General features: G+C 34.0%; 15 protein-coding genes across 27 annotated transcripts; 9 read left to right on the top strand and 6 right to left on the bottom strand.

Moving 5' to 3' along the window:
• Nucleotides 1-6,679: 6,679 nt before the first annotated feature.
• On the bottom strand, nt 6,680-9,935 carry LOC107403820 (uncharacterized). 5 transcript variants are annotated; one of them, XR_009639426.1, is made up of 8 exons: nt 9,632-9,935; nt 8,979-9,109; nt 8,513-8,602; nt 8,198-8,250; nt 7,852-7,954; nt 7,526-7,585; nt 7,319-7,424; nt 6,837-6,859 (listed from the first exon to the last, which is right to left on the bottom strand). XR_009639426.1 is itself a non-coding variant. In XM_016010736.4 (7 exons), the coding sequence occupies exons 1-7, from the start codon at nt 9,870-9,872 to the stop codon at nt 6,813-6,815; spliced, it is 771 nt and encodes a 256-aa protein (XP_015866222.2). In that variant the 5' UTR covers nt 9,873-9,935; the 3' UTR covers nt 6,680-6,812. The 5 variants fall into 5 exon arrangements, 3 of the variants coding, with proteins under 3 accessions (XP_015866222.2, XP_048337287.1, XP_060674477.1); XR_009639427.1 differs by having other exon boundaries at nt 7,526-7,588; XM_016010736.4 differs by lacking the exon at nt 7,526-7,585 and having other exon boundaries at nt 6,680-6,859.
• A 248-nt stretch (nt 9,936-10,183) lies between these two features.
• Nucleotides 10,184-14,728, top strand: LOC107403752 (DEAD-box ATP-dependent RNA helicase 20). The gene is made up of 10 exons (XM_016010669.4): nt 10,184-10,439; nt 10,934-11,199; nt 12,024-12,203; nt 12,301-12,462; nt 12,642-12,796; nt 12,984-13,076; nt 13,235-13,320; nt 13,415-13,641; nt 13,928-14,161; nt 14,274-14,728. Exons 1-10 carry the CDS (start codon nt 10,384-10,386, stop codon nt 14,330-14,332), a joined length of 1,518 nt encoding a protein of 505 aa, XP_015866155.3. The 5' UTR covers nt 10,184-10,383; the 3' UTR covers nt 14,333-14,728.
• A 752-nt stretch (nt 14,729-15,480) lies between these two features.
• LOC107403802 (uncharacterized) lies at nt 15,481-18,360 on the top strand. Its single transcript, XM_016010718.4, has 3 exons — nt 15,481-15,659; nt 15,872-16,081; nt 17,820-18,360. The coding sequence occupies exons 1-3, from the start codon at nt 15,617-15,619 to the stop codon at nt 18,122-18,124; spliced, it is 558 nt and encodes a 185-aa protein (XP_015866204.2). The 5' UTR covers nt 15,481-15,616; the 3' UTR covers nt 18,125-18,360.
• Nucleotides 18,361-19,706: 1,346 nt separating this feature from the next.
• LOC107403831 (3-epi-6-deoxocathasterone 23-monooxygenase CYP90D1) lies at nt 19,707-25,437 on the top strand. 2 transcript variants are annotated; one of them, XM_048480156.2, is made up of 8 exons: nt 19,707-20,705; nt 21,002-21,326; nt 21,878-22,027; nt 22,106-22,354; nt 22,864-22,953; nt 23,079-23,264; nt 23,372-23,493; nt 24,003-24,911. In XM_048480156.2, the coding sequence occupies exons 1-8, from the start codon at nt 20,491-20,493 to the stop codon at nt 24,085-24,087; spliced, it is 1,422 nt and encodes a 473-aa protein (XP_048336113.2). In that variant the 5' UTR covers nt 19,707-20,490; the 3' UTR covers nt 24,088-24,911. The 2 variants fall into 2 exon arrangements, with proteins under 2 accessions (XP_048336113.2, XP_015866229.3); XM_016010743.4 differs by lacking the exon at nt 24,003-24,911 and adding an exon at nt 24,960-25,437 and having other exon boundaries at nt 19,870-20,705.
• A 1,805-nt stretch (nt 25,438-27,242) lies between these two features.
• LOC107404051 (protein FLX-like 3) lies at nt 27,243-33,842 on the top strand. 4 transcript variants are annotated; one of them, XR_001580404.4, is made up of 6 exons: nt 27,243-27,401; nt 28,212-28,753; nt 28,878-29,023; nt 29,575-29,654; nt 29,741-29,941; nt 33,535-33,842. XR_001580404.4 is itself a non-coding variant. In XM_016010993.4 (5 exons), the coding sequence occupies exons 2-5, from the start codon at nt 28,224-28,226 to the stop codon at nt 29,822-29,824; spliced, it is 840 nt and encodes a 279-aa protein (XP_015866479.1). In that variant the 5' UTR covers nt 27,243-27,401; nt 28,212-28,223; the 3' UTR covers nt 29,825-30,083. The 4 variants fall into 4 exon arrangements, 3 of the variants coding, with proteins under 3 accessions (XP_015866479.1, XP_015866491.1, XP_015866499.1); XM_016010993.4 differs by lacking the exon at nt 33,535-33,842 and having other exon boundaries at nt 29,741-30,083; XM_016011005.4 differs by lacking the exons at nt 27,243-27,401; nt 33,535-33,842 and adding an exon at nt 27,511-27,661 and having other exon boundaries at nt 29,741-30,083.
• A 252-nt stretch (nt 33,843-34,094) lies between these two features.
• On the bottom strand, nt 34,095-37,572 carry LOC107404074 (calcineurin B-like protein 10). Of its 2 annotated transcripts, XM_048480168.2 has the most exons (9): nt 37,354-37,568; nt 36,943-37,114; nt 36,754-36,836; nt 35,916-35,975; nt 35,502-35,610; nt 35,343-35,395; nt 34,909-34,989; nt 34,717-34,829; nt 34,095-34,418 (listed from the first exon to the last, which is right to left on the bottom strand). In XM_048480168.2, the coding sequence occupies exons 1-9, from the start codon at nt 37,423-37,425 to the stop codon at nt 34,340-34,342; spliced, it is 822 nt and encodes a 273-aa protein (XP_048336125.2). In that variant the 5' UTR covers nt 37,426-37,568; the 3' UTR covers nt 34,095-34,339. The 2 variants fall into 2 exon arrangements, with proteins under 2 accessions (XP_048336125.2, XP_015866511.3); XM_016011025.4 differs by lacking the exon at nt 34,909-34,989 and having other exon boundaries at nt 37,354-37,572.
• A 457-nt stretch (nt 37,573-38,029) lies between these two features.
• LOC107403870 (phospholipase D alpha 4) lies at nt 38,030-41,224 on the bottom strand. The gene is made up of 4 exons (XM_016010784.4): nt 41,041-41,224; nt 40,272-40,832; nt 38,996-40,190; nt 38,030-38,760 (listed from the first exon to the last, which is right to left on the bottom strand). The coding sequence occupies exons 1-4, from the start codon at nt 41,125-41,127 to the stop codon at nt 38,309-38,311; spliced, it is 2,295 nt and encodes a 764-aa protein (XP_015866270.3). The 5' UTR covers nt 41,128-41,224; the 3' UTR covers nt 38,030-38,308.
• A 3,008-nt stretch (nt 41,225-44,232) lies between these two features.
• Nucleotides 44,233-45,112, top strand: LOC107403762 (PRA1 family protein F3). Its single transcript, XM_016010679.4, has one exon. It carries the CDS (start codon nt 44,466-44,468, stop codon nt 45,003-45,005), a length of 540 nt encoding a protein of 179 aa, XP_015866165.3. The 5' UTR covers nt 44,233-44,465; the 3' UTR covers nt 45,006-45,112.
• Nucleotides 45,113-53,564: 8,452 nt separating this feature from the next.
• Nucleotides 53,565-57,288, top strand: LOC107403793 (protein WHI4). Its single transcript, XM_016010709.4, has 10 exons — nt 53,565-54,107; nt 54,328-54,390; nt 54,811-54,892; nt 54,987-55,061; nt 55,384-55,462; nt 55,633-55,678; nt 56,197-56,300; nt 56,514-56,583; nt 56,899-56,981; nt 57,077-57,288. The coding sequence occupies exons 1-10, from the start codon at nt 53,901-53,903 to the stop codon at nt 57,105-57,107; spliced, it is 840 nt and encodes a 279-aa protein (XP_015866195.1). The 5' UTR covers nt 53,565-53,900; the 3' UTR covers nt 57,108-57,288.
• On the bottom strand, nt 57,273-64,113 carry LOC107404004 (inactive protein kinase SELMODRAFT_444075). Of its 4 annotated transcripts, none has more exons than XM_048466755.2 (10): nt 63,768-64,113; nt 62,354-63,428; nt 61,772-61,926; nt 61,597-61,691; nt 60,393-61,432; nt 59,781-59,941; nt 59,380-59,456; nt 59,123-59,270; nt 58,770-58,919; nt 57,273-58,185 (listed from the first exon to the last, which is right to left on the bottom strand). In XM_048466755.2, the coding sequence occupies exons 2-10, from the start codon at nt 62,532-62,534 to the stop codon at nt 57,943-57,945; spliced, it is 2,250 nt and encodes a 749-aa protein (XP_048322712.1). In that variant the 5' UTR covers nt 62,535-63,428; nt 63,768-64,113; the 3' UTR covers nt 57,273-57,942. The 4 variants fall into 4 exon arrangements, with proteins under 4 accessions (XP_048322712.1, XP_015866425.1, XP_048323258.1 ...); XM_016010939.4 differs by lacking the exon at nt 63,768-64,113 and adding an exon at nt 63,532-63,708; XM_048467301.2 differs by lacking the exon at nt 63,768-64,113 and having other exon boundaries at nt 62,354-62,929; nt 63,088-63,708.
• Nucleotides 64,114-80,265: 16,152 nt separating this feature from the next.
• Nucleotides 80,266-86,222, top strand: LOC107404223 (ABC transporter C family member 8-like). Its single transcript, XM_016011175.4, has 12 exons — nt 80,266-80,519; nt 80,665-82,619; nt 82,724-83,044; nt 83,140-83,226; nt 83,333-83,953; nt 84,048-84,212; nt 84,319-84,613; nt 84,723-84,937; nt 85,086-85,391; nt 85,478-85,541; nt 85,638-85,877; nt 85,980-86,222. Exons 1-12 carry the CDS (start codon nt 80,504-80,506, stop codon nt 86,081-86,083), a joined length of 4,389 nt encoding a protein of 1,462 aa, XP_015866661.3. The 5' UTR covers nt 80,266-80,503; the 3' UTR covers nt 86,084-86,222.
• A 639-nt stretch (nt 86,223-86,861) lies between these two features.
• Nucleotides 86,862-92,844, top strand: LOC107404112 (ABC transporter C family member 8-like). Its single transcript, XM_016011062.4, has 12 exons — nt 86,862-87,158; nt 87,314-89,271; nt 89,375-89,695; nt 89,789-89,875; nt 89,980-90,600; nt 90,717-90,881; nt 90,982-91,276; nt 91,369-91,583; nt 91,690-91,995; nt 92,103-92,166; nt 92,266-92,505; nt 92,623-92,844. Exons 1-12 carry the CDS (start codon nt 87,152-87,154, stop codon nt 92,724-92,726), a joined length of 4,383 nt encoding a protein of 1,460 aa, XP_015866548.3. The 5' UTR covers nt 86,862-87,151; the 3' UTR covers nt 92,727-92,844.
• Nucleotides 92,845-96,085: 3,241 nt separating this feature from the next.
• On the bottom strand, nt 96,086-97,494 carry LOC107403742 (inorganic pyrophosphatase 2-like). The gene is made up of 4 exons (XM_016010657.4): nt 97,266-97,494; nt 97,049-97,170; nt 96,731-96,932; nt 96,086-96,619 (listed from the first exon to the last, which is right to left on the bottom strand). The coding sequence occupies exons 1-4, from the start codon at nt 97,407-97,409 to the stop codon at nt 96,236-96,238; spliced, it is 852 nt and encodes a 283-aa protein (XP_015866143.3). The 5' UTR covers nt 97,410-97,494; the 3' UTR covers nt 96,086-96,235.
• Nucleotides 97,495-100,104: 2,610 nt separating this feature from the next.
• Nucleotides 100,105-102,037, bottom strand: LOC107403782 (inorganic pyrophosphatase 1). Its single transcript, XM_016010700.4, has 4 exons — nt 101,588-102,037; nt 101,306-101,427; nt 101,003-101,204; nt 100,105-100,674 (listed from the first exon to the last, which is right to left on the bottom strand). The coding sequence occupies exons 1-4, from the start codon at nt 101,723-101,725 to the stop codon at nt 100,324-100,326; spliced, it is 813 nt and encodes a 270-aa protein (XP_015866186.2). The 5' UTR covers nt 101,726-102,037; the 3' UTR covers nt 100,105-100,323.
• Nucleotides 102,038-108,080: 6,043 nt separating this feature from the next.
• Nucleotides 108,081-116,223, top strand: LOC107404089 (serine/threonine protein phosphatase 2A 55 kDa regulatory subunit B beta isoform). The gene is made up of 14 exons (XM_016011043.4): nt 108,081-108,635; nt 110,387-110,490; nt 110,600-110,698; nt 110,809-110,928; nt 111,141-111,344; nt 111,786-111,877; nt 113,064-113,182; nt 113,620-113,743; nt 114,143-114,266; nt 114,702-114,770; nt 114,862-114,953; nt 115,045-115,122; nt 115,215-115,282; nt 115,417-116,223. The coding sequence occupies exons 1-14, from the start codon at nt 108,524-108,526 to the stop codon at nt 115,551-115,553; spliced, it is 1,542 nt and encodes a 513-aa protein (XP_015866529.1). The 5' UTR covers nt 108,081-108,523; the 3' UTR covers nt 115,554-116,223.
• The last annotated feature ends 498 nt before the right edge of the window (nt 116,224-116,721 follow it).

The raw sequence follows: 116,721 nt of genomic DNA on the forward strand, positions 1-116,721 counted from the left end.
ATGGACTATTACAAGCAAACTATTCAACAACCATTGATTTTAAGCACTTCATATTCTTAATATGGATTATAAAAGGAGTCTATTCAACATATCTAACAAAACTACCCCATCAATATATCTACATATATTTGCACAATATAGATATATATATATATATTTATATACATATAGGGAACATATAAAACTATGTTTTTCTTTAAATCTTTTTATTTTGACTTAAAATCCAGCAAATAAAATGGCTTGGTAGTTTTTTCCCAATGCATATTTTAATACTGCAATATTTTTATTTTGATTTGGACTTATTTTTCAATTTTTTAGTATTTACTTATAAACAGCATAATGATATATTTGGCTGCAGCCTGCAGCATGATGAGGATGACACACACGCAAGACAAGTGGGACCATGAGCATTTCAAATGGATGGGTTTGACACATCAGCACAAAAAGAAATGAAAGAAAAAGGAAAAATACAAGCCATTCAAAGAGCCTGATGTTACAAAATGGATGAAGTTAATGACACATCAGCACAAAAAGAAATGAAAGAAAAAGTAAAAATACAAGCCATACAAAGAGTCTGATGTTACAAAATGGATGAAGTTAAGTGTCCAAAACTAACAAAATTTAAAAACATGCAAAACCATTTTCTTTTTGGGTTTCACCTCAACTCTCTATATATAAATAGTTTAATTTTTTTTTTTTTTGGGTTTTTTTATACATTACCTCCTGAAAAGGGTAAGATATAGGAGAAAAAGTGTTAGAAGATTTTATTATTGTTATTATTAAATTTTTTTTTTCCAGAACTTGGAAGTAATCGTATAATGGATGAGTCTGCCACATAGTGAAAAGACTTTTTTTAGTCAAACATTTTGGGTTGTTGGATTTTGTGGTTCCTACTTATTAAATCCAGTACAACAGTAATGGTGTGGGCCTACAAGGGAAAGAATCTATGGGTTGGATTCATTATCTTGCATCATTAAAACCGATCTTTCCGATAGTAGGCCCGATTTGATATGTCCAAACCCGACAAAATATAGACTCATACCACGCCTTTGTTCTAAAAAAAAAAGGAATAATAATAAATTTTTCTTCTATATTTTATGGAGCATAATCTAACATAAAAACCCAGAAGGAAAAGAAAAAAATGATTCATACATTAATTTATATATTCATATATGTTATTGTGATTGAATTCTACACTGAAAATATGATGATATGGTAATGACAATATTTTGTGGCTAAGAGAAATCATAACTTCATAGTCTGCTATACCCATCAAATGAAGATCTTGTTCATTCAATGTGTTTGTTTTGTGTCCCGTCTTTTAGTTCTAAAGTTTTATTTAAATATAATACGTGCATGCATGAACTTGGCTTTAATATAATATGGGACTTCAACTAATAAACAAAAGCAAGGAAAGGCGTATCCATGATCATATGGGCGATTTGTTTTATTTTTATGTGTAATTGATTGACAACTTAAATATTCATCATTTCGTATAGTTTTTTTTTTAATTTTTATTTTAATTTTAGGTATTTTAATTAGGGAACATAATTATAGGAAGAGTAATTATGATATATGCTTATAAGCATAAATCTAGCCAAAAGGCCCAAAACGATTGATTTTGTTGGGAATTTATTGTCTACTTCGTTGAAGGGAAAAAAACACAAAATGGAACTGACCATTAATTTGTTAATTTGGTTCTCAAACTTAATCCAATAATTTTGCTTTAGTCATAATTTCTTTTACTTAATACCTTCTCAGCCATTGAAATGGGCAAAAGTTTATAGACTATAATCTACACTCTGTATTACCAAAAGAGAAAAAATTAACAAAATGTGCTACAGATTCTTTATCCTTTTTGTCCATGAATTTTTACCATTACCATGGACCACAATGGCAAAAAAGGTTCAAATCCATGTTTTATAGCTATATGGTTTTCAAAATTTAAACTTTTGTTTTTTGTTTTTTTTCATGAAAAAGAATATGGCTATCACTATCGAAAGCTAGACAGTTTCCTTCAAGACACTCTTTGTACTATTTGTTAGTAGATACTAACACCGTGTTAAATTATTAAAACCAAGTTGAATTTACTGTTATACCTAACCATTTCCTTCTTACATGAATTCCCATTTCGCTGTAATGATGATGACACTTAGGCTTATCAATACTGAAAGGAACAATTCTAGATCCTTCTGTTGGCTGTTGCTATCAGAATTTATAAACAATGCAGTTTTTCTCCTTTTCTTTCCATATAATGCAGCATGTTTTTGCACTCATCCATTTTTCATCACCAAATCTCTTAAATACTACTATTTCTGGTTGTGGATGATAAAAGGATAGGCCTTATCGTATAATTCTTTACGAGGAAGTTCTGAACCAAATGTGGAAAAAAAATGTTATATTATTTGGTCTTATTAAAAAAAATAATAACAAGAAGCTCCTGAATGTTTGAAGTCTAGAAATTGGTTTTGGAAGAAAAAAAGAAAAGAAAAAAAAAGGGGCACTTTATCTTTATTTAAGATTGTATTGCCAGCCATTCATGTAAGGCCATTTTATAACAAAACTGCCCATATCCAAAAAGACTCTCTTTTGGTTATGGTGACCCTACAATACATGAGGAAGGATCCCAATTTGCCTTATCTTCAACTCTCTAGCAAGCAGTAGTTGCTTTTGTGCAACTGACCAAACAAAACCACTACATAAGAAGATTTGAGAAGCTGTCATAAAATAAAGTAGAGGTTAGCAATGATAAATTGTTCTCAATGAAGTTGACATATGTAGCAATCCTTGTAAAATTGACATGAAAAAATTGCATTAAAGCTTTCCTTTATTTAGGGTCTTTTTCTTCCTGCTAAATCTTGCATTTTTCTAGATATAATGGAAATATTTTATCATTCAATTTTGATTTTTTGTTTTTTATTTACCATTTTGGTATTGTGGGATTTGGTCAGATTAAGGTTTTTTTTTAGACGATTAGCTGTGAGTTCTAACTAGGTGAAGTTAATTGGTTTTCTTTGACCCCACTTTTTTCATCACCAGCCACAACAATTTCTTCAACATAATAAAAAAAGTAGCCGGCTCATTGCTTTCAACTCTGCTATTTGGGCATGTTTGATTACAACGTAAGTACATTCATATCTTTGATTAATCAAAGATTGTTAGTATATCCCAATTTTAGTTGTGAAAATTATTGTGAGAATGTGCTATACACGTGGTGTGTCGCTTGTTGAGGATGACAAGTGTGACGTTATTAGCAAGTAAAGGAAAATATGTCCATTAAAATCTAGGGCTTAGATGTGGATGGATGAGAGCCAGCTTTTGGATATTGGCAGAGTTTAAGGGAAATATTTTATTTCAGACCATAATTAAATAAAAATTTGATGATTGACAAGAGAAATCTTTTGGCATCTTAAAAAGTACTTTGAATTGGTAAAAAAGAATAAACAGAGAATGGTAAGGCTAGACAATCAAAAGCAAGCAACCCAAAAAAAAAAAAAAAAAAAACTCACTGGGCAAGCAATTTTTTCTTTTTACTCAACAAATAAAGGAAAATATGGCGTGAAATACAAGGCAGTTATTTTTAATACCTAAAAAGATCTTTACCTTGTCCATAATAAGCTATTCAATATCATTTTTAGTATTTGCAGACAGCTGAGGAATAATAAGGATCTCAGCCTACCCAATCTCCAACCACAACTATTACCTTTTTCATGTTTCTGATCTCTCTATACCCAGAGTTCCTTCGTTCAATAGTTGTGCAATATGTTTTTGATCCAACACAATTTCTATTGAGTGGGTCCTGAATTCTCATTTGACAGTCCACTTGCATTTGGAAATGACCAATGTCTGTGCTGGTGTACCACCTTTGATCAATGGGCCATTGTCCTTCCTTTTTTTTTTTTTTTTTTTCCTTCTTGTTTTCTCATAAGAACTTATTTATTTATTTTTATCCTTTATTCATGATTTTTTTTTTTTTAAGACAAAATATTAACTTCTCTCACAGACAATGACATCAAACTTCTCTCTGCAATGCAAAAACAATGCATGTATCACACATTATAATCTGCAGCAGTTATTGCTTTAATGGATATAGCACAAGATAAGGATGGCTCATCAGAAAGAACAATGGGACAATGAAGACTACATAGACAATTACATGGAAACAGTTTGATTTTGATGTTCTAAGGATGATGATGCATGAGGAATCTGTGGACAGCATAACAAATTGAAGTTCATCTTCTTATGGATTAGTTTGCCACAACATGCTAGTCTCCTTTAGGATAGCCCTTGTAGTAAACTTGTTTGGATATGGGATTTAGTGGTCCTAGTTATTAATTAATCCATTACAACAGTAGAAATCAATATTAGTATTAGCTTTAAGGTACGTGTTTAAGCATAGGAGTGACTCAGTGGGTACGAATTAATGTTCTTAAAGTGACAATTTGATGGTGAAGTTTAAACCGGAAAGAAAAAAAAAGAGAAAATGGGTAAGATTAATTATCAACTTATTTTATGCATTTTATTGTTTTTAATTTATTTATTATTTTTTTTTGGTTTTTAGACCATTAGTATATTATATTGGTTATCTGTTCACTTCGCTTAACATCCAACATCTCTAGTATCATTTTTTGGTACAAAATTTATACTGTCTTAATGGGAAAAGAGACATGAAATCTGCAATATTCCAAAAGCATCAAAGTATTATATTGTTTTTGTGTTCCACACGGAAAATGGTTCCCCACAAACCCTGAATAACAAATATGCTTATTACTCACTCTCATACCTATCCGATTTGTTCTTGCTTACCAACCAATAACATTCAGAAAATATAAAAATGCAAATTTTTCAAAGGGGCCCCAAAAGAGTTTCTGATCTGTCAAAACTTGAGAAAAATGAAAGTCATATTTAGCTTTCTTTTTAGATCTGCCATATATATTATTTGTAGATGTGTATGAAATTTGCTTAGGATAATGTGGGGCTTTAATCATCAGTCGTAAACTTGCAATATTGTTGATGAACTGTGGTTTATCTTATCATGACAGAACAGCTCCGTATTTTATTTCTTCAAGTTATTCTATACTTGTATATGGATTTTGTGTATGAGAATGTAATTTTTCTAATTATAGAGCAGAAATTTTTGTTATGTATTCATTCATTTAATTTGAGAGGGTCTTATCAAGGTTTTGGCATATTAGTTTGTTAAACATAGAATATAAAAAGTTCAAATATTGATGGAAATCAGCTTTTGTTCTTTTATGATGGATTATGGGAATATTTCCAGTAGTATACGATTGGAAGTGATTAATAATATTTAGCAAGCGGATCATAGACTTGAAGGGTCTTAATCTCAGAAAATGATACCCTCACCACCAGGCACCAACCACTCGTTCTTTATTTTTTGGTGTGGAGCTTGTGCTTTTAATTCATTATATTAAAAATAAAATTTATTTGATTCTCCAATTTACTTTTCAAAACTTCAATCAATATTCACAACCCATTTTCAAGTTTTGGCAAAATTTTAGTTCCACCAAAAATTTATATCATTAATGCAGATCTAACCATAAACACTGTCTCTCTCTATCTGGCTCGCCATTTTCTCCTTTGTGGGTCAGGATGGGACCAAATCCTGACTTTAGAATATGCACTTTCTCTTATCAATGTCCCCACACAAAACCATTAAACCACTCAGCCTTAACCTTTCAGCAATCGGCATTGCCTTTATACTTCTTCGAAGGTCCAACAAGTACTATTCATCTAATTTCTTGGACTCTAAAACCAAATAGCTCCAACCTTTCGAGGTTTACATACTTTGTTAATCTTTCTTCACATTCAAGGAAAGTGCATGCCATTCTAATTATTAAAACTAGATATTTTTAAATCTTGCTTGGAGAACTAACAGTGTCACTGTTATTTTAGCTGGGCCAATTTGTAATTGTATCTGAAACTTTCTCAATAATCCTCTATAAGGGAAAACAAATTTCCTCATGAAGTTGAATGCTGAGGTTGAGACAGAAATAATTTTCATAAACATATCTAGTAATTTCATGAAAAATGAAAATATTGAGTAAATTTGAAAGAACACCAATCTTCCTTGTGGGTATGTTAAAATAAGAAATAATCTTGCTTTCTTGCAGACTTGCCGTGAGGTTATCTGATTTCCCTTCTGCACACCATACATTTTCTATGCTGCACAACTGGTAGAGGATAAATGAATAGGCCTTATCACCTAGAAGACATATGTTGTTCATTTCTTATTCTCTCTCTCATTTTTGAGTTTCTTTAAATTTTAAAAAAATTTGTTTTCTAAAATTTGAAATTTGGCTCTGCCAGAAATTGGTTTCTCACTCGAAGCGTGTATTTTCTCCTTTTGCTGTGAAATGTAACCGGTAATTTTAAAGAACAAAAAAGTCAATATTTCTTCTATTTACCCAAAAAAAAAAAAAAATCAATATTTCTTCTATAAGGATCGAGCCAGGCCTAGCAGACACCCTTGGTTCAGCTTTGATCCAACATGCAGCATTTGGGCCTATATTATGGGCTTTTCAGCTTCGGACAGCCTCCGTAGGATGAGACGTTTATGGATGGAGTGCCTAAGGCGGTTTCTGTAATGGCCGTACGTGATAACAGAAAATTCCGAATACAAAGTCTATTTTGCATCTAGAACAGTTAGTCACCAAACTAAGCAAAGGGAAATGACTTCAAACTTTTCTTCAATATCTTTCCTATAAGTTGCATGAATACAAAGAAGATATACAAAGCAGCTTATGACAGATATTTGATGAGTATCCTTGAATCATTGGCATCTTCACCAACTATTGTCTTTGCCCGCCAATATGTGGTAAACCAGATTGCTGGATTGCTGAACGACAAAGGGACAAAAGGGGTATATAAGAAACTAAAGAAGAAGATTAACGAACTTGAACATGTGTGTATATAGTTTCTCATGTCTTGAAAAGGAAAATAAAGTAGGGCATTTTTAAAACAGACTTCTATTCGGGAGGGCAATGATATTATAAACCATTTGGGGGACTACTTTCAACGATTCATAATTTGTGCATTTCAAGGCTATATCCTGCTTTCCTGTACAACACAAATGTTATGCCTTTTATAGTATTTTAGCACCATTAAGCATTTTGCGGTAGATCTCTCAATGTCAACTTTCCTTGTGCTCACCTCCTACTACGGTGAGGGTGGTGGTTAGGGCAGCATAATATTCATAGAAGGAAATAGCGCCAAGCATGAAAAAATGACTACTAAAGGATATCCACCATTATATATACGGTCAAAATAAAAAAGAAAAGAAAGGAGTTTCACTTACCGTTTACTTCATCCAATGTCAACTGTATTGAAGAATCGGTAGAGAATCCCAACTTTTGCATGATTTCTTCCAAACGTTTCAAGTTTGTCAGGTAGAGGTAACCAATCTACAAAAGATGGGATCACTAGCTTAGTTAACAGTCCAAAAAAATAAGTTCTTCAATACTGGCTCATGGTTTCCATCAAGGATTTTAATTAAATATCTTACCAGTTCTGAGCCATCTCCAGTATTTTATAATGTGATAAACGTGTTACAGCTTCAGTCTTTCTACTAGCATGATTGAATAAAATATACAAAAATAATGAGATGCAATAATGTTAGCCAGAGTTATGTGTCAGATTGCAAGGTTTTAATGGGAAAAACCATTTGAATACTAGATATAATTCAGCACAGTTAATCATGCTGAAAACATGGTCAGCAGCCATTTTCCTTCCAGGACCAAGTTTATCATCAGTCAACTCTAGAGTAAATGAAAAAAACATTCTTAAGAAACACAATCATCATGGGAAAAACCAATGCACAAGGGCACTGACCAATGTTTCCAGTGAAGATGCTCTATTGTACACTGCTGCACCAGCACGCTTTTTGGTTCGTGTTTTAGCTGAATTGATATTCTTTCCCCATCGGAGAACATTTCTGGAGCAACAATTAAGAAATATTTATCATGCCAAATTTTGTCAGAGGACTTTACACCATATAAGGAAAAACAATAAATAACTACCAAATATTAATTCAGAATTTTTCTTTATAAATTTCACATGAAGAAGAAAAAGCATACAAGGGATCATGCATTTCTTCATGATTCCTCAACATAAAAGTTCATAAACTGAACCAGAAGAATTTCCACAGAATTTAAAAAGCCTGAAATCTTCGGCTAACCTTTCTTGTTCCGATAAGTAATCGTCATGCAAAAGTTTTTGGAGCAATGCATCCTGAAGTGAAACAGACACAAAAATTAATCAATTTATGTACTTACTCGGTTGCTTCTAATCAATCCATTTGCCAACCACATAACTACAGTTAAACACTAGTGCATGACTTTAGTGTCGTTAAAAACTAAATTCATAGAAATTATGAATCAAAATGCATAACCACATTAGATGCACATAAAATTGGAAAGACAAAAAAGAATCTTCAAAATGTCATGTTACTTCTTATTTAATCAAAAATTGGAAAAGGTTTCAAACTTCGTACTTGTGCTTCACAACGTACAACTGCCATCACCCGATCATTATATTCTTCAATACTCAGAGGAGGAAACAAAAAGTGTCTTCGCGCATATAGCTGCATGTATTCAAAAAAGTGGTAGTAAGCATTGCAGGAAGGCCAAATATCAGCAGCAGAGTAATTATGTCAGTAATAATAATGCTGGTGAGGCATATAGTGCTCTCTAGGGCAATGAAAAGACAGATTTGCCTTCTAAATCAATCAATCATCCACAAATGAGTGCTTCAATGCTGCATTTTTTATTTTTATTTTTTTTAATAAATATGTGTAAACGCCTTTTTCTTGGTTTGCAGCTTCATAGAATAACATAAAATACATACTTCTAAAGATATAAACCACATAAATATTGAGCATGTGCCGTGGCTAACGGTGGTACTAAATAAGTTGAACAAGAAACATGCATCGTAAGCCAAAAAAAGAAAAGAAACAAAACCTCGTAGATGGAATCGCCAATATATGCTAATGAAGCTGCATTGAATACAGATCTGGGCTTCTGAACTTTTGGTGGACTAGGCATCCATTGCTCGTAGCCCAAATAAAACTCTTCCTTTTTTGCTGTTTCTTCTACAGGATTAGGTTCCATTTAGACCATTATCATTAAAGCTTCAATTGGAAAATGAATAAAGGTATCTAAAATATCAAAAACAAAAAAAACAAGAACTAAAAACAACTATGCCAGGACCCTTTCTATTAGATTAATGTCAGAAACTAAAATTAACAGAAAAAAAAAAAGAATTCAAAATCAAATTTCTCGACGAAAATAAGATGAGTAATTATCTTAGAATTTCAGTACACAGGAATATACAAACAAGAACCAATCAATAAAGTTTTTTGAAGCCACCAACACATCTAACGAACTGACAAATATTTATTTTAAAAAAATTGAAAACCCCAATTGTCATTGAGTGCATTCAATGCTCCTAAGCAGGCAATTACAGTCTTAAAAAGCATTTGAAAAAGAAAACTAACGACAATAGAATAGAAGAGGGAAAAAAAAAAAAAAAAAAAGAGAAAAATTAAGAAAAGCAAAAGAAAAAGTGGGAACAAGAATGGAATAACAGTTGGGGAATTGTGGGTGTTGCTCACCTGGAGCTGGAGTTGGTCGTTTAAGGAGGTCGGCGATGGTGAGGATGGTACGGGTGGTTGAGGTCGATAAGGTAACAGTTGGTGGGGGTTGTGAGGTGGGTTTGTTCTTCTTCAGCTTCCTTGGGGCATTGGGATTGTAAGGAAGCATCTGTTGAGTGTCCCATGAAGATCTCACTCTCACTCCGGCGCTCAGTGCCGGTGATGAAGAAGAAGGAACTACTGATACCGCGTTCATATTCATTGTTCTTTTCTCTGAGAATTTCGGGTACCGAAAACGAAATCGACGACCCAAAATTAAATTAATATAAAATAAAAATCGGGAAATTATGGGAATGGGGTTTTGAATGGGTTTTAGTAGATGGGCCTAATGGGCCAGATCAGAATCAAGGACGAGATGGCTCTATTTACACCTCCTATAATAACTATGTGAAATCAACGACATGTCGTAAAATTCACCGTTTTGGAGTAGTTTCGTAGCCCTTTTTTTTTTGGCACCAAAACGTGTCTCTTTTTAAGTGGTGCTTCGTGCACAGTTCGATGCACAGATCCGTAAGGCTAGCAAACCACGAGCTGTAGAGACCAGAGAAAGAGAGAGAGAGAGAGAGTGGGGGGTTTTGTTGCTCGCTCTGTGTGTGTTGTTGTTCGAATATTTTGACCACCTGCAAGTGCTTTTTGCTGCGCTTTCGTTCTAAAACCCCTCAGAAGTTTGGTTTTCTGATAATATCACACGTGGGTATCGCAAGCTATATACCATGAGCCGCTACGACAGCCGCTCCGGTGACCCCGCGTCTTACCGTGACCGAAGAAGGTACGTGTAAACTCCTTCGTGGGTTTTTTGTTTTTATTTTTGAATATACGTTAGCTTTTGCATAAATGGATATGTGGGTTTCTTTTGTATACCTTCAATTCAATTCATTCGCAATTTCCATTGCTTTCGTGAATTCTAATTCTTCGTGGGGTTCATTCACTTTAATGGGTTACTTTCGCGTTCTGCCCAAAACCAACTCTCAAACTCATTGTTTTCAAATTTATTATTCATCTCCTCTTGTTTTGTTTTGCCTGAATTTAGTACTTCTTCTTGTTGTTCTTAAGCAATTTGTTAATACAAATTCTACTAATTTGTGCTCTAAAGTGTTTGCCTATTTGCTCAAAATCATAGGCTGATTCATTTTATGCGAATTTGTTGCTTTTCTTTTTTCTGTGTATGTATATTTGTTTTTTTCAGTGGCCACATTTATGACTAATTGGTTGGTTTGGCTTAAATTGATATTTTTTTCTTGTGAACTTTTGTGTTGGGTATAGTGATTCAGGGTTTGGTGGGTCTACGGGCTATGCTGGCTCGGTGCGTTCCTCATCAGGCAAGAAAGACTATGAGAGTACTGAGCCACCTAGGAAGTTGGATTTGGATGGGTTGACTCGTTTTGAGAAGAACTTTTATGTCGAGTCACCAGAAGTAGCTGCAATGTCGGAAAAAGAAGTTGAGGAGTATAGACAAAGGAGGGAAATTACAGTTGAAGGACGTGATGTTCCAAAACCAGTCAAGAGTTTTCGTGATGTCGGATTTCCAGGTTTTTTTCTTTTCCTTTGGGAATAACCGTTCTCTTTATGGTTTCAAGTTTCACTTTGATTCATTTAGTATACAATGTGACTGAATAAACTGTAAAGTTGGAATGTTACAATTTTAAAACAATGACGTATTTTGTTGTAAAAGGTTGAACTTAGTAAGCCTTTGGTTAGCTCAATGTGCTTAATATGTGATATACATGTATAATTGTATGATTTGTATTCATTTACTGATTTTTTTCCTTTCAATTTAAGGGATCATCTTTATGATTTGTCACTCTTGCTATTAGCATATAAAATGAGTAGGGATGACTAGGCATTTGATTCTCTTCTATGTATATATATTGGGTTGGGATAAACTTATTTCCAGCAGAAGTTAAATGTGGAATTTTTTAGGTTAGAAGGACAAGAGATCTAAATAGTTTCTTAGAAGAAGATTCAGACAGTGGAGTATCTGAAAAAGAAATTGAATCAGATTGTAGTTGTAGACACTACACCTTTTCAAGCGGTCATATAATCCTGAGTGGACAAATGGTCTGGTAGAATCGTCATTTAGACAAGATCAGAATATTTGAATCTAGATGTTTTACTCAATAACATACCTTCTGATTCAGAAGCATTGATGTAATGATGGGGACTAGCTAAAATTAACTATCTAAGAGAATGCCCAAAAATTTTCATTATTGCTTAATCTAAAGTTCCAACTTATATGTTTGTTTTGTCAAAATGTTCATTGAATTTTTGTTAACTTACATTGTCAAGTTTCTTTTGGATGATAAGATGTTTCCTTGGAGAAACTTCTAACAAGAATGTTCTTGTTCAACTCCAGATTATGTTTTGCAAGAAATTACAAGAGCTGGTTTTGTTGAGCCAACACCCATTCAATCTCAAGGATGGCCAATGGCTCTTAGAGGCCGTGATCTCATTGGGATTGCTGAAACAGGATCAGGGAAGACACTTGCATACCTTTTGCCTGCAATTGTCCATGTCAATGCCCAGCCAATTCTAGGTAAACATATAATCTTCAAGATGAATGGCTTCTTTTGTTTATAATTCTTTTTGAGGCACTGTACAGACTTGGTAACTGCTACTGCTTATTCCTTCAGCTCCTGGAGATGGTCCTATTGTGTTAGTTTTAGCTCCAACTCGTGAACTTGCTGTTCAAATTCAACAGGAAGCTGCTAAATTTGGTGCATCATCAAAGATAAAAAACACATGCATATATGGTGGGGTTCCAAAGGGGCCTCAAGTTCGTGATCTCCAGAAAGGTTGGTGGTGCATTTAATTGTGAGATATTGTTGGTATCATATAATATTGACTTTCATTTCTCAACTGATTAAGTTCTGGATGGAACCTGCTTTTTGTTATGAATTTCAATATGCAGGTTTTCTAGTTCTAGGATTTTTGTTGTGTTGTTAATGTCATTTATATTCCTTTTCTATCTCAGGGGTTGAGATTGTAATTGCCACACCTGGTAGGTTGATTGATATGATGGAATCACATCATACAAACTTGCGAAGGGTCACTTATCTCGTGTTGGATGAGGCTGATCGGATGTTAGACATGGGGTTTGAGCCTCAGATACGGAAAATTGTTTCTCAGGTTTGATATTTTACACTCCTATGGTTTGAATTTTTTGGTCACCCATCCTATTGAATGAAACACTAATAGATATATAATAAAATTGACTATCCGCTGCGTACCTTGTCTCCATCTATCTCTCTCTTTCTTTCTTATTTAGTTTATCTCATGAAAATGGTTGATTTAAAGTAATAAGGGTCCTATGCAGATTCGCCCAGACCGTCAAACATTGTACTGGAGTGCTACCTGGCCAAAGGAGGTTGAACAGCTAGCAAGACAGTTCCTTTATAACCCTTATAAAGTAAATTACTTTGTCTTTACTTGTAGTAAAATAAAGTGTATTCACTTGCTAGGAAGTTTTTTGCTTTGCTTCTTATAATTTTGCCAAAAGTTGTAGGTGGTGGATGTTCTCATATATAATATGCTAATTCTTGATTGGCACTTTTGAACCTTGCACAGGTGACAATAGGTTCTTCAGATTTGAAAGCGAACCATGCAATCCGCCAGCATGTTGACATTGTTTCTGAAAGTCAGAAATATAACAAGTTGGGGCATATTCTATCTTGTTCTTATTATTTATGTTCTTTCTAGTTCAATTTACTGCAGGATAATTTCACTGACTTTATTTTGTTTTTCCAGATTGGTAAAGTTGCTGGAGGAAATCATGGATGGCAGCAGAATACTTATATTTATGGATACTAAGAAAGGATGTGATCAGATCACAAGACAGCTTCGAATGGATGGTTGGCCTGCCCTCTCGATACATGGTGATAAAAGTCAAGCAGAGAGGGACTGGGTCCTCTCTGAGTTTAAAGCTGGGAAGAGCCCTATAATGACAGCAACAGATGTTGCAGCTCGTGGTTTAGGTATAGTTGGGATCCCTTCCCCCTGCTTCAGCCTTCTTTCGGTGCTGTTGATATTGGATGCTGTTTTCTTCCAGAGCATTTTATTCCTTTTTTATGGTTAGGTGTCCTAGAATTAGTAAATCCGTTCAATATAGGAAATTGTGGGATTTATTAAATCATTTGATGATGCGTCATATGCCAAAGTGGTTCTTTTCTTTGTTTGTTTCCTTTCACCTTTTCCAGTATATGAGCGTCAATCTAAGACTTGTCTGAGAAATTGCATTTTTAATCTCCCTTTTGGTGGCAGATGTGAAGGATGTGAAATATGTTATAAATTATGACTTCCCTGGATCCCTTGAGGACTATGTTCACCGCATAGGGCGTACTGGAAGAGCTGGGGCAAAAGGAACGGCTTATACTTTCTTCACAGCTGCTAATGCTAGATTTGCAAAGGAGCTCATTACCATACTTGAGGAAGCCGGACAAAAGGTCAGTCCTGAATTGGCAGCAATGGGCCGTGGTGCACCTCCTCCCCCTTCAGGTGAGTTGCTGGGCATACACAAAAACTCATATTGATTTGTGCAGAATATTGGTGTGAAATATCTCCAATGCGTTTACTAAATCTATTTTTCCCAATGCATAAATTTGATCAGGTCATGGAGGTTTTCGGGATCGAGGTAAGGGTTATGGTGGTGGTCGTTCTTGGAGTTGATTTAATGAAAGGTGGGTTTGAGGTTGATGGAGATAGAAAACGTCAGAATCATTAAACCACGGTTTGTGACACTGTATTTCATATTGGAATTTCGGAAACTTGTATGACTAGAGTTTAGGACGACAGTTATCTTTATTGGACATTTGACCTTTTTTTTTTTTTTTTGGGGTCTTCTCCTTTTATTGGATTTTCTGGTTAAACAAACTGTAAAACTTGGACTAGTTAGTCAGGAAAGTGTAAATCAAAACATTTGTTTATATGGTTCATCAAGAAATCCGAAGCAAAATTTTGTGTAATCTTATATTACTGAATACAGGACACAGGTAGTGTTTGTCTGAGAACAATGTGGACAAAGAAAGAAAGGAGGACGATTTTATTTTATTTTATTTATTATTATTATTTTTGTGGGAATAAAAGATGGACGATTATAAGGGCCGAAATGAATTGCATTGACCAATTTTCTTATGCATCCTTTATATATGTTATTTGTGTTTTTGTTTTCTTTTTGGTAGTGATATATGTATAATGGATAATTTGATCTTTCCTTCCCAAAATATAAGCGTCGTTGTCGTTGGAAAGTCTAAAACTTTGGAAATGCCATGATTGGGTAATATATATATATATATATATATATGTATATGAATGTATATGTAAGATACAATTGACCAATAGACCCTTAATATGATAAAGTATGAGGGTCATTTTATAATAGATTAGACTAGATTACTATCAATATATAAATGCCGGAAGCAAATAAATGTGTAGTACAATAACGGGATCAGTTCATATCCAACTTATTTACCAACAAAAGTTAATAGACAGCTTGATAAATTTAATTGGTCATTTTGCTCATATTATTATAACGCATCAAAATTAAATTGAGCTTTCTTATAACTGGAATGTTTATTTTATTTTTTGAAGTGAAAGTTACCCACTTGCCAATTCCATAATCATAAAAATTATTATTATTATTATTTGATAAGATGGGATTTGATCGGGAGAGTTATTACCAATTGATATTGTCAATTGGCATGTTCCAAATGGATAATAAAAAAAAAAAAAAAAAATTTGCATTTGTAAAAGTTAGCCTTTTAAAATTGGGAAAATAAATAAAAGAAATTGCCAACCAAAAAAAGAACTTGTTTTTGACTTTCGAGTAAATAAATAAAGCGAAATTTACCAGGCGTAGTATTCAGAACGCACGGTGGCGGCAACAAAAGACGTAGACGGAGGAAGAAGAAGAAGAAGAAGAAGAAGAAGAAGAAGGTGCATAAGTCAGTAACAATGGCCGAAGCTCCAAAGCTCTTCACCAACAAACCCAAAAAGGGTAAGGGTAAATACCCATTATTCTATATATTTATTTGATTTTCTTTTTTCTTATTTTCCAAGAAAACAAAGACAGCCATTTCTATCTCATAACCACCAGCAAAGAATCTTCTTTTGCTTGATAAAAAAGTCTTCGGTTTTCTCTGTTTCAATAATTGGGAGGGGGTTTTTGGTACCAATCTCACTGGTTGCTTTGTGAATCTGAATGAACAGCACAGCTGAAACAATTTCAAGAGCAACAGAAAGGTAAGGACTTTTCTTCGCCGTTGCCGCCGAAGCCGCTGTCTTCTTCTTCATCTTCGTCTTCAATGGGGACTCAGTCTTCTTCATCTAAGCCACCACCTCAGCCACCAAAGGAGTCGTTTGCGCGGCGTTACAAGTTCCTCTGGCCTATGATTCTGACCGTTAATATTGCTGTTGGAGGTCTCAAATTTTTTTTTTTTCTTTCTCTTATCCTTCAGCTAATTGTTTTTTCAGAATTTTCTGTGCTTATGTGTGGGTTTATATCTTATGGATATGTATGCAATTGCATAGTGATTTTAATGCGTGAAATGCTCAAATGGTTCTAATATCTTAGCTTGAAGAGTGATTTGAATGCTTCTTCAATGTTTCTTGGATATTTTAATGGGTGCCATGTTGTTAGAATGATGGGTTAGGGTTTTTACCGCCTTTTGCTGAAATTTCTGGATTGTGTTACTGAGTAATCTGCGTTTTTATTATTTATTTTAATATCATGATTATTTGGTCTACCAAGAGACAAATGGGCATTGAAAAAAAAAAAAAAAGCATTATTGAAATCCCAAGAATAGCAGGAAGAGCAGTAGTATTGTATTGGTGAGATATTTTTGAATGGGATAAGAGTGTCTCAAAGGTGCTTATTCACCATAACTTGAAAATTTCTCACTGGTGCACCTTTGTCCTTATAATGTGCTTGGCGTAATCATTCAGTAAATGCCTATATAAGTTTCTCTATTACTAAGGTCTCTGCTTTGGTCTTAGATTTGACAACATACGTGTTATGCCCTTTAGTTCATCATCTTCCTTTCTTTGCTCTAATTAATTGATCAGGTTTTAGGTAATAGGTATAGGGCATGCTTTCTATTTCAGAATATACAAGTTTTAGACATCTTCCGTATGAAATCAGAAAAAAAAAAAAGAAAAAGAAAAAAAAAAAAAAAGAAGTATTTATTTGGATTATTCATACCAAAATTTAGAAAAACCACAGTATATAGGAACACCTTATGGAGCTATCCCATGAAAGCCCCTTGTTCCAGAACCTCTTTATGGGTATCATCTGCTGGCTAGACCATAGATGTAGTCGGGTAGGTAACTTACATCTTCCTGAACTAACCTCACGCTGAAGGTTCCATGACAATACTGTGAGATGTGCTATGAACTCCAGGATTGTTTCTAATTTGACAAAACAATTATGCATTCCAAGAATTTTTGACTTTTTCGGTTTGTAATACTTTGTCTGATGTAGTAATTGTTGTATTTAGGTCTGCACTGCATTTGGTCATGAAAAATAGTCTCCATCACAACTGGCACCAGCCAACCCAGAATAAAGGAAAATGCAATACCTGTTTTGGTTCAGTGATTTGACATCCTATAATCTTTCTTAGCGTAATCTTTTCTTAATATAGCACTGAATGAATTAAGAGATGTAGAAATAAAGACAATAGTATGAAGTGAGATCATAGGCATTGTGGAATTGGGGTTGGTCATGAGGTTAAATTATTATAATGAACATTTTGAGATTCACGTTCGTTATGCTTTAGTGGGACCATGTTTGCCAGTAGAACATCAAGAAGCTTCGTATCAGAATAAAAATGTTCTATGTGGACACAACACAATTGGAATAAAATGTTCTGTGTAGACACAGCGCAATTGGAATGGTTAAGCAGACTTTTACAGGCATGAGATAAATGTCTCACATGCTTAATTGATTTGTTTCAAATTTGCATTTTGCTCGTTTGTTATATCATTGGATCACTTCCGTAGCATGCTTTATCAAGAATTCACTTCTGCCTTGTTGTATTAAAGGGAAAAAAATTGGACACTCAAAATACTCAATCTGACTGTTTGAAGCTAGTTTATTGATATAGTTTTTTCGGATCTTAAGGCAATTCTTATTGAACTGTGGTTTGTCTGAACTTTGTAGCTTACCTCTTTATGAGGACAAAAAAGAAGGATACAGATGTAGAGGAAGAATTCACACCTCCAGTTTCAACAACATCTTCTACAACTGTTCATGTTGTTGAGAAACCGCTTCAGGCACCAACCATCAAAGAGCCTGTAAAGTTGCAGGAACCAGTTTCAGAGGATCAACAGCGTGAAATTTTCAAGTGGATTTTGGAAGAGAAAAGAAAGGTCAAACCAAAAAATCCTGAAGAAAAGAAGCGAATTGACGAAGAGAAAGCCATTCTCAAACAGTTTATTCGGGCAAAATCTATTCCAGCCATCTAGCTGTTGAAACACTTGTTCTTGAATATAAAAATTGTGACAGGGAGATTTGTTTTTCAAAAGAATTCTCTCTTCTTTGTTCGTCGTGGTGTTATGCTTCTACTTTCTTTGGATGGCAATGACTCCTGTTTTCTTTACCAAACTGCATGACTAAAACTTTTGGAATTCTTTTTCGTTTAGCTGTGGGATAACAGTATTGTATAGTGTACTTGTCAGATTAAAACTGTGATTCCTTGCTAGATCTGTTCATATTCTGGATTCAAATATGCATAGTTGTAATTTGTGAGAGCAGGGTAAGATGGATGGTTTACTTTGATGATGTTGTAGGAAAAGACAGTGTGCAAGCATGACCGGGATAAAGAAAGACCCATCTCAAAAAAGATCAAAAAGAAGTTAATTATTAGGTTGGCTCTGTTTCAATTTTCCATTTTGACATTCTTCTGATTGTGAAACTTAGTACTGAAATCTCTCTTTTTCATCATTTCCATTGGAAGAAAATAAATATTTTTCCATTTAATGTCAAATGATAGGAAATGGAAGTTGAGCATATTCTCCTACTTTAAGGCATAGAGATTCACATGGGCCTAATAAAAACAAGCATGCACTATTTCCTAAAAGGATGTGGACACCCCATCTGGAATTAGGAGAGAGTTCCCACAACATGCAGGCTTTCATGCACCAACTACAACTGCCATATACTTTTAATTAATTTTTCCAACTTCCATTTAAAATCTTCTGACTCCCACCAAACAAAATAAAAATAAAAATATATATATATATATAATCTACCATCAAAATATACAATATTCTCCAAGATCCATAGACTCCATGCTTTCAAAGAATAAACAAAGCTTTTCAAAGAATAAACAAAGACTCCCCAATATATTCTTTAAGATTCTTAATAGATATAGAGGAATAAAATAAATGAAATTCGCAAATAGACAATCTAGAAAGAGAAAGGGAGTGATGTAGGTTAATTGAGAAAAAAGTTTGAATTTTTTCATAAAAGGGTAATACTATGTTATGCCATGTTTGAATGAACACTCCAACAAAGTTAATTATAGGTTTAAAAATATAATTGTATATAACTTCTTTATGGTCCAATACGATCCGATTATTATTAGATTCTTCCTAATTAGCCGATTGTTAAGTATATACTTATAAAGAAAATATGAAAAAGTTAACAAATGTACAATCAAGAAAAGGGTTGGTATGAGAATCATAACAGCAGTCAAAGCATGATTTTGAAAACAAAACCAAACCAAAAAGAATGGATTTTATAAAACCTTCCCTACACACCCAAAAAAAAAAAACAAAAGAAAAGAAAAAGGAGGGGGGTGATGGGATTAGTTTATATTCCTCTATATTCTTTGGACTTGGGCACTTTGGTGTGTGTTTATAGCATTATAAAAAATACAAGCATTGCTCTTACCTTTAGCTGAAATATATTTATATGAGAGAATGTTTTTTTGGGGTAAAAAGAAGTGGAGGCACATGAGGGCTTTACCATATAAAAGCAGAATGGATGGAGAATGAATATGACATGAGAGGTTCCATTGGAGTGTGAAAGATGAGAAAGAGGATGATGATGATGATGATGATGGAGGATTGTGGTTGGTCTTATTGAGTCTCACATGAATGCACGAGGCCACCCAGCTGCCACTGCCATAAGGGGCCGCCTCAATCTACTCTGCCATAACTTCAATCATGGACTTGTGGGACTTCATTTCTCTTCCATTTTATGTAATCTTTCTCTTTATCTCTCTCGCTCTTTATATATATTATATAGCATATATATAGAACACACACTTATCATAATAACCCCATGAAACTATATATATTATTTATATTAATTTTTTTTCCAAACTTCTTTTGCCTTTGGCACCGCTTAAAGCCTTTTTATAAACTATTATTTGATCCATACCACCTTATTTTTATGCACAAAACCCCAAGTCTAGAAGAAATAAGCTGCCTAAGCCTAACCAGAAATCGATACTTGCTTATAACAAAACTTGAAAGCAAGTCTTACCCTTCAATATATATAGCTTCTTTCTTGCGGAATTACTTGGCTAAGCCAGTCTTTAATAGGAGCTTATGTCCAACCTTTGGTCCAACAGCTCTCTTTCTCTTATTATCAAAAAACAGCTCTCTCTCTCTCTCTCTCTCTGTCTTTTCCACACGCTTGTTTGTACACATGCATATTCATTCTTTTCCATCAACAATAAAAGGTCCTCATTGCTTCCATGATTAATTTTATTTAAAGGGTAGCTCGTGTATTTGTGTATATATATATGTAGAGAGAGAGAGAGAGAGAGAGAGAGAGAGAGAGAGAGAGAGAGCGTGTGTTTTCTGCATGTGTGTTATACAAAATGGACAAGTTATGGATTCTGCAAGTGACAGCAGTTTTCTTGTCCGCCATAATTCTTCTACTCTACAAGAACAGCTATAGATTCAGATCAAAACACAGAAGAAAGCCACTTCCTTTAGGCACCCTTGGTTGGCCTTTTCTCGGTGAAACCATCGAGTTTGTGTCCTGCGCTTACTCTGACCGCCCTGAGAGCTTCATGGATAAACGTCGGAGTATGTAAGTACAGTCAAAATAGTTAAAAAAAGCTAAGACCCCATTTATGAATTAATTACTTTCTCATCATATATTATATTCTCTCTTTATTACTCTGCTCAAGTTTTCTCAATTTTAATGTATACTATCATGGTCACAAGGTGTTTGGCATTATTTTTCAGTAACATAATTAGATGGGTTTGAGTTGCTATTTGAAACTTTCTTCTCTAGTTTAGCACTATTTGCATAAATAGTTATGGGTGGTGAATTTGTTGATATTGAAGATGTTTGAAACAAGTACCATTTGGGTATTGATACAGGTATGGCAAGGTGTTCAAGTCACATATATTTGGAAATCCAACAATTGTATCCACAGATGCAGAAGTGAGTAAATTTGTTCTGCAAAGTGATGCTAAAGCTTTTGTTCCATCTTACCCAAAATCTCTGACTGAGCTGATGGGGAAGTCTTCTATATTGCTTATAAATGGAAGCTTGCAAAGGAGAATCCATGGACTTGTAGGAGCTTTCTTTAAATCTCCACATCTTAAAGCTCAAATCACCAGAGACATGCAGAAGTATGTCCAAGAATCAATGGCAAATTGGAGTGAGGACCATCCTACTTACATACAAGATGAAACAAAAACCGTATGTTGGTTTTCTCTATCTCTTCTTTATCTCTCTGTCTTTCTCTGTCTCTGTCTCTGTCTCTTTCCCAGTTCTAGGGGAGTGAGATTGAGCATTTTATCTCTGAACTTGAAAACTCCTACTATGCACAAAGTAAGATAAGCTTTTTGGGAAGAGTTCCAATAGACATAAGATAAAACAAAAGATACCTTCTCTGTTAAATCTTTCCCTGGCTGCTTCTTCTTCTACCATGTCTAAGATGCTTATGGCCTATTAAGTGCTTTAGTAAACATATGGTTAAACAAATCTCTCTCTCTCTCTCTCTCTCTCTCTCTCTCCCCCTCTTCCCCCCCTCCTCCCCCCCCTCTCTTTTCTTTTATGTCAATTATTGATTTTTGAATTTCATCTCTGGCTTCTACTTAGATGATGATTTTGATAGATAAGAAATCCAGTTGTTATGGGTTACATAATAATTCTGAATTAATCATATTGTCCGTGAAAATTAGACTCACAATTATTATGTTTCATGGACTTTTTTTAAAGTTACTGACACATTTTCTTTCTGTCTCCAGATTGCCTTTCAAGTTCTTGTCAAGGCATTGATAAGCTTAAATCCTGGTGATGAAATGGAATTCCTAAAGAAACAGTTCCAAGAATTCATAGCTGGCCTCATGTCGTTACCCATTAACATTCCCGGAAGTACGCTTTACAGATCGTTACAGGCGAGTTCTAGTAACCATTCAATCTCTACACTGTTTAATATATACTCCTATAATTTATCATTTTAATTTTATTTTCAGGCAAAGAAGAAAATGGTTAAGCTAGTGAAGAAAACTATACAAGCCAGAAAAAATACAAGTGGAATCTCCAATTTTCCAAAAGATGTGGTAGATGTCTTGCTGAGCGACACAAGTGAGCAATTAACAGATGATCTAATAGCAGATAACATGATCGATATGATGATACCAGGAGAGGATTCAGTGCCAGTTCTTATGACTCTTGCAATAAAATACCTATCAGATTGCCCTGCTGCTCTACAGCAGTTAATGGTATGAATAATTTTTTTGTCTTTATCAAATGGAGTTACATTCACAATCACACTGCTAACTATGTCAATTTAAATGCATGCAAAAAGCCAAAGATATTGCCTTTATTTTCATTCTCTAGTGCTTTTACTGTTGATTTTTGAATTCCATTCAGCAAGCCAACATTTTCTGTAATAAATAACTTTTTGGAACTTTGCAACATTCAAGTCCATTTTTTGACCACTTTTTACTATTTCGTTTTCGTTTTCTTTGTCCTTATCGTAGTGCTTCCTTCTTATTTGTGCCTGTATCATAGGTAATTGGTGATCTAGGTTCAAGTGGAATATTAAAATATAGCTGCTACCAGAGTTTGTCTTTGTCCACTCTATGTTTATAATATATAGTAGGTACCTCATGAAAGCAACAAAATATTTCCTCTTTTTTCAAGAAAATGAATGGAAAAAAATTACTAGTGCTACAGGAATAATTTACTGTGGCTGCTTACTGATTAACTTTCTGATAATTAATCTCAGGAGGAGAATATGAAGTTAAAAAGACATAAAGATCAACTTGGGGAGCCATTATGCTGGAGTGATTACTTATCTTTACCTTTTACGCAAAATGTAAGTCATCCTTAGAACAGCATGATATCAAAACCACTACTTTAATAACCTAATAATAAGCTAATATTCGCCCATTTGTGTGTGTGTGGGGGGGGGGGGGGGGGGGGGGGGGGGGAATTAAACAGGTGATTACAGAAACTCTAAGGATGGGAAACATTATCATTGGGGTGATGAGGAAGGCCATGAAAGATGTGGAGATAAAAGGCTATCTCATACCAAAAGGATGGTGTGTTTTTGCCTATTTTAGATCAGTTCATCTTGATGAAAATCATTATGACTGGCCCTACGAGTTTAATCCATGGAGGTGGCAAGTAAGGAGGACTTTTCTTTTGAGTGTTAAATGTTTTTATTTTTCTCCTCTTTTTGTTACTGGTGGTAGTCGTTTTCAGCTTTTGAGTAATGGAATCAAGATTCACAGGACAAAGACATGAGCACTTGTAACTTCACCCCTTTTGGAGGAGGACAGAGGCTGTGTCCTGGACTGGACTTAGCCAGACTGGAAGCTTCCATTTTTCTACACCACTTTGTCACTCAATTCAGGTAATAAGATACCCAATCGGAGTTTTCTTTTTTAAAGCATATAAAAATGGTTTTCTATGACAGTTCAATCTAGTGGGTTTTGGGGGGTGTTTTCCTTGTTAGAAACAAAAAAGAAACAGACCAAATATTGTTAGGTCCAAAATCTTGTTATGTGCTTCCACGTGAAACCCCAAGAAATTATTTTATAAGCCATCTACCTAAGATTATGTTTGGCTCATATCACTTTAGTTTTTAAAGATTTCCACAGTTGAATGGAATTTTTTCTGCTTACGAAGAGAAAGTGTCATAGTGAACTAAGCGACTTTCAAAAGTTGCAATGCCAAATTTCAACATCCATTCCTGAAAAGAAAAGGACAAAAAACATCACAGAAGGCATCTAATAGTTTTTCATATTTTTCCAATTTGATCTGTAGCTTTTAGAACGCCTTCCTTTTTATAGTTGCTATCGTTAAACCATTCTTTTTTTTTGTTTATTTATTAACCATATATATGTATGGCTGGTAAATCAGATTCCTGCAACCAAGATTTTATCTATTGGCCAGTTACATAGATTTCCAAAGATTTTATCCAAGTGAGTTAGTAGTAGCAGACTAGATATATATGGTCCACTAAAGCAAAGACAAATGTTAGCGGAAGATAGCAACCTTGTAGTCATTTTGGACTCAAAAACTTACAAGTTGCTGGAGATAGTTCATCCTATCCATGAACTTTTTCATGGACCAATAATGCTATCAGACACTTGTACCATGTAATAATAGAGGGAGGGACTAAGTGCCCAAAATTGTGACGGAATAGATGATGTGCAAATTGATTGATTTAGAATCTTTTAAATATGTGGGCCACCTCTTCCTTGGAGATTAATCTGTCAATCCATAAACAGTTGGAAGTATAGTCAGCTTCACAAAGAAAATGAAACATTATGTATGGAAGATCCACCATTCATGATATCTGATATGATTTTGCATAAAAAGATACTGTAAATAATCATCTTGGCATGTTCTAGACAATATCTAGTGTCTCACTCTAGCATAAGATTTTTCTGTATTATAGGGCACTATATCTCAAGGCTACAAATGCTATTTGCCGTGGAAAAAAGCATATTTGTTTTCTGCCTAACCTTGCTTTGACCACTTTTTTCTTAAATAAATAGTAGCTTTACACATCCATAATCTACCATTTCATAAGGAGTGTACAGGTACTCAAATTTATAGTAGTTTACATTCTCCTAAAAAGTAATATACAATCCATTATTTTATCACAGAGAAGGAATGCTATGGTCAAAATAGGATTTGGACAGACATAGGAATAAATTAATAGGGATTAAAACCCCAATAACTAAGTTTTTGAGAGGGTTGCTATAAATCTGTTATTTCTATTATAATAGGAGCATTAGTTATCTATATATTAGAGTTTAACCTTGACCCTGCCTATTATTAGTTTTTATAATAATTTTCTTTCACATATAGGTGGGTGGCTGAGGATGACACCATTGTTAACTTCCCCACTGTAAGAATGAAGAGGAGGATGCCAATATGGGTCAAAAGGAGAGGAGATCCTTGAGGATATTTTGGTCATATGGAAAAGAATTAACTTTCATAGACATAAAAAGACGACGAACAATGACAAGACAGATGGGAAACCAGAGGAATTTGACACACTTGCACACGTGTGGAAAGGAATCACAAGGCAGACATATTTTGTCCTCTTTAATGGTAATATTGCACATATAGACAATAGAAACATATAAAATTTTCATTGGGACCCAAATTACATCCCTTTTTTCCTTCACCACTACCTATTCTTTCTTCACTTTCACTGCTTTTGCTTTGGATGTATATATGTAATAAAAGGGAAACCAGATGAGTAACTTTTGGACATTGTTTTTCTCTTCTTTTTGGAAGAAAAAAGGTTTAACCAGCAACTTAGACAATGATTTGCACTCAAGGGTCCCAATAAAGGTTGTCAAATGTCAAATTAAAGAAAATTTTGCCAAAAGAATCGTTCACATCCATTTTGAATAATTAAATTCCCATTTTGGACTCAGCAGAAAAGAATAAGCGATTTCCATTTTAGATTGGCATATTTTTTTTTTAATTTTTTTAAACCAAAATCCAAAAGTAGTTCCATATTTCTTACCAATGTAGCTTCTTCATCATTCATGAGGTAGAAGATGGAAAACTATAAGAGTATTGAATCAGAAAATGAAAACTATCCGTCTTTTGAGTTAACAATTAAATATAAAATTATTACTCCATTGATAAAGTTGCTTGAGTAATCATTTTTCTTGTAAACTTTTGTTAGATTAATGAAATAATTTTGATGATCGCTTCCGTATCTTTCACCTATAATGTTCTTGATCCGATGTATTTCTGAAGCAAAAACACCAAAAGTGAAGCAATAGCTTGATTTTTCTTTGTCCCACCATACCAAGTAAAGATAATTTTTTATTAGGGGGGAATAAAAGCTCTTTTTTTTTTTTAAAAAAAAAATTTCATAAGATTTATTTTAATTAATTTAAAAGGTGATTTTAGATCTATCACCAATTATAAAAATATCGAGATGAGATGAGAAACTTGCCGTCATAATTACAAAGAAGATACATAGGAATATGTTATCAATATTTTATATATGGATTGAAATATAAAACTATTGTTGTAATCATTAATCTCTTTTTCAATTGATATTATCATCACCGTGCCGTAGACTTTAATTTGGTACTTCAAACTTTGATATGCAAAATGGTTATTGCCTTGCTAATTTTTGACCAATACCCTAGAATTTTAATAATTTTCCAGTTAGACTATTTTGTATAAAGTAATGATACAATATATAAACAAAATTTAGGCTGAAGTAAAAATGATTTATTTTTCCTAAATAATTTGTACTGTATCTTGATTTCATAAAATTAATATTTTCTGATTAGAACTATGTATTTCAATTGTCCATTTTTTTATTTATTTGGCATTTCGGTTTTGAAATTTTAGTTTTTTAATATATTTTGATCTTTAAACTATTTTTATCTACTTCTTAACGGTGTTAAGACATGCAGTATACTAAATGCAATAGGCAAAGATGTTATAAGGATATATTGTTTTGTAGTTTGGTTATTTTCTCGTTACACTGAATATACTATATGAAAAAAAATAATATTTTGAAACTAAAGTACAAAAAATAAAAAAAAATTATGGAAAAAAATGCAATTATACATATAATTCAAGAACTAATAGAGCCAATAATCCCATACATATTTACATTTATTCATACTATGATCCTTGAAAGTTTAAGAGGAGAAGTCAGAGATGGTTGAGGTTCATAAATACTAGTGAGTGTATATAAAAAATTGTTTCGAAGGTTGATACTGTCCTCTTCTATACAGAGCCCCAAATCACAAGTAGAAGCCCATGTTAAACTGGATTGAAAGTTTGAGCCCACTCTTAGGTTGATTCAGATGAGTCCATTGAATTTTTTTTTTGTTTTTTGGTGGTTATTTTTCCATTTTAATTTGGACATAATTGCAAAACATTTTATACTAATTTTTTTTTTTTGGGGAAAAATATTCGTTAAAAAAATAATTGAAAACTATTCATAAAATTACATATAATAAGTTTTTATGATATAAATATAAGTTTAGAAGCATGCATTGCATTTAATTTTGAAAGTAAAAACGTATTTAGCGTTTAATTTGAAGCGAATGGTCAAAAATTCGAAACGACATCGTTTAGTGAGAAACATAATTCCACTGAGGGAGAGACCAGCCATTACCAAATAACCAAAGCGAAGCAGCCAAACATCTGAAGAAAATAGGGGGTCTGATTTTGGTGTGGCTGACAAGCAAGCAAGCAAAGGAAGAGGTTTTTCCTCTCCATAAATTCGATTCAATAATCGAATTCCCTTTTATCTTAAAAAAGGTTTCATTCTGATTCTTCTTTGTTCTTCATTTTTTTTTTAATTTTTTCTCAGAAAGTGATTACTTTTCCTACTTTTTTTTTTTTTTTTTTAAATTATTTATTTATTTATTTTGGTTTGGTCTCTGTGTCCTATTGTGTATACGTAATTATTTATTTTCTTTTTTATTTCTAAACAAAAATTAGAAAGTAGGGTTTTATTCGATACGTCTGATGCTTAATATCTCCGTGTCTTTCATATTTTTGTTGTGCGTTGAATTCAGGTTTTCTCTCTTTTTTTATTTTTTATTTTTAATTATTAATTGTATTTGACTATAGAGAAGAAGGTGAGAAAAGACATTGTTTGTGAGAATTCTTTTGGTTAGAGCAGGCATGTTAGTTCAATTACGATCAATTTGAATCGAGTAGAAAAACTCTTGGTTTATAGGGGGCTTTTAGTGAGAAACTTGAAATTTTGAAAGGGTAGTTTTCTTTTCTCATTTTTATTGATTTTCTCCTCAACCAAACAGACCCATAAGATAAGGACACCTAGATGTGCTTGTTTAGTTGTTTGAGGAAAAACAGATGTTCTACATGGTTCATAAAGGCTGCTGAATTGTGTTACTATTTGGAAATTGAAACAAAAGCTGAACGTTTTTATTTTATTTATTTATTTTTAATGTTTAGATAATAATTTCATACAGTATTCTTAAAGGCTGACAAAGAAAATGGAGATGTCACTGAAGCAGAATTAGTAGCACCTTATATTATTTTGTTGGTGTAAGAACTATGATTATGTGACATTCTTTCTTTATTCTGTCTTGGTTTTTTCAGGGTAAATTTAAGATGGCAGGAAGAAACCGCATGCCCCGTGAAGCCATGAATGATAGACGTGGCTATGCTCTTGAAGCACCTTTTGTTCGGGGTCATCCTTTACCGCGAGCACTTCCCCATCCTGCACTTTTGGAAGAAGAACTTGAGATGCAGCACGCTGAGATCCAGAGGTTGTTGAGTGATAACCGGAGGCTTGTTGAAGATCGCATTGCTTTGCAGCGTGAGCTTGGTGCTGCAAAGGAGGAACTTCACCGTATGAATATTGTCATCGCAGATATCCGAGCAGAAGAAGAATTGCGATCAAGGGAGCTTTTTGAGAAAGGCAGGAAGTTGGAGGCTGATCTTCGTGCAACCGAGCCATTGAAAAATGAGGCTATACAACTTCGTGGAGAAGTTAAGAAGCTAAACAACCTCAGGCAGGAGCTTTCTGCACAAGTTCAGACTCTTACACAAGAACTTACCAGATTGCAAGCTGATAATCAACAGATTCCTCATATAAGGGCAGAAATTGAGGGTCTCCACCAGGAGCTTATGCATGCTAGGTTTGTACCTAATTTTCTTATTAGTTTTCTTTCCTTTTTCTATCTTATATACAGAAGTTAGTTTCAACTTCTTGATGTTGTAATATATCTATTACTTATTAGTCTGAAAATTTTGTTTTATTAGAACAGCAGTTGATTATGAAAAGAAAGCAAACATTGAGCAAATGGAGCAGAGACAGGCAATGGAGAAAAACCTAGTTTCTATGGCCCGTGAAGTTGAGAAACTACGTGCAGAACTTGCTAGTATTGATGGTAGACCATGGGCTGCTGGTATGACTTACCTTTACTCTTCTTTTAGAGATAATTTCTTTCTTGGCTTTCCTTATTTTCATATATATATATATATATATATAGATATGTTACAATTTGAATCTTCCTGTTATTTGGAGTGTTAATTACCCTTTTTGTTACCATAAACACTGAAAATGTAACTTCGTGAAGACTTTTGGATTTGCAATGCCTAGGTAAATTTGAAAAATCAGAATCCTAAGTTGTATTGGTTGGACATGTAGGATATTTTTGCTTCTACTTACCTTTGGTGTGATAACCGATAAGTGTTTTTTTCCCTCATTAGTTTTTGCGATTTTATCATTTGTGACTGTACTGTGTTGGACTGTTGTTATTGTTTTATGATGCAGCTTGAAGTTTAGAAATGTTGCAATTTAATCATTGAAATGTAGCAATGTTATCATTATAGCTTCATGTGCTCACCATGATGCAATGTAGCAAACTGGAGGAGCAAGCGTATTCTGGCACTGAATAATTCAGTTTCATGATTGGATTCTGCTTCTAATTCTTTCAATGTTATCTGATTTATGAAGGTGGATCATATGGGATGAAATTCAGCAGTGCAGATGGGGGCTTTCCTGCATCATATGGAGATGGATATGGGGTTCATTTGGTAAGTCTGATCTCACATTTTGGAAAATCCATGTGAGGCTTGTGTGCTGATTAGATTATATTTTCAATAATGGTTTGATCTTATAGGGTGTTGCTGACAAAGGACCTTTGTATGGTCCTGGTCCAAATTCATGGGGAGGACTGGAGAAGCCTCGTATGACGCGTCGTTAAGATCTTGATGATTGTTGCTCAGATTGAGACAGTTTGGTTGCTTCAACTTCAAGCATAACTGCGCGACAAGTGCTAGGTTCATCTATGTGTGCATGCCACGTATTATCTGAGTACATTGTTAGTCATCCTAAACTGAATGATTTAGGGATTTTATGTCTTTAATGCTGCTATGATCTAGTTGGTAGGGACAATGGTTTCCCATGTCTTAGACTGATATATATCGTTTCAAATATATTCTCTCTACCTCAGTGTTTCTATATATTCTATTGGTTATTTGACCGCATAACTTTTCATGTTGATGTTTTGTGTTGGTAACATTCTCTTGGTCTCATTTATCCATTTTCCTTTGTTTATTTATTTACTTTCGTTATTATTATTATTATTGTTATTATTTTTATTTATTATTATTTTTTTAATTATTATTATTATTATTTTTTTGCGGGGAGGGTGGTTGGTTGGGGATAGTGGAAGGGGTTTGTAGAAGCTAGTATCCCCGGAATGTCTTGGCAACCATCTCAACTTGTACAAACTCCAGTTTATTTAGACCTTCCTTCGTTGAGTTGTGAAAAGTTTAAAGCATTCATGATGTGCATTGTCAGGGAAGTAGAGAGAGAATTTGGACTGTATCAGATAACTTTGGTCTCTATTGCTGGTGGTGGCAAGAATTGTTGCAACTTGAGTCATAGTGCTGTTTCATTATGAATGCAATGTGTTGGAGGATATGTCAAATTATGGCATTTAGTTTAATTTGTCCAAGTGTATTCTCCTTGGATATCTGTTATTGAAGCTAATAGCTTGTTGGACATTATTTAGATGGAACTGCTAGTTATGTATTTCATTTATCTTGTTGAAGAGGTCATAGTAATTTGGAGATAAGGAGTTAATATAGGTTGTTTTATTATACCAGTATAAGGACTCCTTTTACTGAGAGATTAGGTGAAACAAGTTCTGAAATGGAAGTGATCCTTTGTATACTCAATTAGCGAATTGGTTTTGGTGACCTGCAGTATGTTGTTCGGGCTGCTAGCTATCGGTGTTATTAGGCTTAGAAAATTTGGGAATGGAAGCATATCTTACGGTACTATGTTTATAACTGATGGGTTTTGCAAGCTCAAGATTCCTTTTTAGGTTGTAGCTAGGTAGAGCTTATCCTTTGGAAAGCAAGATTCTGGTTTTTCCTATTGGTGTTGGTTTTTTTATTTATTTTTTATTTTTAATTTTTATTTTTTAAACAAGGAGCTGTATTTCCATATGTTTTTGTATAGTACATCTAGGGTACTTATGTCACTTTATAATTAGAGGAAAAAAGGTAGATCTTTGAACCCAAATGGAAATGGTGGAAGTTGAGGCTCTTGTTACTTTATGAGCTACAGAACTGTGGAATATAAACATTGGCTGTATTTGACTTATGGTGGAATGGGGGTTTCATGGTGGAGATGAAATGGATTTTATTGAGAGGAAAGGAGGTAGAATTTCTTGGATGGCAATTTTAGGACTTTTCCTCCATGATAAGTTCACATTTACTCGAACAAGGCAGAGATTGATCAATAATGACATATTTCTACTTCTCGTACTTGATTGTGAAGTTTCTTATGCTTCATTTGAGTGTAATTCTGCAATAACTTGGTCAAGATTTTCTTGCCACCCCTATTGAAAACAAGTTGATTCATGTTCATTCAAATGACCCTGGAATTTCTGGAAGGAGGTGTATCCCATGAGACAAGAGGCCAGCTACTGATTTGAATACATAGGCAAGTATCCTGTCTTCTTTTTATGGGTTTCATGGGTCTGGAATCATGTATCAGTTTCCCAGCTTTGTGCCTGATATTTTCTGCTTCTTTTTTGCCCTAATATTGTTCAGTTCCTGTTTACATCTTGCTTTTGTCTAGAAATATATATGTTGCTTTCATCTGGGTCATAGGTCTATCTTAACTACACTCCATTAGTATGATAATTATTTCCTATTTTACTTAGCTAGTGAAGTTTCAAAATGACACATTGCATCACATGAAGCTTATAATGAATTGTTCATTCATTATTTAAACTATGTTTTGCCTGTTATCTTGCTTAGGTTCAAAGGGCATTAGTTTCACTGTTGTGCCTCTTAGATACCTTAGGTAATTGATTGCTTCTTGGGCGAGACATATAAATATTTAGCTTCATGGGTAAAACTTTACTGTTCAACATTCTGAGAAGCAGTAGTGGAGTAGCAGCTGAGATATCTATTCTTAAGGATAATAGTGATCTTGAATGATGTATGAATTGTTAGGCCCTTAGATATTAGTTTTGGTGGTTCCTTATTCTGTTGAAAGAGCATGTTCCTAGCCTGGGATATATGTATTAATATTAATAAAGTATCCTGAAAATAAAAGCTATTCATATCCTTTAATGAATGGAGGCAGTCTACGGAATTTAAAGGGGAATGAATGCTAGGCATTCCTCTCAATGGATTGATGAAGCATTGAATCATATAGGAAACTATTGTTTAGCATCTGTCTGGGTTATCGTGCACCGAGTATAGTCTATGAGGTTGGCAATTTAGACCTGGTGATTTGGTGCTGTATATATATATATATATATATGTCAATCCTTTTTATTGCATTATGGTCTAATACCATTTCAAAAAGCTTTTGAAGATGCTATTGCTGGTTTCAGAACTTGTGAATTTATAGAACATATACGTTGCCAAATGATTGTTTTCATGGTTTTCCTCGAGCCAGCCATCATTATAGGAAAGGATCAGTCTTGACACAAATCCCTTTTGAGGTGCCTGTATGAACCTAGTTTGTTTCTTCTGAATGAAACGTTGGAATGATGAGAATCTTTGGATTTGTTAGTTGTTGATGAAACTTCAAATTTCGAGCTTCCTAAATTTTAGCCTTTCTTTTGAGCAGGTGGCTAAATAGTTTATTTGGTCTACTAGGAATACGAAATTGAGTTTTATTGGATTTTTCTTTTTATATATGTCTTTATGGTTTACTTCCCAAATTTTATGTAAAGTTGGTCAGAAAGGAATGCCTTTGTTGAGAAAGGATCAGCTTCTGGTGACTGGTTTAAATGTGTTTTTAATTAATTCATCTCATCAAGATTCCTGAACTTAAATAGGTTAGCATAAGCCCTCCCTTTTCAAGATGATAGGAATGGAAGTTACACCAACAGTGGTTGACAGTCAGTTTTCTAGGGGATTTAAGATTTTTCCTTCCATTTTGCTACTTCTGAATCCTGATTTTGGGCGCATTTGCCTAGTAGTCGCCAGAGATGCTTGATGTTTTTGCATAGAAGTTACCTGCAGTTGCAATGTCAAAATGAAGTATCTTTGTAAAGATTGTTACTTAGCATACAGAAGCTTGATTGATCCATGAGGATTCTTTTGTGAGCTGCCGATATGATTTATAGGTTTTCTCTTCTTGGAAGAACTCTTCATGCCTACGACAGATCAGAAATTTTTTTTAGTCGGGGGAATACTGAGTTGGCTGCTATTTATTATGTTTATCTTATCTGCTATCACCATGTGAATGATAATCTTTTGATGCTTCTGTATGCTTTTATCACATCACTCAAATTATATGTATTTGCAGTTCGCATCTTTTGTTATTGCTTGGTCTTACATTGTCAATAGATTATTTCAATTGGTTCTAATTCATGCATGGTTCTGTTAAGTTTCCAATTACTTGTTTCAGCCTAATTATATGTCTACTGTTGTTTTGCAGGCAACCCTATGATGGATGGGAAAATTATTTTGCCTGGTTGTGGTAATCGATGGATAAATTGATCCATGGAGCCTCTTTTATGGGATTATACTTCTCCAAAAGTAAAATCTTGATCTTATACTCTTCTAGCATGTCAAGCAATCTAGCAAAGATGAACAACCCACTTTGCCATTTCCTTTACCTTCTGAAGCTATAGTCGATATCTTCGGCTGAAAAAGTTACTTTTTCCTCTTATCATAAAATTGGCTAATTTCAATTTTATAGCCAGTGGCGTTGGAACTCTCAACTCATCAACATTTTTGACTTTATTCTTCTTCAGCACTTTTGCCTGGTTGCTTGATTGAATGGATTTTAATAATCCAGATGTTGGAAATTTTTGGTATATATATATATATATATATGTTCGCCAATTGAGTTATGGATGAGCCTCTTAGACTACCTGAAAGGTCGTGTTCGAGACGTCGGGTGGGGAGGAGAATATATTATAAATGACCCCCAAAAAAAAAAATAAAAAAAAATTGTGTTAATTCTGTAAAATTATTATTTGACGACATACGCTGTTATATCCAAAATTTTATCTTATACCACTTGGTCGTCCTCCTTAATTTCTGTTGTAACGTACAAGGTAGCATATCTAAAAAGTCTATATGCAATGTTTAAAAAGATTTTTAAAAAAGTGCGGAGTAATTCACAATTTCAAACAAATAAATTTACATAACGAATTGAGATATGACGTGGTTGACTTTGCAGAATGACTGTATCAATTGAAGGGTTCTCAAGGCAATAAAGAGCCGAACTTTTAAGCTTATAGGTAGAACTTCAAACATTGATAGTCAGCAACTTGTGTGTTGAAGATAAAACTTGGAAAAACAGCGGTGATATCCCTGGCAAATGACAACAAGATCAAAACAAAGTAGGAAAACAAATTCAAATATAGTTTAGCATTAGATTCAGTAAAATCAACATTGATTTCTGCTGAAACAGATCAAACTCAAACCAGTTGATTTGATTCAGTGTGCTTGGTCAATTATGAAAGTGATGGTGGTGATTATGATGTGAATTTGATAGGGCAAATCACTCTGAAAGTAAATTTATTAAAATTTATTGACACAAAAATAATGTTTGATGGTCGCAACAGAAAAACATCATTGAATAAAGAAGAAAAGGAAGCAAGCACGGTACTTTAGATGGGGAAGTGTCATGTTCTTTATATGTGTTGGCTGGCGAATAACAAAAGCTTTCCAATCATCTTTGTTAATTTTACCATCCTTGTCTGAATCAACATCTACAAATGTCTGAGCAACAAAAGAAGTTAATATAAACTTCGAAAGATGGATGGGAGAAAGCAAAGTTTTAAACATAGACAATCATTGCCTTATCAATGATAAGTTCAAGAGTTTCCTCCGACACCTCAATGCTAGATTCCAGCAAAGTGGCAACCACCATTTGCCTAACCTGAAAGCATTTACTACCATTGGTTGAGCAAGCAAATAGCATTTTCAGGATTGATGATTTGAATGTATAACTTATAAATACAAAAGAAAATCTTAATGAATTAAGTTGCAACAATCACATTTTCACCAACTGATCGGAAAAAAGGAAATAGTATGAAAATAAAATAAAATAATAAGAATATCTATTTTAGTTAATCAGAATATATATTTTCATTAGTCATATCAATACCATGTAAAACATATATTTTGAGGGAGAGAAACAAGTAAAACTTCAAACTGTGGTTTTAAACTGTTACCATTCACAACTTCAATGAAAGACTTTAGTTCATAGCCTGAATGCATAAAGCTACTTACTTCTTCCCGCTCGATAAATCCAGTCTGCCTCAAATCATACAGCCTAAACGCGACTGCATGCAATCCACAGGAAAGAATAAACCAATGTATTTTTCAAATGAAATCCTTGACCCATATGTTATTAATTTTATGCAACTGAAGTTGTTTCTTAATACTTACAATCAATCTTGTCCACCAGAGGAGCATGGGGATGAAATATACTGAGTGCATGGACGAACTCCTCAAATTCAATGACTCCATTTTTCTTTTCATCGAAAAGATCAAATAACTAGAAAGCTAAAATCCATTCAGTCCCATTTTTCCGTGGCAAAATACCATATATAAACTAATCTTGGCTTGTACCAGATGTAAGAGTCAAAGCAAATACAATCAAGATGATAGGGAGAAACAATGGCATGTCACAGTCACTGAGTGGTGGCGAAACAATCCATTAGATTATCAAGCAGACATAGAGTTTGTAAATTGAATCTTACATATAAGGAATGTTTGCATAATTGAAAAGAAATTATATCAGGATTCAGGAAGAGAGTAAAAATTATATAGAATCAATTAAAGTTTCAAAAGTAGATTTACCCTGTCCAGAAAAAGATTTTCACCAGCCGGAGTATTGAATAGTGCCAATCTGAGCTCTTCCTTCAAATAAGAAACAGAGAAAGATAAGTGCAAATATAAATTAAGGACTCCTTGGATAATATTATTTGATCAGTTTCTCATATTAGGACTTGATTTTCTAATATGTCCAATGCAATCAATATATAAGCTCACTGTAACTAGCTAGCGTCCATTTACAATGTTTCCCTAAACAGAGATTGCCATTTTCAAGATTCCCACAAGTTCAGAATTAAAGGATTAATGAGTCATGTTTGAGACATCCAACATCATGGTACTGCATTTCTGTTCAATGCTAATCAAGGTTCATCTTAGCAATTCTAGAAGTCTTTCTGACTAGCAGCCTTAAGCCTGTTCTTTCCCTCTTAATGAGCTAAGTCTTAAAAAGTTTATTTGCTAGTTTGCACTACTGCTCAGACCATGTTTTTGTTCACTTGCCAAACAGCACCTCAATTAGCTAATTCAACTCACCAGTGTTTAGAAATGTTAAAATTCTTCTTCTTCTTCTTTTTGCTCTCTCATACAACAATATTTTCTTGCGTTTTGTTCATTCATCAGGAAACTATCCAACATAAATTGCAATTTGCATCTTCAACCAATGGATATCATATAACTTCAAATTCTATGAAATGTATTATGTTCCACATGGTGTGGGATGAAGTGTGGGATGAAAATGGATGGATAGGCTTATGTATATATATATATATATATATTCACCAACTTAAAATTTTCAACTATCAAACATATTACCCCATATATTCAAAAACATAATTGGGTTAGAGCAGAATTTCATTTCAGTTACCTTGTGGATTAAGCCATCATCGATAATTGAACTACTCAATTTGTTGAACAATTCGCGCAACGCCTCCACCTCATTCACACTAACTGCAGCGACATTCAAATCCATTCACCGAATCAATCAAAAAAAAAATTTTCATTTTTCAAAATCAAATCAAAACCCAGCGATAAAGAAGCGGAAACAAAGACGAACAAGGTGAATTCTTAGCGAGACGAACAACGTCGTTGAAAGAGTAAGAGAGACATTTTCGAGGACGATGGCGATGGAAGCAACCGACAAAGCTAAAGATCAAACATTCAATGAAGCCAAGGAAAGGTGTTAACACCCCACATAGCGTCTCGCCTATCTTAAGCCTGCCTGAATCCTTAGCAATGAATCCACATATACCCAGAAATTCAATTTCAGATTTTGCTTCTCTTTTTTTTGGTTACCCAGAAAAAATGTTAAATTGTTCCAAAACCGACACTACCCAGAAAAGAAAAAGCTCGTAAAAATCAAAACTTTGTTGTTCTTCGATTTATAATAAAGATTTTATGAACACCCAAAACAAAACAAAAGAGAGACAGACAGACAGACAGACAGAAAGACGGAGAAAGGTAGTACCAGAGAGCAGAAGGTGGACGAGTCCGTGTAAATACGATAGGGATACTCGCGTCTGAGAAACTCATTAGCCATCAACTTTTTGTTGTTTCCTGGGCTTTTGGCTCAATCACCAGCAAGGCCAGCAGAGAAGAGAGTTGCAGTAACGGTTAACTGCAGGGAAGTGAAGGTGGTGGAAGTCTTTTACACGTTATTTATTTGTTTGTTTATTTATTTGTGGGAATTTGTTTGTTCGTTTCTTTTATATATATATATATATATATAATTTACACCTTTTTATTTATTTATTTTATTCCATTGTTTTCCTTAGTATGCTTTATGATGTGCGCAAGCTTTGTGGCTCTGGTAAATCCTTAAGTCATTGTCCCTCGAACTATATAATTTGACTATGCATTGCCTTAATCATAATGCATGTTTAAAAAAGTTGCCATGATAGACGATGTCATATCGAATTCTTCTTCACATGTAATTCTCATTAATTATATGTAATTTCTTTTGAGTAAACAATTATATATGTTTTAAAATCAGGTTTTAAATTCTGATTTTTTATTATATTACTTGGGTTGAAAAAGTGGTAAAATCCAGTTCCAAAAAAAAAAAAAAAAAAAAAAGAAAGTTAAATTTAAAACTTTATCTTAAAAATAAAAAAAATCCGATGGAATTGAACGAAGCCTTCTCCTTGACACAAATACCATATTTATTTATTGATGCAAACCTTTGACTGCATGACATGAGAAGAAAGGAAAACGAAATTAATATATATTGAATCCCCATTTATTTTGGTAATGCTAGGTACCACAATTTTTTTTTTTTTTTTTTTAAATCTTTGTGGGGAAAAGTATATATTTACAGGTATGAATCTTCAACATTTATGTCAATGGGTTATCTGGAAATTAACTGTGATTTACATTCTTGGCAATGGTATGGATCAATATCAATTTGACACATGGTTATGTTTCTAAGTAGTAAAAATTGGTGGTAGCACTTTGGATCTCTTCCCTTTTACAGGAGTCTTTGTATCAGGAAAATGACCTCCTACTCCATCCACAGCATCCTCAACTTCACCATCTTCTTTTACACATACAGGATATGTCAGCAGGTGAACACCTTCCATGTCTGCCACTTCTTCACCACTATAAATCTTCCACATTTCGTCTCCGATGCTTCGAATCCTCTGCACACACTCTAAGCTCTCCGGCTCTTCAAACAGCTCTTCTTCACCACGTCCCGCAGTGTGTTCATACCATAGTGACATTCTGTATGCATGGATATCCCCATCCTCCATTTCGCTTTGGTCTTCATCATCTTTTCGGGTTCGGTAGCAACCTATTGCTATCTCAGTATCCCTATGCCCGTCCATGGACCTCTGGTTTATGTTTGCAGATCCTATAAGAATGTATGCATCATCCACTGAAAGTTCATAAAAAGCGAAAACCTCTATTAATATGTTGACAAACCACATGATTAATAAGAAAAAGTTAATAATTCAGACATATCACTAACATTCCGTTATTGATATATTTATAGTTCTTTGACAATCACAAGAAAATGGAAGAGAGTCCTTTTCCCTTAATTTATCTATACATATAAGCTGTCTGATAAAGCCGAGAAGATAATTTCTGTATATACAGGTATATAGACGTACCTATCATGAGCTTGGAGTGGACATAGACCATGAACCTTCTATGCTTTTGAGCATACCAATAATGACTTGCAGGGTGTGGAGAATATGGAGGAACATATTCCCCTTTGCTTTCTATTTCTCTGTTTGCAAGGCAGAAGAAGTTCAAGTAGTCTCTTGGATGCCCTGCTTGGCCGCTTTCTTTAATGCCTTCTCCAATCAGTCTGTACATCATTTTCATTGTTTCTCTAGTCCAGTGCAGTATATCCTGTACAGATTCACTCTCAGGTACACCTTCCGGCCACATTGGTATTACTATATACACCGCAAATCTCTCCTTAGCTTTGATCTTGCTGACCACCTTGAGTGCTATCTCAATAGGGATCAAATTTCTACATCCACAGTGCTGATCGTTCTCCCACAAATGGCACCCTCCAATGAAATATTGGTTTTCAATGTATATAAACTTGTCGGCACGCCTAATTGCTTCTACATAAGCTTCATGAATGCTTTGCTCCACAGTAAAGTTTCCGAACAGTTGGGAAGCTGACACATGGTCGATTGATCGAAACACTTGAACTTTCCAACTCCTTTCAGATGGATTGCTTGAATAAGTCTGATGAATTAGATTTGTTAAAGTGCTAGTTGGGACTAATAAAGAAGGGTCACATTGTTTAGTCCATCTTTGCTCGAAATTCGTTAGTACATCCCAAGCTGCTTCACCAGTTATGCAAGCATGAGCATCATGCCAAGGCTCTCTTGGCCCTCCTTTCTGAAGGTTGGCTCCTGAAATGTTAGTCTGATAGAAATCGAAACAATGAGATTCAGTATTCAGCGTGTGAAACAACGAGTGCTGTTCTGTGTCATATCTTCCATCACAAAGATCTACACCACCAATGAAACTCATAATTTCTCGATCGTTCAAACCATTCTTAGCTTTGATGTCTACTGTTATGGTCTTTTGATGGTGTGAGAAGAGAGTGGGGAACTTGTTGTGTAATCTAGGACACAGCCTGCATGCTACTTTGGAGTGTGAAAAGTAGGCAAGTGCATCTTCATCATGTGTTCTCATTATCCCTTCGTTCTTGATAATTGGTAATGAAGTTTCATCATCCCATAGCATAATCCTCACAGCTACGCCTTCCTCTGCTTTTCGTTTTAGCAATTCACCTAGCTTTACACCTCTTGCATGTGGAATTTCTGTTTGAGGATCCCTGACCTGTTCAAAGAATGTAAACTAGGTTCTGAAAACAGAAGGAAATAGATTGAATATTTCAAAGTATGTTGCATTTCCATTTACCAGCACCATCTTGGGATTGAAAGACCAGCCTGCAATGTATATCAAATGCTTTGCTCCTTCAATGGCTTTATATACATCCTCCCATAGCCTTCTTGGTTTACCACAATGGGAAAATGGAGGCTGGAAAGTTAAGCAATGGTGAGCATCTTGATAGAATGTAACATGACTATTCGATCTTTGTGGAAATGTAGCATTCCTCTGCCCTTGGAAATCACCAGCACTGAGTATTTTTCCCCATGTTGGTTCCAGTTCTGCAGGTTTGAACCATAACAAGAACCGCAGCTTGAGTTCCGGGCGAGGCTTCCCATTTTCTGGTGCAAGAGGGAAGAACCCATTTATCAAACTTGCTTCATTTAATATCTGATGAGCCTCAATGTGGAACTTCCCCAAGACAGAACAAGATGTTTTCAATGTAATGGTGATGGTTGAATCAGGTGGATGAGCACAGAGGATTTGAAAGGTTTGATTCCAAACACGATCACGTTCTTGAGTTGTCTTTGCTACTTTCTTGTTGTCTATCTTGAGGGTCACATATGCAGGCTTTCCATTTGCACATATACACTGCAAAACAAAATTAAGTTGGGACAAAGTTTTTCACTCTTTTAGCTTTAGGACAAAATATACTATTTATTTGCTATATATTTGTCTAATTAATTCTATCAAACATATGTATAGAACTTTGAACATATTTTCATTTGTCTTTACTGGTAGAGAAACAACTATAGTAATGTAAACTTTATTTAAAACTCCATGATACATTAATACTTACATTGAATGGGAATGATGGTGTATAAGGTGAGGCATGGAAGATGGTAGCTTCAAGTGTTCCATGGAGAAACTTATGTTTTCCCTCCATAGCTTTAGTCTTCAAACAATCTTCCTTCTAAGTGAGAAATGCAGAGAAAGAGAGGTGATAAGTTGGTTTTGGCTTGGCTTATAATTGGATATATGTCTCAAAATCATTGTTAAATATATAAGCAGGTTAGGTAAGTTTGTTTGTTGCTATTGAGAAGCAACAAAAGCTTTGCTATTGAGAAGCAACAAAAGCTTTGCTATTGAGAAGCAACAAAAGCTTTGAATGCAAATTAATGAATAGGTCGGAGAGGTAGGAAAAACTTGTGAAATTTTCTAAATGCAATCTTAAAGCCAACTTTCCAAGTCTAGCTGCCACAAGTTTGTACTTCAAGTTGAAGTTTCTTACATCTAAATCACACCTTTTCCTTCGCCTGAAAAACCGAATTCGAAAGTGTCCCAATTCTCTTGTTTTTTCCATTATATTAATACCCAATTCTGGTCATCCAAGAAATAGCTGACTTTTTCAATAAGTTTTAGAACTTCAAATATCTGAAAACAGCTAGCATTGCCCACTGAAAAGTTGCACAATTCTCATTGACAAAGTCTTATATGCATTTGTGAATATCTCAATTAAGAACTACAAAAGCTAAAAAATAGATTAAGATACATTTTTGAAACGAAAATTCTAACAGTTTTCTGTACTCATTATCTCCCTTTTTCCCTCTCCATGTTTAAATCATTGGATGGACATGGATGGTGTCAGAATTGAATAAGATTGCTTTCTTTTGGCGTCCCCATCAAAGCATTTATGCAGACCCAGTTTGATAGTTAGACCAATGAATCGTGAATATGCAATAAAAGCTTAACTTTCTTTCATCATCAAGACCGTGGCTTTGTGTTGAAATTTTGTAAATTATATAATATCAAATTTAGACATGTTTGAGTACACGTATTTGTGAAGGGATATTATATATACATATAGCGGTGGTATTTTATACTAAGGTATATACCTCTCATGGGGCCCTTGAAGTAGAAAGATTAGCTTTATCCATTATTCTCTATGACAAGGAGTCTCTCCATGTGATTATCTCATCAAAGATACATTGAGATAATCTTCAACTGAACCATATTACTGAATAGTAAATTCTGCTATGTGATTGGGAAATCAGCTTTCCATTAAAAATAGTACTCCAATTATGCAGAACTAAACCTTTTATGAAAAAAGATTAAGTCCTTTTTCACCAATTAGTGAGATGGTTTTCAAGGTACTGATGAAAAGCCCAAGCAGTCCTTTGATTGTTATTAAAAGAGGCCACAAGAATATCTTGGAAAGAGTATTGTGAGATTTATTTTACATGTAGCCTATAAATCCATCATTTTTATTTTTTTAAATAATTTTATATTCTCATTAGTTTTATTATTATCCAAATAATTTTTTTTTAAAATAAATCCGTCTCTTTTAGATTTCTTTCTAGCCATTAAAAGTGATTTTTCTTTTCTTTATGGAATTGTTAATTTTTTGTATTTTTAGCTATGATATTATGTTAAAATATCATTTATTTCAAAAATTTAAACTAATAAAAAATAAATTTTGATTTAATTTATATTTTTCTCTGGTAATAATTTTTTTTTGGAGGTTGAAATGAAAAAATGAAAAAGAGTTTTTTTTTTTTTTTTTGATGAATAATGAAAAAGAGTTTGTTGTGTTCTCTTTGGTAGTTTTGCATTGATTGTTCTCTTTGGTAGTTTTGCATTGATTGTCAATAAAAGCTGTATCCATCAATCATGATCCATTCCAATAGGAAAAAAAGTGTTTCCATGGAAACAAATAGAAAAAAGTAGAAAAATCTTTATTCATCCATGATTTTTCTTCTACAACATTTTTGTTGGGAGGTCACGTTAATATCACATAAAACTGGATTGACAGCTTCACATAATTGCATAGAGCTTTTCCTCTCAACATTTATACCATTTGGCCACTAAACTTTTTTACATTCCATGGCACTTTCTACTTTGACCTTGACATAAGCAATTGATTCTCTGCGTCCTATTTCACCCAAATAGATGCTGTTCTCCTGACGTGGCATTCACTTATTGCTTGCAATTTCCACCGACCAATAAAAATCTCTTACGTATGCAAACTTCCATGAATTCGGGGAACATTTAAGAAAGTGGTGTTTTTAGAGGATAGAAAAGGTATTGACAACTTTAACAATAAGCTTCAGCATGCCACGTGGCCAAGCTGGCCGGCCTCGTTGGTATGTTGACGTCTCTATATATATATATATATATAGCACGTCCCCACAATTTGCTAGTGTGGTCTTATCCGCATTAGAGTCCAACTTATCCCCTTGTAAAAGGGTAGTTGAAGGTGTCGGATCTCCAACACAACAACTGCCCTAAGCCCTAATAATAAAAGAGAATTCTCATTTAGTGTGGCATGGACTTCATCTTTCACTTGTACCCTCATGCTGTGTTGGTGTACATTTGTGGTTGTACATTTCTCTCTTTATTTCATGACTTTTTCCTTCTTCTTTTTTTGGTTAATTAATGTCTTTAGAAGATTTTATTGATATTTAAATGAGTATGATTATTTATGGAAACGTTAATCACTTTCTTTTACCTTTTTTTTTTCTTTTTTACTTTAATATTGTATTAAATCCCATTTATTTTCTTCTATTTTCTTTATGAAAAGAAAAATATAACTTTTTGGTTAATTTGCTAAAGAATCAAATTAAAATCAATAGAATCTTAATTCAATTATCATTTTTTTTCCTCACTTTTTCGTTTGAAACTTTAGTGTTTTGTTCTCCCTCTTTTTTTTTTTTGGCATTAAAAAAGTTTAGAATTTAAAAGTGTGACGGCTTTTTGGATACATAATTTTAGCTAAAATCATCGAACAAATTACCTTGCCAAGAAAAAAAAAAAATTTATCGGACAATAATTTTTCATTATTTCAAATCAAAAGTCACAACAATTTAACCAATATGGTTCACTAAAAAAGAAAAACAATGAAAAGCAGACAAACAAATACAACAAACAATAATATTCTATTACTCTTATGAATCCTTTCATACGAAAATACATATTTACTTAATCCCATTAAATTTCCAAAACTAAATCCACCATTAATAGGGGTAAGAAAAAGGGCAAAAAAAAAAAAAAAATCAAAGCCAATCATAACCAATAATCAAAGAAAGACGTAGTTTAAAAACGATGCACCTCAAAAGCACCTTATAAGAATCCCCTTTCATAATTTTATTCACCCAACAACACCTTGCCACGTTCCCTTTTCCTTCATTACCAATTTCTCTCTTCTTCTCCAGTCTCCACCTCTTTCTTTACCAAACGGTCAAACCCCCTCTGGAAAAAAAAAAAAAAAAAGAAAAAAGACCAGCTATGACCACCTACGGCACAATCCCGACCTCTTCATCGGGACCTTCTTCGAATCTGGAGTACCTCTCTCGGGCCAAAGCGCGCATCAGGGAAGGTCTCGCCACTCGCCGCCCATGGAAGTTCATGTTCAACTTCCACTCCTTCGGATTGCCTTCCGGCTTTGGAGATTTCATCGGGCGTCTCCGTAAAAACGCCTCCTACTTCCGTATGAATTACGCCATCATCTTCCTCCTCATACTCTTCCTCAGCCTCCTCTGGCATCCTATCTCGCTGATCGTGTTCGTGGTCATGATGGCGGTTTGGCTTTTCCTTTACTTCTTGCGCGAGGAGCCGCTCGTGATCTTTCATCGCACCATTGACGACCGACTGGTGCTGGTCGTGCTCTCGGTGTTGACGATCGTGTTCTTGCTTTTGACGCATGCCACGCTTAATATCTTGGTGGCACTGCTGATTGGTTTGGTGGTGGTTGTTCTACACGCCGCAATTAGGAAGACCGACGATTTGTACGTGGATGAGGAAAACGCTGCTTTGATTAGTGCTTGATCTTATTCCTTTTCATAAATTTCTTTCTTTTTTCTTCTAATTTTTGGTTTTTGTTTTAGTTTCTGTTTTTTTATTGAGTAAATTTTAATTTTATTTTATTTTGTTTATTTTGGGGGAAAGAGTAGTGTTGTGCCAATTTGTTATTTGGTGATCCACTGGGAAAAAAAATGTTGCTTTTTTTTTTTTTTCTTTTGGTTCGATTAATTTGAGTGGTTGTGTTTGGGTTGCACATAATGGGTTAGTGAATCTAATTTTTTTTTTGTTTGTGTGATCTGAGGCATTTGCCTTGGATTAAGCAAAAACCAGTTGTCATGAAACAGGGTGTCTCCAACGGTTTTGAGGACCATGTTTTCTCTCAAAAAACAAAAAAATGTTCCTTTTGAAGGTCTTGTAGGGCCATATTGCCACTGAAATTTTTTTGTAAAGCTTTCTAATTTGTGATGTTTGTATGATGGTTAACTTTTTCTGCAAAGTTCTTTCTTTTATTAGAAAAAAAAAATGATCTGTTTAGTGGCAAAAGCATCCTGTTTCAATCAAAATTCAAGTTCAAATCTTTCTGTTTCAACATTAAAAAGAAAAAAAGAAAAAAAAAAAGGAAAGAAAGAAAGAAAAAAAAAAATGTTAGAATTGTGATATGGTGGTGTTGGGTGTTTGGAAATCCCGAAAGGAAAACTAAACAGAACCGTTGGAGTCTGGAAGGATGTGAAAGGTTACCGTTTCGCCACGTTGACCCTTCCTAAATAACAATTTGCAATAGAACATTGGATTCAACATATTTTTGACAGATGGAAGATTTTGCAAGCAAAGCAATTCTTTTTATTATTAGCTTAAGTGTTGCATAGCGATGCTAGCTCATCAAGATGTTAATTTAATATATAATTTATGTTTTTTGTCTATTTATTTGTTTACAATGTTATCCGATTAAGCAATGCCTGTTTGTAATACGGCCGAAGCAAAATATGAATGGCTAAAGGAAAGGTGAAAAGGGATATCAATCAGTTTACAAATGCTGAAATTAAGCAAAGCATTATTGCAACTGATTGGAGGAAAATGGGTAAATCATTTTTTTTTTTTTTCTGGTGGTACAAATAATAAGGGGTCCGCCTCTTTGATGTAAAGAAAGTTTGAAAAGACTTAACACTTGTTTATGCACAATATCATCCATTCCCTCTAAGCCAAAAAAAAAAAAAATCATCCATTCCCGCTGACAAGATCTAAAAGGGAGACATTTATTTAATGATTGACATCACTACACTTCAGCGTCCAACTTTTACTGCTTCAGCATTGGTAGCGAGATCCAATACTGGTCGTGGGTAGTTTATGTCGATCCATCTTATTTTTTAAGAGTGGGAATACAAACTCTGACAGTCTCTTAATTTTTCTGAGGTGGAGGGATCCAATTTTTCCTACACATCTCTCTCTCTTTCTTCTTTTTCTTTTTTTATTGCTACCAAAAAGAAACGGTATTATAAAAACCAAAAAACCCAAAAGATACACTTTCAGGAGTTGGCCATCAAGCTACTCTTCGGGTTACAAAAACTGAGAAGATAAATGGTAGAGCATATTACAAGATAGTAATATCATTCTTTTGGCTCCACTTACACACAAAATCTGCTAGAAAATTATTTTTCCATGGAGTCCAAGCAAACTGAGTTGATTGAATTTGTTTTGCTAAGTCCTCGATATCCTTTAAGATTCCTTCGGCAGGCCGGTGAGTGCTTGGAGATTGATATTGAATGTTACGTTCCATGCATCCGAAATACACCACACATTGGGCCAATTCTCCTCTATAGATAGTTGTAAGGATTGCAAAATACCATAAGTTTCTGCCACTTCTGGAATGTCTGATTCAAAATGCACGGTTCTGATCTTTTGCACTTCACCAAGGTGGTTTCTCGCGATGACACCAACCTTGCTTCGGCCTTCTTTAACTGCAGCATCTGAATGAATCCAGGTACACTTATGGAAGTTTTGGATCACTTAAGAAGACTTACTAACTGTGGGCATAACATGCTTTGGGTTGCAATTGGTAATTGCCTTTTTTGCCTTGTGAAATCTATGATTAAGCCAAGCCATAGTACTGTCAAGAGAGAAACTAATTTTGTCATGGAGTGTGGAATTTTTAATTTTCCATAGATGCTCCATAAGGATGGTGGCATAAAGAAAGAAGTCGTCTTGGTCAGATGAGTGGACCGGCAGCAACCCTGAAGGACTTGCGATTAAGCTTAACTTCTCTTCAAAGGTTTTATTAGTCATTGCTTCCCATTTGATGCTCCATGGCATAGCAAACTAGATTGCTCGTGCCACCTGGCAGTGGAAGAAAACATGGCACTCTGATTCCACGCTTGCACAACCATGAACACATGCAATCCTATCAGGGTTCATGTTGCGTAAGAGGAGGTTTGAAGCGGTTAAGAGACCATGATTGACTAGCTTCCACATAAAGATCTTAAGCCTTTCATGAATTTTGGACTTCCATAAATGCTTCCACCATGCAAAACTAGTATAATTGTTCCAGTATTCTAAAGTGTAGGCCGATTTCACACTATGATAGCCAATTGTGTTGCCTTTCCAAATAACTCTATCCTCTAGTCTACAATTAGTAAGAGGAATTTTACAAATGTTGTTGACTGTGTCCCCATCAAACAGTTGTTGTAATTTATCCAGCCTCCACACGCCATCTGAATTGAACAGTGAATCCACCATTCCGCAACATAGTCTTGCTTTGTCGGACAAAGGGGTAGATTTGAAGTTTGGATTATTGGGAACCCAAGGATTTTCCCAAAAGTCTATTTTCATCCCGGTACCCACTCTGTAGCACAACCCTTGGGTTAAGAGTTTCCGAAAAGCCATAATTCCTCTCCACGACCAAGAACTATTTTGCTTCAACCTGCAATTCATAAAGGAGCTTCCCGAGAAGTACTTGGCTTTTAACGCCTTGACCCAAACTTTATCCGATTCTACAGCTAATTGCCACCCAAGTTTACTCAAAAGTGCTAAATTCATGTTCTGAATCTTCCGGATGCCAAGACCTCCAATGTACTTAGGTCTACATAGCTTATCGCATGAGATTGGAATGAATCTTTTTCTGCAAAGTTCCCCATCAAACAGTTGTTGTAATTTATCCAGCCTCCACACGCCATATGAATTGAACAGTGAATCCACCATTCCGCAACATAGTCTTGCTTTGTCGGACAAAGGGGTAGATTTGAAGTTTGGATTATTGGGAACCCAAGGATTTTCCCAAAAGTCTATTTTCGTCCCGGTACCCACTCTGTAGCACAACCCTTGGGTTAAGAGTTTCCGAAAAGCCATAATTCCTCTCCACGACCAAGAACTATTTTGCTTCAACCTGCAATTCATAAAGGAGCTTCCCGAGAAGTACTTGGCTTTTAACGCCTTGACCCAAACTTTATCCGATTCTACAGCTAATTGCCACCCAAGTTTACTCAAAAGTGCTAAATTCATGTTCTGAATCTTCCGAATGCCAAGACCTCCAATGTACTTAGGTCTACATAGCTTATCGCATGAGATTGGAATGAATCTGTTTTGGTCTAACCTTTTGTTCCATAGAAACCTACTGGTTGTTCTCTCAATATTTTTACACCATGTAGCAGGAAGTCTCACAACCGACATAGTGTATAAGGGCATAGCACTAACCACGGATTTAACTAAGGTGCAACGACCTACCTGTGAAATCAAACGAGCCTTCCAGCCTTGGAGTTTGCCTTCCACCTTGTTTCTTAGATTTGCATAATCTGTTGAATGCTGTCTGCTCATACACAAAGGGTTGCCCAGGTATTTGGTGTCCTTCGGGAGCTCGTTAAGACCAAAAAGCTTTTTAATTCCTTATTTCACTTCCCCTGAGTATATTTTGAGAAAAAAAGTCAGATTTGGCGTGATTGATTTTCTAACCAGTCCAGCTATAGAAACGGTTAAGGTAATTCACCAGTTCTCTAACTTCTTCTAAGTTGGCCCTGCCAATCTTTATCCCGTGAATTTTCCTTTCTCGTTCGAGGTGTGACAGCATCCGTGACAGCAGCTTGGTGTATATAATGAATAAAAAGGGGGATAGGGGATCTCCCTGCTTGAGGCCTTGTTGCATATCAATTTACTAAATATACTCCCGTTTAGAAGTAGTTGCACCAATTCCACAGATATACACCTGAGGATAAGGGCATTGACCTTGCTGGAGAAACCGAAGTTTGCTAGTATTCGTGTGAGCATTCCCCAATCAACTCTGTCATAGGCCTTCATCCAATCAATTTTAAAACCCACCAGACCTGCTCCTTTTTTCTTTTGCTTCATGGTGTGTACAATTTCATTCACGAGAACTGAATTCTCGCCAATCCACCGTCCAGGTATGAATGCAGCTTGGAACGGAGAAATAATATTGTCTAGTATGGGCCTAATACTGTCTGCCAGAATTTTTGTCATTATCTTGTAAGTGGTATTGCAGAGACTGATTGGCCACAACTAGTTGAAGGTTGACACTTGTTTGTTCTTTGGTATAAGAACAATAAAGGACCGGTTGATGTACATGGGATGAAGACCGAGCGAAAGGCATTTTGGACCATTGTGATGACATCGTTGCCTACCGTGCTCCAAAACCGTTGATAGAAAATAGCAAGCATCCCATCAGGCCCCGGGGCTTTGATGGGATGCATGATCTTGACAACATGCAAAATTTCCTCCGCTGTAGGTATGACGTCAAGCTTGGCACTATCCAACTCCGTAATGCCGCCGTGAATGAAGTCGTCAAGGCAATTACAGAAAGCTACAGGTTCCTTCTTGAAAAGTTCGATGAACTTTAAAGTGAGATATCTCCTAATATCCGATCTGAACTCTAACCATTTACCTGCATCGTCTTTTATTGCAACTATGGAATTCCGTTTTTCTTTTGTCAATGGTGGAGGCATGAAAAAACTTTGAATTACGGTCTCCTGCGGTGCGCCATAGTTCGCGAGATTTTTGCCGCCACACCATCTCGAGCCGCAGTTTCCATTCATCTAAGGTTGATTATATGGAATGTTGAAGTCGATTGTTTTCCTGTGAAGGTGTGCTATTAAACACCTGAGCTAGATCTGCTTCTAAAGACTTTATAGTGGATTGGCAGAAGCCAAAAGATTCTTTATTCCATTTTCTCAACGCTCTAGTTGTCTGATCAATTCGGGCACACAAAGGAATTCTAGTTCTATTCCCATTTATGATATTCCAAGCCTGAGATATAATTGCCTCACACATCGGGTCCCTCGTCCATGCCTCCAAGAATCGAAAAGGCCAAGGGGTGTAAGGGTGGTCCTGCTTCAAGGATAACCGGATAGGAATGTGATCAGATCTTGCAGGTTGTAGATGGAGAATCCCAGCCTGGTTGAAAATGATCTACCATTCCGGACTCATAATCACCCGATTAAGGCGTTCTCTAATGTTGGCCTGACCCCCCCGACGGTTGCACCAGGTGTAAGGAGTACCGGAGAATCCAATATCCACAACTCCCACCTCATCAAGGAAATTTCGTTAAAAGAAATGAGATTTGTCTGTGACCTTCCGTCCACCAAATTTCTCATCTTGGCTTAAGATGTCATTGAAGTCGCCCATACACATCCAAATTTCACTATCGGAATTCACCACCTCCACTAATTCCAACCAGAACGCTTTCCTCAGGCTTCTCTCTGTAGGACAATAACAGAACCACCCATTGTAAGTCTTCCCATGTGGTAAGGTAGTAACCACCCCAATAATCCATTTGGACTTATAGATTACTTTCTACCCTAGATCTGACTTCCATAAAAGAGCTAAACCTCCTACCGTGTTCTTAGCCTCGACCACCTCTAAGTTGTCAAAAGGTAGATGCTTTGCAATTTTAGATATCCTTCCCTCATCTGCTTTTTGTATCTATGAGGAACAGCCCCACTGGGGAGTTATTTCGTATGAGGCTCTTTAGGCCTCTCACTGTCGAGGATCTTCCCAATCCTTGATAGTTCTAAGATATTATGTTCATGGCAAAGGAGGGGGTATGATAAGGCCTGCCTCCGCGGCCGTAAAGGTATCTAAAGAAGAGATGCTACCTGCATTGTCTGAATCCTTCGAAATAACGCCTTGGATTTTCATTCCTCGTGCTAGGTTCTTTAATCTGATTTTTGGAGAGTTTGGGTTAGATTCTGACTCTACCGGAATACTGGAACATATTGGACGCAGAGAACCTATTGCTTCATAAGCCACACCCTTACTTGGTGGAGTTGAACCAGATGAGGAGCTTGCAATCTTCTGGGTGTCCAATGTTGCCTTTGAAATACTAGGCCTTAGTTTTGGTAATTGGGTTGTATACAAAGAAGTCCTAGTTGCTCTTTTCCTTTTACCAGTTAAGCCTTTGCACTTTTCCAATGGGCCTAGGGAAAAAGGCCCACTATCGTTGTTGGGTAAGGAAGAAGGGGGAATGGGCTTTGTACTGTGGTCGCCCACCTCGTGCTGATCTTTCTGCTTTGGACATGTAACTGGTGGAATGCCCGGGAATGCGTCCTCTGTAAAACCAAAATTGAAATTCAAATTTTTAGTTCCTGACTGTGTAGCCTTTTGTGATGGGATGTTTCCAGCGGTAGGCTCACTTGAGAAGGCAATATTAGCAGCGACATGCCCATCACTGGTTGGTTGTGTACTGCCTCCGTTCCTCGAGATTTGTAGCTCCCCTAGGGATGTCAACTGGGCGGGGCGGGGTCGGTTTTTAAAATCCCGTCCCCGTCCCCGCGGGGAATTTTACATCCCATCCCCGCGATTTTCCCCGTTTCTTTAGGTGCGGGGCGGGATCGGGGATTTTGCGGGGCGGAACGGTTTTCCCCGTTTTGTTTTTTAATTGATATTTTTTTAAAAAATTTATATAAAAAAATTATTTTATGATTAAAATATAAAAAAAATGACAACAATGCAATAAAAATATAATAAAATACATCAAGGAACAAATTTACAATTATAATAAAATACATATTTAGAAAAATAAATTAAAAAAAAAGAAGAAAATAATTTTACATAAATAAAATTTTATAAAAAAAAATAATAAATAAATATATATATATATATATATATATCGGGGCGGGTTCGGGACGGGGTTATTATTCCCTGTCCCCGGCCCGTCCCCGACTCGATTTTTAAGTATTTGCCCCGAGCCCGCCCCGCATCCCCGAATTTTCGGGGAAAAACCGCCCCGTTAGGGGCGGTGCACCGCGGTTTCGGGGATGGGCGGGGCAAATTGACATCCCTAAGCTCCCCGTGATCCCCACTCCTCTCCGAGTTCTGCTGAGTTAACTCAAACTCCCCCATGTCTTCCCTGCCGGATTGCTCCAGGTTTTGATTTTCAATGCCCTCGAGGTAATTCAACTATTCTTAGAAAGGAACCTTCCGTGACAACAGTATAGGTGCCAGCCTCTGCTCGAAGCCAGGGCCCAAAGAAATCGCCTTCATTGCGTGGAGCCTCCAGTTGAGGATTAGGACATGAATGCTTACCGTGGCCAATTTTCCCCCATATGTAACAAAAATTTGCTAGGCGTTCATATGTAAACTGAATCCACGATCCTCCACTGTCAAGTTTGTGAAAGAAGCCTATTAACAGACGTTTGGAAATATCCACCTCCACTTGAATACGCATGTACTTCAGACCTATTACATTAATTCTGGACATGTTCTCACTCTGCACAACTTCATGGAATAGCCTATTGAAATTGATTTGTTCAAAAGCGAGTTCTGGCTTCCATTCCCGAAGCACCAGATGAACGCCATCGATAGACTATGGCCGCTTCCTCCATATCCTATTCCTATCGGTTGCTGACTTAAAGCAAAACAGGAAAATATTGGTATACAACTGATCTACTTTCACTGGCTCATTTGTAAACCATACTTGTCGGATAATAGCCTAAACAATGGTTTTTGGAATAACTTTTTCTGACATAACTTTTCCAACTAAGTTGAGTTGAGATGTACGTCGACTATACTCTTTTATCACATATATATATATATATATATATTTTTGGCCAAAAAAGTGTTGAATTAACAAAAAAGAGGCAATAGTGCAATGAAGACTAAATCCGCTGCCTCAAGAAGTAGTTTGCAAACATCCTTCTCTTTTATCATTTAAGCTGAAAATAAAATACATGATTATACATTAAGCAATAAAGAAATATAATATAACCCTTTAATATATATTTAACAGTTTTTATATGATGACAGTTTAGGATTTATAAAAAGAACTGGAAATGATAAATTATTCATAATTATTATATTACAAAAATTATAAAATTATATATAATTTTAATAATAATGAATGTTATTTTTCATAAAGTTTTTACTTTTATTATTTGTCTACATATTAATTAAGATTCCAAAAAAAGAAAGTTGTTAATAATGGGGTTATGAATAATAATGATTGTTTTTTGTTTTTTTTTGGTAAAAAAATAATGATTGTTGTAGTTTGTGGATTAGATTATCCCATTACATGAAATGAGATTCCAATTATATATTTGTGTAACGCGATGATCGATGTATTTTATAATGGTTATGTAACATCATGATTGTATCGTATTAAATAGTTTGCTTAGTTATTTAAAGTACGGGTTTTAAAGACATATTTACGCTGGCAAAAAAGAAAGTTAAAAGAGGCAGTGATGCGGCTTCAAAGTGAATTCATCATTGATGATTATAGTGAAAACTTGTTTCAGTTTTCAGATATTCGATTTCGATGCTTATAAAAGCGGCGCCGTTTTTATGGGTTTCTTCGATATGCAGATAAACGGCAAATTGCGCCTGGTATAGAGGAGAGTCTTTTAAGTGTTCGACATTACCAGCTCCACCACAACCACCACCACCACGTCGTGTCCCATTTCTCGCTCAATCTCAGCCGTTGGCCAAATGTCTCAGCCACCGTACGATCCCTACTACCTTCATCTGCAACAGCCGCCACCAATTCATCAAGATTTCTCCGACAACACCGCCATTAACACGCTCTTCGTTTCCGGCCTCCCAGACGACGTCAAGGCGCGTGAGATTCACAACCTCTTTCGCCGGCGCCCCGGCTTCGACTCTTGCCAGCTCAAATACACCGGCCGTGGCAACCAGGTTCCTCTTCGTTCTTATTTATTTATTTATTATTATTATTATTTTAATCCCCATCCTAAATTCCCCCGGAAAGCTTTTTTGTTTGGTTCCGGAGAAAAAACGTATTAGCTCAAATTAAAATACAACAGACAGCAATAGCATACCTCCGTTTGGTAGCCGAGTAAATAGAAAGGAAATACAGTGGAAGGAAAAACGATAACTTCATTTTTATTTGTCGCAGGTCGTTGCATTTGCTACGTTTTTCAATCATCAATCGGCAATTGCAGCACTTCATGCCCTAAATGTAAGAAATACGCCCCAATCACTAAACAATTTGCAATTTTGTTTCCTTTAGTAGGAATCAACCCTAATAATTTGTATGTGATTGTGTTCCTTTGCCTTGTTGGTTTTACTAGACGATATCCATCTATAAATGAGGTGTTTTTAAGTGAAGCGAGTTTTTGTGTTTTTTGGGTAATACTGTGTATTTGTAGTCAGAAATTTGAGCAAAGTATACGTTGCACCATATGCCAAAGAAATCAGGGTGTTCTCTAATTCAGTTTATTGAATTTGAATTTCCAGTATAGTCATTGAGTTATAGTGCTTCCTCTTTTCTACTGTGAATATAAATAGAACTTCTTGTTGCTTAACTTATTGTTGGGAGTCTCCAACTAGGATCAAAGACTTTGATAATTGATGATGTTTCATTGATTACCATGATCAGGGTGTAAAATTTGATCCACAAACTGGATCAGTTCTGCATATCGAACTGGCCAGATCAAACTCAAGAAGGAAGCGTAAACCAGGTATATTCAATTCCTTGTCAAACTTAGAAATTGTAATCCAATTGATGATTGGTTTGATTTTGAGATGGCACCTGATTGAATTTTCATTGCGCAGGTAGTGGAGCCTATGTTGTTATAGATAAAAGAACTAAAGCAGAAGATAATACTCAAGAAACATCTAGTGATGATGGTAATTTCTTATTTAAATTGTGCAACTAAATGAACATAGAGACTAATGTTTATTATCCTCTCACCACAGTTTTCTTTCTTCTAGTTCCCTTTTCCCCCCATTTTTCTCCCTTCTCCCAGATGTTAATAATGTAATCTTCCAGCTCCAATTAGAAGCTTAATTTAACTGCAGTGCATCGGATGCTTGTCATCTCTTATTATCCCCTGTTCTGCTGTTATTAAAGATTGCTTAGATAATCTGCGTTTCCCTAGCGGGAGACACTGCCACCTAAACTTAACTATGTGGCTCACTTGCACATGATGGCACTTCTTTGCACATTCAGGAGACAGTGAATCTGACGAAACATCTGAAACCAAGAATCATGATTCTGGCAACAAGGGTGATTTAGCAGTCTCAAAAAGGTTGAAAGCACTCAGGAGGCACTATACTATTAGTAGAATATCTAGTACTACAAACTTAAACTTCCCTACTTCTAGTCTGTAGAGTGCAATCCTTTTTTTTTTTTTTTTTTTTTCAGTTCTTGAAATCTTGTGGTGGAACATACGTCTTATGTTTGACTGGTAATGTGCAGTGGTGAGACAGCGGTGGATTCTGATAATGCTGTAGCTGCTGTACACGTAAGTAAATCCGTGATAGTACTTTTTTAAGAATTATATGTCATATTGTTGAGAAGTGTAGAAACTTCCTTGCTGCTTAGAAAATTAGACTTCCCCATTCTCCTTTTTTTATCCAACTTTTCAATTTTCATCATGCCATATCTATCATCATTTGTAATTTTTTTGTGTAAGAACTATCACTTCACCAAAATACCAACTCCATATATGATTATGCTCTATATATAATATACACATCCTTGGATTTCCATATTTAAGTTGTGCTTTTGCCATCCGAATAGATTTGTCTTATTTAAGTTTTATTAGTGAGTGAGGAACATTATCCAGCTAACTGTTTTTCTTCTCATTAAAAAAGGGAAAAGAGAGAAAAAAAAGAAAAGGAGAAGAGCTAGTATCTCTTTGCTGCAATTTTACATTTTGGTTATCTTCATTATACTAGTATTTGGTCAAAATCTTCAAAATATTGAGAGTGAGAGGGATTAGATGTGTTCAGTTCTGATCCTTTGAGATTGGCTGTTTAGGAACAAACAGAAAAGGCTGTTGATGGAGGACCCTGTTCCACTCTATTCATTGCAAATCTTGGTCCAAACTGCACTGAAGATGAACTAAAGCAAATGTTGTCTGAGTGAGTGATGTAGTGATCCTTTGTTTCACATTCTATAATTGTTTTTCCCTTTTAGCCATGCTGGGGAAGAAGAAATTGGACCAATAATGAGATCAATTATTAAGTATTCCCATCTTGGAGACTCCCATAAACTCATTATGTATGTGTACTGTTTTTATCCTCGGTGAATATTTGATTGGGAAACGTGATGGCTAGGATTCTATTTGGTGCCAGGTATCCTGGATTCAATATGCTCAAATTGCGTGCTAGAGGTGGAATGCCAGTTGCCTTTGCTGATTTTGAGGTAATGCAAGAAAATAGACATATTATATGTTAGTCATGTTGCAAGTTTTCAGTATAAGCGGTGCCCAATCTTGACTATGGTTGTTCTCCTTCCTAATATGTTTGACTTGGGAAAATTGATGGCCCAGTTGCTTTCCCGAGTCCATGGGGAAGAATGTCATAAGGCTTCGCTGAGTACTTTTTATATACGAGATCAGTCATGATGTTTCTGGAACACTCTTCTTCATTTTTGATTTAAAAAGCAAAAGGCAATATAAGCAATGATGTCTCTCGTCAGACTTATATTATTATATGAATTCAATTCTCTTCCTGGCAGGAAATTGAACAAGCCAACAACGCCATGGATAAACTTCGGGGCGCCCTGTTACCATCATCAGACAGGGGTGGCATGCATATAGAGTATTTCCTTGCTCTCTAAGCTAGAACATATATACCTTGAGTACCAAATCTTATGCATTTAATTACTAATTTTGCCCCTTAAATTTGTTGTCTAGATATGCAAGATCTAAAATGAGGAAGCATTAGAAGAAAGGGAGCTGTGCACACGGTTTTCCAGACACTGTTTTTGTTTACACTTTAATTGCATCTCCCAAGTGGTGCATCACAATGTGCTGTAGTCCAGAGAACGTATATTTGGTGTTTTGGATATTTTCTTATCCATTTCTGTTATTCAGCTCTGGTATAGGCTAATTTTCTTTTTTCTTTTTCTTTTTTTTCTTTTTTTTTTTTTTTTTTTTTTTTTTTTTAAATTCTAAAGGCCTTCTTATTCCAATTTCTAAGTCGTGTATCCAACAAATTACTCAAGTCGAGCATCGTAGTGCGCTTAGATATGTCCATTCGTTATATAACCTATGACAAGCTTATCATTTTAATTTTTAATTTTCAATTTCATTCCTTCAAGGCAATTTAAAAATTGAACACAATTTTTTTTTTTTTTAATGTTTTGTTAGTACATATTGAATATTGATAGATTGTTGATCTCGTTTCACAATGTTGTATAAACAAAATTGTACAGAATAAATATATTATTTTTCATAAAAATAATATTCAAATTATAAAGACGTACTAAACAGTGCTTTAATGGGGTGGAACATGAGAGCGCAATATATTTTTCAAGAGCTTCTATTCCAGGGAAAGCCATATCCTCCCAGTTTTTTCAAAACTTTTCCTTCATTTCCCAAAGAATTACAAAACCTTCGTATTCTCTACTTCTAGTCCCCTCTCTCGTACTATACAAAACAACCAAAATCTAGTGGCACTATGCGAAATACAAAAGGAAATTCAAAAATAAAATGAAAATTATAGAAGTGTCACATACACATTAAGCATACCAAAATATAGCTCAACAAGGGTGAGCACTCTACAAATCATCTTCACATGAAGTCCTCCTTGCCTTGTCCCTCTCCCAATATGTTGACCTTAAATTCTCCAGGTTCAGCTTCCCACTGAAGTCTCCCAATGCTTCATCTGCCAAGGGAACATGACATTGTTGATGTTGCTGTTGCTCTGCCCAAAGTCGACCACTCCGGTTTCCCACATCATACCCTGGCGTTGACACACAATTTGTGTCCATGACCAAGTCACCCTCCAGTATCCTTAGCACCTTTAAGAACACGAAACACATACACAACCGGCCAAACCATTTAGTGCAACTGGTCTAGAAAGAAAGAAAAAAGTACTTTTGCAAGATAAAGCAGACCACAGAAATTGTAATTGTCGGGTAGCGTTGAGAATCCACATCACATTAAACCCAATTCAAGCTCATAAATCCTTCCTTGAAAATCTTTAAAAATTACACAATCCATCCACCCATATTTCATTACTAAATGCGATAAAAGCTTTCAGAAATTCTCATGATATCTGTAATGTCACATTTTCCCCAATAATTTACCAAGTCTCCCACTCAAACTCGCTGAAGTGCAAATCATGTTAGTTATCCAAGTCATAGTTTTGCATGCTTTGACATAAAGCAATTATATGCATTTAAGGAAATTCGTATTGGCTTTCTGATGTCTGCATGGTGAAAAGTCCTACAATATTATGATTTTCATTTTACTACCATTTTAATCAGACCATACAGAAACTTAGGGGCTGCAATTGTGAAAATTTATAGTACTGTAAAATATTAAAATACATCAGGTCAATCAAGAAGCAAATTGTTGTCTTCGGTACAAAAGTAATCCTCACCTGCGACATTCGAGGCCTCGATTGAGGATCCCGGCGTATGCATAACGATGCTGCATGCAACATGCAATAAACCTCCTGTTCTGAATACTGATTCCCCAGCCTTGGGTCAACAAGTTCATCAATTGCATATTCTTCTAATAATGGCCGTGCCTGTATTAGATTAAGATCAGCCAGCAATTATTTAATTACAGGGCTACATCCTGGAGAAAAGAGATAAATACTTGAAAGACATGTTAATATTGCTTTGTATTTTGGCAGACATTTCACATTTCTCCACAAAATATAAGATTTAATGCATATGACACTAAGTTTTTGAAAGTCAAATAATTTACTAAACTAAAACTCAAGCATACCCATTCAGTGAGACACTGCTGGCCCTTAGGCCGGTTGAGATCCACAGCTTTTCTCCCTGTAACTAGCTCCACCAGAACCACCCCAAAGGAATATACATCAGCTTTTTCCGTGATTTGACCACTTTGAGCATATTCTGGAGCCAAATATCTACACCATAGCATGATGACTTAGCAGAAAATCCAAAGTTGAAGTAGAACAAAAAAGTAGAGTACAGGATTATCAAATATGAAGGCTTATCGGATAATTCAAGATTTACCCAAATGTTCCAATTACTCTGGTTTCCACACCGGTGTCTCCATCTGGCTGCCACCTTGCAAGGCCAAAATCCCCAACCTTTACAAGAAAAAGATCAATGTTACAACTCTATTTTTCTCCTGACAGACAAGCAAATAAATATGCACATTTAATGCATCTTTAAACAGAAACAGCAACATTATAAGCTATACACTTCAAGGGTTGAATCTGAAATCGAATATTTATGATATTAACAGCATGAGCAATTTGAACTTTCACATGATATTCATTAACTCATGAACAAATAAAAGGGCAAAATTGAAGATCCTGATTGACCATGAAGAAAACAGCAATAGAGCCTTAGATCATTGACTTCTATTTTTGAGCTTTGCAACTTAAAAGAAGATCGAGTGGATTCCATACCAATGGTTCAAAATCATGTGTAATTAGGATATTGTTTGGACGCATGTCACGGTGGACAATGCAACCCACTCTACATTCTTCATGTAGATACCGCAGCCCTCGAGCCGCTCCAACTGCAATTTTTTGCCGTGCAGACCATTCTAATGGTTGTCGACGCTGCCCTGAGAAGCAACCAAGTTATTAGTAAAACCACAACCAACATTGATTCTAGGCAAAATAAACCATGTTGAATTATATATCAATGAGGATAAGCAGGTGAATGTGATGACAGTATTCATTAACAAATAACAAAGGGTGGTGAAGTAAAAGTTTTGAACATAGTTACAAGATAGATTTGTGGTTTGCTAAAATATAATTGGTTATACTGTAACTAATACAAAAAATCACTGACTGAAATATCAGACACAAATTTCACTAGTAGAAGTAATCCATCAAGTAGTAAGTTCAGAGTTTATACTTAGAAACTAAATAAAGAAAAGAAGGTGTACATTGTGAACATCACAGAGAAAGTTTAGAGCTGACGACCAACATGGACGAATAACATATTTCCATGCATTTGGTACATCTAAATCAGAATAGCATAGTTTTCCAACAATGGGAAAGAAGATTTACCGTATAGATGGGAATCCAGCGACCCATTGCATATATATTCATAAACCAATAATCTTCTTCTATCCTCAATACAGAATCCAATCAACATAACCACATTGCGGTGCTGAGCACAGCTCAGTACTTCCACTTCAGAGCAAAATTCAAGATCCCCTTGAGAACTAGCTAATTTGTGTTGCTTGACTGCAACGGCTTGGCCATCTGGTAGCACCCCTCTGTGAACAGATCCAAACCCTCCTTCTGCCAAGAAATTGGCTTGTGAAAATCCACCAGTAGCAAGCTCCAGTTCTGCATAGCTGAACCACTTTGGAGGCTTTCCAAATACGGGAGCTTTGTGTTGACATATTGAGCATAATGGAGGGGGACCAGGAGGCGCATTTCTGGAAAGAGAAATTGCTTCTCTCACATTTCCACTAAAATCTATATCACTCCTGTAGTTTGGCATTCCAACTCCAGCTTCCCTGTCATGTTTCGTGAATTTTTCTAGAGAATTTGTTGATGATGGTTGAGGCTTATAATTAGATTTGTGTGAGCTTTCTTCTATGTGCTGTGAGGCGTGTCGATGAGAATTCAGAAAGTCTGCTACCCATGGTTGGAACCTCAAACTTGCTGAGGACATGGACAAATTTTCACAGTCAGAGTCTGAACTAGCATCATCAATATCCTGATTTTCTTTAGCTGCTATTGATCCTTCCTTCTTCAGATCTCCATTTATTTCTGAAATGAGAAACGGTGAAGTTCCTGGATCAGAACTAGACACCGATGAAGCTCCAGCTTCAGTGGCTGTAAAAGGCGTCCCTAGCTCAGGGCTACTAGTTGGTGTAACGACAGGCCCTCGAATGGAATTTAAAGAGTCATCCTTCTTATTAGGATGTTTTTCAGACCCTTTCTCATGTTCAGGAGGCAACTGACAAGCTAACTCAGGTTCCTTCTTTGGTGATCCATTCAAATTCAAGCGAAGAACTTTTGGCTGGGAACGCTTCATGACCACAATGTTGCACTGCAGCTCTTCCATGCAGCGTTTTTCCTCATGTTTGAGCTGTCTGTGAAAAGTTACACAACTGGTAAGAGGAAACTCATATGTACGTATGGCGAGCTTAAGTATAAACAAAGAACTTAGTAAGGTTAAGTCAATTCACAATCTCATTTATATGGCATGCATGCCTGTTTCTGGACAAATAAAAGGGTCACAAGATTGAACAATTACTTGTCTAATATAACCCAACTGGCTTGAGCTCTCTTCGCCTCTGCTGCCACAGCCCCACAAGGGGATCCAGAAATGATCTTGATCTTGACATTAATCTGTAGAGAAGGTCAGAATGAGATACATGGGATCAACATGGATGGAGTTGAAAGATCACAATAAGAATACATCAACACACCTTGTTTGGATCATAAACATCATGAAGTTGAAGAATCATCTGAGAGCAGGAATCTGTAATATCACATTTCAGCTCTGAGGTTGTTCCTGAATTAGACTTTCGATGACCACTGGCACAGTCCCCTGCGAATAATGGAAAGCCCCATAATCTTCTACCTGAAGAATTGAGGGATTAAATCAATTATCAGAGATAAATTTATCAAGTTAAAAGAACCCAGGACTGGGCAGAATCTTGTCAATACTGGAGCTTAAAGATTAAGGCTCATCTAGACAACAGATACACGAAGTCCTTAAATTGGTTAAAAAAGTGAGAAATTGATATGCGCGAACCAAAAACCTTCCAAAGACTTGATGAACAAATGCACTCTGTCTTTACCAAGTAAAATTACAGTAGATGAGGCCCTAACGTTGAATAGCCTTTCATAAACTAAAGCAAAACCAAGCTAACATGCATTTAGCTCCAAACACGCAATATACACAGAAAAACTTGAATAAAAGATAGCTGCCATTCAAAATGCTCCACTGTACTAATTGTAATTTGTAAATGATGCCAAAGAAAAAAAAAAAAGGAACGGAAAGATACCTGAACTTTGTGCAGGGACAACAACAAGCAGTGTGATGCAGTCCCCTGGCTGAACAACATGAGTCAAAGCCCAGACCAAAGCAGTCTTAGGAATTTCCTTGGATGCCTTAACGGCAACCACAACCTTCTCGGCAACATCGGACCCTTTCTCTTGCTTCACCCGCTTCTGTTCTCGACTCATCAGAAACCACGAATCCTTCCCAAAAACCTCCTTTGCTTTAACGGATTCAATTTTCAAATGGCCTTAAGCCCATAATGCCCCAAAAACCAATAAGCAGGGCAAAAACAAAGAAATATTGCAATTATTATTAGCTTGCCCCCACCGTGTTTGGATTCCCAGACAACGTACAACCGACACGCTCACCGTTCACTCTGTCAAATGCCCAGAGGCTCTCATAAATGACAAGACCCTTTTAACCAATTCATAATACGATTCTCAAAGACCAACCCCAGAAACCTCTTCATAAAGATTTATCTTTCTCTTACAAAGTCACTCGCTTATAACCGGTGAAATCATATGCACGAATATTCCAAAATTAGTAACCCAACAAAGATCTACCTTCTTCCCTTTTGGCTCTGAAAGCAAGATACAGATTCTCTGCTTTAATTAAAAAAAAAAAATTTTAAAATGTTACTGATTTTACAGCTTCTGACGCTAGAATGTATGAAAGATTCAGAACACAGTATTTGGCATGAGATGCAGAAAAGCTAAACGGCACAGAGCAAGAGTAGACCTCTCTTATCTGTGCTATTACGCTAGCCACTGCTTTCAGGCTTCAAATCACTGGGTCAATGTGAGCAAACAGGAATAGTTTCAAAAGGTGAAACAGACAAACTGACTCTGAATTTGAATTTGGATCCAAATGAGATGGGTTTCCTCTGGAATAAAATTTTGAGCAAAGCGTACACACAAACTTTCAAATCGTCAACATGACCAGACCAGAGAGAGGTAAGAGGCTGTAGCTTTTCTTTTGGAGTACATGAGCTTTCTTTTTTGATAAAATCCAGTCTAAATCCCCGTAGCTTTGAAACCCCTCCCAAAAAGAACCAAAGTGCCCTTATAAAAATTCAGTCCCTGCAAAATGTTAAAACTGATAAGCATCAAAACAAACAAAAATTTAAGGGAAAAATAAATAGTTTATATGGTTGCCGTAGATTCTAAGGAAATAAAAGCTAACATCGTGATCCGAAATCTTCTATTATTTTTCCTTGCTTTTTTAAATTTTTCTCAGCAACCAAACAAAATGCAAACAAAAATAGAATAAATTATGACTTGGACACCATCTAAACTTTTCCAAACCCAAATTTGCAAAATGATAAATATCATTTCCCAATTTCACCACCCAAAGAGGAAAAAAGAGAAAAAAGAAAAAAGAAAGAATAACAACAAAAACCCAATTACACCAACACCAACCTGGATTCTAAGACAGCATTTTTACAACCACCACTCTACTTGACCCACCACGTGAAAAAACCATCAACAAAACCACGTAATCTCCAGAAACAGAAGCTTGCATAACTAAACCATATATACCCAAGAAATTATTCTCACAAAACCAATAAGGAAAAAAACCAACCCCAAAAGAAATTATTAATTTTCCTATTTACTTATTTAACTTTGTTGGGTCTTTCTTCTTTCACATCAAAACAAACAACGACAACAACAACAACAATAACAACACCAAAACGCCAAATGGGTACGAAAAGATAAAAACAGAACGTAAAAATGCGACTGAAAGTGAGAGAAGAAGCGCCAAAAGGGCGAAACAAGTTTTTGGGTTTTTTTTTTTTTTGCCCTTTCCCTAAGTTATTGAATCCACAGTCCACATCCAACCACCCACCGCTAAATCCACAGAGAGAGAGAGAGAGATAATAAGTAGTACAAAAATTTCTGTGAATGTGTCTGTAAAAGTAAAAGTGAGAAACCAAAAACCAACCAAAATGAGAGAAAAGAGTGTGTGTGTGTGTGTGTGTGTGAACAAAAAATACATACACAAATACGTCCACAGATTTCACTAAGAATGGTACAGTCTTTGTACAACTACATGTTACATTTTACATTATAAATGAAAAAGAGTTTTTTTTTTTTTTTTTTTTTTTTTTTTGCTATAATGAAAAAGAGTTATACTGCAAATTTGAACATACAGATTTTTTATGCAATGGATCGCAGACGAAGGGTCGGCTTTTTATAAATGCCACTTATTTTTCCGTTTTATTACGGAATTAGCCTTGAATTCCGTTTTGGTTTAGCTACGCAAGTGGAAGTTGCCTTTATACGTTGTCGTTTTGAGCAGGTTTGAAATATAAAAGTTTATTTTTTTATTTTTGTGGGCGCTAAAAAGGTTAGGTTTGGATTATGGGTGTGTCTTTTAGTATCGATCTCAAGACATTGCGGCACAGACAACTATGCAGATGTTATGGCCTATGGGGACTATATTTTTCTTTGTGGGGTTGAATCTAGTGGGTCCCATTTTCTTATTCTAATCTTTTTTTATTAATTAATATTTTTTATCTTTGAAAATACATAATAGAATAAAGAATAATTTTCTTCTTTTTTATTTTTATTTTTTATATATGTATCTTGGTTCAAAACTTCAAATTAAAGGCCACTAAAAGAAAGTGATTAAGGGGGTACGCAAAGGGAAAAGAGGAAAAGAAAAAGGCAAAAGAGTTTCTATTTCCATATCCAATCAAAATTAAATGTCTTTTGACGATCCATTAGATATTGTCTTAAGCCGGTAATTAAATGAAGTCAATAAATGAAAGAGTGTTTTTGTAACATCCAATTAGAATAGGAAATGGGATATTAATGTCCTAAATATAGGGCAATTTATTGCGTTGATTTAATTAAACATGATTGGATTGACATACCAATTTTAGGAAACATTTTCATTATGGGTATGTAATAAATGTTGTGTCTTTTGAATTTAGATTTTAAGTGAGATTTACTTTTATGTTAACAAAAGTAGGTTGCATTTATTCTTCTACCTCAATTGTTGACAAAGTATAATTGTCAAAACAATATTATTACAAAACTATAGAGTGAAATAGCAATAATTTTGTTTTTGTGGTATTGATTTCATACTGAAATCTAAAAACCCCACAACAAGAGTCATTCATCAAATTTTGCATCAATGATGCCAACAAAAAAAAAATAATTAAAAAAAAAAGAGAAAATCCCATACACTAGCGGTCAATTTCTCACAACAAAACTTAAAAATTTGAAAACACTGTAAAAAAAAAAACACGCACACACACACTGCTCAATAAAAATTACTGAGTCACTATCCTAATGACACATGCAATGTGTCTTCACAGTTAACCCCACCAAAAATGTGAAAATCCCAAACCCGTGAATAGCCCTAAAATCCCTGCCCAATTTCTGATCCACCCTCCCATTCAATTTTTGAAGAAATGGTTTTAATTTGGCATTAAATGCCAAGGCGTGAAGCTCACCACCACTCGCTCACGTTAGCATTGATGACTCCCTCCAAGCCTTTTCCAAGCTCCAATCCCCATTAGTCCCCTTATTACCAGCGGTTCGATCAGTAGTAGTAGAGTACCCCACCCCCTTGGGGGCCCCACTGGCCGCTGCCTATCAGCGCCGAGGTGTCACCACCCCCAAGTCATCTGTCAACCTCGGACCACTTCCCGATGCTGCAATTTGATTTGAAACGTTGTTTTTATCTCCGTCCACTCACGGCGCAAGTTAGCAATAAACCAAAAAGAAAAGCCTCCCTCACTGTGCATATTGCATGCAAATGCATGAGAGTTCTTAACGAGACGGTGACCACACGACGACGTTTGCGGCTTGCTGACGTCTTCTGCAATTGGCGCCACGTATCCCGCATCCTGTCTCAGTGCTTTCGAACCTCCTAATTATTTAATTATGTTTTCCAAGGAGGGGGAGACCTTAATTAATTAATTTATTTATATTAAATGTAATTTTTTATTTTAATTTTTGATGGCCGAAATCCTTGTTTGTCTTTTATTTCGATAATTAAAAAAAATATATATATATAGTAATGGTACAAGACAAAAACTAGTTGGAGTGTCTCAAAATATGAACGTGCTAGTCGAAATATTCTTTTCGATTAATATATATGCATAGTGATTTTCGATGATTGTAAAATTTTTATTATTATTATTTTTTTTAAATCATCCTCATGCTTATGCTAGATAAGGCTTTTAATCTGTGTAAATAGTTGAAATTTTAATATTTTTTGTAGTTTGGCTTTAATCTATTGCTAGTCTGGTTTATGTAGCTTTGTGTTAATTTGAACGTGTTAATTTGACCGTGTTATTCGAAATATTCTTGTTGATTCGTATTAATGCTTAATGATTTTCGATTATTGCAAAAATTTTATTTTTATAAAAAAAGAAAAAATCATTCTCATGCTTCTGCTAAATTAGGCTTTAATCTTTGTAAATAGTAGAAATTGTAAGGTTTTTCTTCGCTAGGCTTTAATCTTCTGCTAGTCTGGTCGTTTTTATAGCTTTGCGTAAATTTGATATTGAAGTTTCTTATATTAATGAACGGTAAAAATCAATAATAGTGTTTATTGTTATTTTTTATACATATTCTACCAACCACGTTCATGTTATGAAGATAATAAAATAAAGAGAATATTTTTCTTCCGTCTCTGAATTCCATTTGTTTAAGTTTTATTTAATTACTTAAACCGTGAATTTTTAATTAATTTTAACCATTTATTTAATATATAAAAAAATAATAAAATAAGATAGCAAATATATATATATATACATGTATAAAGGGATGTAGGTGGAGGTAGATGACAAAAACACGTTGCTACAATTCAATCAAAATCAAGGGGTAATTTGCACGCAACTAAGCCAAAAGAATCCAGATTTAATACTCTTGATTAATGAATTACTAAAAAAATCATAAAAAGGTGTAGATTAATGCAGTGCACGTCCAAGAGTTTACTTAGATTTGTTGTTTATTGGGCGATAGGAATAGAACAAAGCAGTGAATAAAGACAAAGAGAGGCTCATTATTATAAATTCAAAAAGGAAAATGGATTTGCGTTTTTAAATTGGCGAAGCATGGAACAAATTGAATTTCCCCAGAAAGATGAAGATAATATATTGGTATGTGAAGTTGAAAATTCAAAGCTAATTTTGCAGATCAACTGGGACCATCTTTTTTAGGTAAAAAACAAACCTAATTAATATTCAATTTGGCTTCTTTGTAGGTTAAACAAAAACTTTCCTACTCACCATGAGTGTCACTGTGGATGAAAAGTCCATATCTAAAAACACATGCACAATGTGTACATACACACCCCCTCATACACAATCAGTTTCTTATCCATCAAAATTTTGTCCACCATTTTCAATTGAGGGTCATTCTCCTTCCATCAACATTTTTTTTATATTTGATAAATCATTTTCGCTATTCAAGTCGTTCAAAATCCATTTGAAAGTGATTCTTAAAATTTTAAAAGCAATGTAGATGGGTTAAAATAATTTCTTACAGTAACTAGCAAAATAAAAAAATAAATAAAAATTTAAGAGCAATTTTGATTTGGAAATTACCAATCAGATAGTTTCTCATAAATCACTTCTTAGAGCATAACTGATTTTTCATAAATGAGTATTAAACGGATCTTCAATTCAAGGGTAGTTGATAAAAATTATGGAGTAATAGAAATTAAAATAACATAAAACTTTTTAAAGACTGATTCAAATTTTAAAAAAAAAATTTATTAAATATTTTAATTCATAAAAGTTTTTTTTTTTTTTAAATTTTTTCTGGTACAAGGAACCAAGTATACACGGCAATAAAAATGTTTGATTTCCAAAAAAAAAAAGTTTTATTTATATAAATTTTGTATTGGTGTTGATGATTAAAAAAACAGAGAAAAAAAAAAGTAAGTTTGTAATAATTAATTAAGCAGAGTGGGGGTCATTAAATGGGGGGGTGGGGTATTTTTAATTTTTTAATTTTTTATTTTTGGAGTAAGATAGAAGGTAAAATTACAGCTCAGAAACGGGTACAAAGGCAGGGCTGAGGGCAGTGGTTGGTGTGCATGGCTTGGGAGAACGTGGGAACTTCTTATTGTTTCCAAAAGCTGCAACATTCATTTCATTTCTATTCATTCTTCTTCTTCCTTTTTCCCCCACCTTTTTTTTTTGGCTCTTTCAAATCGATATCATACATCGTCTGTCCCTCCAAATAATTAAATTATCACATCCCATCCTTTTTTGTTTTATTTTACTTTGTTGAAAAACTATTTTAGATTCTTTTGGCTTTTATGTATTTCATTTGCCTTCCGAAATTCTATATTTAATGTATAATTCTTTTCTATTTAAAAAAAAAAAATATATATATATATATATTAGTTTCCCATGTTTCAAACTCCATGTGCAGAGGGATTTAGAAATTGGTGCAGATCGACTTTAATTTAATATAAGGATTTGGAGAAAAGAAAGTAACTCTTTATTCTAAATGAGAAAATATAAATATTAATTGTATACAAATTAAAAGTACAGTACTTTGAAAGATTTGCTTCCTTACTTTGTGTTTTTGTTTTTTTTTTTTTTTTTTTAAATCAGTTTTACCATTATCGATGACATAACAATTTCCAATAAATTAGATAGATCCATAATTTTTTTTTTTTTTGGTAATAAGATCCATAATTGATTTGAAATTAAAATAGTAATTCCCTATTATTTATAAATTCAAAATTAATTCACGACAATTTTTATTTCAAAAGGCTAATATTTCAATGATCATGTTGGTCTTATCGAATTACAATATGATACCTTTGCGTTGAGCCCAGTTGAAGTTCCTTTTAGTCATTTGCTTAATTGCCACCTACTAATATTCCAACTGTATGATTCTTTTTTTTTTTTTTTTTTTTTGGGGCGAATCACCATTATGTTTTTTTTTTTTTTTTTTATGAAATTACCTGTATGATTCGTTGCTTATGATGAAACTTAAATTATAATATATATATATATATATATAAACGACGTCCTAAGTAGTTTGCCTAATTTATCAGCATAAGTATAATATGTTATTTTAATAATAATAACCATATTTAGAGAGAAAAAATATATTGTAATGCGATTGAATTTATGTGGTCTGTAATGTTTCTGTCCCCATGCCCGAAGTAATAATTATACATATAAAAACACTTTAGAAAACAAAATGATATATATGTATATACAAATACAACCAACAGTACTTGTTAGCTAGCCTTTGTCTAGCTAATCTTTGACTCTTTATTTCCATTCTAAATGATTTAGTTTGGTATAACTATTACTTAAAGTGCAATATTCTCGCGATAGTTTTGTCTTTGTGATTTGGTTTCAGAATCACATTTGTCTATACTCCATTATAGTTTTGAAAAATAAGATAGAAGTTGTACATTTTTATATTTCATTTGGATATTACTTGTTAATGTATTTGATTTTTTTATTTTTAAATTATGCGTAGGTTGTTTGTTTCTATTGTTTATAATGTTAATTTATAATAATTAAATATTTTAAATTAGCGATAAATTAAAGGAGAAATATATAAATATCAAACAAAATACAATTTAAAATTATATTAACTAATTGATATATATATTATGTCTATAATTTTGTCTTTTTTTTTTAATTTATGTGATTTGGTTTCAGAATCACATTTGTCTATACTCCACCATAGTTCTAAAAAAATAAAATAGAAGTTGCACATTTTTATATTTCATTTGGATATTATTGGTTAATGTATATGACTTTTTTTTTCCTTTTTAAATTCTGAGTAATTTGTTTATTTCAATTGTTTTTTAAAGCTAATTTATAATACTTAAATATTTTTAAATAACTACAAATTAAAAGAAAAGATATAATTATCATATGAAATACAATTTAAAATTATATAAATTAATTGATACATCTAATTTTAATAAATAATTGAAGTAAGCAAATAAGTTTTAAATGTCTTTTTCATATCAATGTCAATATTGATTGATGCTAAGAAAAAAATTGTGGTAATATCAATGACAGAACTCTCTGAAAAAAAAAAAAAAAAAAGGAAAAAGAAAAATTTAGCCGATAGCTATCCTTTTTTTTTTAGCAGTTTTTTGGTGAAATTATATATTACAGTAATTTTATCAGAACTCTTTCAATTCAAAAACCTAAAAAACCCCAAGAAAAACGTCGAAACACTATTAAAAAATATGTTACACTTGTGAGTTTCAAAAGTCAAATAAAAAAAAAAAATAAATAAATATTTTAAAGTCACGCGAAACTACACAATAATTTACAAAACATCCTCGCAATCCACATCAAGGGCCGTCATTTTCGATTCATTATTTCTATTATGCCCAAACCATTATGCGTGTCCCTCATCTCAATTAATGATACTTGGTGATTATTAATATTCATTTTTCCAATTTTCTTTTTTCTTTTTATTCTAATAATTAAATTTTAATCAATCAAAACCATCATATATACGTATGTATAATAAATGCTTTATATATTGGTAAAAGCATGTAATATCATGAATAAACACACGAATCATCAATCTGTATATACATATAACATTAGGGGTTAGAGCCGCCTCTATACATGCCATCCTAATGGGTATAAAACAAAAAATCAAAATTCAAATAAAATAAAAACAAAAATACAAAACATATCTATATATATATGTATGAGAGAAATGAAAGCAATAATGCAGAGTCCCTCATGCGTGGGCCATATTCAACATTTGTGCTTCATTATTTTGAAGCAGATTAAGCATATTTGTACAACTGCAAGGAAGGTAAATTTTTATTTGTCAAAGATTCGGGGCATGCACAGTAGCAGAGCAGGGCCTTTATTTCAGCAAATGTATAGCTGCTTTGCGTCTGTCTTGTTGCAGAGCTCAAATGATTCCACATGCAAAAACCTCTCTGTGTGGGCCAACATTATATGTAAGTATATATATGCCTTCCAAAATGTTGTCCATTCATGCACTACTATTACTCCTAAAAACTGAACACCCCCTAAATGAAATATTTATACCTTGTCTGTTTATATTATCGTTTGGAAATTTAAAAAAAAAAAAAAAAAAAATTGTCATGGCAGAACCTTATCTTCTTTTTCCTTCTTCCATCTTTATATGTGATATTGCAGAGAGATCTCTAAAATTCTTATGCTTAGCATTCACCAATGCAACATGCTTGGAATGAGAGCATGTGATTTTGCTTTTGAAACAAAACCCAGAAGACAAAAATAGGAAAAAAGAATCAAGGACGCAGTGGCCCACACTATGCATTCTTCAGAATTTGGGGTATTTTTGCACAAAGAAAACCATATTGATTTTTTATTTTTTCAAGAGTAAATGTCAAAAAGATACATTATTATTATTATTATTATTCTGTTTGAAATCAAAATATTAATGAGTAGTTCTATAGGAAATTACCTTTGAATCCAGAATGCAGTGTTGCAATCCTAAGAATGATGAGACTATTAAAGACAGATGGTTATTTTGAGATTAGCTTGAATTGGACAGAGCTATTTTAAATAAACCAATTCATAATACCTAGACAAATATCATCTTAATTATGTGATTAGATTTGAAAATGTGTAATTTACAAGGTTCACTACTATAACTTCCTACTACTTTTCCACTCTTAGATATACTCAATCAAAATGCTATTTTTTGTCAAATATGGTACATTAAACGCTCACCATTTTAAATTTGGCACATAGACCAAATAGACCAATATAATCCAATATAGTTTGGCATTCCAAATAGATACCAAGTAATACTTTGACAAGTGAGAGGCCTAAATTGCAAGTTGGGCTTTTAGAATAGTACTTGGGCTTTGTTGTACTATAGTCCCCCAGAAATTCAAATTCAATAGGCCCAAATAAAATCTAAGGCCAGGTTGGCCTCTTTCACATAGAAGCCTAGCTCTGTATTTTACTGGCCTCCATCGTTCCTCAACACCATCTGTTTCCTTCTCTAATATGTCATACGCAGTCGTATTTAGAATTTACTCAGTTCCATATATTGCTTGGGCTTATGGGGCCAATAAGCTGGGCTCCTGGCATGACCATATTATTCCAGTTTTCTTTTTCTTAGGAAAAATGGAAAAAGAGTTAAAAGTCAAAAAGACTTAGTATTTTTTTTTTTGGTTGAATAAACTTTTAGGCATAATCAAGGGAAAACATCATGGATGCCAAAATGATTTTTTTGTTACCTTATTATCTATGAATAATGTCATTGACAGTGTCCTAATTCCCCGACATAAGAGCGTCAATTTGCTTAAAAATAAGAGCAACCTAATTGACTCGGTCACATGAATAAAGGCTGGCAATGTCCAATCTAGGCTGCCTATATAATCTTTATAGCATAAGTTTGGTACTTATTGTTTTAAGTAATAGTGTTTCTCACCCTTATCGATCAGCCAGAGGGTCATATACCCACAAACATATGCAGAACTCTGAGAAGGACTAGTCCTTTCATGCCGTACTCTACAGGTAATCCAATAAACATGATGCGAACTACAAATATTTATAGCTTTTGATACCTTCAATCACTTACCTACACACCTTTCAATTTGCATGGCCTTTTTTGTATAAAATATCATATCGATGTCTATATTAGGATTCATCATTTCATTGTTATTATTAGCCGCTTTGTAGCATTAAATTCTTTCTATCCCATTGGCATGCATGTTTGGTGGAGTTTTCCATTTTTCGGGAAATGACAAATAAAGATCTAACCAACAGGGGCCACATCTACCTATTAATTATCTCTAATGATTTCAGCTGTCCCACCCTTCTTAATTATGAAAAATAATGCAACTTTTTTTGGTAATAAGAATAATAATGCAACTAGTTTATTGTTCTTCTATTCTTCGGAATAAACTAAAGTATATATTTTTGGACTTGATTGGAGTTTATAGGTTCAATTTCCTTTGGTTAGAGAATATGTACCCTCTAGCCAAATCAGAAAACAAAGGTAAATTCCAAATTTAGAGATTTTGACACCAATCCCTTTTGTAATTTTAATATTTTTGCATTTTACATATTGTAATTTATAAATAATACGTCATTAATATAAAACCTTTGTACCATGACTTTTTAATTGTTAAAGAGTAAGGATATAATTGAAATGAAAAATTTTCTCTAGTTAATGTAATTTAGTTGTGAAAAGTCACACTATGAAAGTTTTATATTAGGGTTTTGTCACTGGTAATGATATTTGCTAGTACAACCCTTATTGATTTGCAATTGCTGATTGATACTATTTAATTATATATTGATTTTTTTTTAAATCTTAATTTGAAAAAATAATATTTTTGAATAGTTATTTAAATTGATAAATAGCATATAAATCTCATCTGGTCATCAGTGATGACAAATAATATTTTTTATTTTTTATTTTTACGAATGTTATACTGTTTATAGACTCCATTTAAGTATTCATACTGATTTGATATACAAGAGCATCTTCAATGATAAATTGTATTTTATCATTAGTATTTCTAAATTTTGATATTGATATATCTTTTTCAATCATAAATATCAATTTGACATTGCCTCTCCAATGATATATGGCAAAAAATAATATTGGCAAATATATATTTTATTTAATCACATTATTTTATTAGATTGGATCTCATTTCCTTTAACTTTTACAATTAAAAAAAATTAAAAATTAAAAATTATATATTTAATGGTGTGGACCTCACAAATTTATTATAGTGGGATTCACTATCAAAAAATACCACTTACATTTTAGATATTAAATTTGACATAAAAAATGCAATTGATATTTTTTGCGGTATGCCATTGGAGGGCACATAAATCACAACTATACTATTTTTTTGGCATTGCAATAGGAAAATGTAATGCCTTTAGACATGATCTAAGAGATAAAATGTAAAAATATTAGGCTATGCAATGGGCATTAGTACCACAGATCCTCAAATCTATTATCAACTTCAGTCACATTTGACAAAATCATATCAAAATGAAAGTGGGCATTTCAAATTGGAAAAATACTTGTCTCCACACCAGTGTGGAAGCATCCTTATTTTGATAAAGTGTCAAAATTTAATTTATCTATATATTATGTGGTGGGTTCTATAAAATATAATAATAAATAATTAGATATGGTTTCAAAATATATGGATATTAAAACTAATTTTAATTGGATGTAAAATTTAAATTGATCTGTGATGGTATACCACATGAAAATAAAGAGAAATCCCTTCATACTGAATTATGATGCGGAGACAAGTATTATTATCCTTTCAAATTTTAACCACTGGTTTTTGTCTTGCTTGATATTTTAGATTGAAAATCTACGTCACATCTATTTTTTTGTAACCATCCAGGAGCAGAGCGGTTGAATTTTCGCCTTGATCTACATCATTGGACATAATAAAATCACAAGCCCAAAACACCACATGTGACCCTCTCGGTAAGCTTGTTACATATGAAGACAAAGGAATATAAGAAAACACCTACTTTTGTCCACTTGTAATTACAATTTCTCGTCCAAAATACGAAATAATTTTGTCCTTGTATTTATGTATGTTTGCACGCTTCTGATCTTGTACCTGCCCACTTCAACTAAGCGTTAAAATTCATTCATTAAACGTTTAATTTGCTTTCAATATTTTGTTTACTTGCCATGGTTGCCAAGCCTAAGAGTTTAATTCTAACATCAACATTCATTAATTAAAGAATAAACAACGAATTATAGAAAAACAACAATATTATCACTTTCACTTGACTGCTATTAAATTGCATGCATCCAACTTAAGTCAATATTGGTAAGTAAAATATGGAATATCTTATTCCCTTTGCCCGCGTCAAACATGGATTTCGTAGAGAGCTTTTCCAGTGCATGCTATACAAAAAGAATACAATATAAATTATTGGTAAAAATAAAAAGAAACAACAGGAATTTAAAAGTAATTTAATTTTAATATGGATTTAATGGATTTTAGATAGTTAAATAAGAGAGAAAGGTAATACCAATGGGTGTAGATAACTTATTCGAAACACAAGGTTTTCGCAATTCACTTGTGGGGCATGATGCTTTTTGTGTTTATCCCAAACTCATTGTATAAATGAAACATCCCCTAGTTTTATTACAATTTATAAATGATTTTTTTGCTGATCGACCAAAAAAAAAAAAAAAAAAATCCTTATAAGGATGTCAAATTGTTTGATATAGAATATTAAGCTAGCTTATTCAAATACAAATAGATATAATTTACTAAAAATAAAATAAAAAATAGAGATATATAAACCAACCGTACATTAGAAAAACTGCATCTCCGTAAATGCCGTTTTAAATTGTAACGTGGTCCACTTTTTGTCCAAAATATATATATATATATATATTTAATTTGAAATGTGGTTAGATCAATTTTAATGAAAATGTGAACAATAAAAATAAATATAAAGAAAATAGATAGTATTTTAAAAAATTATTTTTCAATGATAATGTATAAATCATAGTTTAAATATAGCTTAAATATTGTTAAAATTTAAAAATAATAAAAATAAAAATAATTAATAATCATAAATAATTTTTATACATAATATTATTATTATTATTATTATTATTATTATTAAAAGTTGATTTTACGTTTAAACAATGTAAATTTTTATATAATCTAATATAGATTATTGAAGATATTTTTATAAGTATACGTATTTTATTATTGTGAGTACCAATGCTAAAATTTGATATTAATTTTTGCATTATTAAAATTTAACATCCCTCGTTGAAGGCATTAAATTGAGATAAGAAGTTAAATTTTAACGACGGCATACATAGATTGGAGATGCTATTGAAGCATACACAAAACTAGATATTCGGTGTGTAATTGTTTTTGTTTGTCTCTGGGAAAAAATAAACGAAGATCTTCAAACTAGCCTTTACCCAAAAAACCAAAAATCTCTAGACTAAGGGATAAGAGCCAGCATTAATTGGACTGGCGGCGAAGGAATTGACACCTAGAAAAGTTACTTGTTGCTTGCAGTTGCAGATTGCGAATAGCTTAATCATTAATGAAGGTGAGTGGCTTAAAGTGTTGTCAAAATCTGAAGTTGGTATTCTATCAGACCTTTTGTCAAATATTAAATGAAATGCTGCAAAATGCAAATCTTTATAAAATTGTATCATTAACTATAAGGTCAAAATTGAGCACTCAAAATACCTTGGGATATTAATCCACGTAGCTGAAAGTTCTCCCACAACTTACAAATCATGGGTTTCAGCAACCTAAAAAATTAAAAACCTAAACATCATGGGAATGATTTCTGGGATGTTGAATGGAGGGAAAATCAGGATCATGTGGTTGATATTTAAAATAATATTGTTGCATTTACCCAAAAAAAAAAAAAATATTGTTGTTTATCTTTTCGGGATCCTGAAAACTATTGATATTTTCGTTTTGGGTAAATAATAATAATAAGAACAAAAAAAAAGCTGAAAATAATAAATAATTTTTTTTTTTTAGGGATGAAAATAATAAATATTAACGTTGAAGATTTGTAGTTGCATTGAAGTAATATATATATATATATATATATATATATTTAATTATAAGTAATATATGTATAACTTAATAATACTGATTAACATATTAACCACTAATTTAAAAGGAAAGGACGCGAATCTACAATTTCAATAGGCTGGATGAGTGGCATATTAGTAGGCTATAGCCTCATTTATTGTGAGCAATTTTGTTTTTGTTTTTGTTTTTGTTTTGTTTTTTTTTTTTTTTGGGGTCATTGAGCAAGAAATTATTTGGAGTAGAAGGGTTTGATTTTTAGCCAAATACTTAAGGATTGGGAGAAACTTTTATTGGTGTGACACATTGTTGAATCCAAATTCCATTCAAAATAAAATAAAAAAGTACAAAGCAATCATAATAGGGATAGCAATTTGCCCCGCACGGCCCGATACCCGTGGTGCATCGCCGCTAACGAGGCGGTTTTTCCTCGAAAATTCGAAGATGCGGGGCGGACTCGAGACAAATGCTTAAAAACCGAGTCGGGAACGGGCCGGGGACAGGGAATAATAACCCCGCCCCGATATATATATATATATATATATTTATTTATTATTTTTTTTTACAAAATTTTATTTATGTAAAATTATTTTTTTCTTTTCTTTTCATTTATTTTTTTAAATATGTATTTTATTATAATTGTAAATTTGTTCTTTAATATATTTTATTATATTTGTATTACATTGTAGTCATTTTTTTATATTTTAATCATAAAATAATTTTTTTATATAAATTTCTAAAAAAAAATTATCAATTAAAAAATAAAATGGGTAAAACTATCCCATCCTGTCCCCGTCTCGCAAAATCTCCGATCCCACCCCGCATCTAAAAAAACAAAAAAAATTGCGGGAATGAGATGTAAAATTTCCTGCTGAAACGGTATTTTAAAAATCGACCCCGTCCCATCCCGTTGATATCCCTAAATCATAAGTCATACTTCCCAAAAGAGGTACAATCAGACGGAAAGAGAAGAAGCTTTTCTTCTTCCTTGTCGAAAGCAAGAAAAAGGGTGTTCGGTAATGGCCAAATTGCAGAAATTAAGGACCACAAATGTGATAACAAAAACTTTGATTATATAAAAAAATATACATGTATCAACAACAAAAACTTTGATTATATAATAAAATATATTGTATCAATAAAGTAGCTAATTCAAAAATTGTAGAAGTAGGAAAGAAAAAAAAAAAAAAAAAAAGGCAAAAGTTTGGACGTGCATCGTACTAACACCAACCCATATTATCATGTGACATATATAGTGCCTGCGCCACTGAGTCCCTGACAACAATATATTGGCTATTTAGTATTATGTTATTTTTTTTTTTAATTGATTTAAGCTGCGAAAATGGGGAATCCATAGCCGCCCTGCTTCAAAAGCAGAGAAGGAGACAGCAATTAATGATGAAAATTTTGAGGAGTTACCATCGCTAGTGATTAGGGTTTTGAGCTAGATATTATGTAATGGAGTGGGAAAAAGTCAGAAGCTTGATTGATACTAAAACCATGTGCTATATATCTTTCTTAGATCTTGAAGCTTTTTATTTTTTATTTTTTTTTATTATTATTTTTTTTGGTTCTGGGTCAACTGAAATAAGTTTTTCTCTGGGGAGACAGTAACTGCCCCCCAGCAAAAAGGAGAGGAAAACACAAAAATGGTGTGTTTTTTTATTTTATTTTTATTTTTTTAAGATTTTAATTTGTAATTTATTTACCTTAAATATTAATTAACCATAGTTAAAATTTATCAGGCATTTAAATTAATTATAAAATGAAATAAAAAAAGAAAGAAAACATACAAATAAAATTGAATAAAACTTTTAAATTGTGTAGCTTTTAATTTTTAATTTTTACTTTTTTGTTTTCCCTTGAATTTATAATTGTAACTTGTCAGTAAACTTCCAAAACCAAATGAGTACTTACTTGTTTGCATTTGGAGTTTAAAGAGAGGTAAATAATAATAGCACAAATGGAGTTGAGAGAGACCCGGTGGTCCATTGTTGGCAGCCGCCTATGATACATTCAAGCAGGTTATCATGTGCCAGTGAGTTTTTGGCGACTCCAAAGTGGCAACTTCCCTGATTAAAAGTAATGATGATTATTTAGGTAGTCATTGTTTTTTAGTAAAGGAAATTAAGCAGCTTTTGTCAGTTAACAATAATCTTAGGTGTTCTTTTGTCCATCGAGAGTTTAATCATGCAACTTATGTTTTGCCTCATGTCCTGATTGGTTATCGTTTGGTTTACATCTAATTTTATCTATTATTTTGTTTCTTAAATTTTTATTTTTTAAAAAATAAAATTTATAATTATTTAAAATATCTAATAAATTATAATTACTATTAACTAACATTTGAAATAAATATATTACACACAATTATATAAAAAAGAAAATTAAAAAAACCGTATTATCCAATGAGACACCTGTAAATATTGATGTGAAATATGTGTAGTGGCACACTTGTAGGAATTTACATGAAGATGTGAGAAAGGGATGAAATTGAAGTTGAAAATTTTGTGTGTCATCATTTGGATTTGGATTTTAACATGTATGGACCACGAAAATTGAGGTCAAGGTTACCATGTTTTCGTTTTGTTTTTTGTTTTTTGTTTTTTGTTTTTTTTTTTGTTTTTTTTTTTTCATCCCTAATGTGGCTCGAACCCAGCTTATAGGCTGGGATGTTGGTGTCCTTGACTATCAAAGTTACCACACGGCCTAATCTGTTTTTGTATTTAAGCATAGACATAAAAGTAATGGTAATTAACCTTTTAATATTCTTACTTTTAATATGCTTTTGAAATATATATTTATGAAGTCATGGGTTCGAAACACACATTCCTCTCTTTCATAAATAGGGGTAATGATAAAGCAAAAACCCTTTTAATATTTTTATCACATGTAAGCAAGTTATAATTTTTGGTTAACGTTGATTGGAGATTGAGAAACTTTTCCACTTTTCAGAAAACATTTTTTTTTTGTTTTTATGTGACATTTATTTTAATCTGGATTTTGGATTAAAATAAGTTACAATCATAAATCATATTTCCTTAATACAGTTTTTTTTTTTGGGGTGAAATATTTCCCTAATACAGTTAGGTATATGTGATACAGCCCCAACAAAGAAATCAGACAGAAAGAGAAAAAAAAGTTTTCTTCTTCTTCCTTTTTGAAGTTAAAAAAAAAAAAGAAAAAAAATGATGATCCAATTGCAGGAAAGTCCACGTATACGACATTAGAATCTTTTGGTAATATAAAAGTATAAATATGTATTAAATAAGTGGAAAATTCCAATTATATAATATATATGAAAAAAATAATAATAAAATGCAAAAGTTTCGACGTGCATCATATTATAAATCGTATCCAAGTAAATATGAAGCAGTCAAGCGCCTGTTCGCTAACACCAAGCATTCTATTTTGTTTGGTGCTATAATTGTCTTCTTCTTCTTTTTTTAAAATTAATAAAAAAAAAATAAAAAAAACACTTATTAAGCTTGTAATTCTAATGCAATCTCAGATACAAGAAGCTATGGCTATGAGAAAAGTAACAGGTGCTTAATAACCACCCAACAAGTTCATACCTGCTATTTGCGACACCAGAACAACTTCCATGGGGATTTCACTTGGTACTAATATATACATATATATATATATATTATATAATGAATATCTATGCTGCTTTTTTCAATAGTAAACATGAACAATTAGTATTTTCTTAATTTCCACGTGAATCTGATTATTTTGTTAAATCTTGGAATGTTTTTTATGCAGGTGCTTTTTCATGGGTTTGTGATGGAGAACTTGATTTGGGTTCTTATTGCATTCAAAGGAGTATCATAGAAGTTGTAAATCTGCTATTCTTCTGTCTTTTCTCTCTGCTTCAGCTTGTCGGTTTAATAAGAAACCATCACAGAAATAGTGTATGGAGAAGGGACTGGGTGTTTGTATTTGTTTCAATCTGCTGTGGCCTAACAAGTTTTACTTATTTTGTTGCTGGTTTTTGGAATCTGATTTCCATAAACGACAGGCACAGTCAGGGAGACTTGTTGACTTACCTTGTCAGAGTAATAGTCTGGATCTCTTTCACAGTTTCTTTGCTTCTACAACTGTCTACATGGACCAGAATCCTCAACTCTGTTTGGTGGATGACATACTTTTCATTGTTTTCGGCTATGAACATTGAAATTCTGTCAAGAACAGGTAGGATTCAAATTACAGACTCAGTGCAATGGCTAGTGAACTTTTTGCTTCTTATATGTAGTTTCAAGAACATCAGACAATTGCTTTCCAAACCAAGACAAGAAGATCATAATCTAGCAGAACCACTAGTTGTCAAAAAATCTGAAAAGAGCAAAACAGAACCAGGTCAGGCTAGTTTCTTCAGCAAATTGTCATTTTCTTGGATTGGTCCTTTGCTTAGCTTAGGCTACTCAAAACCATTATCTCTCAAAGACATCCCTCCTCTGGTTTCTGAAAATGAAGCCAGGCTAGCATACCAAAAGTTTGCTCAGGCGTGGGATTCTCTTTCAAGGGACAAGGGTCCCAACAATACCAAGAACTTGGCGTTGTGTGCCATAGCAAAAGTTTACATGAAGGATAACATTTCTGTGGGCATTTGTGCGTTTCTGAGAACCATCACTGTAGTAGTTGCTCCTTTAATACTCTACGGTTTCATAAATTATGCAAACCGAGAGGAGGAGAATATCTATCAAGGTGTTTTAGTACTTGGGTGTTTAATTGTTTGCAAGGTGGTCGAGTCATTGAGTCAGAGGCATTGGTTTTTCAATGCCAGGAGGTGTGGGATGAGGATGAGATCGGCCTTAATGGTGGCGGTCTATCAAAAGCAGATTAAGCTTTCTACTTTGGGAAGAAGAAGGCACTCAACAGGGGAAGTTGTGAATTATGTAGCGGTTGATGCCTACAGGATGGGTGAATTTCCATGGTGGTTCCATTCGTCATGGAATTTTGTTCTGCAACTTTTTCTAGCCATTGGTGTCCTTTTCTGGGTGATTGGTAGTGGTGCTCTTTTTGGTCTTATTCCTCTTTTCATCTGTGGACTACTCAACGTCCCATTTGCTAAGATGCTGCAAAGGTGTCAATTCCAATGCATGGTTGCTCAAGATGAGAGACTGAGATCAACTTCAGAGATCCTAAACAGTATGAAAATCATCAAGTTACAATCTTGGGAAGAAAAGTTCAAAAACTCCATTGAATCCCGCCGTGCAAATGAATTCAAATGGTTGTCAGAAGCTCAGCTTAAGAAGGTTTTTGGGACTTTACTGTATTGGATGTCTCCAACCATTGTATCTTCAGCTGTATTCATCGGATGTGTAGTTCTTAAGAGTGCCCCTTTGGATGCAAGCACCATATTCACAGTTTTAGCCACATTGAGGAGCATGGGAGAGCCTGTGAGAATGATACCGGAAGCTCTTTCTGCGATTATCCAAGTCAAGGTTTCGTTTGATCGGCTCAATGCTTTTTTTCTTGATGATGAGATCAAACATGATGGAATAAGAAGATATCCAGTACTGGACCACTCAGACCAATGCTTAAAAATTCAAGGTGGTATTTTTAGTTGGGACCCAGAATCAACTATTCCAACTCTGCATGAAACAAATTTGGAGATCACATTGGGGCAGAAAGTTGCAGTTTGTGGACCTGTTGGAGCAGGAAAGTCATCACTTTTATATGCTGTACTAGGAGAGATACCAAAAATTTCGGGAACTGTAAGTTAAAAAACACAACAACAAAAAAGAAGTTTAAACAGGAAAATACTATTTTTGGTTTAAACTTTGTCTGATTTTTACTTTCTTGATGCTTTGTGAAACAGGTTGATGTGTATGGATCCATTGCCTATGTTTCTCAAACAGCTTGGATACAGAGTGGAACCATTCGTGATAACATACTCTACGGGAAGCCAATGGACAAGGAAAAATATGAGAAAGCCATAAAAGCATGTGCTTTGGACAAGGACATTGACAGTTTCAACCATGGTGACCTTACAGAAATAGGTCAGAGAGGGATCAACATGAGTGGAGGGCAGAAGCAGAGAATTCAACTTGCTCGAGCAGTGTATAATGATGCTGATATCTATCTTCTTGATGATCCCTTTAGTGCAGTAGATGCACATACTGCTGCCACTCTCTTTAATGTATATAAGGAAGAAAAAATTCTATTTCCATAAGCATGAACTTTACCACAAATCAGTCTTAATTGACAAAACTTCGTTGATCCTTATACATGCAGGATTGTGTCATGGCTGCTCTAGAAAAGAAAACTGTAATTCTAGTGACTCATCAAGTTGAGTTTCTATCTGAACTTGACAAAATTCTGGTAATTATTTCGGTAACGATTATGTATGTCTTGTTTTTCATGCATCCAAATGAATATTCCAAAAAAATAAATATGTTCTTCTTGTATATCTTGATCCACTTTGTAGGTTATGGAGGGTGGACAAATTACTCAATCAGGAAGCTATGAGGAACTGTTGAAAGCCGGGACAGCTTTTGAACAGCTTGTGAATGCTCACAGAGATGCAATATCAACATTTGGTACTTCAAATTCTGAAAGCCAAGGAGAAGTTCAAAAAGGAGATTTGATTGGTTCAGAGGAGACTGCCGGGTCTTACCCCACTAAAGAAAATGATCAAGGGGATAACTCTTTGAAGGGTTTAACAGGAGTTCAGTTAACAGAAGAAGAAGAGAAGGAGATTGGTAATGTAGGATGGAAGCCACTTTGGGATTACGTCTTTGTTGCCAAAGGATTACTTCTCCTAATTTCAGGCATAATAACTCAGGCTGGTTTTGTGGGTTTGCAAGCTGCTGCAACTTATTGGCTAGCCCTGGCCATTAAAATTCCAAAGGTCACTTCTACCATGCTAATTGGGATCTACAGTGCAATTTCATTGCTTAGTGCTGGCTTTGTGTATTTAAGGTCATTATTTGGAGCCCGGCTTGGATTAAATGCCTCCAAAGCTTTTTTTACTGGTTTCACCAATGCTATCTTTAAAGCTCCCATGCTGTTCTTTGATTCAACCCCGGTTGGCAGAATTTTGACCCGAGTAAGTTAGTCTCCAACACAAGTTCTTTCTTCTACCTATATAGTCATCATTTCAAAGTTCATATCAATAACTTCTTTTGTTTGGTATCTTTCAGGCTTCATCAGATATGAGCATTGTGGATAACGATATACCTTTCTCCATCGTCTTTTCAATCGCTGCTACGATTGAACTTCTGACAACCATTATAATTATGGCTTCAGTCACTTGGCCAGTTCTTATTGTGGCCATTCTTGCTCTTGTTGCTACTAATTATGTTCAGGTCAGTCCAAATTACAGCTTCTTGTTTTCTTGAATTCTCTCTCTTTCTTCTTTGATATGGGACAAGGATAAGCTAAACTATACATCTTGGTTCTTTTCTCTTCAAGGGCTATTATCTAGCTACTGCAAGAGAATTAATAAGAATTAATGGAACAACAAAAGCTCCGGTTACCAATTATGTGTCTGAGACATCACTTGGTGCTGTCACAATAAGAGCTTTTCGATCAGCAGACCGCTTCTTCCATAATTACTTAAAGCTAGTAGACACAGATGCTGGACTCTTCTTCTATTCAAATGCAGCCATTGAATGGTTAATTCAAAGAATAGAAGTACTTCAGAATATGACCCTTTTCACTGCAGCTTTTCTCATTATTTTACTTCCTAAAGGTTATATAGCTCCAGGTACTTACCTGAATCTCCACATTTCATACTATAATATTTTTCTTCATATTGTTGAAAGGTACTGATTCTAGATAGATATATATCACCCCCTTTTTTATCTTCTCTGCAGGTCTTGTGGGTCTCTCTCTTTCTTATGCCTTGTCATTAACAGGGACACAAATTTTTTTGTCTCGATGGTACTGCAATTTATCCAACTACATTATTTCAGTTGAAAGAATCAAGCAATTCATGCATATACCACCAGAGCCTCCAGCTATTATTGAAGGGAAGAGACCTCCATCTTCATGGCCAACCAAGGGTCGGATAGACTTGCATTCTTTGGAGGTAAAAGAATGTAACTCATCGTAAACATGACACAGTATCTCATCCTAAACATGACACACTTGATTGGGGAAGTACCTTAACGACAAAATAACAAGATTGCAAATTGCGCAATGATATATTTATTCGTTTTGGTTTGAATTGGTTTCAGATCAAATATCGTCCAAATGCTCCGTTAGTTCTCAAGGGAATCACATGCACATTCAAAGAAGGGACTAGAGTGGGAGTTGTGGGAAGAACAGGAAGTGGAAAGACTACATTGATAAGTGCTTTGTTTCGTTTAGTAGAGCCAACAAATGGGAAAATCATCATAGATGGACTTGACATATGCTCTATTGGTCTAAAGGATTTGAGGATGAAACTGAGCATCATTCCCCAGGAGCCAACTCTTTTCAGAGGTAGCATTCGAGCTAACTTGGACCCTTTAGGCCTTTACTCCGACGATGAAATATGGATGGTTAGCAACCTGACTCTGTTACCTATGTTGCAACCTAGTTATGGTATAATTAATATTGACAAGTTTTACTACTCTTTCATTCATAGGCTTTGGACAAGTGTCAACTTAAAGCAGTAGTGAGCAGCCTACCTAATCTACTTGATTCATCTGGTGAGTTTTACTTTTACTTTACACAAAGTATGTTTTTGTGTTTCAGCTTTTTCATGAAGTAATATCCATATCTATGTATTGTGGTTGATGAGACAGTGAGTGATGAAGGAGAGAATTGGAGTGCTGGGCAGAGGCAGCTGTTTTGCCTAGGCAGAGTCCTCCTTAAGAGAAACAGAGTTCTAGTACTAGATGAGGCTACTGCTTCCATCGATTCTGCAACAGATGCAATTCTGCAGAGAATCATCAGGCAGGAATTCTCTGAATGCACTGTCATAACCGTAGCTCACAGAGTTCCTACTGTTATAGACAGTGATATGGTCATGGTCCTCTCTTATGGTATGTTGGTAATATTACAATTATATATGCAACATGTATATAGTTTTTATTCATTGTGGTGTAAGTTCATATTATATTTACATTGGAATTGAAAAACTGCAGGGAAGCTGGTGGAGTATGATGAGCCATCAGAGCTTCTGGATGCAAACTCCTATTTCTCAAAGCTGGTAGCTGAATACTGGTCAAGTTGCAGGAGAAATTCTTAATTATGAGGAAATTAATTTCCAAACCCAAGTGGCTGATTGATAATAAATCGTGACAGAACCATCATCAATAAAGCAATGAACAACTTGAATTAATAATTAATTTGTTTAAGCAGGTATATATAATTGCATATTTACATTACATGATTTTTCTTCCACTGATTCTATTCCACTATGAAGAAAGGTCAACCATGGTAGTAGGAAAATGGATTTGTGTTTTAAATCGACCAAACATTGATAACCCAAAGAAAGATGAGACAGTATATAAAATTCAAAGAATCTGTAGCTCAACTGGAACCACTTCTATGAGGTAAAAATCAAAATAGCTAATTAATATTCAAATGAGTTTTGTTTTGAGGTTAAACTAAACTTTCCAATCCACCATAAGTACGATTGTAAATGAAGGGAGAATATGTAAAAACACAAATACAAAATCCAATGTGTTTTAGATGTTGATGAAGGAGGGAAGGATTAACAATAATGTTTAGTTTAAAAATGTTGTTTTTGGTGGTAATAATTAAAAATGCAAAGTTTGTAATAATTGAGCAAAGGGTGTTTGATGAGCGTTGGTTTTCTCAAAAATGAGTACATAGGTAACGGCAAGCGGCAAGACATTTCATTGTTTCTAATCAATTTTTGTGCGGCGAATAAAAAAGTAATAAAAATATATAAAAGCATGTGTGCACTAATAAAAAAATAATTAAAATAGAAGCATATAATAGAAAAAAGAAGACAAAAGTTTAAGACGTGGAAGTGCAACGTCAAAATAATATATAAATCTGTGAAAAGCATGTGCCAATAATATCAGCTTTTTGGGATTCACCAAAAAGACAAGCTTTTTGGGTTGTTTATTATATATGTATTTCTGTAGCTGATAAACCACTGAAGAAGTAAGGAGCAGAAGCCAAGCGAAAGAGAAGTGAACCATCAAACGCTGAATATGATTCTGATCTGAGGCGTTCTCTGATGCGTTCTCTGATGAGGAAGATAACATTGAACTTTGGATGAACACAATTTGAACTGACTAAATTAAACTCCACAACTTCCTATCTGCTGCAAGAACCAGCTTCCATGGGAGGTAGGTACAAACCCTTTAGTTAAAACTTCATGAATATCTATTCTATGCTGCTCCTACTTCAACGGTGATCATGAACTAGTAATATCTTTCTTAATTTCCACTTGAATCTGATTGTTTATTAATATATGGGTCTTGGAATTTTTATACAATTGCAGACACTTTCTCATGGATTTGCGATGGGAAGCTTGAGTTGGGTTCTTACTGCACACAAAGGACTACTGTAGAAGTTGTAAATCTGCTATTCCTCTGTATATTTTGCTTACTTTTGCTCGTCAGTTCGATATGGAAACTTCAGAGCAGGAGTATCCGAACAAGGGACTACAGTGTCTTTGTATTTGTTTCAGTCTGCTGCGGCCTCACTAGTTTTGCTTATTTTGTTGCTGGTTTATTGAATCTTATTGCCATGAAAGACAGACATAGTCATGGAAATTTGTTGATTTACGTTGTCAGAGTACTGGTTTGGATGTCTTTCACAGTTTCTTTGCTTCATCAACTGTCAAAATGGATCACAATCCTCAACTCTATTTGGTGGTTGACATACTTTTCATTATTTTCTGCTGTAAACATTGAAATACTGGTAAGATCAGGTCGCATTCAGATCACTGACATAGTGCAATGGTTTGTGAACTTCTTGCTTCTCATATGTGCTTTCAAGAACATGAAACAAATGCTTTCTCAATCTAGAAATGAAGATAATACTCTAGTCCAACCTCTAATGGTCAAAAAGGTTGAAAGGAGCAAAGTAGAACCAGGACAGGCTAGTTTTTTTAGCAAATTGTCATTTTCTTGGATTGGACCTTTACTTGGCTTAGGCTACTTAAAACCCTTATCTCTTGAAGATGTCCCGCCTCTGGTTTCAGAAGATGAAGCCAATTTAGCATATCAAAAGTTTGCTCAGGCGTGGGATTCGATTTCAAGGGACAAGGGTTCCAATAGTACCAAGAACATAGCATTTTGGGCCATAGCAAAAGTTTACATGAAAGAAAACATATCCACGGGCATTTATGCATTTCTCAAAACTATTTCTGTAGCAGTTGCTCCTTTAATACTATACAGTTTCATAAGCTATGCAAATAGCAAGGAGGAAAATCTCTATGAAGGTTTTTTTGTATTGGGGTGTCTAATTGTTTCCAAGGTGGTTGAATCATTGAGTCAGAGGCACTGGTTTTTCAAAGCCAGGAGATGTGGAATGAGGATGAGATCAGCCTTAATGGTAGCTGTCTATCAAAAGCAGATAAAGCTTTCTAGTTTGGGAAGAAGAAGGCACTCAACTGGGGAAGTTGTGAATTATGTAGCAGTTGATGCCTACAGAATGGGTGAGTTTCCTTGGTGGTTTCATTCGGCATGGAATTATGTTCTGCAGCTTCTGCTAGCCATTGGTGTTCTTTTCTGGGTACTTGGTAGTGGTGCTCTTTTTGGTCTGGTTCCTTTTTTAATCTGCGGACTTCTTAATGTCCCATTTGCTAAGAAGCTGCAAAAGTGTCAATTCCAATGCATGGTTGCGCAAGATGAGAGACTCAGATCAACTTCAGAGATCCTAAACAGTATGAAAATCATCAAGTTACAATCTTGGGAAGAAAAGTTCAAAAACTCCATTGAATCCCGCCGTGAAACTGAATTCAAATGGTTGGCTGAAGCTCAGATTAAGAAGGTTTATGGGACTTTACTGTTTTGGATGTCTCCAATCATAGTATCTTCAGCTGTCTTTGTTGGATGTGTAATTCTTAAAAGTGCACCTTTAGATGCAAGCACCATATTTACAGTCCTTGCCACCTTGAGGAGCTTGGGAGAGCCTGTGAGAATGATACCAGAATCTCTTTCTGCACTTATCCAAGTCAAGGTTTCATTTGATCGGCTAAATGTATTTTTACTTGATGATGAGATAAAAAATGATGGAATAAGAAGATATCCCGTGCAACAGGACTCAGAAAAGAGCATAAAAATTCAAGGGGGTATTTTCAGTTGGGACCCAGAATCAACCATTCCAACTCTACCAGGCATGGATTTGGAGATTATATTGAGGCAAAAAATTGCAGTTTGTGGGCCTGTTGGAGCAGGAAAATCATCACTCTTATATGCTATACTAGGAGAGATACCAAAAATTTCAGGAACTGTAAGTTAAAATAAAACAAAAAAAAGCCCTTATAATATATTTTATATACCATTCAGTAAAATTTTGTGTCTAATTTTTACTTTCTTGATACATTGTGAAACAGGTTGATGTGTTTGGATCCATTGCCTATGTTTCTCAGACTGCTTGGATACAGAGTGGAACAGTTCGTGATAACATACTCTATGGGAAGCCAATGGACAAGGAAAAATATGAAAAGGCCATAAAAGCCTGTGCTTTAGACAAGGACATTAACAGTTTCAACCATGGTGATCTTACAGAAATAGGGCAGAGAGGGATCAACATGAGTGGAGGACAGAAGCAGAGAATTCAGCTTGCACGAGCTGTGTATAATGATGCTGATATCTATCTCCTCGATGACCCCTTTAGTGCCGTAGATGCACATACTGCTGCCACTCTCTTTAATGTATGTAAGAAAAACAAATTTCTATTTCTATATGCATGAACTTTGCAAAAAATCAGTCTCAATTAAAACACTTTTTGAGTGGTTTATATGCAGGATTGTGTCATGGCTGCCCTTGAAAAGAAAACTGTAATTCTAGTGACTCATCAAGTCGAGTTTCTATCAGAAGTGGACAAAATTCTGGTAAATTTTTAGTATCGATTGTCCATGACTTTGTTTTTCATGCATCCAAATGAATATTGAAAAACTAAATGTGTTGGTCTTGTACATCTTGCTCCACTTTTGAGGTTATGGAGGGTGGTCAAATTACTCAATCAGGAAGCTATGAGGAACTGTTGAAAGCTGGGACAGCTTTTGAACAGCTTGTGAATGCTCATAGAGATGCAATATCAACATTTGGTCCTTCAAACTCTGAAAGCCAAGGAGAAGTTCAAAATGGCGATTCGATTGGTTTAGAGGAGAATTTTGGGTCATACCCCGCTAAGGAAAACAGTGAAAGGGATAATTCTTTAAAGGGAGTTAAAGGAGTTCAATTAACAGAAGAAGAAGAGAAGGAGATTGGTGATGTAGGATGGAAGCCATTTAAGGATTATATCTCTGTGGCTAATGGAGTAGTTCTTCTAATTTCGGTCATAATAACCCAGTCTGGTTTTTTTTGTTTGCAAGCTGCAGCAAGTTATTGGTTAGCTGTGGCCACTAAAATTCCTAACATAACTTCTGCCATGTTAATTGGGATCTACAGTGCACTTTCATCACTTAGTGCTGTATTTGTATTTTTAAGGTCATTTCTGGGAGTCCTTCTTGGACTAAAAGCCTCCAAAGCCTTTTTTTCTGGTTTCACCAATTCTATCTTTAAAGCTCCCATGCTGTTCTTTGATTCAACTCCTGTTGGCAGAATTTTGACCAGGGTAAGCTTGCGGCAAAGCCAACAAAACTTCTTTCTTCCACCTATAGAATCATAATTTCAGAATTCATTTCAATAATACATCTAAATACATATATCTTTATTTTTTCTATCTTGCAGGCTTCATCTGACATGAGTATCTTGGATAATGATATACCTTTCTCTATCATCTTTTGTATTGTTGGTACTGTTGAACTCACGATAGCGATTGTAATTATGACCTATGTCACTTGGCCAGTTCTTATTGTGGCCATTCTGACGCTGGTTGTTATTAATTATGTTCAGGTCTGTCAAAATTACAGCTGCTTGATTATTGAATCCCTCAGTTTTTCCATTGATATTTGACAAGAGTAATCTCACTATATATAATTTGGGTTGTTTGAAGGGATATTATCTAGCTACTGCAAGAGAACTTATAAGAATTAATGGAACAACAAAAGCTCCAATTACTAATTATGTGTCCGAGACATCACTTGGTGCTGTCACAATAAGAGCTTTTAGATCTGCAGATCGCTTCTTCCAGAACTACTTAAAGCTCATAGACATAGATGCTGGACTCTTCTTCTATTCAAATGCGGCCCTCGAATGGGTAGTTCTAAGAGTAGAACTACTTCAGTGTTTGACCCTTTTCACTGCAGCTTTTCTCATTGTTTTACTTCCTAAAGGTTATATAGCTCCAGGTACTTACTTGAAGCTCTACATTTTATACTAGAATGAATTTCCATCTGTGTTGAAAGGTACTAACTTTCCGCCATTTTAATCTTGTCTGCAGGGCTTGTGGGTTTCTCTCTTTCTTATGCCTTGACATTAACAGGGATGCAAATCTTTTTGACTCGTTGGTACTGCAACTTGTCCAACTACATGATTTCAGTTGAACGAATGAAGCAATTCATGCATATACCAGCAGAACCTCCAGCTATTATTGAAGGGAAGAGACCTCCATCTTCATGGCCAACCAAGGGTCGGATAGAGTTGCATTCTTTGGAGGTAAAACAATTGAGCTAATCCTAAACATAACACTTCATTGGGGCATCTTAAAAATAGTAACAAAGTTGAATGTTGCATTTTCTCACTTTGGCTTAATTGGTTACAGATAAAATATCGTCCAAATGCTCCATTAGTTCTCAAGGGAATTACATGCACGTTCAAGGAAGGGACTCGAGTAGGAGTTGTAGGAAGAACAGGAAGTGGAAAAACTACACTGATAAGTGCTTTGTTTCGTTTAGTAGAGCCAACAAATGGGAAAATCATCATAGATCAGCTTGACACATGCTCTATTGGTCTAAAGGATTTGAGGATGAACCTGAGCATTATCCCACAGGAGCCAACTCTTTTCAGGGGTAGCATTCGAACTAACTTGGACCCGTTAGGCCTTTGCTCTGACGATGAAATATGGATGGTTAGAAACCTGTTCAGCTGTTGTTACAAATTGATTTTCCACTGTCTATGGTGTTGTCAAGTTAGTATAATTTATATTGACAAGTTTTACTACTCTTTCATTTTTAGGCTCTGGAGAAGTGTCAGCTTAAAGCAGTAGTTAGCAGCCTGCCTAATCTGCTTGATTCATCAGGTGAGTTTTACCAACTATGAATAAATATGCACTGTGAATCAATGGTTTGAGCTTCAGTTTTTGGTGAAGTATATCTATACATTATGGTTGATGAAACAGTGAGTGATGAAGGAGAGAATTGGAGTGGTGGGCAAAGACAGCTGTTTTGCCTGGGCAGAGTCCTTCTAAAGAGGAATAGAATTCTAGTACTAGATGAGGCTACTGCTTCCATTGATTCTGCAACAGATGCAATTCTGCAGAGAATCATCAGGCAGGAATTCTCTGAATGCACTGTCATAACTGTAGCTCACAGAGTTCCTACTGTTATAGATAGTGATATGGTCATGGTGCTTTCTTATGGTATGGCTTTCATTTATTGTAAAAATTCCGTGAAGCATTATGTATCTATAATATGCATAATTTCTGTGGAATATATATGAAGAACTGATCGGTTTATTGGAATTTAACAAACTGCAGGGAAGCTGGTGGAGTATGATGAGCCATCAGCGCTTCTGGATGCAAACTCCTATTTCTCCAAGCTGGTAGCTGAATACTGGACAAGTTGCAGGAGAAGTTCCTAATTAAAGAAAATTAATTACCAAGTTTCCCAAGTAGTACCTCTTGATAATAAATTGCTATAATGAACCAAGTTGAATTAATAATTTATCGAAGCATGCATCTCACATAATTTACTCTATAGCCGATTGGTCATGGTAGGAAAGTGGATTCAATGTAGGAAAAAAATTGGGTTTTAAATTGGCCAAACATTGATAGCCCAGAAAGATGAGATTGAGATGGTATATGAAACTGAAAATTTAAACTGTAGTTAAACTGGGATCATTAAAAAATTAAGAAAGCTAATTCATATTCAAATTGGCTTTGTTTGGAGGTTAAACTTTCTCATCCACCATTAAGTGTGTTTTCGATGTTGATGAAGGAGAGAGGGATTTAAAAATTAAAAAAAAAAATTGTCTAGTTTTAAAATTTTGTTTTGGTGGTAGTAGTATATTAATGTAAAGTTTGTAATAATTAAGCAGAGGAGGTTGGTTAAATGGGTACAGAGGCAAGGCAAGCTTGCAAAACATTTTCCATATCAAGCTACACATAAGAATTGAAGTACTCGATCAATTTATAAATGCTAAATTTGCAGAAACTGAGATAAACAATATATATATATATATATATATAGTTTGAATAGCATCATTAGATGCGAATCTGAGGCTTCAGGTGGTGTAAGCAAAATAGAATATGAAATTACTGCGTGTTTTTCTATCAGATTCTCACTGAAATTTCTGTGATTAAATAAGTGACCACTCAATATTCCTTGGCATATATATAATATATGCAGAGAATAGGTGGGATTTATTATGAAAGGAGCATATATATATATATATATATATGACCTGTGCACATTCAAACTATTGATGGCTGTCTTTTTTCTTGAAACTATTTGATGAAAGCATAGTTGATGAAGGATGTGGGTTGTGAGCACCTTCGTCTATCATAAAAGGGTTGTATGTGTATATTATCATTTTAAATATGTCGGACCAAAAAGAAAAAAAAAGAAAAAAAACTGCATATATTAATATATGTAGAATTGGTACTATAAAATATTTTGGTTCCATAGTTAGAATAATATTATGTGCATATAATAATATATAATTGAATCTTTTGGAGAACTTTTTCTTCATACCGAGTTGAATCATTAAGAAATGGTCGCCCAGCCTGCTAAATAGAACCGTTACATAGAACTAGTTAAGTTATGTAAATCATATGCTAAATGGGTTGGGAAAGTACAGATTTCGTACGGAACCTAAATAATTTTTTACTACATAACTTTAATTATTAAATTACTTACTTATACAAAGTAAATTTTTAACCAATATTTCTCAAGTTCAAATTCAAATTCACATCCAACACCAAGTCCGTTTTTCTCATCTGGATTTGGCACCCAAGGCTGGTCCAGGAAGGTGGGCAGCTTATTAAACCACTTAGGACCCAATTTTCTCTGGTCATTGTCCTCTCGGCTTCTGAGCCATCCTCATGAACACACATAGCTTGAGCATGCAACCATATACAGTGGCAGAGCCACGTGCAAGGGGAAAATGCGTTTTACACAATGGTTCTACCGTACATCTCACTCACGGCATTTTTGGGACCCATCTAGTCACATGATTTGTGGAGTCCATCCAAGTGGAGGATTTCACAAATTAAAAATTATGTGAGTAGCGACAAATTACAATACATGTATTTTCAAATTTTAAAAATACTATTTGTTTCATTCGTGATTAATTATAATAAAATGTATATATTATTTAACAATTTAAAGAGTAAGATGTATTTTTTTAAAATTAAAATTTTAAAATAAAAATTAATATACAATAAATGCAAGCAATTAGTAATTTTTACATTATCAATGATGTTACTGGTAATCATCATTATTAATAATAAATAGTAAAACTCATTTTAAAAGCTTAGAGAACTATTGGAAGCGGATTATTACTTCCTTATATTCTCCTAACAAGAACACTTGATTATGGGCAGGTTCTTACTTCTTAACTATTTGGAGACTAAAGACCAGCCACGGAACGTCTATTTAAAAATGTTTTTTTTTTCCTTTTTTGGTAAAAAAAAAAAAAGAATCTCTTTATAAGTTATTGCAGAGAATTAATTCCTTTTTTATTATCTGAATTCTTTTTTTTTTTTAAATTTTACACTTATATTATAAGAAATTCTAATTATACTGTCAAATTTATTTTACACGGTACTCTAAGATGTTCATGGAACTTTTATTTGAATTGCAATTGGATGGTGGTTGATTATTATTATGCAATTTTATTCTTTTCTTGTCTATTCCTTGAATTTAATATTTGAATATACCTAATTAGAATGGAAATCAATTGGATATTGAGTAAATCTATAAATTTCATCTTGGAAAAGTGTTATTTAATGGATTTGTCACTAGGATTATACAACCCATGTTTTAATTAGAGCTGGAAAACTAATTAGGAAGTGGATAACCTAGAAAGGGGAATTAATGCATGGCTTTTAGATTAATTTAGGAAGGAATTCTTGAATTTTCACTAATTATCCATATATTCTAATATTCCTAGGAATAGAGAATTAGATGTATTTAGCAACCCTTTGGTTAGAATTAAGAATAGAATTTCAATAAAAATCAATCAAAGTAAGTTCAATTATAGGAAGAATAAGAGAGAAATCAACATTTTAGAACTTTAGATTATAATATTTGCCATTTTTATTATTTATACATGTTGTTTTTTTTTTATTTCTTATCCTACTATTTTAGTTTAATTTTACATTGGTTTTTAATCAAATTGGTTGTCTAAATAAAAAAAATTAATCAATAATTTTAATACTTAGTAAAATTTTAAATATCAATTCTCAAAGAAATAATACTCACTTATCACTCTATTACTTGTAACCCGTATATTTGCGGAAAAAGCGCAACAAGTTTTTGGCATCGTCGCAACAAGTTCTTGATATATAAATTTACCAAAACATCCTTATAAATTAATTATTTTTTGTTTTTAACTTTTTACTGTTTCACCTTTTTAACAACCACCATGGCGCCAGTGGTGGAACAATTGTAGCTGCTCTAAGGTCTATGGAAAACCCCAGCAAGGCACCGCCAGCTTTCCCCCATCAATGGCTCCTAGTTTCTTCTACATTCTACATTTTTATATTTGTGCATATTTTATTCCATGTCCATGCGGGCTGAAAGAACCTCTGGTGATAGGTCTATGGGCAACCTACTGTGAAAACTCATAGCAAAGCCTTGGCATCACGGTTCTTTTGTTGCTGATGGTTGGTTGTTGGTAGGAGTGAAGGAGATGAAACCATGAAAAAAAAATTTCGAACAAAATAAAAAATCCTTTTTTTTTTTTTAATAAATAAAGATTCTCGATTTGATCAAATATTTTTGAAAGCCAACGTATTGAGGGATTTTAATTCATGTACTTTCATTATCAAAATTATTTTCTTATTACCAAAAAGAAGCAACAAAACAATAAGATCACAAAGTATATCATATATGCCTAGGTGATAATAAAAAAAAGAGGAAGAAAATTTAGCTACTAATGCGTAACCGGGAAGAGGGCCTGAATTGATCATGGCCTGCAACTGCAACCACAAGGGGATTATTTATGCTTTTCAATTTGCAGTCATTTGTAGTACTGTTTTGTTGTTGATCCCTGCTTATTATTTTGTCAATAATTTGGACCAAAATATTTTGGAGCTCTTCACCATCCTTCCATTCCCGAATCTCTCCCTTAATAGCCCTCGGATTTTTGCGAATCAATTCCCAAAGTGGAAATTCCTTCCTTGGCATCAAATAGTCTTCTTCTTTGAGCTTCAAGCTTGGGCAAAAATCCCCACTTCCATCTCCTATATAGATCATCTTTTTCTTTCCCTCTTCACCTATGGAGGTTTGCATCTTTTCCATCACCATACCCTATTCATATTTCATAGCATGGTATATACATATAAATAATATTAATTCACATTTTTTCTACATACCCCAAAATTAATGCAATATATTTTATATATCTATATTGATGATCACCTTGCACATGTTTGGAGGGCAGAGAGGGCAACCATGAGAAGAGGTATGGAAATCATGGTGTGGTAAAATCCTTAGCCTTCCTTCTTCATCTACAAAACTTGGGTTGGTATGGATCTCTGAGAAACAATGCTTTATGCCAAGATGCTCCAAAATTGTCTCGATGAAGAAAAGATTGGCATCACTCACTATCTTCAAATCACACCTGAAAATTAATATCTCAAACTAATAAAAAAATAATTATATATTAATACCAATTTAATTCCATCCATTTCTTAATCTCCCTAAAATAATATATATATATATATATATATATATTACCCAAAAGAATGTGCGGATTGAATAGCTGGAACAATCTGGGGATGCATTGGAGTTCGTTTTAGAACATCAACAATGTCTTCAATGGTTGTACCTTGTGAATGAAGCTCCTTCATCATCATATCCTGAAAAAAAAAAAAAAAAATTTCTATAATCATAATGTTTTAATTCAGAATGTGTATTTAAGTATAAAGAAAAAATTTATTAAAATTATACGTACCATGAGAGAGTTCCAAGGCATGGTAGGGAGGAGCTGATTGAACAAATCGGTAGCACCCAACTCATCCACAACCCAATTATCGCTGTCGCAATCTATGATTGTCTTATCAAAATCAAAAACCACAATTAAATTTTCTGCTGCCATTGCTAGTTTGATACTAATTAATTGCAATCCCCCACAAAACCCAAAACTTTTTAATTTTGATTTATAATTTATCACTAAATTAAGATCGATATATAAATATATATATATATATATATATGAAATAGTAGATTGAGTTTTATATATACATATATTTGAATGAGCGAAGAAAGAAAGAAAGGAGTATATATATTCAAGCAAAAAAAAAAGAAAGGAGTATATATAGACTAGGATGACCTAAGGGTTGTGGTGCATGTAGAAATAAATATATTACATAGTTTTGTCTATGGTTGGCATTAATAATATCACGCCACATGAAAGAATTAATTTGTTGCGGGGTCAAATAAGTACAGAAAGTTAATATCCAACCAAGAAGACCCTCCCTTTTTTTTTTTTTTTAAACATTTTTATTGGTACAGGTTTCGTTAGCCTGGTTACTTCTTGTTTCTTTCTTTCGGTTATTTAAAAAAAAAAAAATTGAGTTTGCAAAATATTGGGGTCAATATTATTTATATTATTCAGGTTAAGAGGAGAGAATATTTGAGAATATTCTCCTGAGGAATTTGACGCTGCATTACCATCTCCATCAAACAGGGGAAACAACATTCATACACAGGAAACCTCCAAGAAAACGCTATCGTCACCCCCACGTTTTTTTTTCCCCACTTCTCAATGACTTTTTCAATTCTCAACCACTACCATCCATTTCCTATTAAACTTGCTCAAACAAAATTATTAATATAAAAATTAATATGAAATTTTTATTTTTTATTTTTTAAATTACATTAAATTTAAATTTTAAAATTTTATTTTATTAATTATAAATGATTTATTTTTTAATATGTTATTAATTTTATATTTAATTATTTTTTATATTTTAAATTTTTATTTTTGATATGATTTAATAATCATGAAAAATAAATTTAGTTTAATAAAATAAAATAAATGAGATTGAGTATATATGTATATACACAATTTGATATATCTACATACAAAAATCATATATATCCCAATATTACAGTGATATATACAATATACTATTTTGGCTTAATCTATATGATTGACCAACTCAATGAAATATAATAAAGCTAAATTAACTAGACTATTGGATCAATATGCAAAATCTGAGGTAGGATTTGTATACATGAAAGTTAGATAGTTCCAATTGAATACGCATTCATATGACCACTTATGCATTTATTTAAGCCTTGCTGGATAGTTATCAATTTTGGGTCGATGATAGATTCCACATCTCAATTAAGACCAAAAAAGAAAAAAAAAAAAAATTTCCCCAAGCATTTTGCTTAAGGCACTCCTGTATGAAGAAAGTTACATCGTTTTGGCATTGTGTGTAATTTTCCCTGATCATATGTGCAAAGTAAACAAAAGAGTGTATCATGTTATATAATATTAAAATATAGCATGAAGGTTTAGAAAATAATTGTTGAGTAGTTGATTGCAACATCACCTGTAAAACTATGATGGCTAATTGGCTATATGACACTGCCTATGCGTTGCACGCGGCTTTTCTAGCAGCTTCTGATATATGTTGGAGATGGATAAAAAAGATGAACATGTGGCTAATTTAGATAAAAAAAAAAAGCATGTTGACTAATGATCAATCATCATGTGGATTGTTCAACCTATCTATAACGCAACATGTCTATGACATAAATAAGAGAAATAAATGAATTAACATCATGACGCCCACATCGATCCCTACTTAAAACATTATGCATACAACTACTTCTACCGTACCAGTCCCTCCGTTTTTTTTTTTTTTTTTTCCTATCCACATTTTTCACCATCAATCAAATAGCATATATATTATAAAAATCTAAAAAAATAAAAATTATGCTTACTTTTATGATGTTTTCTTCTTTTTTCCCTTATTGTTTTCAAGAAATTATATTTAAATTGCTGTTCGAGAACCGGTTTAGTATTCATTGTTTTTTTTTTTTTCTAAATAAATAAATAAAACTATCAGCTATATTAAAATTTAGCAGAAAATATATTGCCATTTTCATAAAAATATGTAAGAATTTCGTTTTATTTTTCTTTTCTTAGTAAAACTCAATTTTTGTGAAGAAAAAAACACTAATAATCTGCTTATGTATGATAAAAATAGAAATTAGCCAAAAATAAAATAATGTGAAATCCTGAACATAACCCCCGTTTGGTAATTGGTATTGCTTCTAGACTTCAAAAGAATATATATTATTATCATAAAAGAATTCATATTCCATTTTGATTTGGGTGTTTGGTGAAAGTATACAATCAAGTTCTAAGGCAGGGCGCTTTGTTTGAATTATGACCCAACACGTTGGGAAGTTGGAACAGAGTCAGTGGGACCGTAGGTGAGTCATGTGATATTTCTCACCAATGACTCTTAGAAGACAGGAATCGTTTTGTCTTGTCCCAATGTATGTTTTCTGGAACATGGAAACTGCACCACCATGTCGTTGATTTTGACTTGGACAAATGTTGTTTCATAGTCTCCAAAACGAAGAACATAATTAAACAACACAATTTTATCATGTTAATGTTTGTCCAAGTTTTAAACATTTGCAGCGTATTGTGGTTCTCTCAGTTTCATATGAGAGCTCAAAATTTTTATCACAATGCTTTCACTTTTTTATCATCTTAGGATTCAGAAAATCCTTAAACTGGTTCTGTGTTTTAAAAATCATGAACAAAGTTAAAAGCCGAAGCAGCAAACTCCTTTTTTTGTTTTTTATTTTTTTTTCTTTGAAAATACTGATCCATTCTTGGATTCAATATCAACATTCCAAACTTTGCAAAGCTTTTCTTCTAATTTACAAACCACCCCCACCCCCCAAAAAAAAAAAAAAAAAGATAGGAGTCTTGTGAATTTTCCAAGACTGAGAGCATTTTTGGTTTATATGTTATGTATTTACTATTGCTGAACAGGAAGGGCTTGAGGCAAAGTTTCATGAACAGATATGGTCTGCAGCTTGCAATCAGTTGAAATGAAAGTAGCATTCTCTTCAATAGAAATTTTGTTGATGAGGCCTAGTAGGACCTGTCCAAGCTCTTCTCCATCACTCCATTCATGGATTTCAGCTTTGATTACCAATGGATTCTTGCATATTAGATCCCAAACTGGGAAATTCTTCCTTGGCATGACAAAGTCTCCTTCTTTTAGCTTCAAGCTCGGGCAGTAATCTCCGGCGCCATCGCCGAGATAGATGAACTTCTTCTTCCCCTCCTCTGTCACAGTGGCTTGGATTCTTTCCATGATCACTCCCTGTATTTATAAATAACTATTGTTAGCCCAAAAAAAAGAAAAAAAATAAAAAAAAAAATCCATGATTACAAATATAAAATGGAACTATTAGCATCCTAAATTATGATATCAAAAAGTGGGGTCACAATCTTAGTATTGGCTGAAAGGAATCCAATTAAGAACAATTTATTGATTTGGTTAATGGACTAATCAAAATTCAGGAATATATTCTTCCAAGTTTATTGGACCCCATTTTATTATATGGTAATAACTTTAAAATTTATAGAATCATCTGTGCAAAGAAAAACTTTTTTATTATTTTTTGGGGAAAATTGAACAGAAAATATACCTTGCACATGTTGGGAGGGCAGAGGCTGCAACCATGAGAGGATTTGGTGAAATCATGAAAAGGGAAAATCCTTAGCTTTCCTTCTTCATCAACATAACTGGGGTTTGTGTTAATCTCAGAAAAGTAATCTCTCAATCCAAGATGGTTCAAAATTGTTTCGATGAAAAAGAGATTTGCATCGCTGACAATCCTCAATTCACAACTGAAAAAAATAAAAAATAAAAAAAGCCACAATTAATTTACCCATATTTTTTATACAAAAATAAAAAAAGGAACATTTTAAGGTCGGTTTAAAATATGTACCCTAAAGCATGAGCAGCTTTAATGGCAGGGACAACTTGAGGATGAATAGGAATTCGTTTCAGGACCTCTACAATGTCTTCAATGGTTTTTCCTTCCGAATGAATCTCCTTCATCATCCTATCCTGCAAATTTTTCATCAAACCAGAATTGTTAAAATAAAATTTAATAAAATAAACCCACATTGCTCGACATGATCTTCAAAGCACATATGACATAATTTTAAATCATTAGTCTGAAAAAAAGTTAGAGACAGAGGGGAAAAAATGGAAAAGAAAAATTTACCATAAGAGAGTTCCAAGGCATGGTGGGAAGGAGTTGGTTGAACAAATCCGTGAAACCCAATTCGTCGACGACCCAATTATCACTATCACAGTCGATAATGGTCTTGTCGAAATCAAAAACCACAACAATTCCAGCCATTTTTTTATTTTTTTTGGCTGAGAAAATTTGAAAAAACAGCGAAGAGAAATGACCCAAACAAACAAAGAAGAAAGAAAAACTCTGTTTCTGAGCAACCAAAACAATTCTTGGATGGTAAAAAAGTTGGAAGAAGATGGGTTTTTATAGTGGGAGATTAGTGTGAAATAGGAAGGATAAACAGTTGGAAAAATAAACTTTAGATTCAGATTCCAAAGGAATATTACAGGAATATAAAGGGAAAAAAGGAGTTTGTGATGAAGTAGGAGACACAATGCTTTTTTTATTTCCTGTTATGCTTTTTGCAATGTGTGATTTCCCAATATCAGCCATGGATGGGTTAATAGGCGTTGGATTTGATGACTTTGACTCTGTTGAGAGATTGAACGCTGAACAGGGCATGAATGAATTGAATTTCATTAATTATGGAGGAAAAAACGCGGGAATAAGGGGAATATTCTTAGGGGAATTGAATTCTTGGAAACGAATTTTACAACAAATTGGGGGAATATTCCGGGTACCTTTTTTCTGTGGCTGCTAAGGTTTTGTCTGCTGGATGGGCTCCCCGTGTGCGTGTCCACCTTCCTTCCACCTTCCTTCTCATTCCATTTAAGACCCCGGTTTTCTAGACCTTGGTTAATAAATACTTTTTTCCATTTTGCTTTGTCATTTTTAAATTTTTTTTTTTTGGGGGGTGTTAGAGATAGAAGAAATCCAATTCAAATTCTTTGTTCAAGAAACAGGGGCTATTGCCGTTGAATTATTACCGAAGGAACATATGTTAAGATACCCATGTGTAGGTATGTCAATTTGCCCCGTTCATCCCCGAAACCGCGGTGCACCGTTTCGTTTTTTCTTGAAAATTCGGAGATGCGGGACGGGCTCGGGACAAATACCAAAAAACCGAGTCGGAGACGGGCCGGGGACGGGGAATAATAACCCCGCCCTGAACCCGCCCCGATATATATATATATATATTTATTTATTATTTTTTTATAAAATTTTATTTATGTAAAATTATTTTTTTCTTTTTTTTATATTTATTTTTCTAAATATGTATTTTATTATAATTGTAAATTTGTTCCTTGATGTATTTTATTATACTTTTATTGCATTGTAGTCATTTTCTTTATATTTTAATCATAAAATAATTTTTTTTATATAAATTTTTTAAAAAAATATCAATTAAAAAACAAAATGGGGAAAATCATCCCGTCCCATCTCCGCCCCACAAAATCCCCGATCCCGCCCCGCACCTAAAGAAACGGGAAAAATCGCAAGGATGGGATGTAAAATTCCCCGCTGAAACGAGAACGAAATTTTAAAAATCGGCCCCGCCCCGTCCCGTTGACATCCCTACCCATGTGTGCACACATACCATACTAATGCATAGTTACCAATATATATATATATATATATGACACTGATATAATATAAGCGCTAATTACCCAAAAAAAACATATGATACTAGTATAATAATATAAGCACTAATAAATAAGGAGGCAATACATTTTGAACTAAAAACATAACTATGCGATAGATGCAAATGAGTCTAAATGGCGGTCATGATATACAATATGAGTGGTATGACCAATATGTATAAAAAGCCCTGTCACACCATTTGTTATGAAAGTTTTGATGTTATTTTTATTTCTCAAGGTTTGTATAAAGATATAGAAAAATTTAAAAAAAATATCTATAAGATTGATCATGTGTGGCCTTTAAGTTTTGTTTCTCTAAATAAGATCTTACTAATAAGATAACAGTTTGAAAAGTTGAAAACGAAATGTGTTAATCTGATAGATATAGACTATTACTTAATTTCCAAATTTAAAATATATATATATAAGTTAGAGGCAATTGCAATTAAAAGGATAGAAGCTAATATGATATGTTTACTTAAACCTTTTTAGTGCCACATATTATAAACCATAATAGATTGTAATGGATATTTTATCATATACCTAATAATGTCTACAAGGCAAAGATAACATAATTTAATAAAATTAAAGTTAAAAAGAAAACTCCATAATTTAATATAATTTTAAAAAACAAAAAGAAAAGAAAAGAAAAGAAAATGATATATTTTTATATTTTTTTTATAAGAACAAAAATGATATAGCTTCCACCCTCATTTTCTCTTTTCCTAATTTTAGAATCTTATGTTATATTTATATGCTATATACTACCCTATGTATGTTCCCTTAAGCACTTAGAGTAGATAAATGCATCTTACCTTGTAGATATTGTCCAATGGTTTTCTAGATAGGAATATATGGGATTATTACACTGAGAAAGCATATTCATTTGCAATATTCCGAAACTGTAACTTTCTCAATCAGGAATTTGTCATTCACAATTCACAAATCACGTAAATAATCCCAATCCGGTTTTGTTCCCACCTTATGGGCAAAGTGGACGTTTATTCTCTCCAAAAAAAAAAAAAAAATTGAAGAAGAAGAAGAAGAAAACCAAAATACCTTTGGATGATTGAATCTAAAGTTTCCCCCACTATACCCATTTGGCAAATTGGAGCATTGATTTGTGCTGGTGATGTATTTGCAAATAATACTATTTTATATATACATTCATATACAATTCATGATCTATACAGTGGTGGAACATCTTATTTGTTTTTTCTTATATCACTTTGGTTGCGTAACAACTCTGTATAAGCAAAGTGACAAAATATGCAAATAAAACTATTATTTTTATTTTTATCGTTTCTCCCTACAAAAAAAAGCAAGCAAAAAAAAAGAAAAAAAGAAAAAAAAGGGAAACAGAAATTAATTTTGTTGTGGATTTTGATACGTGGTTTGTTAGCTTAAAGCGGTTGCCAATACGTGTCTGTCATGTGTCCTAACGCAAGGTTCACGAGGAGAGCCATCATCATTCATCTTTTCTTAGGCTTGTTTGTGTGTGTCGGCTGGCCTGCTTCATTTGGTTCCTTCCTTTTTCTTTCCTACTAAGTTTGTGTACGTGGGGAAACATTGAATCGAATGCATAGGAATTTTGGTTAATTTCAAATCTTATCAAATTATACTATAACCTTTGACAGATTACTTTTGTTTCTCAATGGGTTTCATATATCTTTGTGCATGAGTGACTTTGTGCAGGTTTACCAATTCTATTTTGACTTGAAATTGTGGCACTTCCTGGAGTTGGCAATCAATAATGGTAAAGGTAGAATGTCACGCTTCACTACCATACTAAAGCTAAGCACCTACTTCTCTTTTCACCACTATAAAAAAGTAAAAAAAAGCACCTACTTCTCTTTGTAATCTGCAATAGAGCCAGAAGACTATTTTTACCCATATACTTTTTGAATTCACTAGAAGATTATTTTTACCCATATCCTTTCCGAATTCATTTTATCTTTTATTTGGTGAAGTAACTAAAGTTCTTGTAATACTTTTACTCTCAGTTCATAACCATTTGCTCCCATGCTTTTACCATTGAATGGAAAATTGAATAAAACCCATGACCAAACCATCAGCCTTGAACTAATTTATCCAATATAAACATAAATTATTAGAACCGAAACCAAAAAATGATATGAAATTTGTGGTTTTGGGCTCATAAAATTTATTAGGAGTGTTGAACCGTATTAGATTGAACTATTATTTTAAATTTGTCTAGAACAAATTTAAAATAGATGAATACAATCTAGTTTAATTCAACGTTCCAAGCTTAACAGTTGGCTGCGTTTTGATATAGAATATACATGAGATTAGGACTGGAGAATCTCATTCGTACCAGTACTCCTAGTAGCTGACATACGCTAATGTTTTGTATGGATATGTTTTGTGTGGATATGGTGTTTGGTTCGGTCCAGTTTCAATAGGAATGGACCTGTAGAGATTCAACAGAAGGAATAGGACAAGTAGAGCTGTACTGAAAAGGTTTACACCAATAGCCCTCACAAACAAAGACAAATCCCTTATTTCGCATCATACAATTTTTCAAAGTCTTGTATGTATGTATGCCAATTGGGCTTTTTGAATGGCTAAGCATAGTTGACAAATACAATCAGGTATGTGAACAATTGAGAGAATTGACAACTAATGTAAGATTAAAAGAGACCATGTGCATTGACTCGGTGACCATATCTGAACCTGAACCCCCTTAATGGTGGGTCTGAAATCAAAAGGGCTGCCCAAATAAGCAAGCAAGAGATGAAATGCCCATTCACATGACCTTCGCATGATTGTGTATCTGAGTCTATATAACTAGATGGGCTAGGCTCTGTAATGGTCTGAGGTTAAAATTCCAATTCCTTGGACTAGTCCAAGTCCATACTCTAATGAGCTACACTGGCTAAGATTAACATGAAGCCTGTATCAGTTGGGTCCAATTTGCACCAACATTCTAATTCATAGATTCTTTTTTTTTTTTTTTTTTTTGTTTCTTTTAACAAATTTTTTTATTTTATTATCTAGTTGAGGCTTGAAAAATTCACAGACTCACGTTCAAACTTTACAGTTTACATTTGAATAATGTCCCTATATATTAAAAAAAAAATTCACGATAAATCCACTGTTATTTTCTTATAATAATTTCAAATTTGAATAATTGCATGGATTAAAATTAGCATGCAGAATGAAAATGGGAAAAGAATAGTTATTTGACAATATTAGTTTTTCCTATATTCTATACAATTTTTTAAGTATAAAATAGCTATATAAAGAGAGTTAATAGTTTGAGGGAAGAAATAATTTTTCATTTGAAATAATAATTTAAAAAAAAAAACTCATACTTGCTATTTATAAATAATTTTTCATTTGAAATAATGATCATTTCTTTTTAAAAACTCATACTTGCTATTTATATATTATTATCTAGATAAGTTTTAAATACATATTTTATCATATTCGTAATATATGTAAATTTGAATAGTTTATCACATTTAAAAAATATATAAATAAATATAAAATTTGGTTCCTTTTTTTTTTTGTATTGATTTTAATCAATTTTGATATATTTAAAAGCTAAAGTTTAAATCTCATTTACCAAATATATAAATCTCGTTATGATCATCAAACATATAAACAAAGATAACAATTCTATATATTTTTTTATTCGCATGAATAGATATTCTCATTTTATTGGGATAACAATTTTGTAAATTAAGACTTAGTTATGAAAGATAGTCATTTTTTTAATTTAATATCTGAGTTTATGATTGTTTCAAAAAAAAAAAATAATAATAATAATGTTTCGTTTGGACTCTTAAAGGTGTTCAGTAATACTCTCTTATGCACTACTTGTTAATTTGCACAATTATGGCAGTGATTATTTCCTTTGTTTTATAAACCTATATGTTATATCTATATATGTATGCTACAGAGCTATTGTGTAGACAGGAGTTGGCATTTATGATAGTTTTATTTTTCCTTTTAATCTTTCTGGAAATTCAATTGGCTCAAGCCAATTGATCCATCCTCCTTGCTAGGTCTAGTCGAATGAGAATCAACTGAAATCCTCTTTTCCATCTTTAAGTTGCTAAAGTCAAATAATGTTTTCTCTTTTCTTTTTTTTTTTTTTTTTTTTTTTTTTTGGGGGGGACAAAGAAAATAAGTTAAATAAAACTTAAAGTCATGGATTGGAAGGTCAATATCAAACTTTGGACAGACGGATGCTATAAAATGGACCTGTGCTAGGGAGTCTGTAACATGTAATTGTAAAAGAACCAACAGTTTCATTAGCTACTTAATCATCATTTACAATTACAGATCACTATATTAAACAACTTCTTGCAATATTCCTTGCCCAAAAAAAAATTATAAAAAATAAAATAAAATTCCTAGAATATTGGTTATTTACATTCATTAAATTCACAGGAAAATTCCACCTACACGACCCCAAATCAAAGCAATATTGCAATGAAAGAGTTCATTTTAATTTTATACATAGGAAGATAGAGACTGGAGAGAAATTATATTTATAAAACCAAAAAAAAAAAAAAAGGAAAAAAAAAAAAACATGAAGGGCATGAAATGTCATTTCAGAACCACCACCTTACCTTCTCCAATCTCTCAAAAGAATTTTCTATCCCATCTCTCTTTTTTTTTTTTTCCTTTGTTTGGGTTCCGAAGGTGATTCTGTCCCCTATTTATACATACTTAAAAAGTTAAAATCATTAATATTTACTCAAAAATCATACCAAATATATAATCTTAAAATCCCCCACAATAATGCGACGTATGTCACCCACCAATCATATAACAGCTCTTCCGTTGCCCATCAACACAACAACCCAATCAAATTCATAAAGCAAGCTAACTGTCACTTTCCAAGGTGACGTTATCACCTCAAAAACTTTGTGGAAAATAATAAGAAAAAAATATAGAGAAGCCCATAATTGAGAGAGAACTAGACGAAGAGAGAAAGAGGGGGAGAGAGAGAGAGAGAGTGAATGTGTGTTGTGTTTTTTTTGGGTCTCCGAAGCTAAGAAACGGTTTGCTCAGTCATTTTAATCCCCAGAAATAAAAATCCCAATTTTCTCCTTTTAGTGAGAGAGAGAGAGAGAGGGAGAGAGTGGTGTCTTTATAGAGGGAAAGATTTTCTGGGGGACTATTTTTTTGGGTTCCAAATGGTTGAATTGGAAAAAACCCATGCATCATTCTGATAAATATTACATGTAATCTATGTATTTTCTTCGATATGGGTTTTTGGAAGAAAGCAATCTGTGATCTTGTAAACCAATAAAGCGATCATCTTCCGATGCAGTGATTGGATAGATAGTTGGGATTTGCGGTTGTGTTATTTTGGGCCGTTGATTTCGTTTTTTTGCTGCTAGACATGAACGGTGGCGATGAGGTCATCGCAGCTCCGGCGGGCCCTCCTCAGCCGCTGGAGTGGAAATTCTCTCAGGTGTTCGGCGAGCGTACGGCCGGCGAAGAAGTTCAGGAAGGTATTGTGAATTTTAGTGTTGAAAAAAGTATCTTATGCGAACTTTCTGGATCCAATTGGTAAAATTGTCGAAACATTGGAATTAGGGTTTGTTTTCGCGTTTTCGATCTATTTTGGATCGTGGGTCGCCGGATAATTCAAGTTCCGGCATGTTGGTTGTTGAGTAATTGTTATTGATCTTGGGTTTTTGGATTCGATTTGCAGAAAATAGTGGGTTTTTGGGTATAAAATTGATGGAGAGCTATGCATATCAGGTTTAGATTGCATTGTTTGTTTTTTGGATTGATGAAGGAACAGTATGAAGTGAGCTTGGTGAAGGTAGTGGTGGTTTGCTTTTGCATTTTGTAGTTTATGTTTCACTTGTCCGGTGACTCTGGTCTCAGAAATTTTTCTTTTTTACTTCTCAAATCCGTTCAATATATATTGGATCTTGGTTACTACCTATTTTTTCCTTGATTGTTGGTGTGATATTTTCTAGTGCATGCTTAAATTGTAATTTTTTAAACTTGAAAGTATAGGCTTGTTTCCATTGATGGTTTCATAACTAGTATTCTTACCTCTCACCTATCTAATTGTTAATAAGTGTAAAATGATAACCACATTACTATACTAGCTTGTAACAATGCGACAATTTAGTATTCTCTTGAGTCACTTGTACATTGTCAAAAACTAAGCTTTAGAGCTTTGCTTAAGTTGTCTTCCTATGTGTGTCTTTAGCAAGATGTGGAATGTGGGTGATAATAATTTACTGGAAGGTAGATCTTTAGATAGAATTAAGTGATAACATAGATTACTTATTCTGTAGGTCTGATTCTGCAACATTCATAGAGATGTACAGGAGTTTTAGCATTTGGAATACACGTATACTAGTCCATTTAATGCAGGTCAAGATTCTCGTAAGCCCCATATTGGAAGAGGTGTTATAAACAAGCATGCATATTGTTTAGTGAACAATGCATTCAGCACCTTATAATACAAAATAATGAACTTAACATAGTGAATTGTGTTTGGTTTAGGGATAAAAAAGGGTAAAATTATGTGTTTCTGATTTATATTTATGTATTCTAGCGGGAATGATCATCAGATATGAACTGCTAATCATAGTTTAACTTAATAATTGAAATGGGCAAGCTCGAATTTATATTTGAAAAGACTGGTTTGGATGAGCAGTGGGATTGGAGGGTTATGTTGTAAACTGATGTCTGTGGAGTATTTTATGGCATAACCATAGGACATGGACTCTGATGGTCGAGGGGATTCTTGATTGGAAAATTGACTGACGATCTGAGCACAGCTTGGTATTCTTGCTGTGGCACTTGTGCACATCTATTATCTTTCCTGAGGAATCTATAAACGGATTGCTTGTTTTGAATGGTATACTTTGGTGATAAAAGTATTTAGACTTTATTAATGTGCTATTGAGTACTGATCTTGTGTATGGTTGCTGGTTGTACACCCTGCATGAATGCTAGCTGTGTGGTTAAACATGTGAGTCAAAGATTGTTGAGGAACTATGAATCGTCTACTGCTGCATAGAAGACCCATAGTTTATCTAGGCTTCCATCAACTGTTTGGAAGATATTAACTATTTATAGCAGAAGCTGTTACAGATCAAAATGATACGTTGATGAATTCCTCTTCCTTTTCTCTTTTTTGTCATATTGATTTAGTTCCTCCTCCTTTTCATTGGAGTTTGTCAGTTAGAATCACAGGCTCATCATTCAATTAGTTTTTCTATGTTTTCTTCTGCAGTTGATATTATTTCAGCTATTGAATTTGATAAAAGTGGTGACCATCTTGCTACTGGTGATCGTGGGGGCCGTGTTGTTCTCTTTGAGAGGACAGATACAAAAGATGTATGTTGTTTCTCCTTCTTGCGAGTTTCTTTCCTCAATCCTGATATATCATCACTTCTCTTCTTGATTATAAAAACATCAAATTATCTGTATTTGTTGCAATTTGTAGCATGGTAGCTCCAGAAGGGATTTGGAGAGAATGGATTATCCCATTACTAGGCATCCTGAGTTCCGTTATAAAACAGAGTTTCAGAGCCATGAACCTGAGGTACACTGTTTTACATGTTAGACTTTACTACCATCTTATATATTTTTACCTTTTGTTCTTCACACTCTAATTTGAATATTCATATTGTTTCTGCGTTATTTTTTGTTTAGTTTGACTATCTCAAGAGCTTGGAGATAGAGGAGAAAATCAACAAAATCAGATGGTGCCAAACAGCGAATGGTGCTCTGTTTCTTCTATCTACTAATGACAAAACAATCAAGTTTTGGAAGGTAAAAATTAAAGCCTGTGTCTGGCTCTCAAAATCCTTAAAGTTCAATTACTTGGAACTTTGAACAAGATTTTTGTTTGTTAGAAATCCAATCTTATACGAACATATCGACATTACGAACACTTTGTTGGTAACATTTGTGTTATCATGGTATGGTACAGCATATTCACACAAACTGATATTATTTTCTGTCTCTGTCTGAGAGTTGAACAGGTGCAAGAAAAGAAGGTTAAGAAAATTTCTGAAATGAATGTGGACCCTACGAAAGTTGTAGGTAATGGCAGTCTTGCTAGTTCAAGTAACTCTACTAGTAGCCCTAAACAATATCTTGCAAATGGAGGATACCCAGACAGATCTTGTCCAAGCAATGACTTTCCCATCCCAGCAGGGGGCATTCCATCGTTACATTTACCCGTGGTATTTGTACTAAACCCTTTATATTGACTTTCTTGCAATGCTTTGTCTTAATATAGCTATAGATTCAGCATCTCAATTGTGAGCAATGATATCAGTTTTAAATTTCTCCCATACTTCGGCTTGTTGAAACCTTAGGTGAAATTCACATGAAATTGAGAGCAGGCCATTATCACAGTCTATATTTTTAGTATAAGTTTATATTTATGTGTGTTTTTTGCAAATGTACTCATTGAAAGATTCTGGAATTTGCTCTGTTTTGGTCCTGATCGAGTTCGTAATGCTTTGAGCTTTGGAGTCTTTTATCATTTTATTTATTATTGGCTTCTTTTTATCTTATCTTGTTTTATTTTATTTAAGTCCTGTTCTTTTGTCAAAATTAGATCTCTTCTCTTCTGTAACATTAATTTTTAAATTTTAAAAGTTTTTCATTATGCATTGCAGGTAACTAGCCATGAGACTAGCCTGGTGGCTAGATGTCGGAGGGTTTATGCTCATGCTCATGATTATCATATCAATTCAATTTCAAACAACAGGTGACTCCATTTCTTGTATTCATTGTGTACTTGTGATTCTCATTTTAATGTTCTTTAAGTGTTTTTGCTTTGATGAGGCTTGCTGTTCAATCTAAATAGGCTTTGTGTTATTTAGTCTATTGTTCATTTTTTTTTTTTTTTTTTTTGGCTGAACTGTTACTTTCCTGTTGAGAAAAAGAATATGCATACCTGACTTGCATAATCTTGTTCCTTAGAAAATTATGGTTATGTGATAATAACGAAACTTAACATGATATTCTGTTTATTCATTCTTCTCCTAATATGATCATTATCATATTTTTCCTTGGCTATCATTGAGATCTTCCCAGAAGATTGATGATTAAACCACCTTGCCTGAGTTAAACTACTTCTACATAAGTTTGGGACGGGGATGGGGGAGAATTCAGAAGCATTAGATAATCGTATATTCTTTTGTGTATACAGCACATAGGATTGTTCTGAGGCCTTCTACATCTAGTACTACTTTTGATACTTTATGGTATTTGGTAGTCCTCTTGCTAATGCTCACTATCTTCTAGATGGTTAAATATGTATGGCACTTTCCTGACCTTGGCATTTTTTATGTCTAGTTAAGTCTTTTAAAGAAATCAGATGAAATTCGGCAGAATTTCCACCTGATCACTTCCAAGATAAAACATTACTTCTTAATAATAATACTTACCATGTTTGTTAAAGTCATTAAGAAATGATTAATAAATGGTAAGAAGGTTTGTGGGCACAGATCAATGTATATATAAGAATAATGTTGAGAAATGTTTTGTCAATAAAAAATTTGCTTCTTATCTGAAATGTTTAGTGGTTGAGGCTTTTTTTTTTTTAGTCCCCCCCGCCTTCCTTTTTGTTCTTTATGCAGACACTATCATCCTTCTGTCAAATCAAATTTTCCATGTGAATGTGTATGATATACTCTTGCTCTTGCTAGTATTTTGTTCATCTTTCCCCGTAAGGTCATATTTTTTTCTTGCTCTGCTAGTGTTGGATACTTGTTCATACAGATTGTTGGTATTGAACTGTATGCTGTATTGTGAAAATAGTCAAACATATGAGACTTAATGCTTTTTAATTTTTAATTTTTAGATTGGCTGCAACTATGATTTTTTGTTTTATCTCTCATCTTCTGTTCATTTTGGCGAAAACTTTACAACTATTGTCCCTCATTTTGTAGTGATGGTGAAACTTTTATATCAGCTGATGACTTGCGAATTAATCTTTGGAACTTGGAAATTAGCAATCAAAGTTTCAATATCGTAGATGTGAAGCCTGCGAACATGGAAGATCTAACTGGTAAGCTTCTTGTTTCAATTTTCAGGCCTTACTCGAAGAGTTCTTCTTTTCTTTTTTTCTTTTTCCCCCCTCCCTTTTTCCTTCTGGGGGTCGAGTCATGGAAATTGAGTGGATTCTGTTTTTAGTTTTGTCTATTTATCTATATTGCTTTACCGAGGTGTTTGGCTATGCGTTTAAACAAGTTTTTCATAGTTTCTGCTGTTAATGTGTCTGAATGCATTGGCATGCTTGTGGGTGAAGTTTATTTTGGAAACCCAACTTCTCAATATTAATTTTCACTTGACAGAGTGGGTTTATAATTGGGGGTAACTGTTTTTATGAATTTCAGAGGCATAGTTTTTATACCTATGCTTGATTGTTGGTCTCTTGTTAGTTTCTTGAATTTGTTTGGTGATAACCCTTTCTCAACCATTGGATATGTTCTGTTTTCCTTTCAGAGGTGATAACTTCAGCTGAGTTCCACCCTACTCATTGTAATACGTTAGCATATAGCAGTTCCAAAGGATCAATCCGCCTCATTGATTTGCGGCAGTCAGCATTGTGTGACTCTCATGCTAAATTGTAAGTGCTCGTTCTACTTAAGATGCCTTGTATAATATCTGCTCTAAGAAATAATTAGGGGATTGGTTCTGAAAATGTAGAAAGACGTGCATGAAGTTTGGATGGCTAGTGAGACAGAGGTGTACTTTTCTAGTATTTTCCTCTTTCAGTTTATTGGTCAATTAGTTTTTATTGCAATTCAAAGTCCACAAGGGTCATTAACCTGTGTTGGGATCATTTGTCCATAAGGGTCATTATACCGGAGTTAATCCATGCTACTATTTGGCAATTTGGCATTAACTGGTGGCTCAATAATTGCTTCCACCACTTGTACTTTAGAGTTGAAGGTTTTTACTTTTATGTCAGATAGTAGCTCCTACTTTAATTAATTCGTTAACCAGTAATATTGTTCTGATACAGATTTGAAGAGCAGGAGGCACCTGGTTCTAAGTCCTTTTTCACAGAAATTATAGCTTCAATCTCAGACATTAAGTTTGGAAAGGATGGAAGATACATACTTAGCCGTGACTACATGACTCTTAAGGTTTGGGTGGTTTTTGCGTTTGCTATTGATCTGCATTTCATATTTGGATGGCAGTTTGCAATATTAAGAATTTAAGATAGAGATATAATTAGTCATCCATAGCAGACTTGAATCCTGCACCTCTACCTCTACATTGGTAGAAGTCCTATGATGTGATATATCTATGCAAATCCCCTCCCACCTTCCTTTTCTTCTCTTTGTCAATCTTTTTACAAGGAGATGGGATCGAACTATTATGCACAGATTGGAAATCAGATCTGGGAAAATTTGCTTTTTGAGTTTTGGGAAACAGTGATGATTGATCTGAGTATTTATGCACTACACTTGATGTTATTTGGGACCTGAATTTGCATTTTCATATCCATCTGAGGTGTGATTAGGATATCTTTTGCCATCTCCTGGTTTCTTACATGAGCTGTGTTACTTGAATGTCAGTTGTGGGACATCAATATGGATTCAGGTCCTGTTGCAACTTTTCAGGTCCATGAATATTTAAGACCTAAGGTTAGATTTCTATCTTTCAATAAAACTAAAGCTATAGTGTTTTTTTACTTTGTTAGATGCTGAACTGGTTAAGCTCTTTGAATGTAACCAGCTGTGTGATCTATATGAAAATGATTCAATCTTCGATAAATTTGAGTGTTGTCTGAGTGGTGATGGATTACGAGTTGCAACAGGTTCTTATAGGTATGTTTCAATGCACAGACTTCTTTTTGCTTTGTCATTTTGGTTGAAATCCTTTGAACATTCATTTACCATTTAATTGATGTACTGCCAGCAATCTCTTCCGTGTATTTGGTTGTGCTCCTGGAAGTACCGAGGCAACAACTCTCGAGGCTAGCAAGAATCCGATGAGGTAACTTTTAACAGAATAATATTGATAAGCATGAAATGTTTATTTCATATGATGGTATTAGTAGTTATGTAATAATTGTGTTTGTTATTTAGGCGACACGTGCAGACCCCTTCGAGGCCATCCAGGTCCCTGAGCAGTATTACACGAGTTGTCAGACGAGGTCAGTTCTTTCCTTTTCTTTTATGAAGAACTGAAGTGATTTATGATATTCTATATCTTGATATCTGAGCTATGTTCTGTTATCATTTTTTTTTTCCTTTTTCTTTATATATGTTCTTGTGAAATCCATAACAGGAGCAGAAAACACTGGGGTTGATGCAAATGGAAATTCTTTTGATTTCACGACAAAGTTGCTCCACCTAGCATGGCACCCTACTGAAAATTCAATAGCCTGTGCGGCAGCAAACAGCTTGTATATGTACTATGCATAAAAGGTTGTCAGAGAAGGAAATATGTTTTGCTTGGTTAACTTTTTTGGTTGCCGTTGGAGAGGGTGTCCTTTCGCCTACTCACCAACCAGTGAATTGGAGGCTACATTAGTTCTCACATTTTAAAGTGCCTGTTAATCCGTAGCACATGCATCTTGGTATCCAAGTTCCAGAAGTGGCTGTCACAGAATCCGCGAGGAAGCAACCTTGATTTTGTCCCCGGGTGGGCAGTGTCTGTTCCCCCTTCCTCTCAACCCCCAAAACTTTCTTCCTTTTTTGTTACCCTTTTCTTTTTTATGCATCTTCTTCCAAAAGAGAAGATTGCAAATTTGATGTCTTAAAGTTTGTGTTGGGTTGAAGTCAAGAAGAAAATGTGATTGTAGCTCTCCTACAACAAAATACTAAAGAAGGATGTTCAAATATTTGCCACTAGGTTTAAGTTACAAATGTAGTTCCTTTACTCAAAGAAAAAAAGAAAAAAAAAAAAAGAAAAAAAGAAAAAAAGAAAAATAGAATTCTTGGTGGGATGGAGCTGTTGAAACTTGCAGTGCATCATTTTTTAATTGATTCGTTGTCATGGATGGGATTTTAATTTTATTTTATTTTTCCCCTCATTTACAAGGATGTTTATTAACTATATAGAAGATTTCCATTTTGTGTAGAGCAAAGCAAAGCAATAATGGCTTTTAGGTTTTGTCAGAAAGAACAAAAATAGGTGATCTTCAGTTTCCAGCAGCAGATTCATTTTTGTTTTACCATTTTTCTGTTTTGTTGTATATTTGGTTGTGAATGTTTCTCTACCTTACTAGTTTGGTAATGGATCACATTTGAGCCTTCATTGCCGATAAGTTTGGTGATGATGAGCTCTTGGCCTCAAGTTGTAATGATAAAACTTGTTTAAAAAGTTGTCATAAAAAAAAAAGAAGGAAAATTTAATAATTATAATTAGATTGATTTATATTTTACAATATCAAATTAGTAAAACGAAGTAAATTATTTGTCAGTCAACTATAAATTTATCCCACTTTCATTTTCACAAATATAGTGTGAAAGGTTGAGGCAGTTTCATTTTGCCTTCCTACATTTTAGTATTTTATTAAATTTATTTTTAAATTTACTAAAGATTTTGATTGTCAATCTCATGTCAATCCAATGGTTGATGGTGCACGGT

Source organism: Ziziphus jujuba, chromosome 1 (genome assembly GCF_031755915.1).
Source record: "Ziziphus jujuba cultivar Dongzao chromosome 1, ASM3175591v1".
NCBI lineage: Eukaryota > Viridiplantae > Streptophyta > Magnoliopsida > Rosales > Rhamnaceae > Ziziphus > Ziziphus jujuba.

Coding starts and splice junctions, on each gene's coding strand:
- LOC107404051 (XM_016010993.4), top strand. CDS start 28,224: ATGGCAGGAAGAAACCGCATGCCCCGTGAAGCCATGAATGATAGACGT. Junction 29,024..29,574: donor TGGTAGACCATGGGCTGCTG/GTATGACTTACC, acceptor TGATTTATGAAG/GTGGATCATATGGGATGAAA. Junction 29,655..29,740: donor ATGGATATGGGGTTCATTTG/GTAAGTCTGATC, acceptor TTGATCTTATAG/GGTGTTGCTGACAAAGGACC.
- LOC107403870 (XM_016010784.4), bottom strand. CDS start 41,127: ATGGAGGGAAAACATAAGTTTCTCCATGGAACACTTGAAGCTACCATC. Junction 40,833..41,040: donor CACCATCATTCCCATTCAAT/GTAAGTATTAAT, acceptor TTTGTTTTGCAG/TGTATATGTGCAAATGGAAA. Junction 40,191..40,271: donor TCAATCCCAAGATGGTGCTG/GTAAATGGAAAT, acceptor TTCTTTGAACAG/GTCAGGGATCCTCAAACAGA.
- LOC107404089 (XM_016011043.4), top strand. CDS start 108,524: ATGAACGGTGGCGATGAGGTCATCGCAGCTCCGGCGGGCCCTCCTCAG. Junction 110,929..111,140: donor AAACAATCAAGTTTTGGAAG/GTAAAAATTAAA, acceptor AGAGTTGAACAG/GTGCAAGAAAAGAAGGTTAA. Junction 113,744..114,142: donor TGTGACTCTCATGCTAAATT/GTAAGTGCTCGT, acceptor GTTCTGATACAG/ATTTGAAGAGCAGGAGGCAC.
- LOC107403762 (XM_016010679.4), top strand. CDS start 44,466: ATGACCACCTACGGCACAATCCCGACCTCTTCATCGGGACCTTCTTCG.
- LOC107404004 (XM_048466755.2), bottom strand. CDS start 62,534: ATGAGTCGAGAACAGAAGCGGGTGAAGCAAGAGAAAGGGTCCGATGTT. Junction 59,271..59,379: donor AGAGTAATTGGAACATTTGG/GTAAATCTTGAA, acceptor GCTATGGTGTAG/ATATTTGGCTCCAGAATATG. Junction 58,920..59,122: donor AGCAGTGTCTCACTGAATGG/GTATGCTTGAGT, acceptor AATCTAATACAG/GCACGGCCATTATTAGAAGA.
- LOC107403831 (XM_016010743.4), top strand. CDS start 20,491: ATGGACAAGTTATGGATTCTGCAAGTGACAGCAGTTTTCTTGTCCGCC. Junction 20,706..21,001: donor ATGGATAAACGTCGGAGTAT/GTAAGTACAGTC, acceptor GTATTGATACAG/GTATGGCAAGGTGTTCAAGT. Junction 22,355..22,863: donor CTGCTCTACAGCAGTTAATG/GTATGAATAATT, acceptor AATTAATCTCAG/GAGGAGAATATGAAGTTAAA.
- LOC107403742 (XM_016010657.4), bottom strand. CDS start 97,409: ATGGCAGCAGAAAATTTAATTGTGGTTTTTGATTTTGATAAGACAATC. Junction 97,171..97,265: donor TGCCTTGGAACTCTCTCATG/GTACGTATAATT, acceptor TTTTTTTTTCAG/GATATGATGATGAAGGAGCT. Junction 96,620..96,730: donor GCCCTCCAAACATGTGCAAG/GTGATCATCAAT, acceptor AAATATGAATAG/GGTATGGTGATGGAAAAGAT.
- LOC107404074 (XM_048480168.2), bottom strand. CDS start 37,425: ATGGCTAATGAGTTTCTCAGACGCGAGTATCCCTATCGTATTTACACG. Junction 37,115..37,353: donor CGTCCACCTTCTGCTCTCTG/GTACTACCTTTC, acceptor TTCATTGCTAAG/GATTCAGGCAGGCTTAAGAT. Junction 35,396..35,501: donor TCTGGTGGACAAGATTGATT/GTAAGTATTAAG, acceptor GATTGCATGCAG/TCGCGTTTAGGCTGTATGAT.
- LOC107403793 (XM_016010709.4), top strand. CDS start 53,901: ATGTCTCAGCCACCGTACGATCCCTACTACCTTCATCTGCAACAGCCG. Junction 56,301..56,513: donor CTAAAGCAAATGTTGTCTGA/GTGAGTGATGTA, acceptor ATTTGGTGCCAG/GTATCCTGGATTCAATATGC. Junction 56,982..57,076: donor AGGGGTGGCATGCATATAGA/GTATTTCCTTGC, acceptor TTTGTTGTCTAG/ATATGCAAGATCTAAAATGA.
- LOC107404223 (XM_016011175.4), top strand. Junction 83,954..84,047: donor TTGGCAGAATTTTGACCCGA/GTAAGTTAGTCT, acceptor GGTATCTTTCAG/GCTTCATCAGATATGAGCAT. Junction 84,213..84,318: donor TTGCTACTAATTATGTTCAG/GTCAGTCCAAAT, acceptor TTTCTCTTCAAG/GGCTATTATCTAGCTACTGC.
- LOC107403820 (XM_016010736.4), bottom strand. CDS start 9,872: ATGAATATGAACGCGGTATCAGTAGTTCCTTCTTCTTCATCACCGGCA. Junction 7,955..8,197: donor TACTTATCGGAACAAGAAAG/GTTAGCCGAAGA, acceptor TTGTTGCTCCAG/AAATGTTCTCCGATGGGGAA. Junction 6,860..7,318: donor GACATTGGATGAAGTAAACG/GTAAGTGAAACT, acceptor TTTGTCGTTCAG/CAATCCAGCAATCTGGTTTA.
- LOC107403802 (XM_016010718.4), top strand. CDS start 15,617: ATGGCCGAAGCTCCAAAGCTCTTCACCAACAAACCCAAAAAGG. Junction 15,660..15,871: donor CACCAACAAACCCAAAAAGG/GTAAGGGTAAAT, acceptor CTGAATGAACAG/CACAGCTGAAACAATTTCAA. Junction 16,082..17,819: donor CGTTAATATTGCTGTTGGAG/GTCTCAAATTTT, acceptor TGAACTTTGTAG/CTTACCTCTTTATGAGGACA.
- LOC107403782 (XM_016010700.4), bottom strand. CDS start 101,725: ATGGCTGGAATTGTTGTGGTTTTTGATTTCGACAAGACCATTATCGAC. Junction 101,428..101,587: donor TGCCTTGGAACTCTCTTATG/GTAAATTTTTCT, acceptor AAAAATTTGCAG/GATAGGATGATGAAGGAGAT. Junction 100,675..101,002: donor GCCCTCCCAACATGTGCAAG/GTATATTTTCTG, acceptor TTATAAATACAG/GGAGTGATCATGGAAAGAAT.
- LOC107404112 (XM_016011062.4), top strand. Junction 89,272..89,374: donor TACCAAAAATTTCAGGAACT/GTAAGTTAAAAT, acceptor ATTGTGAAACAG/GTTGATGTGTTTGGATCCAT. Junction 90,601..90,716: donor TTGGCAGAATTTTGACCAGG/GTAAGCTTGCGG, acceptor TCTATCTTGCAG/GCTTCATCTGACATGAGTAT.
- LOC107403752 (XM_016010669.4), top strand. CDS start 10,384: ATGAGCCGCTACGACAGCCGCTCCGGTGACCCCGCGTCTTACCGTGAC. Junction 12,463..12,641: donor AGTTCGTGATCTCCAGAAAG/GTTGGTGGTGCA, acceptor TTTCTATCTCAG/GGGTTGAGATTGTAATTGCC. Junction 13,077..13,234: donor TCCTTTATAACCCTTATAAA/GTAAATTACTTT, acceptor AACCTTGCACAG/GTGACAATAGGTTCTTCAGA.